General features: G+C 38.5%; 6 protein-coding genes across 7 annotated transcripts; 3 read left to right on the forward strand and 3 right to left on the reverse strand.

Moving 5' to 3' along the window:
- Positions 1 to 14,689: 14,689 nt before the first annotated feature.
- Positions 14,690 to 34,414, forward strand: csgalnact1a (chondroitin sulfate N-acetylgalactosaminyltransferase 1a). The gene is made up of 7 exons (XM_053340160.1): positions 14,690 to 15,505; positions 18,953 to 19,169; positions 21,164 to 21,265; positions 31,726 to 31,904; positions 31,999 to 32,093; positions 32,341 to 32,422; positions 34,016 to 34,414. Exons 1-7 carry the CDS (start codon positions 14,695 to 14,697, stop codon positions 34,306 to 34,308), a joined length of 1,779 nt encoding a protein of 592 aa, XP_053196135.1. The 5' UTR covers positions 14,690 to 14,694; the 3' UTR covers positions 34,309 to 34,414.
- A 5,831-nt stretch (positions 34,415 to 40,245) lies between these two features.
- On the forward strand, positions 40,246 to 54,817 carry plpp1a (phospholipid phosphatase 1a). 2 transcript variants are annotated; one of them, XM_053340165.1, is made up of 6 exons: positions 40,246 to 40,416; positions 44,856 to 45,010; positions 47,978 to 48,258; positions 50,928 to 50,985; positions 52,228 to 52,404; positions 53,516 to 54,817. In XM_053340165.1, exons 1-6 carry the CDS (start codon positions 40,359 to 40,361, stop codon positions 53,630 to 53,632), a joined length of 846 nt encoding a protein of 281 aa, XP_053196140.1. In that variant the 5' UTR covers positions 40,246 to 40,358; the 3' UTR covers positions 53,633 to 54,817. The 2 variants fall into 2 exon arrangements, with proteins under 2 accessions (XP_053196140.1, XP_053196142.1); XM_053340167.1 differs by lacking the exon at positions 44,856 to 45,010 and adding an exon at positions 47,188 to 47,339.
- A 132-nt stretch (positions 54,818 to 54,949) lies between these two features.
- mtrex (Mtr4 exosome RNA helicase) lies at positions 54,950 to 76,375 on the reverse strand. The gene is made up of 27 exons (XM_053340158.1): positions 76,265 to 76,375; positions 75,781 to 75,915; positions 74,134 to 74,200; positions 73,848 to 73,910; positions 73,599 to 73,711; positions 72,774 to 72,948; positions 72,562 to 72,652; positions 72,330 to 72,454; positions 72,016 to 72,114; positions 71,674 to 71,794; positions 71,455 to 71,586; positions 67,140 to 67,219; positions 66,512 to 66,622; positions 65,671 to 65,772; positions 63,997 to 64,122; positions 63,249 to 63,399; positions 62,880 to 63,052; positions 62,725 to 62,793; positions 62,521 to 62,646; positions 62,316 to 62,426; positions 62,000 to 62,188; positions 59,576 to 59,739; positions 59,342 to 59,447; positions 57,561 to 57,617; positions 57,313 to 57,475; positions 55,554 to 55,658; positions 54,950 to 55,339 (listed from the first exon to the last, which is right to left on the reverse strand). The coding sequence occupies exons 1-27, from the start codon at positions 76,363 to 76,365 to the stop codon at positions 55,287 to 55,289; spliced, it is 3,108 nt and encodes a 1,035-aa protein (XP_053196133.1). The 5' UTR covers positions 76,366 to 76,375; the 3' UTR covers positions 54,950 to 55,286.
- Positions 76,376 to 76,469: 94 nt separating this feature from the next.
- Positions 76,470 to 87,799, forward strand: dhx29 (DEAH (Asp-Glu-Ala-His) box polypeptide 29). The gene is made up of 28 exons (XM_053339631.1): positions 76,470 to 76,775; positions 77,489 to 77,562; positions 77,779 to 77,892; positions 77,989 to 78,118; positions 78,205 to 78,344; positions 78,433 to 78,576; positions 79,206 to 79,332; positions 79,431 to 79,589; positions 79,917 to 80,085; positions 81,336 to 81,456; positions 81,577 to 81,969; positions 82,061 to 82,327; positions 82,441 to 82,584; positions 82,684 to 82,860; positions 83,055 to 83,195; positions 83,616 to 83,760; positions 83,856 to 83,976; positions 84,102 to 84,186; positions 84,289 to 84,377; positions 84,652 to 84,780; positions 85,136 to 85,211; positions 85,336 to 85,560; positions 85,722 to 85,858; positions 86,056 to 86,146; positions 86,237 to 86,533; positions 86,617 to 86,748; positions 86,857 to 86,953; positions 87,350 to 87,799. Exons 1-28 carry the CDS (start codon positions 76,592 to 76,594, stop codon positions 87,403 to 87,405), a joined length of 4,164 nt encoding a protein of 1,387 aa, XP_053195606.1. The 5' UTR covers positions 76,470 to 76,591; the 3' UTR covers positions 87,406 to 87,799.
- A 717-nt stretch (positions 87,800 to 88,516) lies between these two features.
- On the reverse strand, positions 88,517 to 98,098 carry pstpip2 (proline-serine-threonine phosphatase interacting protein 2). Its single transcript, XM_053339984.1, has 14 exons — positions 98,015 to 98,098; positions 97,248 to 97,348; positions 94,643 to 94,717; positions 93,625 to 93,659; positions 93,410 to 93,516; positions 93,262 to 93,324; positions 92,475 to 92,567; positions 91,898 to 91,943; positions 91,063 to 91,142; positions 90,878 to 90,976; positions 90,621 to 90,717; positions 90,369 to 90,453; positions 90,258 to 90,295; positions 88,517 to 89,640 (listed from the first exon to the last, which is right to left on the reverse strand). Exons 1-14 carry the CDS (start codon positions 98,045 to 98,047, stop codon positions 89,585 to 89,587), a joined length of 1,008 nt encoding a protein of 335 aa, XP_053195959.1. The 5' UTR covers positions 98,048 to 98,098; the 3' UTR covers positions 88,517 to 89,584.
- Positions 98,099 to 104,390: 6,292 nt separating this feature from the next.
- Positions 104,391 to 110,883, reverse strand: LOC128380220 (Golgi phosphoprotein 3-like). Its single transcript, XM_053339949.1, has 5 exons — positions 110,473 to 110,883; positions 109,825 to 109,956; positions 108,623 to 108,737; positions 108,183 to 108,343; positions 104,391 to 107,065 (listed from the first exon to the last, which is right to left on the reverse strand). Exons 1-5 carry the CDS (start codon positions 110,680 to 110,682, stop codon positions 106,802 to 106,804), a joined length of 882 nt encoding a protein of 293 aa, XP_053195924.1. The 5' UTR covers positions 110,683 to 110,883; the 3' UTR covers positions 104,391 to 106,801.
- Between the last annotated feature and the right edge of the window lie 8,877 nt (positions 110,884 to 119,760).

Here is a 119,760-nt window from a genome sequence, read left to right on the forward strand (position 1 = left end):
TACAGTGGATTTTTATACTTAAACACAGTTGTGTTGACAGGAAGCACCTTTTATGCTGCAGTATAATACCAAATCCCAAATTAGTATAATTACATACTATAAATAACTATAAATAAATCAATTAAAAAAACACATACAACATAAAAAATGTACATATATATATTAAAGTTCAATTAAGTAAAATGATCAAATAATGCCAAAATATATATAGGCCAATATTCAGAAATAACATCGTCTGCCCTTTATATTGTCCAGCTCGACACAGTTTACACATGCATATTGTACATAACCACCTACTGTGCTGTTAGTGTGTATATAAAATAACTTGAATTCAATATTTAATTCAGCAGTCATTTGCACTACTTGTATCTGAACCTGTGTATATGTTCAGTATGCTGTTATCCATTTATTGTTCTATATGTATCTAATTATCCACACACTTGCTTGTTTACTTATCTTTGCATTTAAAACCACTTAAAACCTGAGTGTAATTCCTCATATGCATATTAAAGCTGATTCTGACTCAACGTATTGGTTATATTTTGAAGGCTGCAGTCGTCAGGTTCCGGTGTTTTACTGCCTCTACCAGGTTGGCTTGACTAACCACGGCGATACAAACACTCACAGCCGCTCCTGCACGCCTCAAGTGTCGGCTGTAGACCGACGGAGGGCTGCAGGACTGCACCGCTACACCGAGACCAAACAAAACCTCCAGTCAGGCTGAACCAACTGAAGACTGCGGGAATAAGAGGTAAATTGGCCGGGGTGAGAGAGGAAAATAACACCGTGGAAGTCTAGATGTAGCGCGAATATCCGTGTATATAGACTTATTACTATTATAAATTCTTTTGTTTTGTGAGTTTAAGTGATCTTTTCTCTCTTCATGTTTTAACTTTTTGCGTGGAAATATTCAAAAACAACTATAATTAAATCCAGTCATGTAGCCTATTGTTCCCTCAGCACTCTTTTATTTAGTCAAAATGTGTCTGCTTTTTACTGAGAGCTGTGCTGAGGAGGTTCACTTTCTTTTCTGACTTATTTAATATAAATAAAATAGTCTAATTAAGTAGCAAATATCATCAAAGACCTGCTAGCAGCTTTAATCTCTGTAAATTATGTTTTTTTGCCATTTGAAAGCAAATTGAAGAATTAAAAAAAACAAAAAAAAAAAACAAAACGCCCACAATAATTTGTGATGGGTAGAACCAGATAATAAAATTACATGCACTCAGCCAAAGTGCAGCAGGCTTGTTTTACACAGTGTTCCTCTGCATCACTCTCTTTCACACACTCACTCACACACACACACACACACACACACACACACACATACATACATCATACTGAGCGAGCTGGAGGTTTTATCAGCAAAATGCTTCTAATCCTGCTTAGTGCACTCACTAACAGGCACCTAGCACCCTGAAATATTTGGTGTGCATGCTGGCAGAGTTGTTTTTCCTAATATTGGAAGAATGAAACTGGAGATTATGTGGGATTTGAGGTTGTTTAGCAAGGTAGAGAAGCTGAGTTTGGAGTGAACAGTACTGTATATGCTCAGGGTATATTAATATACAGTACAGTATATGAGTGAATTACTGGAGAAAAAGAAATGATGTGATACATGATGACATATATGTGCTTCCTGTGCCTCGAAGATAAAATTTGCCCCAATTTAGATGCCCAGTACATCTGTGTGTCCTACATGTACATGTCTGTGATAGTGTGTGTGTGTGTGTGTGTGTGTGTGTGTGTGTGTGTGTGTGTGTGTGTGTGTGTGTGTGTGTCTCATGTTTCACAGATTAGATAACAGAATCCAGCCGGTGACATTTTAACGGCAATCATGTAACATCCCTGCAGCGTACTGACAAATTACCTCTCATGATATCGCAGTGGCCCTTCTCATTTAGTTGATGCAGGATTATAAAAGTCCATTATATTGAGAACTTCTGAATAGCGCTGAAGGGTATATTGTCTTAAGAGCTCCGCTGTCAGTTCCAGTTACAAATATCAACAGCAGGAAGTTGGAACCGGTTCTGTTACAGGTATTGCCAAACACAACACAAAGACCTTTTTTTAACTGCTAAAAGCTTTGTACCTTTGCATGCAAACAAGCTGCAGTTGAGAAATGCAACCACCGAATGTGGCCGCAATGTCTGTGTGGCAGTTTACTGTCCAAGGAGAAGAGGGAAGTAATGAGCTCTGGCCTTGATTGAACTGAACCTTGTTGAACATATTTCACAAGTCACTTGCTAAACATTTCCGCACCAGACTTCAATTACACAAGTGGCAAAAACTGGAAAGATATGTTTTAATGATGGTGAACATTGTGATGTGTGGATTCGTTAAACCACTGTCAACCTCAATGTGTTGGCTCTCTTGTCATTGCTCTATTATCATCTATTCCCAAGTTCCCATTTGTAAAATCACTGTAAACAACTGTGAAGCATGTGACAAGGGAGTGCCTTCCTGTACACACTGACAGTATTTATGATACTGCACCATAATTACGCAGAAATGAGCAGTACCCTATCAGAGCTGTATCGTGGTTTTCGTTGTTTACTATATAAATTGAACTGCATTCCCACTAATTTCCCTGCTCTGTACAGACATGCTGTGTATAGCACATTGTAGTATTGGGTGGTGGTTGTTATTGTATCACCGGTTTGCGGAAGAGATTAATCTTTTTATGTGTACCACTAATAGACTTCTACATATTTGTCTTTCCTCGCTGTTACCTTTGGATAGAAATCAAAGTAACTCGATTATGATGGGATGGTGACAGATGCCACTTCAGTTGTTAAGTGCTAAGTAAGCAAATCTCCACGTTTGATGTGAATTAAACAATATAAATCTGATAATGATTTATTGGCTGTTAAGCACATAAGTGTGTAGATAATGATCTTTTAAATTTGGATTTAAGGGATTTTAAGGCGCCAACCACAGTTCAAGTATAGCAGGTGACTACAGCTTGTTTTTCCCCCTTTCATTTCTTGTCATCCCTCTGCTGTCAGTTCACTAGTAAAGCTTACAATAAAGAACTGCAACCAAGATGAACAGGGCATGAACGTAACTGTCTGATAAACAAACTATGCAACTGCGTGGTTCCTAAATTACTTTTAAATTACTTCTGTAGTTGAGTTGTGAATATCTGTAGTACAATTTCTTGTTACTTATAGGCCGACATAAATTCAAATTAGTTAAAATATGATGTGTCAAATGTATACACCAATACTGGATACTGAATTTTTGATGCCAATACCAATATCTATTTTGATATTTGGGAGAACAGGTAAAAAAAATTTAAATATATATATATATATATATATTAATCTCTTAGCGGGGACATTTCATGCTTTGTGTGTTCTGTTATTTTAATGGTGTTATAATGGCAGATCTCTTTGGTTAAAATGGTCAAAGACCAAAACTTAATGAGACCGTAAGTAAAAATGCTCCCTGCAAGTCAAAAGCCAGGTCTTCAGCCAGCACTGAACACTTTGGTTGTGTTATCTCTACTTCCTGTGAGATAGATGGTGTAAGAATATTCTATATATGCCTGACAGTTGGTAACCTTAGTTGCCACCACATGTACTTTGAGTCGTCTGCTTCCCTATTTCAGATTGGATTCAGGCTTGAACTTGTATAAGAAGTCTCTATTTTGAATGAGTGAAGTCCTGCAACTACTGTTTATTTATTTAGCCTCCTGAGCTGGAAGTTGTATCTGTAGCTGACCAATCAGAACAGAATGAGTTCATCAGGAGTTGGGCTTTAAAGACACAGGAGCTACAACTGCCTGTTACAGACTGAACCGAGCTGAACTGAGCTGAACTGAGGGGCTCATGCAGAACCATTTCAGTAGAGCCCTAGAATATAAATATAGTTTGGGGCAGAACCCCAATCTGTAAACAGAGCATTGACATATTATTACTTTGTAGAGGCGACATAGGCTGAATATGTTGGCAAGCAGTTGCTTATTTACACAACCAGCAGGCATGAAAAATATTGATTAGTGCAGATTTAAAATCGACTGTATCAAATACTGTTGCAGCAGTCGGGCTCTACTCTTGACAAACTCTGTCTATAAACACGTACAGTGACACAGATCCATGAATCATGTATGAATTAAGATCTATCAATCTGTCTGTCTATCTACATTCACCATTGCTGCAATGACCCATTTTCCCCATGGGTACCATTAAAGTTTCATCTGATACAATCTAACCTAACTGTGAAGAAATGGAGCAATTTGAGGAAGAGGGACCAATGAGGAGAAAGGGAGAGAAAGGGAGAGGAGGAGAGGAGAGGAGAGGAGGGGTGTGGTGTGGTGTGGTGTGGTGTAGTGGATGTTAATGCGGGGCGCCTTTAGTGAAGTAAGGAGTGTAGTGTGCCTTTTTTTTTAAAGGGCCTTCCAGATGGCACATCGACAGGAAGGTTCCGGGGAAAACGGCCCCTAATGAATGGGAGGGAGAATCACCTGAGGGGACAAGAAACATCAAAGAAACCTTTCTTCGCTTCACGCTCGTTCTTTCCCTCCCTCATGCTCACTTTATACTCCGCTTTGCTCTTCATTTTCTCCTCATAACATCTATCTGATCTACCCACTTAATAGTTCCCTAAAGTAATATGTGGGCATAGTTGACACTCTCCCAGCCTCCTTTTTTTCGCACTCATTTTTAAAAAATTATCTTAATTAATCTCTCTTCTCCTCTCTTCCACTGACAGAGGACATTCCTCATTTTTACAGTGCAATAGCCAGAGGGCAGGTTCAGACAGAGCTGTCTGACAAGAAACCCTGACATTCATTGAGGCCAACACATTCACATACACATAAACAAATACACAGCCCAACCCGAGGCTGTAAAGAGAGAGTGTGTGAGAGAGAGAGAGAGAGAGAGAGAGATAGCGACAAAGTGTGCGATAAAGCTTAAACATGTATTGTTATGTGGGTTATCAGGTTATTTGTAATGATCACATAGGCCACTTACAGAGGAAAGGGTTGAGGGAGGAGGGGGAGCTCTCTAAAAGATTAATGCATCCGTGCACTCTCATATAAACATGTGTGCATGTGTGTATGTTGTAGACGAGCACTTTAAAAACTATGAGATTTGAGAGAAGGCAGAGTTGGTAGCAGTGGTTTTTGCATGTTTTTCTTTACTATCCATAAAGTGTGCGTAATATTACAGCTTATCATGTTTCTCCACTGATTCAGGCATCCATTAGTTTCGATGAATTTACATACAATATAAAAAATCCATGGGCAGACTCTGAAAACTCGCTTTAGTTCTGTCACGTAATGTTATTGTAATGAGGTGATGCTGTGCAGACTTTTTAATTCACTCTGCATTTAAAGGAGGATTTATTAAATTTCAAGATCAGTTTATACATCAACTTGCAAAAGACAGTTGTGTAATGTCTTCTGTGGCTCTGGAGGTGCTTTGACAAGTTAGAGAAAATAACCTCAATGATGTCATCAGTGCTTATCTTTGTTTGAGCTGAAAGACAACACATATATACCACACAGCTGTTTTACAAACTGGAGGCACAAAGTTTGAACATTCATCAGCAGCTGATGGCCTAACAAAGAGGGGTTTTTTTTAAAGCTGCTATAGGGACTAAAAATGAGAAATACCTATACATACCTATGGCCTAGGTTTTGATTTATGGCACCATCACAACTCTAGATGGATGTATTTGCTGTATTTACTTTAAGGTGCCCCTACACTCAGAAATGTGTTTCGCTTCTTGTTCCCTCAGTTGGATGTTTGAGCTTCACTGTGCAGAATGATGTATGTTCAGAGTTTGACACTGGAAAGCTGTTCTGCCTGAAAGAGGAAAGTTTCTCTGTGTTCAATAAGTTTAAGACCTATGATCATGATCGGAAGCATTTTTATATTCATTTATTCTGGATTTTATGATTAAGGATTTTAATGAGGTAATTAAGCTTTTTTAATGAAACGACCACACCAGATACTTTTGTTATTCCAAGCAAGCAATTGTTTATACTTTTACATGTCTGGAGGGGATCTTTAATTATATTTTCCTGAAGTGTTTACATTTTTTCTTTTTTCCTCTTTCTTTCTAATATGAGACTTTTCCATGCAGTCGCTATGTTTTTGTTTCATCCAGTATGATGTTGACCAATCATAGTACCATGTGGTCTCTCCATAGCTGCCATAGCCCTGACGTTGTGTTACATTTTCAAGGAGGTGCAAGTCAGCTATAAGGTGTAGCTTCACCTTAACCTCTTAACAAACAACTATTAATCCCCTCTTAAGCTTCGGCTACAAAGATTATATTTTAAATCCGTCACACACAAGTCCCCACCCTTCACGAACCATGAAATGATAATGTAACATTGGCAAAAATTAAACCACACTTGATGAAATTAATGGAAAATAACATCTCCAAGGAACAGAAACAAAATATTTTTAATCTAATCTGTCTAAATCTAAAACTTGTATGCACATGGAAATGTTGAGCAAAAATGAGCAGAGTACAGGCTTTCATGTTTAAGAGCAAAAATGTGCAAACACACTGATAAGTGTGGAAACGATTATTGGAAACGAGATATACATTATCTTTCCTGTGGTTTGTTTGGTTTTGCAGGCACAAGCGTCTTCGCAACCTCTAAATTAACATATCCGCTAAATGCGTCTGCCTTTGAAAATATCATATACTGTATGTTCTCAATGTTCCCACCATTATTAGAGCATGCTTTCGCTTCAATATAATAAATACCAGCAGAGAGCAAAGAGAATCTGTTCTTTAAATCAGACAGCGTGGATGTCTGAGATGCTGCATTTGTCATGATGAGAGGGTCACAAGGTTGCTTCTCAGATGTGTCAGACAGTTAAAGGTTGACCTGTGCACACTGTAGTACAGAGAGGGGCACAAACACATTCTGAACCTATCAGCTGTGTGCAATTTTTGCTGTACTAGTGTGACTGTCAACCATAAAAGGGGCAGAGGACAGAGAAGGATTTTATTCTCTCTGCTTTCCAATAGCAAACTCACTGCTCCTGTAGTTTCTATGTCTTGCTCAATTGCCTTTTTTCTTACTGGACTAATTTCCTATACAACTGTCTCTCTCTCTCACACACACACACACACACACACACACATGGATAAACACAGCACTTTTAACAGGTGTTAAGAGGGTAACATTAATATTTTCGCAGCAAATGGAATAGATACACACATACAGGAAGCGGGCAGGGGGGAGGGGAGGAAGTGTTTTCAGAGGCTGAACCAGATGCTGCCGATCTGTGCTTTGGAAACATCTCTGGCCACCAAATACTAAATCATTCTCTTTCTCCTTTCACTTTTTTTCCCATCCTTTATGACAGCCTGATCATTCATTTCATCTCTCAGTGTCTGACCCTCTCCAACTCTCGTCCCTGCATCTCTGTTTGTATTCTTAGCAGAAAGAATGAAAGATGTGATAAGGGGGAAGAAACACATATATCAGTTATGTCATCTCAGGAAGTGGAGAAAATGATTCCTATGCCCTGTTTCTTTGTTGATACACAAGTCAGACAACGTTCATCTTATATGTAGATTTATTAGTTTTGTTTCGCAGACAAGACTGTTGGTAAATAATGTTCCATGAGGTCTTACGGTTGGAGACAAACACCAGGAAACTGTAATGTTATGAAGGAAACATAATTGCTGCCAGGATTTTGTTTGGTGGGAACGTTTCTTCCAGGAAGTGTTATGCCTTGTATGGTGCTTGACTGTCGCTTACTTGACACGAAGACTGAAAACATCCTGATTCTGGCATCTGATTCAGAGAACAGAAGTACAGTGGTTAAGGTTAGGCTGCACCCTGCAGTGAGGGGATGTCATTTGAGGTGAAACAGACTTTCAACCAAAGATGGCAGTAAATTGGTGCTTCTCAGCCTGCTGTTAAGTCACTTTTATCAGATACCACAATCATTACCTTACCTTAACCAAGTGTGTTGAGTTGCCTAAATGTAACTTAAAGTATAATTATACTTAAGCAGCTAAGAGTCACCAACCCTATTTTTGATATGTTCAGTATTGACATTGCAACATCGTGCAGTTGCCATATTTTGTCAACATTGCAACTTGCCAGTCTCCTTAAGTAATGTTTCTTCATCATGTGGACAGAAAACGTCAAACTAAACTAATTTGTTGTTGCAAATTTGTAATGATATTCCTCGGAGGCATGTGTTGACATATACAGTAAAGTGGAGCATAAAATATAAAAATCAATGTACGTAATGTTGAATGAGGTCTTTTCAGGGTGTGCTAATGTGCCAAACACAAAGTCACACAATACTCATATGATGTAATGATCTCCTAATTTGGGTTTACTGGAAATCACAACATCTTTTAGTTCTTGGGTGTTTGAAGCTGAAGTCTCTAATCAACAGTTATCTGCAGCCAATAACATTCAGTGAACACACAGATAAATTGTAACTCAGGGGGGAAACTGTCTTGGGGAATGTGCTTAGTAGTGTTAACAAGGCTAAGAGTCCACAGACATGAGCCGTGAGGCTTTGTGAGGTTGTGCTCAGACACAGCATGAAAGCTTTGAACTAAATGCTGAAGTCTGCATGCTAACATGCTCACAGTGATAAAGCTAAGATGCTGATGTTCAGCAAGTTTAATGTTTATCATGTTCACCATATTAGTTCAGCTTGTTAATGTGCTAACATTTGCTGATTAGCATGGGATAGGAAGGTCATTATAGTTTTACAGGAATTTACTTACAAACCAAAGTACTGTTAAAAATTTGACCAAATGCCATGAAGATGCAAGATATACAGTATGTTTAATCTGGGGTTATACTGGTATATCTTTGTATTATTTACAGTAAAAAAAGAAAACATATTTATCTTATACTGGTGCATTATGCAGCCCCACAGTTTAGCCTCTGTCTGAAACTGGCCGTTTTAGCTCCTGTCTCTTTTCTGATTGGTTAGCTTCTGGAAGCAGCCCCATCTACTGACAGTAGTAGGAGAACTTCACCTCTTTTTCTTTACCCAAAATATTAACTTCTCAAATACATTCTATACATGTTTGATCCGAGATCCTAACTGACTGTGAACTATGGACATAAACAACGTTAACATTTATGGGCATGTTCGTTGACCATGTAGAAATAGAAATGGGTTGCAAATGCAGTTTTTAAAGTCGGTTGGGCCCTGGCTTTTGAATTTTTACTGTTGCAACTTACTGTAGCATTGATATCTGACACCATGACAGAGTATAAATACCAGAAAATACACAAAAAGTACAAAAAGCACCTTTGAGTTCATCCTCTGGGAGAGAATCTAAACTTAAGTTGATGATCCTCTGTAATAGTGGTCGAGACATTTCACATCAAACCACAAATGTGAACCTCATGGTGGTGACAGAAGAAAAGTCAGGCCAGTAAGTCATTAGGGTACATGGTCTGGGGAACATGAATGAAAACATTGTTCAAATCCAGCTAATAGTTGTTGAGATATTTCAGTCTGGGAAACAAGACATTATTGTAAACATTGAAGTTGAATGGAAATGCATAGTATTTTCTTTATGAATTTTTGGAATTATATTGTATATAATAATAATGGCTTTATTATGTTAAAGGAAATGAATATACAAATAAAACCCAATATTTTTCAGTAAAGGTAAACATCATATGAGCACAAATACAGTAACACAAAGCAGGAAATTACAGATGCCTGTTTTCCATCACCAATAAAATCAAACATGATGATTAAGCTTCAGTCTTCCTGTGTTGCAGCCATGCCTATCCCCGCAGGGAGTCAAATGACCGGGAGCTGAATCAACTCTTTCATTCCCACTGAGACTCAGCGGTTTGACTGTGACTCCCTGCTCATAAATTTCAGTCGCACGAGCCTCCTTTTCTAAAGATGAATCTCTCACTCATAACTTTACAGCGGGGATTGATTGGTTTGCCACAGAGAATCATTACTCTCATTGTGTTTGTGATACATTTGGCAGCTGTAAAAGCAGCATGTCACAGGGGAAGAAATACAGCCCTGTCCAATACAGATATGAATCATTATTGCTTTAGCATCATGTATGACATCAGTATACTATATTTTTTTGCACATTTGCTCAAATAATTAATCAGGTATAGCCATTTAAAAGAAAATCAATCAAACATTTTTTATTATGATTATTTAAGTCATTTATCAATCAAAAACCCTCCCAAAAGACAGGATTTGCTGCCTTTTTCTGATTTATATAATTGTGAATTTAATATCTACAGTATGGATTTTGGACTGTGGGTTGGAAAATAAAGACAGACATTTTTTATTGTATTCTCACATTCAATCAATAAGATAATAAGACAATATAACATATGAAACACAATGTAATACTGCAAAAATAAAGAGAAAATTCAGTGATTAATTCAAAATGAAGTGTATATTTACAGGAAGATGACTGTTAAATAACAAAAATGTGTTAAATTACTTCTTGTTGGAGAGTAGGCAGTAAAGCACATGATGCAGGTTTTTGTGGTTTCAAAGGATGGGTTTTCATTTACCCAAAAAAATCCAAAAAAAGAACAAAGCAGTTGTGACTAATAACTAAATTTGGCCTTAAAGGAGGTCAACAGAACTAAACTGAACTGAGCTGTTACATAACTCGACTGACCTCAACAGAGACAAAAACTGACCTAACTAATGATTCCTGAGGGGAATATATATATATATAGAGGCTAACCAAACCATTTTACAGACATGAGGGGTGGACAAACATAATACTGAGTTAGAAGCAAATGGTCTATGTAGTGTTTATTTGTAGTTGATTTAGTTTTTAACTAAGGAAAATATAACCACAATAACTCTAAATTAGACTTACAGAATTACCTTCAAAATACACAAACAGACTCTCTTCAAACCCTGCTTGCTGTTGCAGGAGGTTGGTATAGTCCAGGATCCAGGTGCAAGTATTTAACAGTCTTTAATAGACCAGCCACTCTTTTACATGATGGAGGTCAGGTGTCCCCTGGATCATCCACGGTAACTCAAATATAGAAAATTATTTTAGTACAACTTAACAGAACTTAAGCGTGGCCAATACAAATTTAAATTAATGTACACATTTTATCTAGAAACTATGCATGTCAAAAATACTATGAATAAATAAACTTGTGTTGGTTATTTAACTAATGTAAACCTAGATGAGAGAAAGCAGGATCAAAGTGAGGGTGAGTGGACATGACATCACCCACCATGTTCCAGCTGGTCCGGCCATCATACTTCTATTATTAGTTTTTAATGATTTTAAGTTGCTAAAAGAATTAAAGTAGAAGTGATTTCTGTCTTGTGACTCAAGATAAGCCCCTTCTGTAGCTGGAAACATCAGAGGCTTACAGTAGTTTAAAAAAAAATGCAAAGTAGTGATTTTTTTCCTCAATTAAAAAAAAAAAAAAAAAAGACAAATTGGCCTTCACAATGTCACAGCTAAGTGCATGCTTTCATTTGTGCGAATGGCTCGTGGTCACTTTCACTGGCATTAGTGCAAGTGTAGTTTGTTACAGGAAGCCAATAAAACCAGGAAAGTCAAAGTCATCTGGGAGAAGTGATGTAATTATTTAAAGGAGGTTCCCAGGCTGTGATCGCACACGGATATAAGGCTAATGAGGGTCACTTGCAAACCAACCAGAGAGCGTGCCATGACACCATCAGAACTAGATGTATCTTATTGATCCCCTTGGGGAAATTGATCCTTTGCATTTGAGCCATCTCACACACACATACACACACTAGGAGCACCGGGCAGCCTCAGTGGGAGGAAACAGGAGCACCAGGCGGAAATCCACACAAACGCAACATGCAAACTCTACACAGCAAGGACCTGGGACGCCAGGGTGTGAACCTTTTTGCTGTGAGGCAACAGTGTGGCACCATATTATACCATAGTGACTGCCCTAATTAATGTAACTGCATATTTTTCTGCAGATTTATGAACTCATGTAATGACATCATGTGGATTTTTCTGTAACTGAAAGGATGATACTCCATGAAAGCAGCCATATTTTGCTCTCCACCAGTCACTCACCCTCCTCCCCAACCTCGAGCACCCTCTCCTCAAACATTTTCGGCAGTGGAGGTCTTGCTGGAGCGACGCCCTGTCTCTCCTGATTCAGCCGTCAGTTAGAGCACAGTCCAGTATTCACTCCTGCCATATACTAATCCTTTCATTGGGCTCGGCTTCAGGCAGCCCTGTCAAAGAGCTGACTGTGTGGGGAGTCGAGAGAGACTGAGACTGATACACAGAGATACATTTACAGATATGTACAGTAATGCAAACACTCAAACACATTCCTGCAAAAAAAATTATATATATATATAGTTTTTTTTTTTCACTCAAGACTCACATTTACATATTGAAATGCACCTCTATGTCACTCACTTTTTCAATGCTGGTGTTGAGTAAAAGACAGAATCTACCTTATCTTATATTTACGACTATATTTGATCTATATTTATATCTATATTGTATAAATATATATCTATATTTTGATCACATTATGGTAAAAAAGAATATCCTGTATTTTGCAAGAATGAAGCAAATATTAGCAAAACTAATTCATTCTGTTTATTAACAGTATTTTAGTTACAGAGTTACTAGAGTTGGACACATCTTACCATTGAAAAACTTTGTCCAAAGATTGATACCACTACCAAAAAGTTTAGTAGACACGCATATCCAAAAAACTTCAAACAGGTGCTGGACCAGAGACACAATGTAAAAAAAGATGCAGTTTAATGAGACATAAACTCATCTCTCATTAAATTGTATTTAAGGGAGCTGCAGTGTGAGGACCTTCATATTTCTTTTTTAAGATTCGTGCCACTGTCATATTTTTCTGTCAATGTGAAGCTTGAAAAGTTAGCTTAGCATACTGTAAAAACTGAAAACGGGAAACCCTCGCTTTGTCAGAAGGTAAGAAAGCCTGTGTAGTAGCAGCTCTGCTCACAGATGAACATGTTATTTCTTCCATACCAAAAAAATGTACAATGAACTGTATAGGAAGTTAAAGTCATTTTTAAACTTTGGTTTTAGAGCAAAATAGCCATTTTAGTGGTTTCCCCCTTCTTCCAGTCTTTCAAGTACAAGAGTGGTATCATTCTTCTTATCTAACTCTCAGAAAAGACAGCAAATGAGTGTATTTCCCAAAGTGGCCTCAGACTTTTTCTTGGCACTGTTTGAGGAGTCTTGACCTCCAGAATGGCAGCCACTGATCTAGATGGATATTTTATAATCTCCCTAATAGTCTCTTCTGAATTAAGAATAAAATACATACATAAAATACTTAAAACTGTCCAACCATCCATTATCTAAATTCACCTGTCCCAGCTCAGGTACACCTGAACCATTAGCCAGTCTATGACAGTCCTAACACATACAGACAGACCACCATTCACTCTTAAAATGACATCTACGAGACCTGTCTGTTCTAGATTAAAACAAAGGATACTTCCTATCTGGTGACCATGCCGCCTCAGGTAATGCATTGTGGGCTTAAAAGAAAATATTTAAATGAGCTAAATTTTGAAACTCACACCAGTCATTCAAAAGCCACATGAAAAAAAAGCCACGTGAGGGTTGTAATGCTTTTAAATAGACAAAGATATCATTGCAGGTTTCGTAAAATAGATAACATATCTAAAGAGATGCAGTGGTTAAAAAAAAAAAAAAAAAAGTTAAATAAATAAATAAATAGAGAGAGGTCTGGCAGTGTTACCCAAACCTCATCCACTGTATAAATACTGGAGGTATAAATAGATAAATGTATGAATATGTCCCACTTCTCATTTTGCTCTCCACTGAAAACACACTCACAATAACACACATGCTTTATACACATTTAAGCACACACCCCTGCACACTGCCTCATATTCTGACACATCAGTGACAACATTGTTTGTCAGGAGCTATAGTCTCAGAGGAATGCTTAGTTTGGCGTGGGCGTTTCAACCCTTTGCCATCCTAAACTAACATGTCAGAGTAGCCTGGCGTGTTTCTGATATGTGACACTTTTAACTGTCATGCCGATGTGATATAGAAAAGAAAAACACAAAATGATGTGATAGAGCTGTTGCGGTTAAGAAAAGAATGACTGTCTCTCTAATGATATACTTCTCTTTTCTTTGCTCTCAGAGTCATCAAGAAAACAACATGAGGAAACCACCGTTGACCACCGACGATTCACTTTCTCATGGAACGTAGCATTCTTGCTCCATGCATCAGCCGGCTTTACGAGGGCTGATGTCGGCAAATATTCATTTATTCCAATACGTTTCCTGAGACACTTTCCTGTGTGCTTGATTACACAGACAGGCAGACAGGAAGAGGACGTTATGGACTGACTGAGAGAGTCAGAGTACATGCAACAAATGAGTCACATATGAGAGATTGATGATGTAACAGTGTCTGAGAGAATTCTAGCTAAAAATGGAGGTAATTAGACAGAGACAGTGGGAGAAAGTGTTTTTTAACAAGCTTTTGACCCTCGATGGGTGACTTTGCCAATGACAAAAACAGTTACGTTCTCAGGCAGTAGAGAAGCAATGACCTAATTCAGATTAAATGACCTCACACTGATAAGCAGCTGGGTGATGGAACATAATCACAAATGCACTCTTATCATTGGGGCTGGTGTGTGTGAGGTTACATGATTTTTCTCTGTGTGTGTGGTGAGTTTTGATGCTACTTGCAGCGATGTTGCGGCGTGGACTACTAGCCAAAGTCTCCCGTGTTGGAGGAGTGCTTGTGCTCCTCTGCTGCTCCTTGTCACTCATCTATGTGATGACCTGCAGTCCCCCACATTCAGATGACCTTCCATTGAGTCACGCTCTGCCCCGCGCCAGTCCCAACCACCCCAGCCTAGGGGGTATAGGGCAAGGGGTGGCAGCAGGAGTCGGCGGGACAGGAGGAGGAGGACCTGCTCAAAGCGGCGGACCTCCTGGTGTCCAATCTTACCAGGCACTCCTCCAAGAGCGTGAGGAACAACACCGCCTCCATATCTCCTCCTTGAAGAAGCAGATAGCTCAGCTGAAAGAAGCTCTGCAGGAGCGCAGCCAACAGCTGAAAGGAGTACAGGAGAGCCTGAAGAGAGCCGCAGGGGGCCCAGCAGAGGGACAGGAAGCTGGGGCTGTATCCCAAGGAGGGGGTCTTGGGGAGACTCAGGGAGCCAAGAGCCAGCAGGCAGACCTCCAGGAGTTCCTCAGGAGCCAGCTTTCGAAAGCAGAGGTGACTGCTGGGACCAGGTTGCCCAGTGAATATGCGGTGGTGCCCTTTGAGAGTTTCACATTGCAGAGGGTGTACCAGCTGGAGATGGGACTGACGCGTCACCCCGAGGAGAAGCCTGTGAGGAAAGACAAGAGAGAGGAGTTGGGGGAGGTGCTGGAGACGGCTCTGCACAGCCTTAACTCGCCCACATCCCAACAAGACAGCAGGGGTGCGGTGGAAAAGACTCAAAGTAGCAAAGTCTACACACCGTCTGACTTCATAGAAGGTGAGAACAGATCTGAAACACACTAGCTTTATGTTGCTGCAACAAACAATGGTTTTCATTCTTAATGAATTGATCATCCATAGAATGTCAAAAATATTTTCAAATGTCTCAAAGCTAAAAATAAATACTTAATTTAAAGTGATATAAAACAAAGAAAAGCTGAAATCCTAACATTTGAGGAGCTGGAACCAGCATTTTTTGAGGAATTTGGACATGAAAAATTACTGAAACTTGATTATTAAAATAGCTGCCAATTAATTAATCAACTAATTGCTGCTCTTATCTTAACAACACTATACTTGACCTTTGGGTTACTTTGATCCTTTTACATGAATTCCTGGAAGGTCAGAAATTTGTGAGTGGGTTTGTATACAAGTGCAGCCAGGATATCCTGTCCTGTTCAGCTCTGATCACAACTGCAGGAAATGAGCACAGCTGCTCCTCATTCACAGCGGAGCATCTCTTCAAACGTGGTATTTTAGTGTGTGTGTGCATTTGTGCGTGATCCACTATTTGAAGGTCACCATCTTCAGTGCGTGAGTGGATGGGGGTTTAAAAGTGAGTAATAGGGGCACCTTACTCAGAGGAAATGAGCCACAGGTCACCACGTATATTTAACCCTTTGACATGTGTGTGAGCTTGTGTGTGGTCTTGTGTGCTCAAAGTGTGTTTATATGAGAGGGATCTTAATAGATGTGCATATATTTGTGTGTATCTGTGTGTATTCAGCCTCTACAATTTGTCACCAAGACAGCAGGAGAGCGCAGCTCACTAAGAATAAAATAACGACTCCCTCCTGCTCATATTTTGCACTTAATGCTCTTTAATGGACTTCAACATTGATTTTAAGAAAAATCTTGAACAAGCAGCAATTTATCCAACCTGCCAGACAAGTGAAAGGCAATCTAGATCACCAGACTGACAAAAGCATCTTTTAGGGAGCTTTCAGGGCTGCATTAGCAAGCTGGTGAACTGAAACTGCACACAAACACTGGTGGTATGCTAAATGAACTTGCCAGTCTCTGAGCTTTGTGCTCGGGAAAGGACAGAGAAGTGCAGTTAGACAGAAAAACAGACACAGGAAGTGAAGGCATTTAGGCTAAATTGTTCAACATATTTACTAAATGAAAGCTTTTTGCATCCCTCTGGGAGATGGGGACTCCCATCACAGGAAGCCAGGCAATTTAACAGGAAGAACTCAATTCGAGCTGCTATCAGACTGTAAATCTTTCTCTTCTTCTTCTTTTTCACTGTGATTTTCATATTCACACTTCTCTTTTTCTTCTTTATTTCCCATCTTCTGTCTATCTGTCTGGTCTTTCATTCAAGCTCTCTTTAAAGACTTGTGTCTCTATCCAGTGATGTGTTTTCTTCCTCTTTCTACAGCTGTCTGTATTCTCTTGCATCTCACTTCTCACTTTCTATACCCCATTTCCCTTTTGCTTCTCTTTCCAACCAACCATAGTAGGTCAATTTCCAAGTAATAACCCTAGTAATAGCAGAGTAATTGAAAAACAACTTTACTCTGGAGGCTGACGTAAGGCCTGCAACAAGAAAATTGGTCTGGGTGACCAGAATAGCCTCTCTTTTTGTGTATGTGTGTGTTTGGGTTGTGTACACATAGATTTATATGTGTATGTACACTTATGGCTTTTTGCCCAGCAACAGTAGAGTGCATGGACAATATCTTGCGTGGCCTCATATGCCCTATTTCTCTTTTTTTTCTCCCCCTCCACATATCAGATCAGTCTTCCACAAACTGTTGACAGAAGCACAAAGAGATAATGATTAAACTGATGCTAAAAACGATATTCCCTCAGCTCAGATTCTTGAAAAATGTTTGTTCCCACCAATTTTCTAAATTAGATGTCAAAAACTAACAAGGATAAACATGGTCCTTGGCACAAAGAAACAAGGAAGTCCCAAAGGATTTACAGAAAGGCCTCACCCCAGAGAAAACAGGGAAAACAAAATCACTGCGTCAAAAAGAGACGCAGAGGCACAGAAACTAGAATGTGACATTATTACTCAATGTAGAACAAGGTTTCAGATCAGATATTTGGGACTGCGCATTACAATTAATTTCCATTTTGTCCTGCATTCATAGTCTTAGTTTAATCTGTAACATATTGTCAAAAAGTTACAAGAAGCTGAGTTTATAAGTAGCAGCTGATTTACAGCTTTAACACACAATTTTTCTGATGAGAGTCAGATGAGAAGCTCAATACCACTCTCATATGTGTCTTTTAACCTCCACATAGTGTTCATATTCTGACTCTTCACAGTATCCCCTCATAATCAGTCTCTATACAAAACATAAACCTTCATAATAAATGGGTGATTAATTCCCAGTTAGGCTTTCAGAGAGCAGAGAAAATGTATTCTTGGGGTTTTAGACTATTTTCAACATTCATAATCACACTATATTGTGGTGCCTAAATAAGAGACATAACGGCAGTAATGAATTTAATGAATGTTGCTGAATGTGAAGAATGCAACAAAGCTGACAAAGCTGTTTTTACTGCTCTCAGATGTAAATGTATGGCTCAAATTTGACCTGAAGAGAGTGTAAGGATTAAGTTACAGCCAAGAAATATGCACTGATTGTGAATGTGATGGAAAATCCTACTGTGTGGTGACCATATCTGGAGAAAAGGGCATTGCAGAGTCTTGAGTGTGAGCTAAGCCTGTGTCCGTTCTCAGATTAAGCTTTCTTGGTGTCCTGGCAGATCTGTATTAAATTCTGAACACTCAGTGGTTTCATATGGTGATATTTAAGATTTTGTATCACCTTGTAAACAGATGATATCTGACCTAATTGGCTCTAACAACTTTCAAACCAAGACCATTGCAACCAGTATAGCACATTCCGCCCCTTTAACAACTATACCAATTAAAAAATAATACAGATTATTATTTCACAGAGAGCCACACCTGTGTGAAATAATACATGTTTGCATCTATGAGCCAGGAGATAGTTATCTTAGCTTAGCATAAAACTGGAATTAGAGGAAAACAGCTGTACAAACACCAAAGTGTAAAAGTGACAGTGTCTCGTTGACACTGGTCCCGCCAAAAACACCAAACTTGTTGTTTTTAAACTTAGGTTTTTGGACAGATAAAACTAACCAGATATAATTTGGGAGTTTTAGCTAAGGTCAGCTGATTTTTTAAAAACTTTTGGACAGAGTCAGGATAGCTGTTTCCCTCTGTTTACAGTCTTTGTGCTAAGCTAAGCTAAGTTAAGCTAAACTTCTCCTGGCTTTAGCTTCATTACTATACAGACATGAGAGTGAATCTTCTTATCTAACTCTCAGACATCTGACATGTGCTTCTCTACTGTATATTACTGTTTTATATAAACCTCTGAAAAACATGCATGGTCTCCCTCACTTGTCTCTAAGTTTATGTGGTCATGAGCTCATATCTTTGTGTCCCACCCATCAGGTATCACTCGTACAGAGAAGGACAAAGGCACGCTGTATGAGCTGACGTTCAGAGGGGAGTCGAGTAATGAATTCAGACGCCTGCTACTCTTCCGTCCCTTCGGGCCACTGATGAAGGTGAAAAACGAGAGGATCGACACAGCCAGTGTCCCAATTAATATCATCGTCCCACTGTCCAGACGCACAGACAAGTTCAAACAGTTCATGCACAACTTCAGGTCAGATATAGTCATCAACTTCTCTCTAATTTCTTTATTTTACTCCCAGCTGTTAATTTTTAGGTAATGCAAACAGTGCAACTTGAACCAAAAAGATCCTTATTAAATAATTCAAGATATGTTCTTTGTATCACAAGTAGGGAATTCACACAGCGACTGCGGGGGAGATTAAAGAAAATTAACATCAGGGAGTCAATTTTCCCTCTTTTTTTTTAAATGAAGGAACATGTAATTAACATTTTGAACTTGCACATGTTGTGTTATCATTTAATTTATTTGGGTGCTGGTAGGCATAATCAGAACATAAACAAATCTGAGAGGGTTTTAAAGGTTTCTGACTACGAATAAAACAGCCTTACAGATCCCAGCTCAGCATTTACCAGTCGCCACATGACCACAGGTAGTGTTCGTACATCTAGGAGCACAAGATCTTGATTGCACACATATTTTTGATGTATCTCTAATATACCACAGTATATACATTTAATCACAAGTTGATCCAAGCCTGTATGTGTATAAGATAAAGCTTTGAATATCTGTTATTAAAGCCCTCAAGGCAAAAATGACAAGAGTAACTACTGTCATTTTTAAGAAATTTACATTCAGGTTGTGACTGGCAGTCAAAATTCATCAGCAAAACATGCTTGTTTCAGCTCTGCAGTCTGTCACCATCAGTTGAGGAAACAACCTCCTTAATGTCTGTGATTTATTGGTGTTACTGCTGCTGCTGCTGCCGGTGCTGCTGCTGCTGCTGCTGCTGCTGCTTATCACAGCTCTTTTTACATGGTAAATCCTGCTTAGTAGCAGTGTTGCAGGCCATTAAAATGCCCCCCTGGGCAGACCAGCAGTAGTTGATATACAGCATGGCAAGAACTATACTTGCTTGAAAGACTCGTCAAGTCGCTGAGCAAACACTTTAGGCTCATCCATATTAAAGGTATACTGAAAAAAACCATATGCGTGTGTATGTGTGTGAGTGTGTGTTTAAGGGGTGATAACGTAAAGTGACTGTGTTTATCATATGTTAGGCTGCAAAATAACTATGATATGTATCCCAAGTGCATAATAGAGATAAAATGTGAATCCACACGAACACAAACAGACTGCAAACATTTGCAGACAAGCACTCTGGAGTTTAAAAAGAAAATGCTGCTCTGACTACATGATGAAATAATTATAAAAGTCAATTTACTCTAATAAAGCGGGCATTTAGAGAGAGAGCCTTTTACACAATAGCATCTACAATGACTGTAAAAATGTTATTATTCATGACTTACTTAGTATCTTCTGCACGTATTTAGTCTCTTTAAAGCATTTTGTGTTTATCCAGTTTAGTTTTATTAGATTTTTTCTCCCCATGTGCTTCTGGGAAAATTCTGACATCTGCGCATATGTGTGTGTGTGTGTGTGTGTGTGTCTTGTGGGAGAGGAGGTGAATTATCTTCAGCATGTGTGTGATATATTTGACATGTCTCCATCAAAGTGCCTGCAGGCATCTCCCACCTGGTTTCTGCTGTACTCACATACAATACAATCCCTCCCTGTGCTTTAACATAATGCTGTGTCAGAATGAGGAGAGTCAGGATTAGACCTTAAACTAATGATTATTTTCATTATCAATGGAAATATCAATTATTTTGATTAATTGATGAGTCATGTATTCTATAAAATGTCAGTAATAGTGAAAAATACCCATTACAGTCTCCAAGACTCCATGATAATGGCAAAAAAAATAATTTACAAAGCTATACAGCAGCAAAGCAGCCACTTAAGAAGCTCAAACAAGCAAACATATTTTTGGTGAATGACTGAAATGATGAATCAACTGTCAGAATAGTGTTCAAGTTGCACTAAAAAGAATTAAGCCAGGACCTCTTTCTTTAAACCCCTCATTTTATGGCCGTTTTCCTTCCTACAAGCCTCACAGATGCTCAGTTCAAGATCCCTTTCATCTATAATGTCTTTTCCTCTGTGTGTTTTTTGTGTTCGTACAGGGAAGTCTGTGTGCGTCAGGACGGCCGGGTCCATCTGACAGTGGTGTATTTTGGGAAAGAGCAGATGAGCGAAGTCCGCAGCACACTGGAGAATACATCCAGGTGGGTTGGAACCACAGCCAAGATCAGGTCTTTGAATTGGAGGCCAAATGCAGAATATGGATTGCAATTTATATAATGAAACAAACAGAGCCGCGGTCACGCACTTGGAAGCTGTAAAAATATTTTCGCACATTTCTGCACATTCACAGGAAACCTTTTTAATTTGCATATTGTAATATGTCTCTCTCTGTCGCAACACACACACAACAACACACACCTCCTGGCTCGGCATCCTGCCATAGCCAGTCATCTGCCTGATGAATAATGGAGTAGTGTGCCACCCATGCTGAGGAGCCGAGAGCTCGGCCACCTTTACCAGCCAACACAGATAAATTACAACAGGCCTGTATTCGGCCCCTGACTCACGCTAGCTTCTCACGTGGACGTTGACACCCACACCTCTAGAGATGATCGCTGCAAGCTGATGAAGAGTCAGATCCACTGTGGTTTGAGCCACAAATTCCCTAAAGGGGTTGCTATGGTGATGTCTGTCGAATCCCATCCCCGAAGGTTTTTGTGTGGCCTTGAATCAGTCGGACTATCACCAGTATCACACAGCGACTCTTTGTTTCTACGTATTTCTGTCTGCTGCTGTCGCTGAGGGGAGATTTAAAGAAGGCAGCTTTGAATACTTGAAAAGGGTCACATGAAGCGTTAATGAAGGCAAAAATCTGAAAAATGTGGAAGGAAGAACACAGACCAGACAACAAACTTACAAAATCATTGATTTTAGTGTGGAAAAAACCTTGAAAGAGTTATTGAGAAGGTTTGTAAGAGACAGGAGTTGAATGGACAGTTAGCAGAAATAAGAGGGGGTACAGTCAGTGAAAGAAGGGTGTTGAATAAAGTACGATTGTGCTGTAATTTTTCTCCCCGAGCAACGGTTCTGCCTCGAACTCTTTCAGTCTTTTTGTATTCTTCTCGCAGTCTAACAATGCAGTCATCAGTTATGTAGCAGCTTATCTGAGTGTGAATCAGTTCCTGTAATCAAGTCTGTACGCCTCTTTTATTTTATCTGGCTTTCAGACTGCTGTTGAAATGAATAGAAATCATCTATGGAACATTACTACTCATGGTGCCATTATGTAGGACCCCAGCCTCACATACAAGAAACCACACATACACATACAGTATGTTAATCCATCTGATAGTTGTTGAGATATTTCAGTCTGTGTTGGACTGGCCAACCGGCTAGCAGACAGACTGACAGTTGCATCCCTAGATACATGTGTGGCTACAGCAAAAGCACAATCTAATCCTCACATTTGTAAAATTGTATTGAGACAATTTTGAGTACTTTAACTTAAACAATTGTTTTCATCATCTAACTGTGTTAAACAAATTGACTTAAAATAACCCAAATTACAACTTTAACTCTAAAAACCAAGTTCAAATCCTAAAAGAGGAGTCGATGATTGGACAGAATTACCTCAAAAAAACCAACCTCATCCAAACTTGAGGATGGTTCACACAAAGATACAGTACAAGTGCAACTACACACACACACACACACACACCTTCTCTCTCAAAAAGTCAATATCTGTTCCCAGCAGCGATGGTATCATTAGCTGCTGATCTGATTCCACACTGCCCTTCCCAGAAATTAAATTCACCTCTAGTTTGGTTTGTGTCTGGTCCCAAATAACCTCTAGCCATGTCTCTTTCTGTGTGAAATCACATGCAGTCACGCTCTGTAGTTTTTAGTAGCACTGTGTCCCAGTTCAAATTCTTCGGAAAAAAAGCATTTTCATGACTATCAACAGCCAATATAAACTACTTCCCATGAGTCCCACTCAGAGAAATGGTTGCAATGCCACAGCTGGTATAATCTAAGATCTAAATTGACTGGAGCCTTTTAATCTCTGTCACCCCTTTTTAGGGTTTAAATGAGAGTGAAAAGACTATTTACTGCAGGAGCTAATTATTTGAGTGTGTATATTTGCTTTGGTTGGTGATTTTCTATACTTTTCTTACTGTCAACAAATCTCATGTGCAGAGACAAATAAACAATGAATTGATCTACTTACAAGTATTGGGTTTGCATCCAAAGCCTGATATAACTTCTTTCTCAGCACTGTAGACCTCCATTCTTACCCAAAAACTATTAAAAAAACGCATTAATGAGCCACACAGTTGCACTGGGTGATGTTCCTTCACTTTGATTATGGTCATGGTAATTTCTCCAGAGAGTATTTCCTTGTAAGGAACACAGTTTTGTTTACAGAGCTTCGGTAATTTGCTACATTGCATATTACAACTTTCTGACTTTGTACTAAAGTTCTTTAACAATGTACAATCTGCAATGTAGTGCAAACACAAGGAACTACTCTTTAGGGACTGAAAATGACTGTTATTAGTCTTGGGAGCCGTTTCTGAATAAACTACTGTGACCATAATCTTGGTGAAGGAAGATGCCAATCAATGCAAGAGTGAGGCTCAATGACATGTTTTTAATAGTTTTTGGACAACAACAGAGTAGAGCTGCAAGGACAAGTTGATCAATCAATTAGTTGCTAAAATTGTTTGATTGTTTTGAGTCATTTTAAAGAAAACATTGTTCAAATTTCATCTTAAATGTGAATATTTTCTAATATCTTTAATCTACTCTGATAGTAAACTAAATGTCTTTGTGTTGTTGATTGGTGTGGACATAACATGACATTGGAAAATGTTGCCTTGGGCTTTGGGAAACCTCTGACATTTTATAAACCAAACAACAAATTAAGTAATCGAGAAAAAAATTCAACAGATAAACCAATAATAAAAAGGGTTAGGGTTCGGGTTAGTCATCGGGTCATTAGTTGCAGCCCTACAGCGGAGGTCTAAGCCACAGAGGAATAAGATATATCAGGCTTTGGATAAACACACAATACTTGTGAGTCACCAGCCATATCCTTTAAGGCAGAACAAGTTCTACTGTACCTACAGCAAAAACTGGTGGAATAAAAGAAGTGCTCCAGCAAATCAGGACCTCTGTCTCGAAGCATTCTACCAGACACCAGGGAAATCGTTTAAAATAGATAGGATCAGTTGCTGAACTTTCAAGTATATCGCTCACACATCCGTACTTTAAAGACTAGACTCAAACCATTGGGGGGCATGTACAACTCTGAGCCTTACATGCTCAAGAATAAAAATCCCAATGTGAGATAGTGAGGAAGAGCAGAAGGGACACTGTGTGTGAGAAGGGAAAGAGAAGAATGAGTGACCTGTTTAAAGTGATACCAGTCGATACATATGAATAATTACTGTGTTTCCGAAGCAGAGGAGAGAAGAGGTCTGGGGTGGAGAACAACGAGAAATGAAGTTAGAGGAGAAGTGTAAAGATAAGACGAGAGGGCATAGCTCAGCTGCAAAAAGAGACTCAAAGATCTCAAAGAAAAGGGGATGCAAAGATAAGGAAAAGAAAGGATGAGGGGTTTTGGACAGACAAAGAAACAAATTGCTCCTTCAGCTACAATCTCTCTCCCATATCAACTTGCAACATCCTCTCCAACAAGCCTTTCATGTTATTGTGGCATTCAGTTCACAGACAGGTCAACTACTCTCTGAAGAGTTTCTGACAGCGTTGATGAAGCGAGGGGATAATGTTGAGCTGAGGATGATCGGGAGAAGCTTTGAGTGGATGAAATGATAACCAAATCACAGTCAGAGTTTGAAAGCTGTCCAGTATATTTAGGAGAGCGTGTGTCTTTACAGTCTTTACTTGGTGTTAATAAATTGTTGTGCTAGCTGTCGTGCCCGAGGGTTGAGTGGCCTGAAAGTGATCAGAACAAGTCTGCATTTTTTATAGCGTGCACTTTGCTTCTCCATTACATGCACTGACTGCTGATTCCCCAGCTCACTGTAAAGCATAGTGTTTATTTTCTTCTTCGACACAATAGCCTGGGGAGGATACACCATCCCGCCTGCTCTGTAAACAGCAGACAGTTGACAGACAGAAACAGGAAATATGAATTGTTTGAAAATTCTTGCAGGCATAGAAAGTTCCCAGGTAGAAGATAAAAGCTTGACTGGCAATGCTGCATCACAAAACATACAGAGATGTTAAAGAAGTGAGAGCGGTTTAGCGTCTTCAGTTGAAATATATTTATGAGGCGAAAAGCAAGTGCGCTTTTCTGGCATCTCAGAAATGTGTCGAGACTGAAAAGAAGCCTGGATGCGGCCACATACAGAGGCTTACTGTCGAGACTCAGCAAGTAGTCTGAAGTCAGTCCTCTAGCTATAACCGCACACAAGCAAATACATGCAAATGGTTGCACACAAACACAGATTTACTGAGAAAGAAAAAAACAAACACGGAGAGAAAATCTGGTCTCTACCCTCCCCTGTCCTAAGCAGAACTAACAGGATCAGGCCTGCTGCTAAGACACAACATGACAGCTCTGTAAAGGCTTCTCACTCTGACACAATTTCTACAATTTAGCTACTAGGTATCCGCCATCACGCCTACAGTAAACAAACTGACTATTTTAGGCCTTAATGAGGGTGCTAATGCCTGAGGGGACGAGGGAAGAAAAAGAACAGGATATAAAAAGTAATTTAGAGAATGAGGATGTTGTAGGATTTAAATGGACTTTTCCACTTGACACACAATAGCCAGGCTGTGCTGGCATTTGCAGGCTCAGAAAATGGGATCACACATACATATGGAGATGTGAGAATTATTTACGCGGCTAACGTGCCGAGGACAACGCACAGTAACTTACACACACACATACACACACACACACACACACACACACACACACACTGCACTTACCAGGATGAATTATAGATCGACCTCGGCTCTCCTGGAAAAAGACAATTACATTTTTCCCTAAATAACATTGTTAATCAGTAAAATATCACCGCCCTTTATACTACTAATAAATCATTTATAATTGCGTGCTTCCTTGTTTATGAGGTACTGAATTTGTAAATGATTGCAGGAGATAGACAGAAGTGTCCAGATGTGCTATCTTAGCTGACCTTTGTTGTCAGTATTACTGAATTATGGATAACGCATGATTTCATGCTCAACGAAACAGTTAAACAATTGGGGTAATACACTCAGTTGCTTTCTTGCCAATAGTGGGATGAGGAAATCTTACCACTCTTTAAATTGAAGCTACAACCAGTAAAACCATTAGTTTAGCTTATTGTAGAAACTGGAAACCGTGGAAAGTGTTATTATGGATCCCACAGGATTTCTTGCCAGAATCTACTTTGCCTCTAATTGTAATAATACTTAGGTTGGTTAGGTTTAGACAAGAGGAGTCATATTGGTTAGGGTTAGGGTAAGAATACCAGGGTAAACCAATCAGAGTCTTGCCAAGAAAAGTTGTGGGATCCAAAATAACGGAAGGAAGCAGCTAGCATGGCTAATCTGTACAATAGTTATTTGTTGAGTAGAGTAAACATTACTGTTACCAGGGGAAATTTGTCTTGGGGAAACTGCTATAGCCTAGTGCTCTGTTACTTCACATAAAAAACATCACAAAATCATAAAAGCAACGTTTAACACTATGTTAGACATTTGCCTCACATAAAACATCTTAAAAACATAAAAGAGACATTTGACTACACATTTGACTTTGACAACATGACAGTTTAAAAAGAAACTATAAGAATGAAAGTGCAAAATGCCAAAGTGCTTGTGTATTTATTGCTCTATTGCACTAAGATTTAACTTTAGAGTTCAGCAGCTTGATGGAGGCTGGAACAAACAGCTTCAAGCAGTTTGATTTGCATTTTGGCACATAAAGTTTTCCTCCTGATGGCAGAGGTTTGTATTCAGAGAAGAGGGGATGTTGAGAATCCGCAATTATTTTTGTTGCTTGTTTCATGATTGCCTGCTCGTATAAGCTCTCTATGTGCTTATATTCTTTCTTGCCTATTATCTTCATAGCTGTTTTGTGCATGCTGCTACTGCTTTCCAGTTACACAGATGGGTTGGCAAACTGTGCTGTAATTCCATATCTAATGATGTTCTCTAGGATTGCCTGGTAGAACATCTGGCTGCTTACTCCACACAGCCTCAATTGCCTTAGAAAACAAAGTATCAGCTGCAGTCTATTGCACAGGTTATCAATGAGTGTTTACCAGCAAATAAGGTTGTCTATGTGGAAACCTGAGTATTTATTCAAGGACACCTGAATGATTGTCTGGCTTTTGATGACCACTGGCTTGTGGTCAATCTCTTGCCTTGGCTCAAAGACAATCCCCTGTGTCTTGATGACATTTAGAAGGAGGTGGTTGGTATCACACACTTGGTGAAGGAATCTAATTTTGATACAGGAGAAAGGTCTGTGTCCTTGTGGAGAAGGCTCAAAATCACAGTATCATCAACAAATTTTATGAGATAATCATTCGGGTGTCCCATGAGTTAAAAAAAAAAACAGGGTAATGTTAACACTCATCTCCTTCAGCTTAGGGTTTAGGGTTAAAAGCAGGTAGGGTTGCACAGGATAAAATGTTGAACTAAAATCAATTAATAATTAATTAATTAGAGTGTAGTGTCTCAAGGTGCTTGGAGATAAATTGTGAAATGCTAACGATGGCGTCTTCAGCACTGTGCTCATGCTTGGCCCTTGTCAAGACAGCATACATAGCGTGAGCAGCATGTCATCAGAAAAGCAGCATCAGCAGCAAGTGCTCCGTCTGTGTGCCTGCAGTGATGGAGCAATGAGGTGCAGAGTTGAGCGTAGGTCACTGGCGTGTTGGAGTCACTCAGAGCCTAATACACATGACTGTAATGACACGTATAAAATGGAGGAAAATAGACTTGAAGTGTAAATGAATGCTTCTGTTCACGGTTACACCTGTGTGACGTGGCTAAGACGTGAATCTGCACGGAGCTGGAGCAAGAGCAGACAGCTGTTCTGTTGTGTGTGACGTGACTTGCTGTCTAGACACAGGGTTACAGAAGGGTCCAAAAGTTTCACTTGCATGGGAAAGTGGTGTCAGACCAAACAATTTGCTTTTTCACTCATTGAATCGCTTCCCTGCCCCATTTAAGGACAGATTACATTTTTTTTAAATGTGTAAACAATCAAGTGCCCATATGAGCTTTGAAATTTCTCCTGTTCATACTGGCTATTAAAAGATCTCCTTCAAATGTTCTTTCAATCTAACTGGTGGTATTCCTGGTATATCCACACAGTCATTTTGTGCAAAAAGTCATTTGAAAGTATGTCTAAAGGTTGTATCTCTATCTTTTTAGACTGTCAATGTGACTGTGTTTTCCTCAGACAGTGTTTTCCTGTTGAACTGTGGTGAAAGTATAGTAATAAAAAGATGGACTAAAAAGACTGTAACAATGAAAGATATCTACTTGATTTGACTCATTTTCATGGCTGAAGCTTCATAATAGCTTCAGATAAACTTTTGAATACACTTTTGCACAGACAGATTTTGACCCACATAACTTACATTGTCAGTGCATTAAAAGTAATGTTCTAATGACCAGTATGAACAGGAGGAATGATAATGGCAAGAAAAATATATTGCAGTGTTCATTTGGGCATCTTACAGTTATTTTAAGATAGGCTTGAGAAATTGTGTACCCATCCTTAAAAGTTGAGACTGAATCAAAATGTGAATGCAGCTGGTGTTACATTGTTTGAGACAAACAGGGCCATTGTGCTCTGTGTCTTCCATCTGTAGACAGTTTACTGCCAGCAGGAGGGTCCATCTCTCCTGGGACTCTGTGTAGATTGGAACAGATTGACTCTGTTTGGATTCATAAGCTGTAGACAGACATAGAGGCTGGACTCTGTGCACTTACGTCTTGACTGACAGCGCAAAAACACACAGACAAGCACATAAGGACATAGAAGTCTTGTTGTAGTTCCTGATATTTTACTAATTTCTAAAACTTTCCCATAATTGTACGTCATTTTTTTTGGATGTGATGATATTGTTTATCTGGTCAAGCAGAGCTGTTATTCGGACAGACAAAATAAGACACTCTTAAGTACTAATTTGTTTATGTTTCTGTGGGATTTAGAGCAATTATGATCTGGATCAAAAGGTTTTCATTATGTCTTGTTTATGGTGGAGGCTGAATGAGAGGATTGGAGCAAGAGACAGGTTTTTAACACAGGCATAAACATGAATAAATATGCTGATACACAACAACTACACACACAGGAGTGAGACATGGAAATGTGGGGAGCATGATTCAAGCAGCCTCTGGCAAAAACAAACAGACCATATTTCCTCTGGTCATCCTGGTTTCCTGTAACAAAGCTGAGCATGTCTACCTTTTCTCCATCTACTTTTTCCCATGTGTTATGCCACCCAGCATCACATGAATGAAGCCAGAGGTTTGATCCTGTTTGTTCTGCCTTGGGCAGAGACATGTGAACCAGTTTTCCTCAGTATCCTCTATCTGAAGTTGATGTAAGTGTGTGTGTGTGTATGTGTGTGTGTGTGTGGGGGGGGTGTGTGTGTGTGTGTGTGCTTGTGTGTCAGTCAATGTGCATGCACAGTAAAGCATTAGTCACAAACAGTGTGAATTGTTACGGTTTAGGAAAAAGCCACAGCTGAGAACATCTGGATGCAGCTGTTTGTCTTCACTCTCACCACATTCTCAAAAAACTTGAGCAGTGATGGAATATGCTTTGTGTCTGATTAACTTTCAATTTCCATTTAAAGTTTGTTGTGCGTATCTCAGCCAGAATGAGAATGACACAAGCAGGATATAAAAACAAGGAGTGTTGTAGGAGGAATGAAATGCGGTTTAGTCAACAAAAGTTTGTGCTGATGTGGACTTTGGAAAAGAGATTGTAGAGGTCATGATGTGTTAATCTTTGGGTGGAAAATGCCAAAGATGTGAGACATAAAAGGCAACAAATTGAGGATTTCCTTCTGCTACAGCTAATGGAAATTGAGCTGTGGGCCCCAAAAGTGAGCCGAAGTCAAACTGGAACTTGAGGCTTCTGAACATGAAGAAGCAAAATCTCATCAAAAATCACATTGACATTTGTAACTATGCTTATAACTAAATATCCGGTCATGAAACAAAACCTTTCTCAACAGTATGTCATGTGGCTTGCTTCATATTTTACAAAAGTATTGGAGTTCACACCACACGATTTTAGCCGAGATTTTCCACTTGGCGACAGTTTTTGGAATCGCTGACAAAATCCCAGAGATTGGAAGCAAATCAGCGTTGGCTCAGCACCTCCAAATCTGTGCTTGATCGCTATGTTGGAACTGTTTAAGAACACTGTCCGAGAGCTTGCTGAGAGCTCGCCAATGGGTCACAGGCGCCGAAAAAAAATCAAGTCGGCTTAATATCTGGTGGTGTCTGGGAGCCATGCAACAAGCTACAGCCAATTAGAGTGCAAGATACGGCATGAGGCAGACTGTGGGTGATGACAGCAGAGCAAACTCCTCTGCTGTCATCTGCAGCAGCTCCCTGAACCCTGTTGTATCATGTGTCTGTTTGTTTTTGGGGAGAAGGCGCACAATGATACAGTTTCTGTCAGAATCAGCTACTTGTGTTTCCATTGCCTTTCGAAAAGGCCAGTAAAAAATGAGATATAACATTGAGTTACAGAAGCTAGATGAACAGAGACTAACCGGACATTACATCATGACTTAAGCTCTCTATGGGCCTTCTGAATCCCTCCACTCTCTAAATATTGCATTGTGTCGCCTTCAAGTACCCATCAGGCAGAGTCTACATAGCAGCTTAATTACATTTTTGCCCAGAGCTCAAGAAATCAACCAGCACTCCTCTTCTGAATTACCATCAATTCCCACATGTGCTGTGCTGGTTTGTAGTGATTTGATTAAGCACTAATTCATTTAGAAATAGGCATCATGGGAACAAATTATCAAGTGAAAAAATAAATGTATTAGAACTAGATTTCCACAAGACAGGGCCTTGAGATCAGGTAAAAATGCAACTTATTCTCAGTTTGTGTTTAACTGCTGAAACAAACAAAATGATGAATTAATCAAATTACCACAAACTAATTACTCCAGAGCGAATCTGGGGCTCTGGGCAGTTGCTTGCTTTGTAATCCAGCCTCCAGGCTTATGACTCAAAAATGATGTTTTGCTGCAGGGAGATGCACAATGGGTTTAGAGACTCCTGTCAACATCAAAAGTATCCTTATTGCAAGGGTATAGCAATATATAAAGTTATGTTTGACTATTTGAATTGCTTATATTAGCTGATTAATTAAGCTAATAAACATTTTCTGAAGCAACACACAATCCAAAAAGGTTTGAGAAAGTTTCTACAATTTAATTCAATGAAGATTTGATTAATTGTCTAATTGTTACAGCTCCACAATGAATATATTCAAATGTAGTCTTGCAAGGAGAGTTTCAATAAGTGCTTTTGGTTTGAATAAATTCAGGAAACTTGTTTAATTTTGGGCATTCTACAAGAAAATGTACTTCTGCTTTTATCTAATCTTCATTAACCATTGACTAACTTCACTTCCTCTCTGTGTCTGCAGGGAAGTTAATTTTAAGAACTACACTTTGCTGCAGCTGGACGAGGAGTTCTCTCGAGGACGGGGTCTAGACATCGGTGCTCGATCTTGGAAGGGAGGCAATGTGCTCCTTTTCTTCTGCGACGTGGACATCTACTTCACCGCTGACTTCCTCAACACCTGCCGTCTCAACACGCAGCCTGGTGAGACACACAGTGTGTCGCACACATGCACATATTCCCATTCCCATTAAATCACAGCCTAGTTGTGTGACACCACAGTTTTTCTCCCTCTCAGGTAAAAAGGTGTTTTACCCGGTGTTATTCAGCCAATACAATCCCACTCTGATCTATGGAAGTCCTGAGCACATCCCACCCGTGGAGCAACAGCTGGTAATGCATACCAATCAAATCTATATTCTCCCTTTCCTTTTTAAAACAACTCTGGAAGCCACTTGTGGAAGATATCATACTCAGTGCTGCACTCTATAGCCTAGAGGTTTTGAAATATTTCCCCTCTCCAGCTGCTAGATGTTCAAAGACACAGAAGCATGCTCCTGTTAGAAGTGCCTCCTGTGTGTGATGGGTTGACATATTTCTGTCTGTAGCTCTCTAAGACTTGCACTTCTTTTCTTCTCAGGTGATCAAGAAAGACACAGGGTTCTGGAGGGATTTTGGTTTCGGTATGACCTGCCAATACAGGTCCGACTTTATTAACATAGGTAATTATGACAGAACATCAACATCATAACATCACTACAGCAGATTAGTGATGTAGGAATGTCTAAATAGTGGCGCTTGGGGGTTGATTATCTGTGCAGAGGCGTTACATAACAGGATAAAATGGGCTTCCTGGATCGCTACAGCTATTTTAATGGTGCCACAGCTTAATGGATATGAAAAACATGACAGCGCAAATGGTTCAATTTTACATTAGTTTTCTAAACTATGGAGAGATTTTATTACATTATTCTGCATGGAACAGGTCTAAGTAGCAGCAGCAGCATATATTAGCATATCTCATAGCCCCGTGTCCTCTGTGTCTGTATATTAGGTGACGAATATTGGATCTCTAGACAGATTTACATCACTTATGTTTCTCTCCAATGTGAAATCCGTTAGAGGCAACAGTGACATTGAAAGTGTGTTATTGTTTAAGGCCCAAACAATTACACAAGTATGCAGATTAACTCACATAAAACAAGACTTGAGGAGGGCCAGAAGTCTGTTTTTAAAGAATAGTTTGACATTTTGGGAAATGCTGAGCTTAGCTTAGACTGAAAATAGGGGGATACAGTTAGCCAGCCTCTATCCAGAGGTGGCAAAATCCACAACTGTTATTTATATACTTCTTTTCCTAACAGTGAATATAATAGTGAACTTTAGAGGTGCCAGCTGTCAGCTGTAGCATATGAATAGATAAAATGATAAAATCTGTCTACCAGCAACTGCAATTATATCGCTAATTACTAATTAACACTTTATATCACATTTGTTTAATCCATACCAACTAAAATTAAGCATAAAAACAACGTTGGGGGATTGTGTAAGGTTTGGCCAGGAGAACTGACTCCCGCCAACTTGTATTTTATTCTTTTTTGTATAGATTAAACAAACTATAACTACAATATATAGTAAGATTTAAAGATACTGGTAGGCTGATTTTGTTACCTTTGGACAGAGCCAAGATACCACTCATAATTATGTATATGAGTGGTATCAATCTTCTCATCTAACTTTGAGCAAGAAAGAAAATGAAGTTATTTTACAAAATGTGGGACTATTACTTTAAAAGCCCTTCAAGTTGTGCAGTTTTATGTTCTTCGGAAACAATGAAATGTGTCATTTAGGCCATTAGTGCATAGGAACAAACAGGCATCTTCTGTGTTCAAATTCCTGTCTTATCTTTGTTTAGCCCTGGAGCATGAGTTTAAAAACAGGAGACAGAGACAGACAAAATAATAAAACATAAAACTGCAGGGAGACACAGAGCTAAAGCTGATATGAGTAGTTCTTAAGTCTGTTGGTTTAAATATGTCAGAACAAATAGTTTGCTATATACAGCATCTGTCCAAAATGTCCTCAACACCCACTTATGAAACAACAAGCCAGGCAGTGTGGAGGGAAAACTGATTATGATCACATGCTGTACACTCTAATCAGGAATCATAATCAGCATTCCTTTAAGAGGTAGTGAACACAGCTCTGAAAAGTGTTTGACTATAAAGAGATTTAAAACATCCCATAACAACACATCCTATAACAATAATATAATAGTTTTACATTACATTCCTGTTCTGCTTTCTTATCTCCAGGAGGTTTTGATATTGATATCAAAGGCTGGGGCGGTGAAGACGTCCACCTCTACAGAAAGTACCTCCACAGTAACCTCCTAGTGGTCCGAGCACCATCACGCGGCTTGTTCCACCTGTGGCATGAGAAGCAATGTGCTGATGAGCTCCCTCCAGACCAGTATCGCATGTGTATGCAGTCCAAGGCCATGAATGAGGCCTCGCATGGCCAGCTGGGGATGCTGTTCTTCCGGCATGAGATTGAGGCTCACCTCCGCAAGCAGAAACAGCAAAACTCAATCCCCAAGAAGACATAAAAGCTTGCAGCTGGCAGAGTTACATCAACATATTGACTGCAGTCAGATCAATGAACTGAACTACATCAGATTTTAGAGGAATGTCTCAAGATTTTTGTAAGTAAGCTTATCCGCATTACAATTTGATGTGAAGATCAATACCTCTTTAATATCTGTCTGTTAAATGTGAAGCTACAGCCAGGACACAGTTAGCATTTCTTGGCTATTTCTTGGCCGGATGTAGTGACTTCCACATCCAAAGAAAAGGAACAAATTGTAATTTTTACACTTTTTACACACATTTTTTGTACAGCTAAAAATAAACAAGATAAACATGTGAATCAATGAGCTCTAGAGGTGATGGTAGACAGATTTTGTTACCTTTAACAAAGCCAGGCTAACAGTTTCCCCCTGTTTCCAGTGTTTCTGCTAAGCTAAACTAACCTTCTCCTAGTTGAAGCTTCATATTTAACAAAAAAATATATGTGGTATCTGTGGACTGGTATCGATCTTCTCATCTAACTCTCTGCAAGAAAGCAAATAAGTGCGTTTTCTAAAATGCCGAACTATTCCTTAAATGAAAAAATGTGAAGACTTTTTACTTTTCAAGGACTTGGAGCACCTTGTTGTTCTGTTTCACTCTGACAAGAGCAACACAAAGTTCAAACATTCATCTACACAACAGGAGTGGACTTTAGTTTGGACAATAATCAACAAATCTCCTGTCTGATACATCCATCTGTAATTGAACATTTGTATATTCCTCTGTAACTTCAGGCAAGACCTCTCAGAAAGAAAACATAGAGCCTAAAGTTTGAGCTATAACATCTCTCTGAACCGTGTGCCTTGTGCGAGTAAAACCTTAATTATCACTGTCTCATCAGGATGATCAGTGGAACCTGAACCGTTCTTCAAGTTTTTATATGTAGGGAAACAGAGTCACCCAGTGGACTGAAAGTGAATGACATGCTGGTAAATAAATGAAGGACTTGTTTTAAAGCCTGGAATAGCCTTGTAAAACATACCTTTTTTATAAATTATTGATCCTTAGTTCCTTTATTTATGTTTGTCATTATTTTGTAAATGCCACCGTTTATAAGGGTTATAATTTCAGTTTTTAAAGGGGCAGTTGTTGCCTGGACAGTATTAAATGTGGGCCATTCGCCTTTACAATGAAGTGAGTAGGGTGTCGAGTCAAAGAAAAACCTGCCATAAATTATTTAATCTTTGCTGTTTGTCTGTAAAATGACAAAAGCTTGATGAGTATGAAACATGTATCTATGTCTCACAGTTTCATGAGATAAATTTATTTTTTAAATGTTTAATTTATAAGAAAATGTAGACTAATTAGTGTTTTTGTCATATACCTAATTTGTAAAGACATAGTGGATAGAAAAAAGGAAAAATTGGACTGGCAGTTTTACCATTTACTGTCCTGACTCTGACGACGACTTAACAAGTCAGAATGAGCCTGTTAATCTTGATATTTTTGTTTTTGTCAATCAGATGTGAGCATTGTGTACTTAGATATACACTCCCACACACAAATTGAAAAAGTTCAGAGTGCAATAAAGACAAGAAAATGTGACATTAAGTGTATTACTGAGCAGTGACAGTATCTAGAGATGCTGCAGGTTTAGAGACATAAAACCATCTTGATCAACTTCCTCGATGGTTATTTTATATTTGTTCTGTCCTTCAATTTTGCTCCAGCACTTAAGTCCGTTCAAGGCAATCAAAAAGAGCTGTATTTTTGGTGGATGACCAAAGACATGAAAAGAGGCACTTTCTGAATTATGAATTATTACCCTTTTTACATTGTTTGACATCAATTTATTTTCTTTAAGTTTTGAGTTTGTTTTTCACTTGATGTAAATGAGTTGAATAAAACATGTTTGTGCATTATGTGTATTTTATTATAATCTTTGTTTAAGTGATCTACTGTAATTTATCAAGTCTTATATTAATTGTCTTAACATTAAGGTGGAGCAAAAGACAGGGATACTATTATTATATATTAAAATGATTACTTTCTTATCCAGCCCATAATGATTTTAAAACACATACATATTTTATCTTTTTTTATGTACTTATATTTAGTTCTCATGTTGAGGAACTAAATATTCAACAGTAAAACATTGTAAATGTAATGTAATGTGAATAAATACAGACAAAAGTAACATTAACATAAAAGTATGAAATAAGCTTAAAACATTTTTAAACTCATCTCATTATCATGCAATATTACATTATCCTGCTTATTTTTGCAACATTTATAAGTTTATATATTTATATATATATATATATATATATATATATATATATATATATATATATTTATTTATTTATCTATTTACATACATAGTTGAGTTTTTACTTCAAAACAACAACACTGGAGTCATGGTAATGTGTTTAGCCTTATTGGTGATATTCGCACCTGTGTTTTCGAAGTGCAAATAAGTAAAATAACACCATCTTGAGGTATGACTTGAGGTATGGCTTCAATATATTTCTGTTCTTGTTGTCACTGACACTGAGCATAATTATGTGAAAGAGAAAACCACTACGGGGCAGTGTGGGGCAACAGGTGGGTGATAAAAGGGCTTAATATTCAGTCGTAGGTGAAGTACTAGTATATTCCTTAAAGACAAAACAATTCCACAATATAGAAATATTTCATTAGGTAGATGGATGGGTAAATAGATAAATGCCAAAAAACAACAACAATACAAACAAAACCCAACATATATAACTTAGTAGCAATAAATGGAAGTAATAAAGAAGACTACCTCTGCAGAGCTGGCAGGTGTGCTGTGTTTTTGTTTCATTACTGTAGCTTAACATCCAAAACACTAGATGGGGTCAGTGAGCTGATAATGAGGTCAGTTCAACCATGAAACATAATGAAATATATAGACATACCTAAAGGCTACATACTGAGCTGAACATATAACTGCAGACTTATCAGTACACAAATACAATGTAACAAATGGGATTAATACATGATTGTATCTCTTCTCAGTATACTAAGGTTCATCTGATCTCTTATTGGTTAAATGTCCTCTGTGGTGCCAGTGGATTTTTTTGTAACTCCCTGCCTGATAAATGTTCCCAGAGTTGATGAGATCATCTTCCTGGGCTAAAGATCCTCTCCAGATACATTTTAAGACATATGAAAGTACTCTATTGAATAGGTTGAATTAGTGTGATGTGATCTATTTTTCTGCCAAATGAAAGGGACAATGACAATGACAAAAACTCTTATTCACCCTATTTATTTATTATTATTATTATGTCTGATATGATTTTTCCATAAGAAAGTCAATTTCCTAGTTATATATTCTTATAATTATGATCTATAATTATGATTTATTCCTTCTCCATCTTTGAATAATGCTGGATCTATGAATAGGCAAACATGAATAATGGAACAGATGATATGCAGATATTAAATATAAATACTGCTTATTAAATCTGTGCTATCCATGCTCCACCTAGCCTACCTACTCCAGGTGTGTAGGTAGGCTATATAAAGCAGTTATCAAAGCCAGGTGTTGCCCCATCTGTGACCTGAGCAAAGTCACTGTGTGATTTACGGATGTTTCATAGTGTTCTCTAAACTAACCTTAGCAAGAACATCAAAACTACTTCTTTGAACTTATTCAGCTGCGTGTTATCCTTTTGATATATATTTTTGTCCCCACAGATGTCTACATTTTACTAGATAAACTATGGCAAGCTGGGGCAAAGAAGCCCGGATCTGTGGAAATGTTTGAATTAAGCGTTGGTTTCGACTTGGGCAAACATGTTATCATTCCAGACAGACCATAAACATCTGGGAGATCACAACAATACCCTTTTGGATACAATCAACTGCTGGATTTAAATGACAGGATAATAATTGTTTAAGTCTGTCTTAAAACAACAGTCAGATGCCCAAATGAACACTGGAGCAGGTTTTTCTTGCCATAATAATCCCTCCTGTTCATACTAGTAATTAAAAGATCCCTTCATAATGCAATTGCAATGATGGGGGCGTACATTCACAGTCCTCCTCCTGTGTAAAAATGTGTTTAAACATTTATCTGAAGCTGATATGAAGTTTCAGATGTCCAGGTCCAAGTCAAATGATGTCAATATATTTCAACATTACTTTTAACGCTGCCAAAGTCCCTCTTTTTATACTCCCACCACAGCTCAACAGGGAAACACCATATGAGGAGACACAAGAGGGAATTTGATGCTTAAAAGACGTGAATGTGACAGATATTCACTCAATAAACTTTTAAATACATTTTTATACAAAATGACTGTGTGGACACTGTGGATTTGGGCCCCCATCATTTACATCAACACCTTTTATACAGAAATCCCACAATATTGTTGTTAAGAAGACCCATCATTATGCTGGCTTTGCTTTTTTTACACGCCTACACCCCCATGTGTGATTTTAGATAGCATGCCGGCATTCAAAATCAGAGACGTGATGTATAACACAACTGCATTGGCATCTAGTAGCCTTGTCAGGCCATGCAGGCTGTCCTTTTTACAGATGACGATCTGGCAATGTGTGGCAATGACCTGAAAAATTGTGAACATATCCTTTAATACTGTGAGCCTGTACTGAGTGTTTAAGTACTGTTATAACTGTCTGTTGATATAACCAACGCTACTTATTGGTGGAGAATGCATTTACTCAAGTACTACATGAGTACTATTTTGGAGTACTTTTGGAGTATTTCCATGTTATGCTACTTCTACTTACTCCTTCTTTATATGGAAATACTGGACTTTTTATTTCTCTACACTTATTTGAGCTTTGATTACAAATTACTTACTATATTCAGATTTTACACACCAAATGTAATAAAATGTATTTAAAGTAGCTAGTAGTTCCACTTTAAGCCACTATAGTAAAATGCTGCTCACACAAGGGTGGATTTATATTCACAATCTAGTAAAGTCTCATATATGCTTCAGATAAACTTTTAAAAATTGTTTTTTTCTGTACTGAATGAAAATGTGGGCACACTGGGGATTTTAACCCCCACAATTCACATTGAAAGCACACTGAAATGATCTCTTAACAGCCAGTATGAACAGGAGGGATGATTACAGCAAGGAAACTCTTTGAGTGTTTACTTGAAAAATTGTGAACCTGTCCTTTTAAAGCAGTGGCTCTCAAAGTGGGGTATTGGGACCCCTAGGGGCTGTTTAAGGGGTTCCACGGGGGGCAAAAAGGAGAATGATTTTCACTGGAATTCCATCAATAAATAACACAATGGCAGACTGTATGACTACTTTGGTCATGGGTTTCACACACTTTAACATCTAAAAGTAAAAATATTATCACCCTTTTTAGCCTGGCCGAGACACAATCTTATCAGATGGTCTAATTTGTGTCAGTTTAGAGGGTCATTGACGCGAAAAAGAGCTGCTTCAAAAATATGTCAGCGAATCAACCACTGTGTAAGACACGCAGGTCAACAAATTAGTCAAATGTTCGTATTTCCGACGTTCCTCCTTTGCTCGTGAATGCGGCATCAGGCCTGCAGCTGGTCGCCTTCGGAGCGTCTCGTCGCCGTCAAACAGTTCCGTGTGTGTGCCACTGGTCTCTCTCTCACACACACATATACACACACCGGCTCTGGACAGGTGTTCATCCATATGCTCGGACCCCCCTGAGATTGAGAGCTAACCCCCCTCCCCACCCAAACTCCAAAGCAGCTTTTAAATCATCATGACAGACGAGCGGAGGAGCCGACTCAGCTGCAGCTCCACGCCACCCGAGGACAACAACACCGACATCGGCAGCAGCGAGACGGCTTTCTGCGCCTGATTATCGCCGGGTATGTTGTTATGCAGCCTCTGTGCGTATATGTGTGTCTTACTTAGGGCGTCGGCTTTTCATTGCGTTTTTGTAGCACTTGCTGTAGCGATTTTCTGACCTCACACAGTGAATCGGAAGCGGCTGCAGCGACGTCCCAAGGAGGAGCATCCCCCTGGTGTTTATTACAGCAGAGGACGCAGCAGCAGCCAGGGAGTCGAGGCTGAGACAGACGAGAGCCAACATGTTCGAGACAAGAGGAATCCCCTTTATTCTGCTCGATGTCGCCTGTTTGATTTTAGGTAGGTGTCTTTTAAAATATCTTTGTAACTATAGTGCACTGTTAGTTGCTGCTATTATTGATATTAAGCTGATTAGTGCCCTGATATAATCCTCCTGTTCGGATATTAAGTTGTTTGCCATCACGTGAAGAGGGAGTGGTGTGTGTTCAGCAGCACAAGAGTGGGATTTACTGAGACGTTTAATATGTTTAACAAATTCATTTTAACTTCTAATGTCGCCACTAATTGAACAGTATGTTTATGTCATTTGTGATGTATATGATACTGTTTTTTTCTTTCTTTCTTCAAGTAGGCGTGGTGAGGTGTTGCTGTAGCTTTTTAACCTCTCTCAATAGCCTACAATGAGGAATTTGATTCATTTACATTTTATGCAAATTTAATGAGTCATGCCAACGTCTTTTCAGTAGTTTCAGATGTTCATGGCACATAATGGTTAAAGATCCCTCGCAGACATGTTATAAGATGTATAATACTCTACTTTCAGTCATAATGTATGTCTAGCAAAGTTTCCCCACAAAAAAATAAACTTAAAATTGATATAAATATGCACATTTTCGATGTTCCGATACTTACCGATGAACTTACATATCAGCTGACACTAAGTACAAATCTGATAGTGTTAAAAAACAAAAGTTGTGTTCTATCAACACTGTATGGATGTGATATGACTGGTATTTTTCATGTAATGCACATCTTTTTTCCTAAGATTGCTGGTGTTGGAAGTAGCAGCAGTAGTGCACATTCTTTCTTTGGTTGGGTTTTTTAGTGTAAAATATTGACAAATTGCTAATATTAAACTATTTATCAATTATCAATTCTTCCTCACTGCTTTAAAACAATAGTTAGCCAGTGGCTGCACATAGCAGCTTGCCATGAAGGCTGCTGTTTTGGAGAATAAGAGATTTAATTTAATCCAGGTGTGAAAATACTTTAAAGTTTATTAATAAATGATTTGGTATTGGATGGATGCATAGACATGCCTACTTGCTGATCCATTATGTTATGCAGTATTGGAGGCATTTCCGATAACTATATATGTATCGGAACAACTCTAATGCTAATATATTAAATCTCAAAAGTTAAGTTGTTGGACACATTTTCTTCCCCTTTGTCTATTCCTGTATGTGCACAGGAGGCCTTAAGTTTCCACTTCACATTTGTGTTAATTTCATACTGGACCAGAATTGGCTTCCGAACTATTTGTAATGTGACAAATCACGATTGCAGGCCCACCGCTTCAAATTAGATTTTCACTGAGCACAGACAAACTTTCCACTTTCAGCAGATGAATGTGAAAACAGCCTTCTCGTGTCAGAGTCTTCACATACATCATTCTGCACAGTGAGGCTCAAACATGCAACTGTGGGATCAACAAACAAAACATGTTTTTAAGTGGAGTGTGACTTTAATGCATTAATCATGTGGCATTAATCATGTTAGCGGCTGCAAATAACAATTTTCATTGGAAATTAAGAGATTATTTCCTTGATTAATTGATTAGTCATTCGTGCTACAAAACACCAGAAGATGGTGAAAAATGTCGATCATATCAAGATGCAATGTACAGTGTCCTCTTTTTCCCTTTCATCATCATAGACGACTAAAGAAATCAGAGGATATCACATTAAGAAGCTGGAACCTGAAGAATCTGAGCATGAATCCATTATCAAAATAGTTGATTTTCAGTTTTTTGTTTGACAAACTGTTGCAGCTCTATAAAGAGATACAGTGTAACACTGTCATAGTCCCTAGTTATATTGAGGCACTTACCTTAGTAAATAATGAAACAACATTTAAAAGTTAAAAGTTTGTGGTTCACTCATAGACTTATATATAAACATGCATATTCCAACTTATTATAAACCAAACCATAGATTTAAACTTCTAAACTTCTAAATGAATCTTCTCACACTAAAGAGCATTGCGTAGAAACTATGCTATAAATGACTTTTCTTCCACATACCCACCCTGACACAGTTCACCAGGGTGTGTTTCCTGGTTCATGTGGCCATATGTTTCCCCTCAGAAGGGTAAGGTCATTGTATCACAGAAACTTGTTTTAATATCAGGCCTGAAACTATATCCACAATCAAATATCTGTGCTCTACTCTATATCAGTTATTTTACCAGTCATTTTTTGTGGCCTGTCTATATATTGAATACATTAATGACTATTAAGTGCTGTGTGGTTTCAGGTTTTCAGCACAGACGCACACGACTTTGTCTCTCAGACTTTAGTGCCTTTTATAACCAATCATGAATGATTGACGTACACCATGACTCAATGCTGTAGTTTTCAGTATTTCTGACAGTTACACATTTGTCCTTGAGAGAAATTTGATTTGAAGTATTGTTAAAACCCCACAGGCTACAAATGTTTCATATTGCATAATTTTGTAAGTGCCTTACTACAGAACATGTGTTCAGTCAGCGAGAAGCAGTATGCTGAGCTGTTTGGATGATTTTGTGCTTGCAAAGCAGCTGGATTTGCGAGATCACGACATCACTTGAGAATCTGTCTTGTCAGGCTTCAAGTTATGTGCTTGTGCCTCAAACCCCGCTATTTCTCTAAGACTGTAATAGACCGTGATAGATGGTTCATCCATTCACCTGCCAAATGTGTTTTGAAAGTGCCTGCCCTTCTCTCAGATGGTCCTGTGCAACAAACCATCTGGCATGTCAGGTTAGGGATGACGCATAAGCAAATATGATTATTCTGCTAAGCACACACATACACTATTAAATTATACCGAAGCATCTGATAGTCTGTCTCCAGACTGAGGCTGCTGGCCACAGTCATGCAGATTTGTGTGTTACCAAACATGCATACACATGTACTGAGTGTTATGTTTAAGCTTGTAGGAACCAGGTTAGGAGATAAAAGCATGCATAATGAGCAGGGATAGATTGTTTGCTCTGGTTGATTCTGTTGTTAATAAAAATATTGAGCAGGCGAGGTGAGAGATTTATTGGAAACATACTAATACGTTTTATGTTAAAATATCCACATTTCTTTCTTTCTGTCTGTATGTTTGTGTTGGTTAGTCCTTTAGTTGTACATTTATAGAGAGGGGATCAAGTTAAAGTGCAACACTGCTGCTTGGTGCGGTTAGAAAGTGATTTGAGGGGGAGGGATGCCATTTTGACTTTGTGGCATTTCCAGCTGTTGAAGCCAATCAAGTCAGGATGGCACAGCTGACACTGACAGCTGTAGAAACGGCAGACAGGACAGAATTAGACAGTTTTGGGATGAAGTCGTTTTGATTGTTTGATGTAATGTGTTTGTGTATATTCTGCCATTTGCGGCTTGTGAAAATGTGCATTACAGCTCTATAATTGACCCTAATTTTCAGCTTGAACGGACGAATGACTATCTTTTGCCCGCCTTACAGCAGCCTAAAGGGACCAACCAGCCAGAGAAATGAAAGCAGCATTACATCCAGACTTTGAACTGTCAAAACCTATTAGCATAATCTATTATCTTTATGTTATTATATCTATAGGGAGTGCTTAACTGTGTCCACAACACCTTTCACGCCAGTGTGATTCGGTGCTCTAGCTAGAAGCTTCTCAATCCTCCAGTCTGTGAACCTGCCCAGAGATAACGTCATGTTTGCATCTGTAATAAAGTCATTGTCTATTTTTTACAGTTTTACACATAATATTGAGTTTGTTACTGAGCTCAGTGTTAAAGGATATGGCTGGCTATAATTATATCTTTCCTGTCATCAACATTCAAAAATGATCATTAATATAAGACCAAAACCAACAATGAATTGGTCATTCAAACATGTCGGTTTTTAGCTTGTTCCTCTGTCATAGATCTACATTGTTGTTCAAAAATGATTAAAAAAACATCAAAGAGTCCCTCCATTGTACTATGTGATATGTTCCTTCATTATGATGAACATAGGTGCTGTAGTTTGTTTTGAATTGATCTCTTATACACTGTCCAAATGTGTGTTAATCCGCACGTGAAAATAGTCCCCATCAAATGCCCTGTTCAGTCCTGTTGGAGTAATGTTTCCTAAAAACTACAGTGCCCGGCTTCAGGAAACATATTTAGCCTTTTTAAAAGTTGAAGGTGTATATTCCTGATCAATTTTTAAAGATTTACAACTGGTAGGCGTAATTAAGTATATAAGTATTGAAGTATTGAGAGACAAAGCTATGAAATGTTGGTTTTTGTCTTTTCATAGGATTTGATGACAAAAGGAAAAATACTGCCAGCCTTATTCTTTAATTGAGGTTGGGGTTTTAATTGAGGTTGGGGTCTCTCACTTCTGTCACAAATTCAATTTGGCACACATTCGTTTCTTACAATGACTAAATTGAAAGATGACAGATTTGAAGAGCTCAACCTTTTTATTTTTTTTTTATTTTTTTTTTAACTTTTGACCTCTTCCAGTAGTAACTCCTCCTGATCTCTCCCTCCACAGGAGGTTTGCCTTTGGCAGCCTTTAACCTGGGTAAGATCCGCCCTTACCAGAGGGGCTTTTTCTGTAACGACGAGAGCATCAAGTACCCTTTCCACCACAGCACAATCACCTCCACAGTGCTCTACACTGTGGGCTTCACCCTGCCCATTAGCTGCGTAAGTAGGAGTTGGTCAAGGCGGGATCCATATAGACACATGACCTGTCTCGTGGAAAATATTTTGACTTGTCAATCAGAGTTATAACCGATAACTTCATCAAGGTGTGCCAGTACGTCAGCTGTGGTAATGTAATGTGCCTCTTTACTGGCACTCCTTCATGGAAAGAATCCATTATTATTCTTATCAGCTACACATGCTTTTCCTGCTATGGCAAGTCAAAATGTCAATATCCAATGTGAGGAGGGTCTGTTGGGACCAGGAAGTAGAACCAACAATTTCCTAGACTGTTATTTATATTCAGACCTCTAGTGGCCTGCATGATAACGGAGATAACTTCCTTTGTTCAGTAGTTGTTACAGTAGCACACCTACTCTATTCCACTATGTTTTGTTTAGCTATGCTACTGTTTCATGTAATGACATTTTTAGAGGTGTTCACCCACATCGGCTCTTGCAGATGTGTTTGTAAAGCTTCAGGTGAAGGAGGATGTCCACTTAAAAACAATCAATACTAAAGAGAAACAGGCTTTGAGTCCATTTTAAATCCTGTGTCAACCAACAAAACAACCATTCGGTCAACATCTAACCTGCTGCAAGAGGACTGATCAACATTTCTGCCAAAGATTTACTCCGGATTTCGTATTGTTCTTTGATCCACCAGGATTTTAGTTTTTCAGCAACTATATTTTCAATAAGAGCAGTCTGAATCATTTGAACCAACTAAACACACAAACTGAAATTCAGTTTCAAACCACAACTTAATCTAGTCATATCTATAGGGCTGCGGCTGTAGCTGCAGCTAACGATCATTTTTCACTATTGATTCATCTGATGATTAGTTTCTTGGTGAAAAATGTTGATTATCATTTCCTAAAGCCCAAGATGACTTCCTCAAATATCTTTTATCTCTACCAGCAAACCCAAAGATATTCAGTTTGCCTTCATGGAGGACTAAAGAAACCAGAAAATATTTACATTTGAGAAGCTGGAACCAGAGAATTTGGACATTAAAAAAACAACAAACCTCAAAACGATGAATTGAATATCAGAATAGCTGGCGACTAATCAACTAATCAATTAAATGACTAATTGTTGCAGGTAACATTAAGCACTTAACGATTTCTTCTTCTGCATTAACATTAAGGCCAAGCTTTTGTTGTCTTAATCTCCTGGGTGAAAGTTTCGGTCACTGTTGTTAATGAATGCAACAGACATGCAGGCTGCAGGCTGCGTGCTGCGTGCTGAGTCCCTCTGCTCCTTAAAATAGCTGGAATGCTCTTCTGGAATAGACCGATTGTTTTTGGAGAATGACAGAGGCGGAAAACGCTGCTGGAGTGTGTGCTTTGCTTGCGTGTGTGCTTCTTCTGTTACTGCTTTGTGGTATCAGTGATTTATCTCTTCCATCGCTGCCTGCAGGCTTTTATGTATCATGAGTAACCATAACCAATCTGTAACACTTCTTCTTGTCCTGTAAATATTACCGTAGCCTAATTTTTAAGGACTGACTTCATCGTTCACTGTCTGGCAAAGGAAGGTGTGTGAGAATATGTGGGAAGACAGAGCGGTCACAGTCGGTTTCAGGAAGAGGGAAAGTGTGTGGTTTTTGCCAAAAGAGAACAGAGATAAAGAGGAGACAGCAGTAGTCATTTCTGTATTGAGAGGAAGCAAAGACAAAGTGTGTAATGTGTGAATGTTTCGGTCACATGTGGGTAACTGTTTCTTCTCACATGCTGACAGCTGTGGCTCGCTGTGGGTCTGTCGGTGAGAATTGGACAGTAGCAACAGGAGCCAATCTAGTAACACAATCCCTGATAAAACACGACTGCAGCGATCCCAGCTTCAAACGGAGAGCAACAACAGCTCCAGTTGCACTCCAAACCTGCTTGAAAATGTCATTTTTATGCCCTTAAATTTGACTTTTTTTCTATTAACATCTTCTCTTTATCAGCTTTTAACACACAGTTGCCATGCCAACACTATAACCATTCGTATTTTCAGCCTGGTGTTCCTGAAAGTTTGGTGAGGAAGCCAATGCCTTCTGGGGATGCAAAGGATGCAACTTGGCTGCTGTCTTTTTCTTTGCATAGGCACACACTGTTGCATGATGGGTAAGGGCAAGGCCCAGTGACATGATCTTTTAACCTATATTTTTGTCTCTCATTGCTTCTCTGCTAGCTGGACTCCCATTTGCAATACTCAATTTGCAGCACAAACCTTTCCGCCGAGGCTTTTTCTGTAATGACGATTCAATCAAGTACCCCTATAAAGAAGACACCATTTCCTATCAGTTGTTAGGAGGTGTTATGATTCCCATCACAATACTCACTGTAAGTGCTTTTGTGTTATTCACTGCTAATGGTGTATTACTTATTGGTTTTTATATTTACTCCTCCTCTTCCTCACTTTTTCACCTTTTTACACTCTTTTTACTTCCTGTCCTTTCTCCTAATCCACGGTTGCTTCTAAATACATTATCCTGTAATAATGTATGTGTTTTTAATTGCATGCCATCACTACCATTAACTGTTGTGAGCTAATTTGCTAGCAACATGTTATGGACTTTCAAAACTCTAACATTTAAAAGTTTGAAGATGAAAGGTTACCAGCTCTCAATTAACCTACAGCTGCTGCAGCAGTTTACAACCTAAATGAGACAGATGTGAAACTCTTAACAATCAGTTGGACTCAATCACCTCCTCCTAAATGAAGTATTATATACATAGTGATTTTAAGTGGACATCATCCTCTGGCCTTTATCTTTTCTATATTATGTGCTATTTCACATAAGTGGACATTCCTCTATAATGTTATAGGTATGTAATAGACTGTACCTTTCTGACACATATCTCATTGTTGTAGATCCTATGTTGAATGTAAAATGATTATGGAATTTTGCAGACTCTGATGTTTCATGTTACATTTAAATATTGAACTTTTCTCTTTGCCCCCCTCCTCCCTCTTACAGATGATCTTTGGCGAGTGCCTTTCAGTTTATCTAAAGCGCCTCAAATCCAAGTCATCTTACGGCAGCTATGTTGCCTGTGTTTACAAAGCTGTCGGTACTTTCCTCTTCGGTGCTGCGATGAGCCAGTCTCTGACAGACATAGCCAAATACTCTATTGGCCGGTTCAGGCCGCACTTCCTGGATGTGTGCAAACCTGACTGGAAACTTATCAACTGTTCATCAGGGGGTTATATCGAGGAGTTCGTCTGCACTGGAGATTTGAGGATGTCCAATGAGGGCAGGTTGGTGTTACCATTATATTCACATCTTTCAGAAATGGCTGAATTAAATAGGTCATGTTGAAATCAGCTCCCCATTTAAACTCGCTGGACTCTTTACTCCTGTTTTGTTGCATAACAGATTAACAAAATCTCACAGAAAAAAAAAAGTTAAAATCTGTGCTCTCCATTGTTTTGTAATTCCTGGTACAGCCACAAAGTGCGAAGGTTAAATGCGTTAGTAGGCAACCTATGAATGATTATGCAATAAGAACGTCGATAACGGAATTATTACAATGTTCGCCTGTGAGGTTGGCCATTTCAACAGTTTCCAGTGAATATGTGCAAGATGCAGTAGAAGTTTGAAACCAGAGGTGGGATTGAGTAAGGTCACAGGAATGTAGGACATGTTTTGATTAGGTTCTCTATGCTTTATCAGCTCAGAACAGAAGGAAGTATAGAGGGTGGAGAGGATATCCACTTTTCGTTCTGTAAGCAAAACCTCCGACACCAGCAGTAATTATAGAAGCAGAGGCCGAAATAGTGACGATTGTATCAGTGTTAATAAGTGTTTATAGGTTTTATTCCGCTTTACTCAAAGGTTAGGTTGTTCTACTTAAAGGTCGGGGTGTATGTTGTTTTCTTCCTTCCCCGAGAGCTGAGAGAAAATGTGCCCACCCTCCCCACCCCCCACCTCTCTGTCTCCCTGTGGGTTATCTACTCAACATTTACAGGGTGTGGTGCAATATTGTTGATATTTCCTGGAACCCCCTAACCACACTGCAGTTAGTTTTTAATGTGTCATAATTAAATGAACATTTATCAGCAGACTTAAGAGAAAAGGATGAGGTGATTTAAGGCAAATATCCAAGGTTTTTAAGATTAATGTCCAGACACATAATATTTCCAGCTCCTCTCTCTGTGTGTGTGTGTTTGTGTGTGTGTGTGTCTGCTAGTCGCTAATCGTGAAAGTGCAGCAGGAGACGAGAGAGCAGGTCGGGATAGTCTGTTCTGGATCATCTTACTGTAATATGATTCCTCCTTAGCTTAATTTAAATTTCCCGGAGGAGGAGAGGCCTACTGTCGGAGCTATGTGTGTGTGTGTGTGTGTATTTGCATTTACAAGGCAAAGATGCACTAGGTAAAAAAAAAAGGGTTCTTTTATAAGGTATACATCTATAAGAAACACAGTCCTGCTCAGAATTGACAGCATTACTTAATAAACAATGAGTGTTGCTCACAGGGTCAGACCAACTTGCAGTTTTAATCTGTTGAGGATATGCAGAGGTCAGCATTATTATTGCATTGGAAAGTTGGGTTTTGTTACTAAGACCAGTTTGATTGGCCTGGGTTTTCCACTCACAAACACCTGATTAATTGATTACTTGACAGAAAATTAAAGGACAAAACAAGGACTTTGGATTGTGGCCCCCATCACTTAAGCACATTTGGAAGAGATGCTTTAATAGCCAGCATGAGGAGTGATTACTGCAAGAAAAACCTGTTTTGTTATTCATATGGGAACCTGACTGTTGTTTTAAGACACACTTTAAAAAATGTGAACCTATCCTTTAACAAACTACCACACTGAAAATGGATTGAGTCATTTAACAAGCACAAATGCCAACTCTGATTTCAGCCCCAGATTTGAGTCTCATATATTTAAATATTACTAATATTACTATACTTTGGGTATTTGGACTGTCTGGTTACATGAATCAAGGTATTGAACTAATCCAAATTTTGATCTGATGATGGCACTGGATGAAATATTAGAGGATCACCAGAGTTATTACAATTCATGCAAAAGAGGGCATGAATTCTTGAACCAAATGAAAAGCAATCCATTCAGTTCATGAGAAATTTCATTAAAAACAAAAAAATGTCAACCTCATGGTAGCATCAGAGGAAAAGTCAGGGGATTACCAAAGTCAGTGGGATTTCTTCTGTGGAAAACATTGATATCTGTTGAAAATCTTAAAGTAATCCATCCGATATTTGTTGACATATTTTCAAAATTCTTAAAGCCAATGATACAGATTTAATTCGTGGTGAGGCTACAGTGGAAAGAAGTTTGTTTTTCTTTCCATCATATTTGAGGTTTCTGGCCAGTCAATGACTTACCCATCAAATTTATCCAAACATATTGGTAAACCTGCTACTTTTAAATAAGCTGCAGGTTATTTGTCCACATTAGAGACCAACTCTAAAGTACATGTTTCATCTTGATTCTCCACCGTGAAGCCCAGAACTCTTCATCGACTGCCAGAGTGGAATGATACACTAATGAGCTGGTGTACGGTTATAGTATGGTATGTGTGTGTCTGTGTGTATTCAGACGTGGTCCAGACAACCATATGAAAAACATCGCAGTGCAGCACCGTTAATATAAACAGGAAGTAGCTAAGGCAGGGCTGGGGTAGATGACGGGAAGGTGAGTTCAGTTTAAACCCCCACTGTCCACATCCCCCTGCTGAGTCACTTCCCCAAAACGCTCACAGCAACCGACACACTTACCTGTCAGTCAGATTCTTAATATAGATGCAACAGGATGTGATGCTGTGGGCTTCTGTCTCTGTCTAACAGATGTGACTATGACCTATTACAACAAGATGTGCCTTTTTAATTTGCCCGTTAAATGAATGAAACACATAGCAAAGTGTTGAGCCATGCTTGTGTCTCTTCTGTTGCAGGTTATCTTTCTACTCTGGCCACTCCTCTTTTTCCATGTACTGCATGATGTTCCTGGCTGTGAGTATCAAACACTGTTGCATGTTAATCTGCAATTAAATTAGTGTTTATTGGAAGGTTGTGTTCAAAGGCACGTGGCAGAACAGGACATTCTGGTTTTTGAAAACACTTTTGATATTTTTATGTTCATGTTAATGCATATTAAGCTTCTGAGCAACAAGGGTAAAGGAATACATTTTGTGAGATATGCTTACATGAGAAAATCAATACCACCCTGATATCTGTGTGTTAATTATGAGGCTAGAGTCTCTAACTTCATATTTAACATGCAGACATAAATGTGGTCTCAATCTTCTTATCAAACTCCTAGCATATATCCCAAAATGTCAAATTACTGATTTAAACTGCAGTGCTTCAAGATGTCTTTACATTACTTTTTATATTTTATATATCAGTAGCACTGTCTTGGTCAGACTTACAGGATTTTTTTTTTGAGTGGCCTTCAGAGCTGCTTTTATTGCCCAGCCCTGATCATTTTATAGGCTGCTGATTCATCCAACATTAGGGATATAAATAGACATAGGGACAAAGTCCTGGCGCCAACACAAAGCTCTCCCCCTCTGCACGGACTGGAAGTTGAAGACACAGCAGTTGACATATGTTACCCATAGTACTTTACTTTTCTCTCACCACTCATTAACTGACACAGTGTACGTCAGAGGTGAAGTGCAACAGGAAGATGAAGCAGCTACACTTGTTTGTCCTTGAGTCAGACACACACACACAAAAAAAAGAACAGACACACCCTGTTTTTAATACAAACAAAATGAATGGTGTGGTTTACGTCACAAAGGAACTTGATGTTCAGCTGACCAAGCATTGGCATTTAAATATCAGATTGAATTATGGTTGTGATTATATAACAAGCAGATGATTCTTATCAGTAAGGAGAGAAATGTGTTGTCGTGACATGTGTGTGAAAACTGCTGCAGGAGCATTTCTCTCACTTCAGAAGTTTGTTTAATATAGGAACATTAGGAAACCACTTTCATGCGTGACAGACTTGTCTCTTGGGTGGAAATGTAAACACAGGGAGTAATCTGAACAAATCACAGCAGCTCAATTTTTTCCCCACCTCATTTGCCTGTCTCACAGGAATGCTGCCCACTACACCGATTATCCAGGAGACTGTCTAGCCTCGCACTCACTATTCTTGTCATTATCCCTGCCAGAGACACTTCTTTTTTTGGTTCTTATTGTGACTGCGGCGTGTTACAAACATATCTCTCGTGTCCTCCTCAGCTCTACCTGCAGGCCCGTCTCCAGGCTGAATGGGCGAGGCTGCTGAGACCCACAATCCAGTTCTTCCTGATTGCTGCCTCAGTGTACACAGGACTGTCGAGGGTGTCCGATTATAAACACCACTGGAGTGACGTGCTGACTGGACTCCTGCAGGGAGCCCTTATGGCTATCCTGGTGGTAAGTGCTGGGACCTAATCTTAAACTAAGCTGTTTGGTGACAAATTCATTGCCCTTGACTGGTGCTTTTTAAAGGAATAGTGCGACATTAATCACTTTGTAGCAACAGGTAAACGAGAAGATCGATAAATAAGTACTATTTTAAGTAAGAAGCTAGTTAGCATAAAGACTAAATGGGGAAACAGCTAGCCTGGTTCCATCCAAAGGTTAAAAAAAACAACCCAACCTACTTACCTGCACCGTTAATTAACATGTAACCAGTTTGTTTAATCTGTAAATACAGCAAATTGTGACATTATTCATGGGTCACATACTCAACTATTTCTTGGCCCCTGGATTCACCTTGAGGTTGCCAGGCAACCAGAGGAGACTCCAGGAAGTCGCTTCTTCTAGCCAAAAAATAGTTTGGCACATAACTTTCCCCATTAAACCGCCAACTGTCATTTGTATGAAGTAAACAAACAAGATATAACATATTTATATATGAGATTTAGAGTTTCTGGAAGGCAGAGTTTGCTACTTTTTTGTACGAGCAGGTGTTTCCAGTCTTCCCTTGAAACACCTATGCTAAGCCGAGCCAAACATCTGTAGCTTTTTAACTTTGATAACCCTCTCCATGTGCACTTGCTTATCTAATTGTCGGCAAATGGGCATATTTTCCCCAAATGACAGATGCAAATAATCAAAAATCCCCTCCAGCCATTTGAAGACTTGTAAAATGCGTCATTAGTATTTGTTTATGAAATCTACTCTTTAACTCGTTAGAAATCTAAAATTAAATTGTTTAAAAAAACACAAAGCTTCACTGAAAAGTTCTTATTTTTGCACTGTAGGTTTCAAGTTTCTACATCACATTTCTCTAAATTGAATACTGGTCCACGATTGGCTCCAAACTAGTTGTGATTTTACAAATTGTAGTGCTCATAGTTGCGCGTCTTAAACTCAGACTTTCAGTAAACACAGAGAAACTTTCCACTTCCAGCAGATGAATGTGAAAACTCAGCACATACATCATTCTGCACAGTGAAGTCTAAACATCTAACTGAAATAAAAATTAGCACATTATTGAGTAGACGGGGATCTTTAAAAATTCTCTTTCTGTATCTTGCAGGTCTTTTTTGTGTCTAACTTTTTCAAGCCATCCAAGGATCCCCATAAAGAAGAGGACATCCCCCACACAACCCTGCAGGAGACCCCTACGAATGGAAACTTTGAAAGTCCCAACTAAGCTAAGCGAGGATACCTCTGCTCTTGTCCAAACGCACACCCAGGATCCCAGCTCCCTAGCCTTTCATCTCACGCAGATTCTCATCAAATACCCTTGCATGGATTTTACTGCGTGGGTTTTTACTTCAATTAAGTTAGCGGATGATTGTGCATTCAAGACACTTTGGAAGCTACACCTCAGGCCTGTTTTAGATTTTAAAAGACTTTATCATTTTAGGCAGTTTGCTGTCTTGTCTGCCAACCCTACGTGTGGAAGGAAAGTGCAGAGACAACCTTGTATATATGCTTACAGTGAGATGTAAGTAAGGGGCTAGAGAGATTCTCTAAGGACGGGAACCATATAGCATGTATCTATCTACTGAGCCGGTGGGAAGACTTAACTGCATGCACCCACTAAAGGGTCTGACCACTGCTGGGAGAGAGAGAAAGAGAAGGGAGGGTTGGAAACCTGTGAATGTAACCCTGCTTTGTACTTTTCCTGCCCTGGAGTAAGTCTGCTCAAAGATCTGATTTAGGATCAGTTTTAAATTCACTCCAATACCCTGAGAGACAGCAGAGTCTTATATCGCTGCTGACGAGGTTAATTAAAGGGCTAATTATAAGAGGTATCAGAATGTATTGGGAGACTAAAGCTAATCCTAAACCAGAGGGGGCTAACACTGCTTCACATGTGGAGCTGCTGACTCCAGGCCACTGCCGTCTGATTCTCCAATCATCTAACTGAATATAGTCAAAGGAGAACGCCTGACTTTTGTCATATCTGGTTAGAAAGTTGAAGAGTAGGCCGTCAGTTTGATTCCCATGTTGCCTTTGCTGGACTGCTACTGCTGCTATCACAGCTCCCTGTGTATCTAAGAACTAATACCATCAAGTGAACAGACAACAATGTACCTTTTGTATCATCTGTATGCGTAATCTGTATGTAAAACATATCACATACAGATTTTTATTGAAAAAAGTTAAATATGTACAAATGTCTAAAATCAGAAAAAAAAGGAAAAATAAAGCCATTTTACTTATCAACATGAACACAAATGGACACAAATGGAAAAGAAGTGTCGGATGTATTATGTCATGAGCCGTCATGTAAAATTAAAGCTTGTGTTGTTTACCTTTTCTCATGATGCACCACTTTTGCTTTATGTGAGCAAAAAAAATAAAAAATAAAAAGCATGTATGTTCAATATATTCTGGCCACATAGATGCATTCACCTACACGCCCAAGAAAAAAACAAGTGTTCTTACGTAATCAAGACATTCAGGCTCATTCAGTTATAAAATTAAACTGGCTCTGACGTCAAACAGCATAAGGCGGGCAATCCAACCCTCGTGGCAGCAGTAAATCCAGGATCTCTCCATCAATAAAAGATCTCAACGTTAGAGTCCAGGTAAGGTGTGATAAAAAAAAAAACTGCTCAGAAAAATGATCTGAGGGATGAATAAATAATCTTTCCATTGAGAAAGTTTTAACCGACCTACAAAGACAAATAATTCTGCGAATTGGCAGCACACTATTTAACCAGTGTGACCAACGTGACTCAAACATATAGACCAGAGGGTTAGAGATCTGTAGCAGGTTAATCATAAACAAAAAGGTCAAACTAAATGAATCCTGCGGTAGCAACGGCCCACCATGTTGCACAGATGTATGATCATTATAGGTAGAGACTGGCAGCAAAGACGATGTCTCTCTTGATCTTCGTTATTCCTGCAGAGAGACAAATGAAACTGAATTAATTGAAGTTTACAGAGATGTAAACAGCTGTTTCATTAGTATGTCATCCAGTCAGTAAGGAAAAATGCACTTACAACCTTTGGGATGATGATTATGTTTAATAAGATGGGTGGATTGTGTCTTTAAAGTTGTGGAGCACAGATTTGTGTCAGAAGTGCATTTATAACAGCACTACAAGGTTTCCTACCTTCAGCAAACTTGTTCTCCAGTTCAGTATTGCCTATGGCCTTGGCTGCAGAGCACATTTGTCTCAGTACCTCCTCCAGACGGCGCATGCAGCGGATGATGCTCCCTGCGGAGACAAAGCCACACAGTGTTCAGTGTGTTTAACATTGAACAATAACAGCTGATTTTACCACCACAGTCTAAAATGAATTCATACATAGTTCAAAGTGCAATGGGAGGACACAGAGATCTTGGGGGATGTTTTAAGTTTGAAGCCTTGGATTGACGTCAGTATCATCAATAGTGTTGCTGCAGAATGTAACAGCTCATTTATTATTCTCTTCAATCATCTTTTAAAAAAAATAAAAATAAAAAAAACAACAACTTACTGGATCTGTTTAAACTCTATTTTATGGATCGGGAATTTTCACAATTTCTCAACAATTTCCAAAACGTTTCCAGGAAATGACTGTGTAGTTTGGAAGTAATTATAAGCAAAATAGAGACAGAGTTCAATTGATAAACTGCCAATTAATTGCTAAGGTAACAGAGTATTTTGGTCTGTGCACAGCAGGTCAGCTGAGGATGAAGAAATGGAAATTTGTCATCAAGGAAGCACATTTACTTTTTTTTCTTAATTAGTAAGAAATTATATTCTCTCTACAGGAAACTTTCTATTAAAATATGAACAAATTACAAATCTGTAAAATAAAGCATTTAATTCATAGCCAAGTATCCAATTGAATGGAAATACAAGAAAACATAAGATGTCAAAACACACACACAATTTCTTCAGAAATCTCTTAATTCTTTCCCGTTTTCCAACACACACAAAACCACATCTAATACTGCCTTGGTGTCTTAACTCTGCGTTACTTCCTTACTATGCTGACGTCCAACATTTCACAGCTGAGGTCGTCGTTGGCAGTCAGAGACAGAAAGTATGAGGGGAATGATAGAACTGGCTTCTAACAATAAATCAATCAGGCAGCCTCTCTCAGCCTCATAGTGGCAGCTGACCGTGTTTGATCCAAGAAATCAAAGGTGAAATGGATTTTTAACAGTAGGGGAAGTAAAGAGGTGAATTTTTGTTTAGGCTTGCCACACATTTTCAGCCAAGTCATGGACTTATTGTGAAAACCTAAATAGATGTAATGCCCAGTAATGCAGTTATGATGTAACAGAAGAAGGTAATGAGGAAGATGCAAAAGAAAAAACACTGGTTCAGTTTTATCATGCTTTTTTGTGATTTCATGTTACTTTTATACTGTTATGATGTTGGATGTCTTTGTTAAAGCATAACAAAACTTGAGGTGAGCGTTGGAAGAATGCCACCCCTACTTCTTCATTGTGATGGCATCAGTGTTTGTACATTAGAAACAGCCGTTCATTCTGCAACAAGATTGTTTCAAGAGTTGTTCACATTGTCCACTCTCGTATTTCGGATCAGATTTGGGCTTGATATTGTATGGCTGTATATGAAAAGTTTTGATTTCGAATAAAGAATGAGAAAAAAAAAAAGAAATGTGGCTCCTTCTGTTTGTTAATGTAGCCAGAGCTGCAGGAGGTCGGTTGAAGGGCAGCTTCCATAAGCTAACCAATCAGAACAGAGTGGGCTCATTAAAGGGGGTCTTCAAAGAGACTTTTAATGGCTGAACAGAGGGGCTGCATGAAGGGTCAGTATAACTAAAGTGTAAATCATGCAAAGATATCCAGACTATAAAAATAGACCTGGAAATGTGCATAATACGTCCCGTCCCGTATTCATGTCAGTGGCTCACCTTCAAAGACGTCAGTCATCTTGCAGATCTGAGCAAATGTGGCTCCATTAGCCCAGGCGTACACCACATCCATCAGGTGAGGCTTAAACTGGTTTAGATATGTCTCCTCGTCCACCTCCAGCTTGGCGTCTGCAGACACCTTCGCGATACGCTTGGCACACTCCTGAACACAAAAACAACCGTATTCATATTTCCACCAAATTCAAACAACTGCAGATACAAATTAGGATTGTTCCGTATTGTCTCACCTGCATTTGTCTCAAGGGTGCAGCGAGTTGTTCAGTCAGTTTTGGCATCTCACTGGCCTGGAAGGCAAAATGACAGCGTTAATCGTTGTCATAGCAAATTTCAAACATTTGTTCTGTAAATAATATTCCGAGCCCTGAAGGAAAATAGGTTGTAACTATAAGCTACGGGCACGTTTGTGAAGAAACGGATCAAATCTCCTCCCTAACATAACAGAATATATTTAATGCTATAACTCAGGAATGAGGCTACTGCTTTCTGACATTCAAACATTCCATCCTGCTCTTCTTTGGTAACTAAACAACTATTCATTTTATTACTTCAATATGATTTAACAACACCTGACTGCCTGTTACCTTTTGTTACAACTACTCTTAAAGGAATAGTTTCATCTTTTGGGAAATGTTTTAATTCTAATTAGTTATTTTAAATTGTCTAATTCTCTTTCAATACCAGTCTCATATTTACCTGTTAGATACACTTCAGCAGTATTTTTTTTTTTAAACGAGTCTACAGTTAACCATCGCATGGTAGTGACTACCTTGACATTACACATCTCTGGGTATTGTTTGAAATATTTGTGCTGGTACTTTGATGTTTCTACTTTTTCCATTTAACGAATATCACAATTGTAAACTATGAAATGCTGTATAATCACAAGCTTTTTTATTTATTTTTTTTATATTTTATTTCAACCATACTAATATTCTGATTAGGTATTTGGTGCTAACCTCAGTATTTGACAGGTTTTGAAAGCCAGAAACAAGAAATATCGCCTTGTGAGTCAAACTGCATTTTACGTCGGTGTCTGTCTAGTCATAATATTTGTGTGAAGACTTTGGAGGAATTTAATAAAGGGATTAAAATGGATCAAGTGTATTTTGTGGTGAAAAGGAAGTTATCACTATGTTGACATGTATGATTCCAGTGAATAATTCATTCCTGGCTCTTCACTCATCACAGGATCGTTTTCCCAGCTGCAGTGGTAAGCAGATCTCCTTAGTCAAGTGTATTTGGGAAACTATTCTTTTTGTTGTTGTCTAGCTTGTTATTTATTGTCTTTCGCCTATCTTCAACTTTTGTTTTCTTATTCCGCTGTGTCTATGAGTGTGTGAGTTTATTGAGAGAAACAAAAAACAAGAGTCAAGTTCCTTGTAAGTGTTCACATGCTTGGCCAGTAAAGCCCATTCTAATATAACTCAAAGCTGTGGCAGTAGAAAATGCTTAGGATATGGATGTTGCTGGAAAGAATCTACAAATTCTTTCTCATGTCAGAATGGGGGGTGGTTCAGAAACATACAGATTGAATGAGTGAGTTAGCAGCAGGTGCTCTTTAATGACAGGCAACAGCTGTGCACACACACGTAGGTCCTATATTGGTATGCGGACACGACAGCCACTTGTCATCATTCCCTCTCCGATTCCCTCTCATTTGAGTGAGACACAGAAGAGAGGAAGACGAATACAATGGCAGCCAAGTTTCAGTTTGGATACAAATGTGTTAAGTTCAGAGGATGAGCCGATGTGGAGCCAAAGAAAAGGTTTGTCGAACCATCTGACACTGGATTGCTTCATTAGGCAAAGACAAACACATGTCAGCCTCAGGTTTCTGTTTTGGTTGCAGCGCACGGGGGAGAGGCCAAGAATGCAATTAAAGCTCAGATGTGTGGGAATGAGAATCAACTGCTTATCTTAATGGGGAGGGAAAGACTTTATATTTGTTTACGCAGAGAATTAGAGGAATTATGTGCGTTTGTGTGCGCGAGCGTGAATTTATTCGTACGTTTTCCTGAAAGACGAAGCAGGACAGCAGGGCGGTGGCTTGTTCAACCGTCAGATCGTTGAAGAGGCCATTGAACACCATCTCGGTCAACAGGAGCTCATCGGCACTGGAAAGAAAGAATAGACATTTATTAAATAATCGTACGCAATTTGCTACATCAATACTTTCTCTTATAGCCTTAAACTAGTGTCAGTTGTCAGTAAGTTGCTGGGTGTGTGCTCCGACCCTCCCTACCTGCTGATTTCACAGGCGACCCTGCCTTTCATCTCGATGACGTCGGAGGGACTGGCGAAGCCGAGACGCCGCAGAACTCTTTTCCTGCACTTCAGCTTGTCCATCTGCAGGACGGTCCGAGCTTTCTTCAGCTCTCGCTTGGCTGTTCGAACATCTGCAGCAATCTAAAAGCACAAATATTATAATTTATTTCAATCCTGGGTGTCCTGGAGAGGCTCAAGAAGAAGAAAAGGCCTTTTTAACTACTAAATGCACTGTGAAAACAACCAGCTGTGTTACACTCACATGAGCTAGTCTCAAACACTGTCACAGTGATGAAGTAGAATATTTGTGGTTGACTGCCAACGGTTGTTAATCTGCCTGCTTATCTGTCCTTAACGAGGCCCGTTATTGACCTCAGCCTTTACCCCTGATCGTTACAACACACCTCAGAGCCACAGGCACAAAGAGAGATTGCAACAGCACCGTTTTTACTGAAGCAAAAAAAGAGCTGTGTATTTTTCCCCCCCAACAAGTGGCTGCATGAGAGATACTGAGAATCACTATCACAAAGTTTAGACTTGTATTCTAAGAAGTGAATGCTTAAAAAACATCCAATAGCACAGAAACCATAAAAAAAGTGTTCCAATTAATGCTGTTCGAACTTTAGTCTACATTGCATCACCATAGTGTAGACTTTAGCAGCCAATGGTGTGTTTTTGTGAGCTGTGACTTAATGTGCTACCTGCTTTGCTAAACAAATAAAGTACTTTGAGTATTATAAAAAGGAGAAGTGGAAGTCAGCTGTAGAAACAAGACAAGGATTAACTGAAGGATTGGAGAGATGTTAATAGAAGAGCAGGTTAATCTTAAAGCTCTTACTTTGCCAGTCAAACAGAAAGTAATCCAGTTTAGACTGTATGGTATACCCTATCATTTAAAACACACACACACACACACACGACCACAAACAGATGTAAATGTTTATCTAAATTGTCAAACATGATCTGGTTTGTGTTTCTTCCCCATCACAATGTAATTTTAACTGCACCAATAGTAGGTTATGTTTTACTGAACTTAACAGTCTGACAGAATTTTTCTGTATAACACATAGACGTTAGAGGTGTGTGTGTAATTTATTATATTTTATTATAAGTGAAGTTCATGACCGTGCCGTTTGATATTGATAAGAGGAGATAAGGTGTGAGAACTTGGTGTGATTCAGTGTGAGTGTGTGCCATTCAGTCAGTGGGGGAAGATTAATATTGTATCTTTAAAAAGGAAAAATGTGCTTCACAAAGCTAAACACAACTGGGCAAATTAGATCTGGGCTGAACCAAAGCTATGTACTTATTTTGAATTCAAATATGACTATTTGTGTGGGATTTGTGTGGGACTGTTCTGAGTTTTAACAGGAAATACACTTGACTGTTGGATGACTGTATTCAATTTATTTTCTTACTTTCTCCTTTTATTCTGTACTGCTCCCAGTTAAGCTGTGCATTTATTTCACCCTGTTTACTCTCTTTACTTTCAGTGCTTTTGCTAAATGTGATCTTGAGCCATTTTTATTGCTTAAAAAAAAAAAAAAGTACTGATATTTTTACGTTTTACTTCTTTTCATTCATGAATCTGCAAATCAGCAGATGCATTTTTCAGGACATATGTGTAGCAGGCCTGCTGAAAAAGGCTTGCTCCATTAAGAGTGTACTGATGAGACCATATTGGCCAGCGTGGAGCATTTAATGACTTTGCTTATGCAGTTACACAGGCACACAGAGCAAGACTGACACTGTGAATCCAGACAAGTGTTGAATCGAGGGTAACTGGACTTGGCTGAAGATACTTGAGGACATTTGGCCTCTCATCCAACGCTTAATCAGTTCTAACTGACTGGTGGTGAGTTCTAGGTATTTAAACCCTGTTGGGTCATTATTAAGGTCATTGATACCACTTGTTGAAAACAAGTGGGTTGTGTTAAATAAGGTCAAACTATGAAACCTTTGTTTCTCGGTAACTGCAGTGCAATTGTGCTGCTGCCTTGCAATAAAATGCCAAAAGATGATACAGATACCTGGTAAAGAAAATAAATAATCGTATAATGAGTCCTTATTCATGATTTTTTTCTGCCTGGCTCCGTGTGATCTGATCAAGAGGCTTTTGGTTATCTGACCTACAGTATAATAGAGCGTGAGGCCCTGTAGGAACAACATGACTGCTTTCTTCCTGTCTTTGTCTGTACGAGTATATTAAGCCACAGCCAATCAGGTAAAGACAATTGAAGGTCAGTGATTTGTAGCTTTCAAAAAGGGAACTGATGTATAGGAAAGATAAAAGCAGTTAATAGTAACAAAAGCATCTCTACTCTGTAGTTCCGTGGCTTGACATTTAGCAATGTTTCATATGGTCTGACACAACCTAAAATACAAATATGTGGTTTCTCACCAGAGCTTTCTTCTCACAGAGAGAATAGACCGATTCCAAATTGGGGTCACTATGCAGTGGATGGGAGTACATGCGGTGCTCAAAGGCCTCCACCTTCTGAATAACTTTCTTCAGTGCAGGGTCTTTGATGCCCATGTCATCTACAGGGTCGAGCAGTGGAACGCCATCTGGGAAACGCTTCTGCACCTCCTGAGGCATGACAAAACGGTTGGAGGGAAAGAAAAGAAATTAAAATGATATACAGGAGGTTTTGAATCTGATTGTTTATCTGCACTAGGTTCAACATTCCCCATTTCAAGATGGCTGAGTTTTGTACCTGTATAGACTTGAGCATGAGCTGTCTGTTGTCATAGGGCCTCAGGTCTTTGGGGATGTAAAGACGAACTGAGCTGATCGAAGTCAGGAGATGGAGCATCACTGGGACCACCTGGACAAAAAAATAAAATAAATAAATAAATCACTGTCCCCCTGACAACAGACACAAGGTCATATTTGTGTTTGTAATCTGCACTTTCACATACCTGCATCTCTCCAGTCTCTCCCGGAGCAGCGGGTTTAGCAGCCTCAGTCGCTGCATCTTTCACACTCTCTTTACTACAGTGGACCAAGACCTCCACCACGTACAGTGGCTCTAAATCTGTGCTGGTCTAAAAAAGGAAATGGATGTTGGTCACAGTCACATGAAAATGGCTTTACATACATGTGACAATGTGACTCCGACTTACCTTCACATTAGACTTCTTGCAAAAGTTTACAACAACTCCCCAGCCAAAGTCAGCATCTTCACTTTTTACCTGTGCAATAACAACAAAGAGACATGAAAAAATTGTAAAAATGTATAAATATTGTCCTTAGAGTATAACTGTGGGTGAAGCCCTACCTTGACAAGTCGCCCAGGCTGCAGGAAGGGCAAGCAGTATTTGGGTTTATGGACAAACTCTTGTATCTCTTTGCCCAGTTTGGCCAGCTGCTGTCTGATTTTAAAGTAAGTGACCACGCCTTCTTCATTAGGAATCTCAATGGTGTGGTACTGCTCCTCCAGCTTCTTAATTTCTGCACAGAAAATCAACAATATGATTAAAATGCAACCTAGAATTGGGCAACAAAATTGGCATTGGTTTTTCTGTTTAACATGATTTATCTTCAATAGCCTACAATGTACGCTAATCAAGTATGCATGTATGTGTATGTTATTATCTCATCCAGCACTGGAGTGTGAACTATTACATATGGGGAAAAACACACTTACTCTCTACGACACCAGGCAAAGCCCTGTAATGTTGGAACTGGTAGAAAGACTTTTCCAGCATGTACTCTGGGTTGATTTCCTCCACACGCAGCAGGTTGAGCACCATGTTGTAGGTCAGGTGGAAAGCACTGTTCAAAGGGTCTGCTGAGCCCTGCACAACAAAAAACAAACAACAACAAAACAAAGTCATTAAAAAGAAACATAATTGATGATTAATGTGTGTGTTTTTTAAAGCATTACTAATATTTTACAAGGATGCCAAAAAATAAATATATAATGAATTCAGTCTGAAGTCACTTCCAAGAAATAAAAGACTTAATGAGATTTTGTAATCACAACCTCTGAACCTCCAGAACCACAGATATGTGTTTGACATCTTTATCCAAGACGCTCTAGGAGTTAAGCGCCGCAACAGTGCCAACAAACAGTTTTACATTAACAAAACCTCCTTCAAAAGTTATGCAGCCACATATTTATAGCAGTTATAAATGTGTCAAATCAAAGACACAAGAGTCTCTGGCCACAATTTAACAACAAACAGGCTTTGATGGCCTGACGATCCATACAGAGAGCTACTTAGAAGTCACTTCTGACGATTTTTAGTCAATCGTTCAAAGAGATTCTCAGCAAGGCAGCAATGAAATATGTTTCATTGATAAGAACTGAAGAGGTCTGTATAGATGTGATGGAAGACTAGTAGCTGTATTTGGCAAAGTAAAAAGCTTCATAACTCCTGTATTCACGGTACCTTGAGTAGCTGTTTGCCCACAGCTGGACTCATCTTTTCGTCCACCATGAAGATAACGATTCCCCTATCGTCCATTCCTCTCCTCCCAGCACGCCCAGACATCTGGATGTACTCACCTGAAGTTATCTAGATCATGTCAAAACACACATCACATTAAGAACAAAGAAATGTGTTAGTGACTGCTTTATACAGCTGTAACATTTGGTTTACTTCTTGTTGTGACAAATACTGAAAAAGAAATGGCAAATTCTACTACTTAGAAAAGAAGGCAGGCAGAGTAGTCAGAATAAATGTTAGAGAACATATTTGAAGTATTTCTACAATCAGTGCTCAGCAAGTATTGAATTTGTAACAGAATTCTAGATGATGTAACCATCTCAAGAGGAAGAGACAACCAGCTTTTCACAAGTCTCTGAGGAATATTCTCTGTACTGCACATGTCTGTGATTAAGCTTGTTATCTACTGGTCTTTGAGTAATAAAAATGCAAAACGCAAAATTAAAAAAAAAAAAAAAAAAGCAGATAAGATTTGTGTGTCGAAATGATCTGATCTTCATTTCAGGCATGCCATGAGATCAGGACTTGATTTGAAACACAGTGTGTTTCAGGAATGAAAGTTGTGTGTATTTAAGTGTGTGAGTGCCTGCGTGGAGCTTTGGCACTATCAAAGGCACCAGATGTTCCTGATGAACCTCTTGGAGGGCAGTTTTCTTCCCTTTCGTATTCTCTTAAAGCCTTTGTGTGTGTGCGTGTGTGTGTGTGCGTGTGTGAGAGGGAGAGAGCAAGCGAGCTGAAAATCCATGTGTATGAAGTGAAGATGAAGGGAGCTTCTAAGTGAAGCAGCACCACGCACAGCCCCCAGCTCTTATAAACAATACGTGGCTGTTTATGTGGCGATGTGAGCTGCAGCACTTTAAGACCTTATAAAGGCCTCAGAGCAAAACACAGTGTGACAACCACAGTGCACACAGGGCAGCGTTGTTCTTTTAAAGAGATAGCACTGTTAATTAATTTAGTGAAGGTACAGTAACAGGATGATTAGCTTCATGTGGCTCTATTACTGGATGTTTATGGGCTTTGTAGCATTCCCTCATAGGGCAGGAAAATTTTCCAAAGGAATCTGCCTAGTTTACATAAACGACATGATTTTGGGTTCAGCTCCCTACTTAAGTGTGTCAACAGCCACCGCTGTCAGAATTGCAGTTCCAAAACATAACATTTGGATTTGCATGTAATGTAGGAGAAGGGAACCAATCCAGTGCTGCTACTGACAGAATTTCTCCTCTGCTGGATATTAAAGTTGCAATACACAACATTCAGCCACTAGATGTCGCACTATAGCACTAGCATCTCAGACCAAAAGAAATGTGCGTTTAGTTTACTCAAAGTTGGATGAAAAAAAGGCAACTCACGAAACTCAGATCAAACAATAGAATTAGGCCTATTTCTTGCCTCAAATGTATTCAGAAACATATTTAAGTGTACTGTTTAGCTGTAATTTGTCAAGGTTTCTGACGCAGCTACCATCTTGAAAACTGGCGCAGAGGACACGAACGGACCCACATGCTGTAAGATGGACCCATGGCCGGACTGGCAAACATGACAATGTTGTATGTGTGTGTATGTATGTGTGTGTGTGTGTGTGTGTGTGTGTGTGTGTGTGTGTGTTCTTACAAAGCGGTGATTCTTGCCATCAAACTTGCGGGCACTCGTGAAGAGCACAGTGCGAGCAGGCATGTTGATGCCCATGGCGAATGTCTCTGTGGCAAACAGAGCCTGGGATGAGAATAAAAAGGCAGGGTTAAGACAAATTCATTTCAACCTTATGACACTGTAACTGTTGGTCTAAACAAATGCCAAAATGCATTTTGTTTGTCTTGGAGTGCTAATAAATAAGTTTAATGTATTTTGTTCTTCATAAAACATCTGAGAAGGCAATGAAAAAAAAAAAAAGTATTTAGATACTGCATTGTTAAAAGGTGTTTGCTTGCTAGCAGTTTTCTTTCTTACTGACCTCAACTACTGATCAGTGGACTGGCCTGAAATTGGCACTGAAAAAGTACATTGAGTATCAGGGCACTTCCATGTGTGTGCAAGAGATATTAAAGTAATCAGGGACATGCTCATAAAAACTGCTCCATAGCGCAGAGAGTGATCAAAAACATTACAAGGTACCTCTGATTATTCTCGTGCATTTCAGCAGAAACTGCCTGGACAGAACCAATCAATTTTCAATGGTCCCTTTTATCTTTTGTTCTGTTAGATTTCATTGTTGTAAATGTATGTGTTTTTATGTAACTAAGCTATTATGCACTGCCATTTTGTCCAGGTCTCTCTTGTAAAATACATCATGTATTTACAGGAGATTTTCTGGTTTATTTATATTGTCACTATGTGACAACATTTCTTGAACATCATTTAAAAATTAAGCCATTGCAGTAACTCTGCAGAGTGGAATAAGTCAGATTAGATTTGGTGTGTTCTGATGAGCATCTCGATGCAAAGAGAGTCGCACCTTGAGCAAACCCTCAGAGAAAAGGATCTCTATAGTCTCTTTCAGGATGGGCAGTAGGCCTCCATGATGGATTCCTATCCCCCTCTTCAACAGCGGCAGCACATGCTCCACCTGAGGAATACAAAGAGTGTTGTTAACAGATTACTATTTGTAGTATTTGTTTACGAAGGTTTAGTGACAGTGTAAGCTCGCCAGTTTATAAATTCACAGCTGAAACACCACAGAGGCAGAAAATGGAAAAGTATCTGACCCTCATAGTGGAAAAGTGTGATCTATGGTTGGCTTTGCTGTTACTCGTGCTGTAGCGGTCTACCCACTAACTACTATTACCTCAACATGGCTGGTTTTCATAGTGTGACTCAACACAGCGGGGTAGAACAACAGGGGCTCAGTGTTTCAGGCCGTGTTGACATTATGTGTGTTGCTATTTACATCACAGCTGCTTAACTGTCTTCAGTTAATAGAAAGTGATTGTGAAGGATATAGTGAGGCTGTTTTTTTGTCCCCTCTCACTATTACAATTTGGCAGCCGTGGGTTCAAACACAGGAGTAAGAACATCTTGAATGGTTGTCAAAATATCACACCAGTTGTGAGGAAGCAAGAGTGTGAGAGTTCAGCTCTCCTCACCTGGGGAAGCTTCTTGTCTTCGTCGGACAGACAGTCCACAGCGTTGTTGAACACTTCCTCCACCAGGCGTTTCTCATCATCTGGAATAAACAAATCCGGTCATTCTTAACAACAACTTCTTATAGCTGTTTAGAAAGTGTTGTGAAAATCAGCACAAAGTCATTTCTCACATCTTGAACCTGCATGTCCTAACAACTCAACAATGTTTCAAATATAATAATGTTTCTCAGAATGTGTGGTTAATCCAGGACACCAGTAAGAGAGTTTTTTCTTTTTTAGGAAATGGCTTACAGGAAAACTTTTACCACCCAGGGACTGAACAAATGATGCTGCTTATTTGCTTCAAGTCTGTGCTAACGCTGTTGCAGATCTGATTGTGTTTCTTGTCAAAAATATTTACAAATATTCATATTGTTCAATTGACAGTTTTTGTTTTAATTCATAAATTTAAATCACTCTGACTGAAGTGAGATTTTATTGCCAAAACATTGTCTGGAAAATGTTTGTGAATTGAACTGTGCCATTGCCAACAACTATTGTCTTATTGTAGTAATTGAATTACATTGTTTTGTTGCCGGTTAACTATCTCTGTCCATCTCTGGCCGTGTGGAAACTTAGTCACAGGTCTGATTTTATTCATGAGACCATTCTCGGAAACTGTCCGGTCTCTTGTGCCCGGATTAGTCAGAGTCTTGGAGTTCCACAAAGTCTGAGGCCCAGCATGTATTCTTTAATAACAAATGACTTTAGCGTCAGTGGGACCTTGTATTATACTTTAATAACAAAGCATTACCACGGACAAACACGCATGCATTTTCAGGCCAATATAAAATACATCCCAAGTCCAAGCTAACTCCATGGCTCAAATCCATAACATCAATTTCATATCATGCATGCAAAAATTTACTCACACAGAACAGATTTTTAAGATTTCCAATAAATGTAATACTTAAGTTGTGGCAAATGTACTAATCAAGACTAAAGCTCCATTTGTGGCCCCTAGTGGCTGAAAAGGTCATTACATCCTGGACTATGAAAGCACACTAACATATATAGAGCTTTGCCAGTAATGGGTCAAAAATTCATAAGTTTGTCCAAAGAACGGAGCTCCAGAAATGACCCAAGAGAGTCTCTGAAATACAAACCATTCGCACTTAGGAGCAAGAATGTTCTCAGTAGCGCTGGGAAATATATTGATTTTATATCAATATCGTGATATGAGACTAGATATCGTCTTAGAATTTAATATCATGATACGGCAAAAATGTTTTTCCTGGTTTTAAAGGCTGCATTACAATAAAATGATGTAATTTTATGAACTTACCAGACTGTTTTAGCTGTTCTATTATTTGTCTTTGACCCACTTGGTCATTATATCCAAATTACTGATGATTATTTATCAAGAATCTCATTGTGTAATTATTTTGTGAAAGCACAAATAGTCATTCCTACAATATTGTTGTGATACCGATTTCAAGTATTTGGTCAAAAATATTGTGATATTTTATTTTATCTATATCGCACAGCCCTAGTTCTCAGTTAATTATATGACAACCTGCCCATTAGCTTTTCTTAAGTACAACTGGAGGATTTGTCCTGATAGTCGAGCTTTTTATTTTCTTTGTCTATTTCTATTTTTCTTTACTTTGTTTTACTTTCTTTTTTTTTTTAAATTGCATGTTTTAATGTTTCCAACTTTTATAATTTGGTTTTATTTATTTATCTTTATGCTTCCTATCGTTACTGTTAAATGTTTGTTTTTATGTAAAGCATATTGAGTTGCCCCTGGGTATGAATTGTGCTATATAAAGCTGCCTTGCCTGATGATGGCAGCAAGATCAGATGGTCGCCTAAGACATTACGATTCATCTTCAGAGGACCATGAATATCCACAGCAAACTTCATGGAAACTTGTTTAGTAATTTCTCAGATACTTTGTCAAAGACTTCAGTGTTGGTCATGTGGAAATTTTGACCTAATGGTGGACTTCTTAGGGGGAGGGTGGGGTCAAAAAATGTCATGTAAAAATCATCCCATGCTTGAGATCAGGAATATCCAGACTTGATCTACCTCTGCCATTAGTGGATAAAAAACATCTATAATGCAGCAGTATAACAACACAACACTGTCCACCTTTTAGTCTTTGCATGTACTAGTTTATACTTTTTAAAAATGTATCTTTTGGTCATTGCAGTTCTGAACTCGGTCAGTTGATTTGTGAGTCAGCACCAGCCGGTCCCCTGACTCCAACACAGCTCTGCCAGTCCACTAACACTGCCCAGAAATTGTGTGTCACAGCACAAAGCAGGGAGAGAAGGGAGGGGGGTGTGTGTGATTTCTTTAGTGAACCAAAAAATAAGAGAGACTGAGAAAAAGATAAGGATGGAAAGAAGGCACAAACTCAGGAAGGTAGAAGTGAGGGAATGGAGTAGTGGGAGAGATGGAGGGAGGGAGGGAGGGGGTGGACAGAGGCTGGTAAGAGAGAAACCAGAAGAGCCACGTTGCTCCCTCTCCTCATCATATCCCAACCCACACACACATACACACGCACGCACACACACACACGCACACACACGCACACACAAAAACAGAGGAACTCTGCACTACCGACAACCTGCCAAAAAACACAATCTGCCTTCAAGTGTTTACTAGAGAGAAAAGAGAGAATTGGACCCTGTGAGTTTGTTAATGACAGACATGTCTTGGTAGGTGAAGCGGAGTCAAAAAAGAGTGTTAAGCTTTTTATACAGTGCAAAGAGTAACAGAGAGGATTTCACAACTGAAGCTCGTGCTGCACTTTAGTGTTGAACCATGGCAGATTCAAATCAATTATCTCAGCTGTCATTTTAGTCATGAAAGCTTCAGATTTGTTTAAACTACTAATAAAAATGTCACTGGAATAATTTTTGTACAAATTTTCAATTAACTGAAAATGTCTTTAATCAAATGAAATGATTTGAATGTTGTGGATACCATCTGTCTCATGTTGATAGGAAAATCTAATTTGTTCCAGAAAATTCTCAAAACACATGAAACAGTGTTGGGAATGAGAGATTATCTTTGGCAGAATTGATCTTCCTGTTTTGGGTTTTTTTTTTGCAATATTGATGAAGAAATTGACAGTGTTGACAGACAAAAGGCTTCAGTGTTGGACGAGTTCAATATCAAAACAAACCTCTTTATGAGAGTGTCTGCAGGGTAAACAAACCGAGATCAGGGAGGAAAATGTTTCCCGAAGTAAGACTTCATGTTTTATTTCATTAAAAAAAAAAAGCCTGAAGTTGGTGGATGTGATCCAAACCCAATTTGCTGGATTATCTCCCATCATGCAGAGATTTGTCCTCATGAAGCAACTTCACTTATCCACTGGACCAAACAGCAGGACCAGCTGTGTACGCACGATAAGCCATATTCATGGTTTCACTCAGTCGGGAGGATTCATTCATCGTTGCTTGCCAACAGTTCAGCATTTTGGTGAGGAGTTTCGCTTGCCTAATTTCAACTCCCTCCCCAACTCTCTGCAATTTTTCACAGAAATGTGTTTATTTTGGAATTTCTGTAAGAATCTGCTCACCAATTCCAAGAATATCCTCACTTCTCAGTACGCTAATAGAGTGAACTTTAAACCTGATAGGCAACACATTCGGTGAAAATACAGCTAATAATTAAGTAGTTTACTTTTAGCTGATAAAACTTAGATTATGTGATTATGACATTTGATCACTGATAGCTGGCCTGAATAAGCAGGAAGGATTTTACACAGTTGGAATAACCATCTTTCCAGAATGGAAAATATCATGAGATTATGAAGCTCACAATAAGATGGCTATAAATCAAAGTTGCCAGCACAACTCTGGATTGTCACATCTGGAAAACATTTTAATCCTCATCATAGCCAAATAATCACCAGAATTTTACGCTTTGTAAACACAAAAATCAATGATCTATATATCATGTTGAATCTGTTTTACACACAATTTGACATGAAAGGGTTTTCACACCAAAAGGAAAATGGATTAGCAACCTCATGTCCAGAACACATCACCTGCCATCGATCTACTGTTTCAAGTGTCTGCAGTGATCCTTTCACTTTGCATGCATCTCACAAAGCCACCATTACTATTGTGTGTACCTGCTCAAGCTGAACAAGTGCTTGCAACAGTATTGTAAAGTGCACACAATGTCAGTCGTGCTTGACTGCTTTTAATTATTCTCTTTGCTGAATTGCCTCATGTTGCATAATTCTGTTGAGTGAAGTATGAAAAATAACTACATACAAATGTGATAAAACTACAGCTGCAAACATAGAACATACCCCCATTGAAGTCCAGTTTAGCCACCTGCAGAGCGTAGGCCTCGCACTCTTTCTTGCTGAAGCTGAAAATGATGACAGGCTGGAAGTTCCTCTCCATGATCATCTTCACTATCTTGAACACACTGGATGGACCTAAAGAGACCACCACATGTGCGTCTGAGTACACAAACACAAATCCTGATGTATATGAATGAATTTAAAACAAAGTGACACGCTCACCTCTAGTTCCTCCTTTTCGTCCTCTAGGGTCCCATTTGCCGCCTCCACTGCTGCTCCCAGAATCCCCGGCGTCTCGCAGCACCTGCATAGCTGTATTGAAATTGTCCTCTCTGAAGTCTCCCTGAAGAAATGCACAACACACATACACAGATGTTATGTATCATGTACTGTACATCACATTAAGACTGATAGCAATGGGTGTATCCAAAATAAGAAGACAGGGACTGTGTTATATTAAGTTGATATTCGACCACACATGTAATCAGTTTCTAATTTTTACTATCAAACTCTCTCCTATAACTCTGACAGACCCCTGCAAGTACAGTCTATTGGTGTCCTTACATTCTCATCAACCACCAGGTGGAGTCCATCGCCCCCTGCAGGGAAGATGTAGTGTTGCAGTGGAGTTGGACGGTAGTCTGTGTAGACTACATGGCATGGCTACAGGAGACATGAGACAGTAACATTTCATTAATCATGCAAAATAAAAAGGACAATAAAACACAACGACATGTTATCACAATCCCCTGATGTGACCAGACAGCCACAGACACAGACAGCCCTCTCACTTTACATACAAGAGCAGGGAGAAAGTTACTTAACTCTTACGATTATAATATAGATCAATAACACTCATACTACAAAAGAAGGCCCACCTGCTTGTGTAGGTGGCAAATCCACTCTGCAAATTGTCTGGCATTGGGGATGGTGGCCGACAGGAAGACGTAATGCACATTGTCAGGAAGAAGAATGATGGTCTCCTCCCAAACCACACCACGCTCTGAAATACACAGAAAATAAAAGGAGATGTCACTAACTATCCTACAAACAGCAGTTGGGCATGGGATGATCAATAGTGTGTTTGTGTTGTTTGCGTTCTTCACGCACCTGAATCTCTCATATAATGGATCTCATCAAAGACGACCCAAGCCACTTCCCTCATAATCTCAGAGCCTCGGTACAGCATGCTCCTCAGGATCTAGGAGGAGAGCAGTTCATCATGTCAGAACAACCCCTCAGCTCTGTCTCTACTCCCCAGCTGCATGGCAATCGATATATCTAATACGGTGTTCACTTTTTCAGAAACAACTGTGACTCACCTCTGTTGTCATGACGAGACAGGAGGCTGTGGGGTTGATGGTGACGTCTCCAGTCATCAGTCCCACATCCTGGAACTCTTCGTACATCTCTCTGTACTTCTGGTTGGAGAGGGCTTTGATGGGGCTGGTAAAGATCACTCTCTGCTTCTCTCTGAGGGCCAGAGCAATGGCATATCTACAAGGAAAGAGTAAACCCGATTAGATCACAAATCTGACATTACAACAGTTAATGAAATCAAACAAAGTAAGTCAGAAAAAGAATTAATCCAATGTTTCACCTTATAGATAATATGGATTGCATTTTTATTTAGCTTTAGATACCTCTAGTTGTCTGGGAGCACAGCTCTCCGAAATACATACATGGAACAAAACAATCACAAACTGTTGACCAAAACCATAACTATAATAAAGTCACAATAGTTTTATGCTTGCATGAGATAAACCAGTCAAGTACTTTGATCTTTCTAACAGTAATTACAAGCAGGATAGTGTCACTTATAAGTAAAACATTGGCAAAAAGTACAACTTCGCTGCAACCAAAACTCAATGCAAAACAATGCAGACACAACAGCAGCAGATCCACTAATGCAAATAGTCCAAGCTAGTAAATTTAGCAATTCATTAGTTATATTCACATAATAGAATATTTGCTGTAGACTGGATTTAACTGCTTTGGTCTCTCATGTGTACAAAACAAAAGTACTCTACACAAAATTCAAAAGTACAGTAAGCAATAACATTTTCACACACAGTTGTCACAAAAGAAAACCAAAGGGAAAAATAACACCAGAAATGTGTGATGCCATGCTTATTAATGATACTCACTCAGCACAGACAGTCTTGCCAGCAGATGTGTGTGCAGACACAAGCACGGACTGGTTGTTGTCAATACATAAGATGGCCTCGCGCTGGAAAGGGTCAAGAATAAAAGGATATTCCTGCAAGACAAACAACATTTATGAAAACAAAGGAAAATTCCTTCATGAATAATACTAGTTCTGCTATCTAACTATCAATACACAGTCTTAAAGGATTAATAACACACAAATACTGTTCTCTAAAGGCTCAGCATACCTTGGCTGCTTTTCCCACTCGTGCTTTCAGGGGTTTGTATTCATCACTAGAAGGCAGAGCAACCTGTTTAGGGAAGACCACATTTTGAAACATTAAAAGGTTGACATTCATAATCAGAGAAAATAGACACGTGACAAATTAAAGGAAACACTTGAATAAATTAGTGAAGAAACAGAGTAATGACACACAGGGCACAAGAGGTCACTTACTGGTTTGGTACACAAATTATGTGAATTGTGTGAATCTATGTGTCAATTTAGATGTTATGTCATATTTCTTTCTTTACCTCGTGGGAGCATCCTTCAACAGTCTCAACTTGTTCCACCTTCACTTGGGGCATAAATTCTGCAAGACTGGAACAGATCAAACACAGAAATTTCAAATATTTGGTATTTTCTACAGAATCTCAAGCCAATATTGCACCTGTGAGAGACAACACTCAATGTCATTGATTTGAATGACAGATGAATAAACAACTATTTGATACAGTTTCAACTAATACTGAATATTGTGTTTTGTAACATTTATGAAGATAGGATTTATATCAGGACTGTTGTATTAGACTGTATTTTTTCCAGTTGTGGAGGGAGTACTTGGATCCTTTACTTGATTATATGTAGCAATACGTAGCAATAGAAGTTTTGTATTAAAAATTTCACTTCAGAAAAAGTATTATCTGCAAATATGTACACTTATCAAAGTATTCAAAGTAATAGTACAGTAATTATAGTACAGTTTCAGTGAGTTATACTATTGGATTATAATTAGAAATCCATCCTTGTGTAAGCAGCATTCAAGTTGGACAATAAATTTAGCTACTTTACATACTGCTGGGCGTTTCATCTATAATAATATACCCCAACCGGTCGAGGCAGATGGCCGCCCACTTTGAGCCTGGTTCTGCCTGAGGTTTATTCCTGTTAAAAGGTTTTTCTTGCCACTGTCGCCAATTGCTTGCTAATGTGAGAATGTTGGGCCTCTTTACAATGAAAACCTGAAGAGTACGGTTTAGAACCTGCTCAATGTGTAAAGTGCCTTGAGATGACTTTGTTGTGATTTGGCGCTATACAAATAAAGATTGATAAGGTAACAACAATTATAGCAATATCATAAACAGAATAGAATATAATTTGTTAATAAGTCATTTTGCATGTAAAACCTGTAACTAGCAATCAAAGCACTAGTAATATTGTAAAACATACAATATTTCCCACTGAAATAGGGCACTTTAATCTGTGCAATAAGAATATAACCTCTGGTATATTACTACTCAATACTAATTTTACTCTTGTAATTAATGTCACAATTATCTTTATTACATATTTTTACTATTATTGTTCTTATTGTTTTTGTACTTATTATTTATTGATCTTTATTCTTTTCTTATTGCTGCTCTTATGTTCTATTTTGCTCCACTGCTGCTGTGACAATGCAAATTTCCCCATTGTGGGACTAATAAAGGAATATCTTATAAGTATAAAGTAGCATGAATTGAAATATTGAAGTAAAAGTAAGCCAAAATTGTACTTATGTACAGTACAATACTTAAGTAAATGCACTTATTTAGCTACTTTCCACTATGATTGAGTGTACTTGAACTGACAGTAGTTATGACAGCACCTAAACACTCTGCACAGACCTGCACAATATTACAAGACAGGTTCATCATTTTTCAAGTCTGTCTTAAAACAACAGACTACTGTTATTAAAACATCATATAAATGAAGGTGGATGGGACCATACAGTCATTTTGTCCAAAATAGCATTTAAAAGCTTCTCTGAAGCTTACATGAAGGTGCAAAAGTCTTATAAAACTCATAACAAGTGTATATCTGCACACATTTTTACAGTATTTTTAAGATTAAATTCCCTTGTTTTGGGTTTACCAGACAGTGTTTCAAGGTTCATTTGGAGAAGATGTGCTTCAACTTACTTGAGTTCATTAGCAGACACAGCTTCGTGTCGTGGTTTCTTGCTGAACACCACCTCTTCTCCACCGTCGCTATCTGCCTCCCTCTTGGCTTTTGGAGATGGACCAGCCTCGGTGCCATTTTTACCAATAGGTTTACTGGAAAAATTATTTAAAAACAAACAACACAAGCAGACACATGAGTTAGCTGCTGTTAGCCGGATGTATCTGAATGCACACAGTAGAGATTAGCTCAAATTTGACTTGTTTACTTTAAACTTTTTTCTATTTAATATATTACATAAAAACACATTGAAATTCATTTATCTGCACTTTTAGACATTTCAACTGACGTCTCCTAAACGAGTTAATGGTTACTTAATCTCGCTAACGTTAGTTGACGTTAACTGTCAGGCACGAGCACACACGTTATGCTACGTTCAGGTTCCCTCTTAAATTTCAAAACCCAAAAAAACGTTACTACACGAAAAAAACAACAATAATTTACCCAATTTCTGCAGTCAGTGAGGCAGGTATTTTTTTGCTTGTGGTACTTTGTTGTTCCTCGTCAAACACGCTGAACAAACCGTCTCCAAAGGCGTCCGCCATGATTGTTGGGGGCACACACTTCCCACAATACAACACGAGGTTTCTGCCCCGGTATTACTTCCTGTACGGCAGCCGTGTGGTCCAAAAAGTGTCCAGTCATGAAAACCAAGTGAAGCGACTCTCAAGTGTCTGTTTTGCTCTTTATTTATAACCACCACGTTTCAGGATTTCGCTGATGACCCGCCGTCATACAGTCGCATAAAGGAGGCCGTGTTTTAGTGTTTTAATGGGTGGTAAGAAGAAGAAAGCGGCGGCGGCGGCGGCGGCTGCTCCAGTGGCCCCGGCCGCAGCAGCAGCAGCAGCGGGCAGGGCTGGTGCTGCTGCACCGGGGAACAGCGTGGCAGGGGAGCCGAAGAAACAACCACACAGCAACAAGCCGGCTAAACCAGCCAAAGAGAACAAGTCAAAAGGTGGTATTAACTATCTGCCAGCACGAAAACCTTACAGCAGAATTTGTTTGGTTTCTGTCAGTGTCATTCCCAAAATTCAACCATTAGACACACATATAGTTCACATGGTCAATCAGGCAAACATTACTGTACAGTATGACTTCTATCTGTACATATTTGGACGTAATATAAACATTTATATACCACCAAGAGAGAGAACATTATCTTCATATATCTCTAAAAGTCCTTCAATTAGGTTCAGACTGTCAGAGAGGTGTTGACACATTTCCAAGATGTAGTGTGTGGTGGAATAGATTGCATTGTATTGTTTGTTTAGTCTTTTATGCAGTCACTAGTCTTTTAGTGTTTTTACTTCATAAACTGCTAGGTTGGAGAGTTGTGCAGAACTTTTACACATAGGGCTTCATATTTTCCTCATAGTGACTTTTTTTTAGTAATTTGTCAAACTAATACCTTCTCTGGTTACAAGTTCATTAATATCTCAAAAAAACCCTTTTTTGCTTCATGCCAGATGTGTAAACAATGTTTTGTTCAAGATTGGTAAACACATTTTGCCATCTGGTAACTTGTGGTTGATACTCACCTGTACATAAGATGCTAAACAGTCAATCGATTAATCAAAATGGAAACAGCTGATAGTTGTAGCTGAAGCTGTGTGTAACAGCAAATCTGATATCTGATCTCAAAGTAAAACCTTCTTTTCCTTCCTCCAGCTCCAAAGACCTACAGTCTTGCCAACACTGCACAGGTTGACACAGGTGGAGTCTCAGACAAATCGATCCTTAAAGTAAGCTGCTGGTTCAAAAACTAAACTGTAGGCTATATTCTATCTTTCCTGTACAGCTTGACAGGATATGTCTTTAATATCACACTTAAAGAGAAATCCTGTCACAAATGCTGAGTAAATGTTACATTTGTAACTTGTTGTTGATTACCTTGTCCCAGCAGGGTAATAATAATTTATTTAGCTGTGAGTCACATATTTTCTTCCCTCCTAACACAGGTTTCAATTCAAGCTGACCTGGAGAAGAAGATCATCAAGCTGATCAATGACTTCAGAGAGGAAAATTGTGACAAAGGGCCCGTATCAGGCAGACTCACAAACAAGAAATTACTGGTAAAGCCAAAAATTCTCTGACCCTTCACAGTTAATACATATATTGATGTGTTTCTGTGGGAGATTGTTGTATTCAGGTTTTGTTTGTCACTGCAGGATCTGTACACAGCTCTGCAGAAATTCAACTTTAAGAGAGAGCACATTGAGGAGGCGATGAAGAGTAGTGTGCTGTATGGAGGGGATCTCCACTCTGCTCTCGACTGGCTCTGCCTCAACCTTAAAGATGGTAAAGAGCATCAGCAGTTGTTTACGATGTCACCCTGAGGACACAAGACTGTCAACACAATAATTGTTAATATGTCTATTTACCAGAGGAGCTGCCAGAAGGGTTTACCCAGCAGATGCAGGAGGAGAGCCAGAGGAGCAGGCCCAAGTTCCAGCCTCCCGCCCAGCAGAAACCAGCAGCCCCAAGCCCCAAAGCACCCAGTAATCCCCGCAAAGAGACCACCAAGGTTTGTGTGTTTATTTACAAGTTTGTCTTGGGTAGATGGGTCTTGCCTACTGTGACACGTCAAACCTTATGAGTGTGGTGTTTGCCAGGCCACAGAGAAAGATGAAGCTGCAAGCATGAAGGATTGGATCTTAAGGTACGCAGAGCAGAGCAGTGATGAGGAGGAGGAGGAGGAGGAGGAAGGGGGGAAAAAGACTGCACGCAATCCTGAACTGGACGAAAAGTTTGATCCGGTAAGTACAATTTAAAAACACTTAAAGCTGAGATCTATTTTCTTAGTTAAAAGAATAGTTGAGCATTTTGGGAAACTTTTGCTTTTTGCTTTTTTAGCTAAATTGTTGTCTTTTGTACAGATGAAACATATGAGACATCACATGTTAAGTAGTGAGCTGTGCTGGTTGGCAGATTTTGTTACCTTGAGCAGAGCCAGGCTAGCCATTTCCCCTTATTTCCAGTCTTTATGCTAAGCTAAGCTATCTGGCTGCTGACTGTGGCTTGATGTTTACCAGACAAACATGAGTGTGGCCTTGATCTTCTTGCCTAACTCTTGCCAAGAAAGTCTATTTCCCAAAATGTGTTTTATATTTTTTAAATAGCCCATTTGTATGTTGACATTACACCACATTTTTATGGGTGGATGTTCTCTCTATACTTTTATTTTAAAAAGTTGGTCAGATTGGTTGATGACAGCCATCCTGGATGCTACCATCTTTTCTGTTGCTGGAGGTAGACGTGGAAAATGACCACACAATTCATCTTTTTTTTTAGCTTTTGTATGAAGTTATTCTAGTGCATTGAAAATTATTAAGTGTGTAGCTTGGTGCAGTTGCTGAATAACAGTGTGTTGTCTCTTGCTGTCTAGAATGATAGGTATTTAATCCTCACTGCTCAACTGTATGATGCTAAGGAAATGGCAATGGCTTCCAAGACAAAAGGAGACAAAGCAGGCCAAAGGATGGCACAGGACAGAATACGCATCATTCAGCAAGGTGTCTGTGTGCTTAAACACTTATATTCAAAGATCAAACTATTTTTTCTAACTTACGTTTGACTTTCATAGAAGAATAACGTTTTTTTCTGTTTCTAGAAATGAAGCAAATGGAGTCCCATCCAATGTTCAATCCAGCTATAAAAGTGGTGGATGTGCCTCAAAAGGAGAAAAAAGTAGTTCCTGTCACTGAGGACAAAGAAGATCTCAGCTTCAACTTATTTGAACAAGCTGAAAAGGAACCTCCTGCACAGAAAGGTACATCTCGCAAATTACAGTAACACCTTCTGAGCCAACATGAAAAAATATTTTAAAAAGTTTCAAGATGATTTATAAGTTATAATAATTTTAAAATATAACTAATAATGTAGCCTCACATTGTTACTGATATGGTTCAAGAATAATACACTGTAATAGATGCTGTACACTCATACATCACATCACTAACCACAAATAAAGAGTATTGGGTTGGTGTTCATTTATGTATGCGCTCATGATTTGTTTTCAATACAACAATTGATTATAAGTGACCTCTCTCTGATACACACTGTATTGCTGACCACATTGTTACATTTTCCTCTACAGTTGTGAAAAAGAACGAGCCAAAGGATATTCGCAATTTTGACTACACAGCTCGCAGCTGGACAGGGAAGTCTCCCAAACAGTTCCTCATAGACTGGGTCCGAAAGAACCTTCCAAAGAGCCCCCCACCATCATTTCACAAGGTTGCTGCCGGTAGATACTGGAGATCCAGGTAAGTGTGTATTTCTGTGTCTCTGCTCCCATATACAAATATTTTCACACACAATTATATACTGGGCCTGATTTACTAAAGGTTCACGTGTGTTAAAACGTGTGCAAACTTGACATCACCCGCAGAAAAATGTACGAGCTGATCTACTAATGGGGCGCACCGAGGCTTACGTCTGTGCAATATGGGGCGTTTTTACCCCAGTGTGCAAAATACAGGGAGGAGAAAATGCAAATATATTATTTAGCACACACTGTGATTTTCCTAAACTGGAGGTAATGTGGGTGACGCTAACTGCGTCTATAAATAATACCTTTGATGGACTGGTATTAACCGGCTGTGCACTGAGCACAGATTACTTCTGTTACTGACGAGAGGAGGAGACAGAGGCACAATGACAGAATATACAGAGAACGATTTTTTCCACCCGTGCTAATATTTTTGGAGTGGAATATTTTTGGTTTTACTAACAGCATCGACATTGTCACAAATACTCTACAATAGAGTGTTGTTGGGTTTTTTTTGGTTGACAGGTTGTTGCTGTAACTCAATATGTTTGTTTACTTCTTCCACTAGAACCTTTAATTCCATGGGATCAAATTCCATTTTGCGCTTGTGGGATTTCTGCTTGTCCAAACTCTCCATTAAAGATACAAAACCCTCATTTAAAACTGCTGTCTGCACCTGTTGGCATTTGCACAGTTATTCCTAGTAGATCACCGGCAAAACACACACTAACCAAACGTGCAATCTGTTGCACTGCACACACAATTTATTCCCCTTTATTTGGGATCTTAGTAAATCAGGCCCACTGTGTTTTGGGTGGAGCGCTGGAGAGATACACGTATATAGAGGGAAATCTTTAAGGCAGCTTCGATGTGCTGAAAAATGTAAAAAGATCAGATCTAAACAGATGAAAACCCTGATCTTCCCAGATCTGTTAAGAATATAAGGGAACATGACTGTAGTCCTGAATTTTCTTTCTCACCAGCTAGGCATTCATACAGTAATATATACTATAAATTTGATATTAATGCATATACTAGTTCAAGTACATTTGATAACATTTAATAATACAGCACATAACATTGAGTTAAATCATTTGTAACAGCTGTTTAGATAACTGTCGGTCCTGAGCATGTGTGCCACATGTGTGACAAAAATATCAGTCACATTCAGAAAGAAAGAAAAGAATGTGTAAAAATGTAACAAAGGTAAGGGTAGCTTTAATGTGATGTCTTTGCATCCATTAGGGTGCGTGTTCAGAGGATAGATGATGTTCTGGAAGTCTGTCCAACCATCCTGACTGAGGACAGCATGCAAGCTCAACATCTGGCAGCCACACAGGCACTGTACACCCTGGTTAAAGGACAGGTAATACATGTAACCTAGCAGAGGATAGCACTGTTTTCCTGTGCAGCTTGTCCTGATTTAGCCATATTATTCTGTTTCAAAATTTCTTCTAAAAAACTGATTCACCCCTTTCACTCTCAGTCGGTGCACACACTCCTCCCACCAACCTACAGAGATGTCTGGCTGGAGTGGAGGGACAACGAGCAGCAGCAACAGGAAGAGAGCCGCACTGCTGCCAACAAACCTCGAGACCAGTTCATCTCCCGCCTCCTAACCAAACTCAAACAGCAGCAGAACCTTAACCAGATGCAGGGTTCTGGATCCCAAGGCCAGCTGGGGCTTGGTGGGGATGGGGACGAAGAGCCTGAAGAGTCCTGGGAAAATCTGGCTTCTCTTGACATCGGGGATGGAGGAGAAGAACTGGAGGATAAGAGTGAGAAAACAGGAGGGAGGAGAGAAAGGGAAGGAGCACTCGAGGCATCTAGAGAGCTCTTAAAGAAGCTGAAAAAGTCACCACTGGCCCAAAAACTACAGGTAAACACACTAAAATATTGTATAATTTACCATCTTTAAGTCATTTTATGTAAAATAAACCCAAGTCATTCAACGAGTATCCTGCCTTCAGGCAGAGCGAGAGCAGCTTCCTGTCTTCCAACACCGGCATCATGTCCTGGAGGCTCTGCAGCGCCACCGTGTGGTCGTGGTGGCTGGAGAGACAGGCAGTGGAAAGAGTACTCAGATTCCTCAGTTTATCTTGGAGGAGCTGTTGACTGGGGGTAAAGAGGCGCAGCCCTGCAACATCGTGGTGACCCAGCCCCGCAGGATATCTGCCATGAGTCTGGCCTGCAGAGTCAGCCAGGAGCTTGGCTGTGAGGACGGGCCAGGATCGAAGGTAAATAAGGAAAATAAACTTTGTGTTAGTTCTCCTGCAAACAATAATGCAAGCTGATAGGATGCCCGTTTGCATGCTTTAACAATCTGTTTCATGTGGAAATCATGTTTCAGTCTTCGCCATGCGGATACCAGATCAGAATGGAGAATCAGTCCGGGGAGTGGACTCGCCTGCTGTACTGCACAACTGGAGTTCTGCTCAGGAAACTCCAGCATGACAGACACCTCAGCTCCCTGACGCACATCATTGTAGATGAGGTATAAACGTATTCTGTTGGATTAAAAACATCTTTTAATTACTTAATTTAGAGTGTCCTTCTGACCCTCAGGTTTTTATTCTCACCTGCATCTTCTCAGGTCCACGAGCGCAGTGTCCAGTCAGACTTCCTGCTCACCATCTTGAAAGATGTTGTCCTGAGGAGATCAGACCTGCAACTGATCCTAATGAGTGCCACAGTGGATTGTAACAAATTCTCTAACTACTTCAACCGCTGCCCAGTAATCAGCATCCCTGGCAGGACATTCCCAGTGGAGGTTAGACGCACTGTTGTCGTTTATGTGTAGTCATCTAATTTAACTGTCCCTTTATCTCTACTGGCATCTTTGGAGGTGGATATCAGGGATGAGCTGCATCTGTTTTTTCCATCTTCAGGTGCATTTTTGAATTTGAAACTTGAACTTATCCAACAAGACATCCTGTACTCTAACTCTCGTGGTTTTGTTTCCAGGTGTTCCATTTAGAAGACATTGTGGAGCAGACAGGCTACGTCCTGGAAAAGGACTCGGAGTACAGCCAGAAGATTCTTGAAGAAGAAGAGGAAGTTAGCATCTCTATCTCCCAAAAAGGTGGCAAAACATTACAGCACCAGGTAATGTTGGCTCTCTGTGGCAGTAATATCTCAGATACATCTCATACTTATTCATCTGTGTTCTAGTTTAATGTTATATTATCACTCCCGTGTGGCAGGCTCAGAGTAATGCAAGCCCATACAAACAGACTCAAACACAGCTTCTTCCCCATGGCAGTGAAAAGACTGCTGCAGGAACCATGAACATACTGCAATTTTACCTTTTAACTGCACACAACTTGTTCTTGTTCTTGTTGTTACCTGATTTTTGTACATATTTTTAGATACGTTGTTATTTACTTAATAGATATTTATTTATATTTATACTGATTGTAGCTGTTACAAGGATTGCTGCCAAACGAAATTTCGTTGTATCTTGTGTGCAATGACAATAAAGCTTCTGTTATTTTACCAAATACTCTAATGTCTGGGAACTTTCAGGAAGTTATAATAAGGGACTCGTCTTCAGGCTGGGACCTGGGTCCAGACCTCGACCACTTCAGCAGCAGGACTCGGCAGGTGCTGCAGTATATGAACCCCAATAAGATCAACATGGACTTGCTGATTGACCTTCTGGACTACCTAGGTGCAACACATTGTCCTGCTTGTTTCAGGCAGCATAAAGTACATGTGTAGACATACTTTTTTCAAATGTGTAAAAAATTTTTTGTGCTCTGCTAGACAAATCCCCACAGTTTGCAGAGTTGGATGGAGCCGTTCTCGTCTTCCTCCCAGGGCTGGCTCATATCCAGCAGATCCACGACCTGCTCTCCTCAGACAAGAGGTTCAAGGATAAAAGCAGGTGACATACACACATTAATGTAATGTAGTGTTATCCAATAAACACTCACCAGACTTTAAAAACAGAAGAAATGGTGAAACACAAACACTGTTTATTCAACTTTTAGTTTTGTCTGTCAATTTAAGGTACAGGATTGTTGCTCTGCACTCGACTCTCTCCTCAAAAGACCAGGCTGCAGCCTTCACAGTGCCCCCCAATGGAGTGAGGAAGGTACTACTCATAATGAAGCACTGTGAAACTGATGAAATACAATACATTCATAATAAGCTCTAAAAATCTGTAATGTTATACTCTGCTTTGTCTGTCTTTTAGATTGTGTTGTCAACCAACATTGCTGAGACAGGTGTGACTATTCCTGATGTCGTGTTTGTCATTGACACTGGAAAGACCAAAGAAAATAAGTAAGTGCTCATGAAAAATGTCAGAAAACTCTCTGACATTGTAGTGTGATTTCATTATCTCCTCCTGAAGTTAAAAGGGATTGCTGTCCTCAGGGTATGTAAGTCATTTTATCTGCTTAATGGCTCCTATGACAAGAGTTGTCAAAATATATTTTATATAAGTGTCAGTTTCTGTGTATGAATAGTAAGTAGAAAGAAAATAATGACAGTAATGGGTAAACATAAATGAATTTGGTTGCATAGAGACTTAACTCCAATGTATTGTGTTGTTTAGGTATCATGAGAGCAGCCAGATGAGTTCTCTGGTGGAAACCTTTGTGTCGAAAGCCAGCGCCCTCCAGAGGCAGGGGAGAGCAGGACGTGTCCGCAATGGTTTCTGCTTCAGACTCTACCCAAAATTCAGGTAAGGTAGGGTGGTAACTGAATCAAAACAGGGTATCTGCAGGTCTACAAAAGTCTTAAAACAGACCTTACTGATGTATGTCATTCTTTGATCATAATGATCATTAAACAGGTATTAAATTGTATTCTATGTGGTATTAAAAATGACTTGAAAAGTCTTAAATTTATTTTGGTGAACCTGCATAAACCCTGCAAGAACAGAAAGTAAAAATTATACTGATAATGATCATTTCCGTTCAGATAAATGGGATGTGGTCATCACATGAGACAAAAATAGAAACTATACATGTCAGAATTTCTGTGTCATGTCACACCCTTATCTGTTCCGCTCATGTTTAACAACTGTCTCACTGCAGGTTTGATGCTTTCATGGATTACTCCATTCCAGAGATACTACGGGTCCCCCTGGAGGAGCTCTGTCTTCATATTATGGTATGTAATGCTCCAGTCGCTCAAAAATGAAAATTCACATAAAGCCAATCACTTTAGCCTTCTACCACATGTGGAAACATCATTGAAGTTTCTGTTTTAAATGTTCTTCACTCCCCTCTGATAGAAATGTCAGTACGGCTCGCCGGAGGAGTTTTTGAGCAGGGCCTTGGATGCTCCTCAGTCTCAGTCAGTCAGTAATGCCGTTAACCTTCTGAGGAAGATCGGTGCTTGTCACCCCGACCATCATCTCCTCACCCCTCTGGGACACCACCTAGCAAGCTTGCCCGTCAATGTGAAGATTGGCAAGATGCTCATCTACGGAGCCATTCTCGGCTGCTTAGAGCCCATAGTACGTCCCACTATCTTCTTTTCAGAAAACTCTCTAACAGATATTTTACAACTGTGTGATGACCATATCTTGGTATATTATTATACAAATACTGTTAATAACTAATATTGTGTCATAATTATATATTTTTCAATCATTATTTATTTCATATTTTCTTTCAGGCAACCATCGCGGCTGCAATCACTGAAAAGTCTCCCTTCTCCACACCAATGAATAGAAAAGAGGAAGCCAACCTGGCCAAAGCTGCACTGGCATTGGCCAACTCTGATCACCTGACCATATACAATGCCTATCTGGGGTACAGACTTTTCTGAAGACTCTGAAAAGCTTGACTTAACAGAGTATTTTCCTAAAGTTGCATGTTTGGGGTTTTTTAGTAGTTGTGGAAGATGTTGTGTTTTCTATCAAATTCTAAATTTTTCAGTCCTTGAGTTACTGTGGATTTTGTTATTTTCTTATAGCCTATTTTTTTCTGTGAACCTGTCATATTGTCAGGTGGAAGAACTCACAGAATGAGGGGCAGAGAACGGAAATGGCCTTCTGCAGAAAACACTTCCTTAATCGAACGGCTCTCATCACAATAGAGGTAACACATACACACACATACTGTACATTTGCACACATATTATTTTCTTATCCACCTCCTGTCTAAACCACTTCTTTAACTCTTATTCAGGATGTGAAGCACGACCTGATGAGGATGATGGAACAGGCAGGTTTCTGGTCGTCTCGCTCCTCCTCTGACTCAAAGCAGCAGGCGCCCACACTGTCCAAGCCGTTGATCTCCGTCTTGAACGCAGTGCTGACAGCTGGGCTCTATGACAGCGTGGCCCGGGTCCTGTGCACCACCTCTGTGGATGTGCTCGAGCGGGTGGCCTGCACAGTGGAGACCCCGCAAGGCAAGGCTCAGGTCCATCCCTCGTCCGTTAACCGCAATCTGCAGACACACGGCTGGCTGCTGTACCAGGAGAAGGTATGGATGAAGAGTGTGCTTCTATGTGTGTAATATCTGTTTCTCAGTAATTCCCAGTTGTGCTAATAAAGATTTATCCACAGGTAAAATACACTAAGATCTACCTGCGAGACACATCTCTGATATCTCCGTTTCCCATGCTGCTGTTTGGAGGTGACATCGATATTCAGCACAGAGAACGGCTCATAACACTAGACGGATGGATGCATTTCCAGGTCAGAGGTCACAGGGGTTGCTCTGGGACTGCCACACTTGATTTTGTAGACTAATAAAACAAATCGTGTTCCTGGTTTATTGACTTTAATCCGTGTTCACTCTTAAAGGCTCCTGTTAGAATCGGTGTGATCTTCAAACACCTGAGGAAGCTGATGGACTCTTTACTTGAAAAGAAGATAGAGAACCCTCGGATGAGTCTAGAAGGTAAGCCCAAGTGAAACAACATGACAAATTACTTTTTTCATTATAATTATACTGCTCTACAACTCCATGGCTGTACTGCAAAACCTGAAAAATGCTGGAAAAATGTGTACAAATACTGGATGGCTTAAATGGGTTAACAGATGGAAGCATTTCAGTTCTTCTCTAAAGTTTATGAAGGCATGGCTGCACAGTTATTTTTGTTAAATAATGCATTAAATTTGAATTAGAATTGAACCGGCAGTTATTAAATCTTTAAATAAAAAAATAATAACCATAACAATATTAATATTATGGAGATATATATTTTTTATGCAGATTTGTCCACACATAAAAATTAAATATGATATTGTGTTTCTCCAGCATTAAATCTGCTCTGATCCTGTCTGTCTGCTGTAGGTGAGAAGGCCATCTATGTGATTCTGGATCTGATCAAATCAGAGCATGGTGCGTGATGTCGGACCAACAAAGGATCTTTTTGCCACTGAAGAACCTGCATACCCTTGTCTTAAACTATCGTCAGGCCTCTGCACATACTGTTAAGCCCCGTTGACAAATTGCTTCCTGTTTCGACTCCGGAAATCAGGATGACGCCAGCGGATAATCAGTGGGCATTACATGTGGAGCATCCTAAAGATGAATGATGGTTATCATGAGCTGTTACCCACATGAGGAAGACTGACTAATATGAAATGCAAAGAGACTGAAATTTGAGAGGAAAAAAAAAATTATTATGTTGCCAAATATGGTGGGAATAAAACTGTATTCATTTTTATTAGAGCCTTTTAATGTGTCATGCTTGATTGTTGAAATTAACTTAAGTATTATGTAAATGATGTGAAATATTTTATTTTATGTGTCCTTTTAACTATATACTAGTTTCCTGGAAATTTTCTGTGTAATTTGTAGGCATTTAAGACTTACTTTTAAAGACATTTTACAGCAAGGATGGTTCAGTCTGGTACAAATTGTAGGGGAAAAAAATTTGATAAGTGTTATTTACCCACTCGTAATGGGGTTCGTGTGTATGTAGTTGTTGGTAGGTTCTTATTATAATATATATAATTTAAATTTTTATAAATCTAATTTAAAATTGGATTTTTAATAGTTCTTTAACTGACAGGAAAAGGTTTTAGTATGTAGTTGTGTGTGTTCATTTTGAATTATTTCTTAAAAACTTTATAATGAGGGCATTTCCCATATAGTACCAAATTACATAAACCTTTCAAAGAAATTGCACAGCAGCTACTCTTATGAAATTATGGAAACTTGCAAACCTAATATGAAAGTATTTTATTTGACACACCAAACTACACAGAAAAGTATGTTTTTTTCTGTCTGTTAAAGAATTGTTAGAAATCTATATAAGAATTTTATGTATGAACCCAAAAATTAAGTGGATGCTTACCAACTAAACCAGCTTCGTTCATTTTTCCTACAATTTGTATCAAATTAAACCACCCGTTTTGCAAAACATGAAAAAACCAACTGTTGTAATTACACAGTCCACAGGAAGTTAACCAGGAAGAAGAGTGAGATTTCAACCAGCTTCTAAATCTAGGTGGGGCAGGTCACCACACCCAGGTCAGTGATGAAAACAATCTAATCTGTCACCTGCCACAAGCAATTATGGAAACAAGAAGACAAACAGAGTCAAGGAAACAGAAACGTTCAGACTTTAAGTGCTGTGAAGAACAATAACTTTATTGATATAAAACCAACACCAGGTTATTTGCACAGTGAAATGCCACATATGATCATCTCTCCTGCAGTTTCAGTAGCATTTTCCTTTCACAGATCATGTGCTCTTGACATAAATAAAGCAAAATAAATGTGCAAATGTTCCCACAATCATCCTCAGGTATGCAGAAAATATCAATATGTATTTAAATTATTGGTATGTCAATCTGGGGCATACTAGCTCTGTTACAATTAAAATGATCCTACTCAGCACATAAAGCCAACACAAAGACTGTCAACATGTAAGGATGCAGAGTGTGTAATCCATATACTGCACGCTGCAGATAAATAACAGTAAGTCTTTAGCTTTTAAGCACAAGATGACACAGTCAGCTGACCTGCTACTCTCACATTTAAGAGGAAATGAAAACAAGTAAATGGGTGACACTTTACCTTATTTTGTGAATCAAGTGCTGCAGACCCAAAAATAAATACAAAACTGAAGATAAATAGGATGCAATGATGCAGAGTATAGTGTTGCACATTAATGTGGGTAATAAACAGGCTTGATATCTGAACAGCAGACTTATTTTATTATAGTGATTTGCTGGTTTTATGTTTTTATTGTCTAATTAGCTTCTGTATTGTTGTACAGGATGTAATTCTGTATGTAGGGTACATATTTCTAAAAATACTGAGTGAAACTTCTAATTTTTAGCATGTTTTAACACAAGAATATAAAAATAAAAATAATTATGTTTTCTGAACTGTTTATAACACAGTGATATGTTCAAAATACTACAAACCTCACCGTCATATATGTATATGACACTAAATTTCTGGTAAAGCCTTATCTTTACAGGAAATCTTAAAGGAGGAAGTGATGAGGAGTATGTAGCCTTAACGTCCATTATGAAGTTCCAGCATTGCACAGGATCAACAATGACTCCTCTGTTAGTACTGGACAACACTGTACTCTGTGTCTTGCACGGTTGAGTAGATTATGTCTCCTGCAACCAAGCAAAGAATAGTAAAAATGATGTGATGATGAGTTCCTCTACTTAAAGTTTCACTGTGCAGAATGATGTTTGTGGAGAGTTTGAAACTAGAAGGCTATTTCCATATCCATCTTCTGAAAGTGGAAGGTTTCTTTGTGGCCATTCAAATTCTTATTTTAAAGGGTGGGCCTTCGAGCATTATTTGTGACATTACAACTGGTCTGGCACCAATCATGGTCAAATATTCAACTAAGACAAGTATGAGGTGGAAACTTCCAGCTACAGTAAACATAGACTGACAATTGACTTTACAGTGACATAGAAGACATGTTGTGTCCATCACAAAAACTTTTGAAATTAAATATATTTATAGATTCTGTAATTTTTAATGAGGGAGAAGGAAATTTTAACAAGATAATTTTACTATTTTTGGAAATACTATATCAGACATGGATTAAGTAGAGTACTTTACATACATTTTAAAACATGTCCATAGGGGATTTTTAAGTATTAAAAGCAGAAGGATGTAATTTATAATAAAGCTACAAGCTCCATTCCCACCACTAAAAATACCAGTTTAATACACAATGCCTGAATTGTAAATTAAAGAGAGTAAATACAAGACGTACCGGTGTTGTTTTGCGTCGGATCAGGTAATGGCCCTCTCCTGCAAATCCACAAAACAAAATAAACAATAATGAACAGTGCAAGTATAAATGAAGAAGTAGATGGATGTTTACCTGATGACTGGTGGAGGCTGTCGAGGGGGTGGAGCTCCAGCTTGAGGCTTCAGACCACTGTAGAAGTTCTCGTACATAACTGGGGCTGTTAGAGAGGAAGGTTGACACTGTTCACATACTGGCAACTTGTAAAAGGTTTTAGATTGAACTCTGCACCTCTTCTTTTTGTCTGATAATAAACTTCCTCCAGCTGTGTTTCTAGCACTCCTGCCCTGGTTTATTATTAATGGCATAGCATTCCTGCATTCATACCTGGTGGTTTGTCTCCGGTCCGTCTAAGGTTCACAAAGTGCTCAATATCTTCCTGAACATTGCACTGTTCCAGCGATTTCCTCACTTCCTCATACAACTATGCACACACACACACATACAGGGGAAAGTACAAGCAAGGTCAGGGTCCAATTATGTCTTGTTTTTATTAAACTTTACGATTTTCATTAATAATGGTAATAAAAGTACAATTCTTATAATAATCTTTTTTGTCTTTAAATATTGGAACCGGGCCTCACCTCATCGCTGGTCACACACTGCTGGGACATTTGGTTGAGGTGAGTCCAGACTGTGTTTCTCAGAAAGCTAATGCGCTCTGTGGCCTGTTTTTCAAACATCTGTGGAGGAAACATTTAGCTCATTTTAAAATGATGTGTGATGCTATATTCATATTTTATCAACCTTGAGTCTTTGAGAATCTTACATCGCAGGCCTTTATGTGCTCCTTCAGCCATTCATCTCTAACCTTTCCCAGTGAGGCCACGTTCTGGTGGTATATCTTGTCTGAAAATCAAACACATCAGTTAAAAAACAGTGTAAATGCAGTATTTAAACCTCAAATTATTGAACAATCTCTAAAATCAAGAGGGACATATGATTTATTTGTATAGGGGAACTTACAGCCTATAGCATGAACTAATAGCATACCACAGAAGTTGTAATATGGAAAACTTGTTACAGTATATGCATTTGCCTATCTATACATCAAGCCTATCTGTATTTCAGCTGATATAGAGGAACATTAGCTATTATTTAAAGTGTCTTTCCACCTGGCAAATGTACCTGTCCAATAGTCACTCTCCTTTTAGCTCTGTTTTGTTCTCCACCAGCTCCTGAATGAAACACCTACTAAATTCTCCATTGCACTAACTTTCTGCTGTGTGTTCTTTGGTGCAGGGCAGACACTTTTTTTCACTTTTTTTATCTGCCTGCTGCGTCAGGGAATTATGCTAAACCACACCAATGAAGATGCATGCTGTAAAACAAAGACAGAACTGAAAATACTCTGTAAAGCTGAGGGGGCCAGCAGAGTACTTTGATAGTTATCTGTGGTTTCATCTTTATGAGTCATTCCTTTTACATAGAAATAGTCATGCATTGTTAATTTAGAAATGTTGATTATAATGGCTTTGAATACACACCAGGTATACAGGTATAGTACCTAATCTAAAATAGTTTTACATACTAAAGTCATATTCAAATCAGCCTGGTTGTGTATGTGAGAATCTACAAGAGCTTCTAACACATTTTAGTTTTACCTGCTTCCTCTGCATTCTGCTTTGCTTGCTGTGCTTTTGAGGAGAGCTAGGTGAGAATGAAGAAAAACCACATGAAGTCATCAACAACAACTACAGCTACATGCAACAAATATAGACATGACTTCCTATAAGGAAATAATGCAGCGTTAACGTCAAGCTGATGTCTCTTGGAGATAAATAAGATACACGCACAGTAGATGGAGGAAATTTGAGGCAATGGTGCATTTATTATGCAAACACTAATGTTTTAACAGTGGCCATATCTGTAGCAAAGTCAAATAGTAATTAAGTTCATATTTTCTTCCACACTTGTTTCACAAGCGGTAACATTAGATGACACAACATATTTTCAGAGTCATGTTAACCCTATTCTACCCAATTTGAGGAGTCAAATTGTCCATTAGACTACAAAGCATGCCCTCCTTCCACTGAATTATGTAGTGCTTTCTGATGCTGTTATGTTCTCTGATTAGGGCTCATATTTGCTGATTGAAATGCTATTAGTACAATTTTAATACTTTGTGAATTCAGATCAAACCATGGGCAAGACCGAAGATAGAGGATAACATCACTGTACCTTCTCCAGGTTCTTGGTGTTATTGGTGTTTCGGTTCACGTTTTGATCTGCTTCTTCTTTATCTCGGCACTTCTGGTCATACGTCTTCTTTGACTGGGGACGGCACCAAAATTACCATCAGAGAATCTTTTTTTAATGCTGTTAAATTATGAACCAAAAGCAACGTCTATAAAAAGCACATTCAGCAGAATCTATTTCTGGACAGCCTGTATCCACTGACATGATTTCTGCTAGTGCTGCTGATTTATTTTTATTTTTATGTGCATGAGAAGCACTTCTTCTTTTGGCGATGCTTTTATGGTGTATGATGATGCCCTGTAGTTCACTTCCCAGACTGGTCTACAGAACTTCCTCCACCAAAGAGGAAGAACAGGGAAGGGATAAGAATGGCTTTTCTCACTGCTTTCACAACACACCTGAAACTTTTCTGGCATGAATCACAAAAAGGATTATCTGGTGGAGTCACTTTGTTTAAATACTTCTGGTTTTCATTTACCTTGGAGACTGTGTGGCACTAGTTATGAAAAGCCTAGTAATATCAGTTCTTGATATTTAAATGCAGATAACACACTGTGTCCTCAAATTTAGCAGGTAAGTCAACATGTATGAGGGATTTTGTACATGACTCAAGTCCACAAGCTAATCAGCTCAATACATTACAAGGAAATGAAACTGAGAAAATATATTCAGGGAGAGTCCAAACGTGTCCCTGAAGTAGATTATTTGACATTGAGCCTGTAATAATTTACTCTGGGTGACCTTTAAGCATGTTTATGATTTTACTTACATCCAATGTCTTCTTGTAATGTGAAGACTTTTGTTTGTGTAGAGCGTCCATATGTAGTTCTATCTGGAATTGCAACATCATATCTAGTCACCATGTGTAAACGTGTCAACTTGTTGCAATGACGCATCACAACAGTAAAACCACCGACCTTTTTCTTCACTTCTCTTTGTTTCTCTCTGAACTCCTCAAGCTTCTTGGCCTCGTCTCTCATGCTCTGTGCCAGTTGTAAGTGTGACAAACTCACGTGTTCGGTCTCTGCAGGGGTACAAAAACAAACATGGAACACAGAAAGCATGAAATGAGATATTCAAGTAAATAATGGCGTCTGAACTTTATAAAGACTCAAACATTTTAAGTGCTTACGTAATTTGAACACGTCCAGGGATCTTTTTAACGTGCTTAAAAAACAAAAGAAAAAGGAATTACAGAGGGATTTCACACATTACAAAATCAACATCAATAAGACTTTTTTATCATCTACCTCAGCACACACTGATTATATTAAAGATACCCTATGAATATTTTTGTAGACGCATTTTACAAGTAGGGTCCCTGTTTTCTTTCACGGGTGCGTGTCCAGCGCAAATTGAACAATTGGTAATTGATGGAGATAACAACAAGAAAACAGCAATGAAGCAAAACATAGATGCAGTCAATGTTTGATTTAAAATATTTTTAAAATCTGCTCTGCAAATGTATTATGAAGGAGGAAATGCACTCAACACATTAGTTACTGATTAACATGAGAAACACTGAATATAAATAATAACCCTTGTTTGCTTACTAGAAAAATCCACAGGGCACCATTAAAGGATTATTAATAATCAACTAAGTAAATAATATTCCCTGTCTCACCCTCCCTCACTGTTAATGTTCCTTCCTCATCCAAACCTTAACACCTCCAAACAGAAACAGCGGACACAAAGCCAAAGCCACACTCGCCATGTGATCGCGGACAGAATGGGAACTAGATTTGCTGATACAGAAACAACTATGTCAACACATTCACTTTGACCAACTGAAACTACGTTATTAAGACTGCAAAATAATGCATCCGCTGTTTGACTGACTTTATTTTCCATATTCGATCTCTCTAAAACAAACACCAAAACATTGCAAAATATACATATTATGAAAGTTAGTGTTTTAGTGAAGTGTTTCCACAGAATACTTGCTCATTTGCACTGTGAACTACAGAGTCACAACTATCCCACGCTTGACCTATCTCTCTCTCTCTCTCTCTCTCTCTCTGCATTGGCCTGTCAATCCAGATTAAGAAGTACTATGCCTGTTCTGCAGAGATAGACTCGTTCATTTCATCATCTGAGGCTCACTTTAAATAAATCTCAAATAACAGCATCTCAACGCTGAGTGTGCTTACTTCATCTCATTGTGTCCACACACCTTCTTGGACAAACTAAGGAGATCTTTGGCATACTTCTCTTCAATTGATGCCCTGAAAGAAAAACAAAAACAAAACAGAAGCATTAATATAAAGAATTAGAGCTGCTACAATTAGTCAAATATTATGTGAAATGTGAGTAAATGTGATTTTTTTTTTTTTAGCCCTCTTTGATAGTAAACCAAATATCTTATCTTAAACTGCTGATCAGGATAAAACATTTTAAGTTGCATATTAGCATTTTATATGCCAAATGCTAAATGCCTAATTGATCTATAAAATTAATCAATAAAGAAATAATTGTTAGCTGCAGCAATAGAAAGAATGACAGATGACATGACAATGGGGGAACCCTTTACGTGTTGAACTGAAAATGAGTTGTACAAGGAAATCAGCCTTTATACTTCCTTTAATAATTGCTAGATCACACGTGCTTAACTGGGAGCCTTTTCTGTGTGTCATCTTTGGACTGTGCAAAGGTTTTAGGCACTTTAGGTGTTTAGATTCTTATCCTTAATTTAGTACTACGAGGGACTAGTCTGAACCCCAAACATACAGCCAGAGTTGTAAAGAACATGAAGAGGCTGAGACATCGAAGTCCACACAAGAAGTGTGATAACTTCTCCAAGATGCATGAACGACCAACCTGCCAAATATCTTAAAACTGTATGCAAGTGTACTGAGGAGGACTGCTGCCGTTTTCATGGTATTATGTTTGAAAGCATTCTCACTTTACACCATTTTTTTGTCAGGCGTGCCTTTTTGCACAGTACTGAATACGGAAAAAGGAAGATAGTCAGAGCTGTCTACATAATGGGGAACTTTGACAAAGTGCAACCCACATAATACACACCTCTCTGTCCAGATGCATGTGCATAGTGCATACTATTTAGTTCATAAAACCACATGCACTTCAATTGGTGAGGATGTTATGTAATCAATAGATTTTTGAGGTATGCATACCAACACACATAATACAATGTACATATGTAAGTTTGTTGTGCTGATATTTTGCAAAACATTGTGGTTTATAAAAAAAAAGAAGCTTGTCTTTTTCACATAAGGGAACTTCCAGTTGAGATATTATTTCATTTCCGCCTTTGCTTCATTAATAGTTTTTTGTTTTATTAGACTGGCACAATGTCTATGTTTCTTTCCTGGCTCATTGGCTGTCAAACCTACAGTACATGGTTTGACAGAGAGAAAGAGAGGTCAGATTAATTATTAAATGAGGAAGGAGGAACTTCAAATGCCAAACTTCATAAATGTCATCATAAAATCTATGCTTATGATGCTTCACAATAAATGATGTGTTATAAGAGGTTAAGAGCTGCAGCACTGTGTGTTGTAGAAACTGTTTCCTGTTCCTGCTCCTGCAGAGTTAGGACAAATCATCCTGATCAGAATATTACAATTACCTTGATTAACTGTATATTCAAGTCCAGCTGTCCATTTCAAATGCAGATCATACTGGACAAACATCAATTCTTGTAAGTAATTACTATTTTCATTTATCAGAAAACATGTGGCTTTCTGGCATTTAATGTTATTACAGATGTTTTTTCTACCACAACATTCACAAATTAAAGATAAGTGAACAAGTGATACAAGACAGAACATAATACAATGAATGACATGACAGGAATCATGCAACAAGAGAAAACAAGAGATGTGGTTATTTATGCAAATAAATAAATAAGTAAATAAATCAAAAATTAGTACTAATGATGATACCATTATTAACAAAAAGTAAATAAATACATGAAAATAAATGAATAAGAAGAGGAATGGAAAGGGAAAAAAGGACAAATTAAAAGGACAATTACACTGAATTTTCTTAGCAGTGGTAGCTAGTAATGTCCAGATAAGATACATTTTTTACAAAATGTTCAAGCTTTGTATGCAATTATGTACTTCTCGTGTTGATCGTGCTCTCAGTTTTGACCTTATTGCACATAGTTCACCGTCATGAGCATCTGAGCTTTCATTCCTGAGTAACTTCAACCTTGGGGAGATGTTTAATCCTTCTATTTCATTGCTGTCTTTGATCTCCACCTGTCTACCTTCACAACTAATCTGTCATAAACTTCTCATTAATAAACCTGGTAACTCACAGAAAATGACTGCACAAAGTCTCGTCTCTTTTTTCACCTTTCACTTTCTCAACACTCTCTTCTTCTTTTTGTCTCTTTCTTACAAACACAGAAAAGCACTCTTCACGGATACAGTTAATTACAAAGCCAACATGAGACTGAACCAGCCCAAACTGTAGCCCAAACTTATATAAGCTAAACAGCTAATTCTCACAATGAAGAAGCTGGAACCAAACAATTTTGGCATATTTACTTGAAAAATGATTATCAAGATAGTTTATCGACTTGTCATTACAGCTCATACTGCATATCTGTCCTGTTTCCTATTAATTGCGTGATAACAATCAGTCTAGTGCTCTAAATGGCACAGCTGACCAGTATGTAGGATCTAGATTACAATCTTGATAAGCTAGAACACAACTTATATTGAGATATTTATGCATTATTACATATATAGATCATGATATCATGTATTTTAAGCATTTCATTACCTGGCTTTCATGAAGTCCTCCATCTCCTTGCATGTCCTCTTGCCATCATTGAGATACTGGATGATGGCATCGTAGCCTCCTGTGCAAGTCAGCTCAGAGTTCTGTCGATAAGATGGACAATATTTCATTCAATTGTCATCTTTGTTGAAGAAAGTGCACCACGGTTTTGTTATTTGTTTAAATTATATTGAATTACATTATGCAAATAGTATTGCTTCAAAACAGATGCTGTACCTGGACAGATCACAGAAAACACCCAATCCTTTACTGTACTACTGGCAGACTGTCTAAACTTATTTTACTCTAAATTCACATAATGAAGTTACCAAGACAACAATGAATACAGACATAAATAAACGGTATAACCTCAGCGTCTTTGACTGTGAGTGAAAATTGATGTTTTGAACTACACTTCTCCATAATTTAGGTAAGCTGAGGGTAACAGCCTATAATCACCCCAACCATGTGCATGTCAAAATCATGTGCCTGGTTATTGACTGTCTATCCATATAAAATACAAGAGGTGTGTTTATTCAGTTATAGTGGAATATGTAATACAAGTGCAGCTTATTTTATGAGGACCACAAATATTCAATTCTCCATTACAAAAAGAAACTTTTGTGAAACTCAGTGGGGTTACACTGCCAACAAGTCCTCTTTATGGCTGAGACTACTAACACACCTTCCTTTTTAAACCAAAGGTCTGTGTAATATATTATATATGTAATAGATATAACAAAACTCAAAACACATAAACAGAAACTCACCCAAAAGAAATCCTTGAAATGGAGATTTTTCATGGTTGTAAAATGCAACAGATGCAGCAGGAGAGTGAAGTTACAGCAGGTCTGTTGACTGACTGACAGTTAGTTGACTGTTTCACTTCTTAAAGCCACAGTGTGGGCTGGCCAAGCGCTCACACCGCACCCCTGACGTCACAGTTACCTGTCTATCTGATGTGCACCTTGTATTTCCCTATCTAGAAAATCAGGCATGGTCACGCTGTATGGTAGGGACATTTAAATGTATTTATTTAAATAATGGACAACAATGTTAGCTTTTATTTACACTACACTACACTATACTATACTGTAATTCTCTATTGAAGCTGCAAAATAAACAAGCAACAAAAAAGTTATTTTTATTGAGTGTAAAAAAAGGAAGACGTTTTTTTTAATGATATCTTGTTATGTCATATTTGAATTCCCTGACACTTTAGTTCCTCTTTTTGTTTTTCACACTTCTTTTGTTACAGTTCTTTGAATTTGATTGTTTTCCTAGAATTGGAAAGAACAAGCAAGCATACAGAACAACCCACCTTGTATTCCTTGTAACAGTAAAATGCTAAGATGTGATATTTTATTTATTAAAGACAATTTTATATGCATAAATTAGCTCCAAGTTTCTTCTCTGGTAAACAACAATTGTTTCTTTTTGACTAAATGCATATAACAAAAAAACAACAAAAAAACTTTATGAACCCTTCTTAAGTTCTTTGCATAATTTTATAGTATAGATATAGATAGTACATGGGGTAGATGGTGTTGACGTGTGTAAAGCTGTAATGTTGAATATGAGTGTGCTGCCATCTGGTGAATAATGAAGGTTTGTACAGGTCATCAGTCAGATATTACTGCAGTCATGCCACTTTCAAGTGGTGGAGGAACTGTTCACATCCTTTACTGAAGTAAAAGTAGCAATACACAAAAAAAACTTAAATTATTTACATAAAAGTACAGAGATATTAGCAAAAACTGTAAGTAATGTACTAAAAGTAAAAGTACTCATCATGCAGAATGGCCCCTATTAGCTATTATTATTGTTGTTGTTGTTGTTGTTATCACTAATGCACTGACCTAGTACCTCATTATTAAATGAATGTAGTGGAGTAAACAGTATATAAGTCAAATATAGAGTAGTTCTCTAGTCAAATGCAAGTGTCACAAAATTGTTCTTAAATATAGTACTGAGGTGAATGTACTTTTGTTCCACTTCTGAATAATAATATAATATAAATATGTTTACATTGGTTTATTGAATTCTATAAAATTCTACAATAAAACTAGCATAGTATAAATTATAAAACAATAAATGGTGACACTTCTAGTTTGACCTTTTCCTTTCACCTAAATGAAAATGTGAGTGTGATTTTATGCATTTATCTATTTTCATAGAATGAACCATTTCTGAGACACAGGCCCTATATATGTTCATTTTACTCAATGGATGTTAGAAACACTAGAATTTTAATTATAATATTAGAATAAACATTTTACTGAAAACACACTCAAATATATATTTTGTGACTTTATCAATGAAACCATTCTGTTAGGTGTGGAAAAGCTTAATTTTGGTGTTCAGTGTTAGAAATGTGACTCTTGCACTGTGTTACATCTCAAAAAAGACACCTATGTGGTACCCTTTATGGTCTTACCTTAGCATGATTCAATACAGACCACTTTCAATATGTTAAAACACTTTATATAACATATATTGTCAGCAGCAGCTCATTCATGACCTTTGATCTAGTAATCTAATTCTGCTACAACTTCACTGATTGCAATTCTGCAGTGGTGGAAGAAGTTGTCATAACATTTAATTTGATAAAGGTACCAATACAGCAATGTAAAAATACTTCATTACAAGTCCTGCAAGAAAACTTCTAAAGTAAAAGTCTACAAGTATTATAAGCTTGATCTAATTAAAGTATTACAGCAAAAGTAGCAGTTTGGTCCATCTGACTAGTATATTATTACATATTACGTCATTAGATTATTAATAGTGAAGCATCAGTGTAAGAGCAGCATGTTACTGTTGTAGCCGCTGGAGGTGGAGCTAGTTTACTCTACTTTATATACAGTTAGATAGTTTAGTCCAGTGGTTCCCAACCCAGAGGTTGGGCCCCTCACCAGATAAACCTGAGGGGTCATGAGCTGATTAATGGGGGAGGAAAGAAGAAAAAACAATGTTCTGATACACAAATCTGTTTTTGGATAAAAACGTTGGATCATTAGAACATTTATTGATATGAAACCATGTGAGAAGTTCAGAGGGAAAAATCACTATTTGTTGGAGCTGTTAACAACTCATATACGTCTGAAATGTGACCCTGCCCTGACTACACATTGCTTGTTGTAATATGTGAAAAGTCAAACCACTGGTTTAATCTTTAACAATATGTTGTGTATTGTGTGTGTATAACGCTTGTGATATTATCCACTGTGCCAAATCCTCGTGAAAAGTAACTAAGGTTGTAAAATAAATGTGGAGTACAAAGTGCAATGTTTTCATTTGGAGTGAAAGTATAAAGTAGCATAAAATGGAAATGCTCATTAAAGTAGGTGATAAATACCTCAAATTATAGTTCAGTACAGAACTTTACTAAGTTTAATTTTGCTATTTTCCACCAGTGCAATTCTGGACACACTCTTTGTTCATCCTGATCCATACAATATAACATTAAAGGATCCTTATAACCATTAAGATTGTATACAATATATCCACTCCCATCAGGAGTTTGAGAATAACAGTTAAAACTAGCCTGGTGTAACATTATTTATAGTTGATGTTAGATGTTTTGTTGCCTGTCGCACTTCCATGACACCCATTAGGAGATATTTTTGTGTCAAAGCCCATAACAAGCTGTTTGTTGACATACATAATATCACATGACGAAATATTTTGTCAGTACAGAAACACTGATAAGCATGTACATTGAAAACGCCCTCTCTAACTCTATCTCTTTCTCTTTCTTCATATTCCTCACTCAACATGTGGCAGTAAAAGAGATATCCTGGGAGGACAAAACATTTCCTAACACTGTTATCAGTAGTAGCGAGGTTCTGCAACCATGAGATCACTCTGCATGATTTGCTCAGCATTAAACCCTCTCTGTATTTCCTTTTAAGTTTTACTCATTTCTGTATCTTCTCATCTTATTCTTTAATTGAAAAAAAGCTACTGCTGTCTCTTTCTGGATTATTCTATCACACTTTACTGACCCACAATAAAACATGCATGTAGTCAGCTGGCAACACTCAGATCACCTGACGCAGGCTGCTGTAATTTCCATGGTACTTCCCCATATCTCATGAAAGCCACAGCAGCAGGGCAAGACTCAACTTGTCTATAATGTCATGTATGTAGCGTAAGCGTAAGGCTACATCTCGTGATAGCAGTCACGAGGGTGTGAACTGTGAAGGAAGTTGAATGCACATTTATCTGTACCTTTAAGTCCCTGCTGTATTTAGGTCACTATACCTGTGTGTGTGTGTGTGTGTGTGTGTGTGTGTGTGTGTGTGTGTCATACAATAAGGGGTGGTGTTGGTGTAATAAATGCTTCTTTGTTGTTAAATGCAGTCAAAGAAGGTGGTCTACTTTGGATGGTTTATCATGATGCTAATATATCATGTTTTGATGTGAAAGAGTCTAGTGAGAACAGGACATGATAGGTTTTTTTTAATTTCAGGTGTTTTTGTTTATATGATCCGTGTGTTTGTTCTGACCGTGATGTACATTCAGGACAAAAAAACAACCTGAGCGTCCAAATATCTTATCACCATCAGCCTCATTAGCACATAACAACAGCCACTGATGCTCCTGTTGTGCATTCAAACTTGACTCTTGAAAGACGCAATAAATCTTTATGGTGGGATGGGATTATATAAGTGTTCTCAAAAATTCAGCCTCTATCTATGGGACAGCGTGGTCTGTCATGATGAAACATTGCTCCATGAGACACTACAGCTGGATAAGATGTTGTTTTTACTCTGTGTACAAAGGGAAGTAAACCATCTGACATGTGACTTCTTTTAAAAACCAGTATGCCTCTAACATTATTACACCATAGGTGCATGACATATTGTAAAAGTTTCCCTTTGTCTGCCCATGAAATCGCATTCATGACGATTAAAAACTAAAAGTACAAAAACACCTCCTTGCACAAACAATACAGGTGTGTGTTGTCATCTACAACGTGTACAAATGGTGAACATTTTATATAATACAGCTGATTACAGGAGCCCACAACAATATTGTAAACAGAGACCTGTCCTAATGTGAGGGAGGTGCTTGGCTGAGACTAAAGGGGATTCCTCAGCTGTGACGTCATGACTGAAGCCCTATGTAAGCTGCAATGCTATCAATAGTGCAGACTAGTTCCTTCTTGTTAAACAATAACTACAGAGCTACATTATCTCCGAGGGAAAAGAAAACCTGTATCTATAAAGCCGTCTTCTCTTTCCCGGATAGGCAGAGACATTATTGCTCTATTAAAAATGGTTGACCAAGGTGAGTAATCTAAGTTTTATTGAATTTGGTTTGTTTCCAAATTACCTTTCTATGAGTCTATTATATTTTAATATGGATATTTAACCAATTCTTTTTTTTTTCCCTCAGATCTTCCTGCCACTGTTGATCTCTGCGCAGACGAGCTGCGTCAAGTTGGAGACAAGCTTTACTGGAGATACAAACTGCTGGAAATATTGATCAAGAACTACAAGAATGTTACTAAAATCAAGTGAGATCTGATGTTAAGGGACATCGTGAAAAATCAGATAGATCAAATTGGATGGCAGCCAAAGCCATAGCCAAAGCCAAAGCAGCAGAGTGTATGCTTTGCACTCGTCCTGGATGACAGTTTTTTGGCTCCCTGTATGCTGGTGGATGTACGGTACGCTGGTGGATGTACAGTACGCTGGTGGAAACACTTGGATGGAGTTGCTGAATGCGAACCGTCACCTGGACTGCTCTCATATACGAGACTGGAGCTCTGCAGGGAAATCTGGATTCTGTTGAACCATTGATTCAGAGCTGTGGGCGACTGAGGCAAAGAGGACCATCTGAAGGAGAGTTAACTGTTGGAAGATGCTAACTGTCACATGTAATCTGGACACATAATATACCGTACATGGGCATTAATGCATGAAAGACACTACTGTTTAAGTCTGTAACCTTTATGTTCATTGAAGACTTGGAATTATTGAGACTCTTTTTGAGATGCCAATAAAATATACATATTCATTTAATCTTGTATCTAGTCATGTGTACCATAATGGCAGTAAGAAAAAACAAATGCAACTAATAATGATTTTGTTTTTTTTTTAGTTATAATAATAATTATAATAATGATTCACTTGATAAAATGCAAGATAATAATAATAATAATAATAATTTTTCCAGTACTCAAGGTGAGGTCTTAAAATTGCATTTTTTTGTCTGAACAGTCCAAAATTCTAAAATCTTCAGCTTAGTATTAAAAGAAACAGAGAAAACCAGCAAATCTTCACATTTAAAAAGCACAAACAAGGAAATGTTTAAATGTTTTCTAATTTTTCCAAATCGTGTCATTTCATTTCAGCATTTTGAGCTGGATCTGAATCAGACTAAAAGGCACATGAAGATATTTGTATGATGCATTTAGGGGACAATTCAGCAAAGTTATATGAGAGCAAACTATTAATTTAGTTATTTTATTCCATTGTCAAAATATAGATATATCTATATATTTAAGTACATGTACAGACAGAGAACAGATTAAAAGAAAGAACCTGAATAAAAGAGTGAAGAAACATATCAAATGTGGATGCTTCTGTGTACCAGGAGTCACTGAATGGTTTGGTGAGTATGAAAATGATGTTAATAAAAATGCAAAGGCCTTTACAGTCACTAGATCTCAAATAAATTGAACACTTGTGGAAGATTTTGGACCAATGTCTACAACAACGCACTCCACCACCATCTCTATATATTATCTTCAAATCTATTTAATGTCTGTGATGGTTTCAATGAGATTGCATGATTAAATAGAGGCTGTATATATAAATGAGGGGAATATCTTGTCTAATAGAGATCCACAGACTTGTACTGAGGATGGAGGCTCATGGCAGCCTGACTCCACACAAGTCATTTCCTGTTGGGTTTTCTTTTACTATGTCACCCATCTGTATGCACACAAATATTTGGACTTTCCCATTCCAAACTTTTGGTTTATATGAAATTTGAGGGATTCCCCCCCCCCCCCCCCCCCCATGGACCCCAGGAAGAGTAGCTTCTGCATTAGTTAACAGCTAAAGATTTTAACTAGGAAGCAATAAGCTGATATACAGGCTGTACAATGCAAAATAAAAACCATCACAGCAAAAGTTCTAAATTCAGGCACTTAAAGGATCCTTACTTTATTTTGTGTGGTAATACAAAAGCATACAGAATTATAGAGGATAGGAGAGAAGATCCCTTTCATTGAATTCCATTAGATCGTACACATAAAATGACTAATAATTACATACAAGCCTTTTCTCTGCAGCTAAATCCACATGTATCCCAGCCCTCCACCAATAGCATGCATGGTCTCTTTGCTGTAAACAGATGTCAACATTTCTTCATACCTGTAGGGTTTTTTTTTATCCTCTTGTAGGTAGAAAAAAAAGGACATAACTTTTTAAGTATGCCATGAAACAATAGGTGATGTGACTTCATACGTAGATCAGACCAAAAATGATGCTCACAGACGTAATTTCACATTGAAACACAAGTTTTCTTACACCTGTGCTAAAAGCATGTTTGGAGATCCTTTTTTTGTTTTTTTTCCTTGTTTCAATGGATGTGCGTCGTTGTCGAACTGTTTCACTCTTTAACGAGGATTCACCTGGGGCCCAAGTATCCCTCCCATCATCTGCATGTATGATGAAACAGTACAACATAGAAATAACACTCGGTGATGATGACGTGACGTACAAAATGGAGAGAGATACATTATACTGCAAGAGGGAAACCTTAAAGGAATGGTTCACCCAAAGAAAATAAAAAATATATACATTTTCTCACTAACCTCTGTTTCTGTTTCTGGTCATATAAACCACACGTCATGATCAAGTTTGTATCATTTCTTTAGGCTGTTCAAAATGAAAAGCTGTTCGCACTGCGGTCTGCTTTTTATTCAGTAACTGGAAAACTGACTGGAAAGAAATGTTCCTTCTGAATGCTTTCCTACTGATGAGCATCTTTTAAAAAAGGAAATTCCTTTCACTCTCATTGTTTTAAAGATACAGGCAAATATCTCAAAACCTATGAATCAATGAATGAATATCATCAGGGCTGAGAAAATGTGTTTTTCTTTATATGATTTGGGTGAATCAACCCTGTAACATTTTCGGAAATGAAACCAGCCTATTTGCCTAACTTCACCTAATTTCCCAGCCTGCTTGTAAAGTCTAAGTGACCATTAACGATCATACTGTAAATCTTGTGCAGGCCTCTTTACACAGAGATTCGAATCGGAGGAGATTAGATCACTGTATTTTTTTTTTCTTTTTTTTAAAAACATCTCAGCTCTGCTTGGTAATTGTGAGATTTTTCTACATGTCCAGAGGAATGATTTTTAAGTACTCATCAAGATCAATAGCTGTAGACAAAGTGTGAGATATTTATACTGTAGTTGCTAAATCATTTTTCAACCTCATCTTCACAAACAACAAACAAAAAAAAATAAAAAAATCCCTATAAATATCATCCTACATACAGGGCTATTGACTGTGCAAAATAGTTGATAAATGGCAGGCTACTCCCAAGCATTGATTAGCAACATAAATACAAATGGAAGACTGGTCACACTCTGTATGCACAGGCTGGACCGTTGCAGAAAAAAAACAGGAAACTAATTAGAGTTTTGTTAGACTCAAGTTTTAAATTCTTCATTCGGGTTTCATAAAAAAGGGCCAAATTACCCCAGCTCACGCTCCGTGATGCAGCGACTGAACCCCTGTGTTGATTTGGGTCCTCTCTTTCCTCTTCAAAAATTGAAGTGAAGAAGAAAAAAAAGGGGAGGATTCAAAAGAGAAAGAGAGGAGAGATAAATGAATAATAAGACATTCGGACAGTCTATTCTAACTGTGAGCCTCGGCGTGTACTCCCAGATGCAAGTCGGGAAGGAACACGTGGAAGCGAGGGGACCATCAACCGTGTGATTTGCTATCCTTTATCCTTGCATATACTTGTGACAGAGAGACAGAGAGACAGAGAGAGAGAGAGAGAGTGTGTGTGGAGATTGGAGATGAGACCTGGGTTTTGATTCTGGCCCGATCTTGCAGTAACGGAGAGAGATGATGTTTCCTGTGTGTAGAAGGGAAAAACTTGGCCCCAGTCAAAATCTTCATATTCACCATGACTACTGCTGCCACCCTGCTTTGTTCTTTGATGTCATCTAACATAACAGAAGCCCGTCCTGTTTGTAGTGTTGATGTTTTTTTTATAAGTATATCCAGTCTCGCAGCGGTAGATAACTTACCTCCACCCTGTGTGAGAGCGGCCAGTCATTTTGTCATTTAGAGACCATTCCAACCAACCAAAAAGTTACTTGGTGAGGCCCACCACCAATCAGATTGCACTGGGTTAATATGGACTACCGCCAAAATGTCATCCAGATATAGATGTACAAAACAAGCTCCCCAACCAAAATAGATTGTCTCAATAGAGTGAAGTCCTTCAACCAATTAAATAACAGACCATAGCCAGATCTTCCAGTCCAACCGAATCAGGGTTTGTTTTTTTTGTTTTTTTCATTTAGTGAACGCGGCTACCACGGCCCACATTAGTTCATTGGCGTTGGGCTTTGCGCTCTCTTTCTCCGGCTCCAGCTCTAGCAGGGTGTGGACTCTCTTCATGCCCAGGTCGTACTGGTCGTCTTGGAGTGGGGCGAAGGCATTCTCGAGGACGTCGGATGAGTGGGCCAGGAGGATCAGGGCCAGGACCCGCTTGTCCATGCGGTTGGGATCGTTGACCCACTTCTCCAAAACGGAGTCCTGGACCTTCTTGACGAGGCGCTGCAGGCAAAAACATCGACCTTTGTGTTTTATGGCTGTTATATGCATCACACCTTTAAACATCACATACATTCAACCAGGTGCAGGAACTAGTTCAGAAACAAGAGGCGGCTATTCTGATCATTCATTTCAGTCATTTGGTTCAAGCTTCTTAAAAAGTGACAATTTACTGTTTTTCTTTGTCAAACATGACAGAAAACAGAATATCTGAAGTAGGGTTGAGCAATAAATCGATATTATATAGATATTGTGATATTTTATAGATATCGTCTTAGATTTTGAGTATTGTAATAACGCAATATGGAAAACTGTCTTTTCCTGACTTTTAAAGGCTGCATTACAGTAAAAATGTAATTTACTGAGATGAACAGACTGTTCTATTATCTGCCGTTATCCACTTCACTTATTATATCCACATTACTGATGATTATTTATCATTGTGTAAATATTTTCTGAAAGCAAAATATATCCCTACAATATTGTCACAATATCAATATCAAAGTCTTTGGTCAAAAATATTGTGATATTTGATTCGGCCCATATCGCCCAGCCCTAACTGGCTGTTGAAGGCATCACAATGGGCTCTGAGAATGTGTGACAATGTTTTCACCCTTTTAGCATTTTACGGACTAGGACACTAATCAAGAAATGAGAATAAGTGTTTGATGCTGCCCTAAAATTAACAAATAACTCATTAGCGAAACTGACATTTCATTGATATATTAATTTTGAATGCATTCAAATACATTTCTGTATAACGCAACCCAGCAAAACTGCAAGATCGTTTTTACTGTCTCTCGTCTAAATGCCTTTTTTTAGAGAAAGAGAACAGCTTTAATGTTCAGGAGTTTTTTAAAACCCTGCAGGATAGAAAGTGCATGGCTATATTTTGCATAGCAGGCAAGTAACATTATTCCAGTACAACAGATCTAGCTTATGAACGTATACTGTTGGAGGAAGTTTAGTAATTGCTAATTTGCAATATTACTATGCGTGTCATGATGCTAATCCAAAATGAGGAAAGGTTACATTTAAACTATGAGCCACGTGTAAGGAAAACTGTATTTGATCACCTTCATTACACGACAAAGAGTCACTGACCATCCCTGCACCTTACCTGTTTAATGTTACTGTTGGTGAGCGGATGTGTGGTCATGTCAAAGAGCAGGAAGTTCTGTTTCTCTGTGGTGAGAACGCCTTTCTCCACCAGGTTTTTGGCCAGACGTTCTCTGACATTCCTCAGCTGGTAGTGCAGCTTCAGGGGATTCCAGGTCTCCCCTAAAGAATAACAAGAAATCCAGTTTAAGACATTAAAGCCACACTCTGTATGTAAGTGTCATTTTAATCACTTTAAATGTCTGAATTTACTCATGATGTGTGTATAGCTTGTTCAAGATGGGTCATTTAAAAAAGATTATTACTAATTTGATTCAATATAAGTCTAAGAATTAATCAAAGGAAAAACAAAAAAAAAACTGTCATCCACATGGTCAACAGGTGGAATAATGAGAAGATTACAGCAGGCTTTGGTTAACAAACTCAGCAGGCTTATCTCACCACTCAGCAGCTCTATCCAGCTCTGAACTGTCTCTGGCGGCTGGGTTTCTTTAATGTGCTTCAAGGCCTCATCCAGTAATACATCTCCCGTCGGGGCATCTGACTTGCAGATCACCTTAGCAAACAAAAGAAGAACACATGTTTGAACTAGGATGACTGTTTCCGTCAGTCCCGCTAATATCTAAACTCACATCCTGGGTGAACAGGAATCACAATCTCAAATTGCCTGTGTGCTTTTCAGCCCACAATAAAACAAGTTTAATGAAAAGATTATGATCTTAGAGAGAATACTACAAATCACTAGTGTGTGTGTGTGTGTGTATGAATGTTGTATGGGTGGCTGAAAGGTTAAGTGGAGTATTTCATGTATAGGTTTTCTATCCTGTTTGTTTAATGGTTTACTGTAAAGCTGGGAAAACTGGGAGTGTTGGTAATGACAGTGGTGACACATGAGATGTCACTTTTATTTACTTAAGTAGAACTATTATACCACACTACAAAAGTCCTGCATTCAAATTTTTACTCAAAAGTTAAGAGTGACAGAGAGGGATGATCCGCAATATGTCTTTAAATTTACTGAACCTGTGTTCAAAGTAGAGCTTTTAAATCTAACAATTGTGTACAATGTTATATTGCTTCATGAATGATAATGCATCATATTTTATTTGCTATATTTTATGAGCAGAAACTGAATCTGCACCGTATCCGGTAACATTTATCTAACATGTAAATGTAGTAGTATGATGAGTGCCTCTGAAGCAGAAGTAGGCCGGTTTTTTTAAGTGTGTTGAATGAATTTGTAATGAATTAAAATAGTTACATAACTCAATATTTTGAAATTCATAGCTGTTGGCGCCAGGCAGATGCTTAACTTCCCTAACGGTAAAGTCTGCCCTTGTGTGTATGAAATGTGCTACAGACACCTACCCGACTTAAAGAAATGATTCACCTGTCTATGGCCATTCCTTGTGTATATTTCTCAACATTATAGTGTTATAGTGTATGTGCTGTACACCAGAGTCAAAGTCCCTTTTTATGTAAACACAACTGGCCACATAAAGATGACTCAGATTCTTCTTCTGATACAGAAATGCATGATTTTTGCTCACACAGGCGAACGTTTTGTCAGGGTACACTGAAACACAGGATCGTTTCATTTCCCTCCTCTGAACACCTGACCCACATCACCAGTAAGCTCTCACCTTCCTTGAGAGCAGGCTTTTCCTCCTCACACCGCAGGCCTCCAGCTGTAGCCTCCCTCTGAGGGCCAGCTCCACCAGCATACACCCACGAAGACCGGAGGAAATACAGTCGTTCCAGAAAGACGTGTAACCCTGTGAGGAGGAGGAGGAGGAGGAGGAGCAGGAGGAGGAAAAGAGGGAAAAAAACATGAGCTAAGGTGCAGCGCTTGTTAGCTCGCCACGCTGACGTGTTGATGGGTGGTAGGTAAACCTCTTCCAGGTTGAAAAAGGGGAGTCACGTCGTTGCTGGCAAGCTGTCAAGAAAACTGCTAGGGTAAGTTAACGCAAAGCTATGTGGCTAAGTCTGCACCATCTGCACAACTTAAAACACACTAAAAAATGTGCGTAATTATAGCATTACAGTAGCATTGCGAATATACAAGCTACTTGATATATATTTTTACAACACATCCTGGTTAGCATTCATGTTAAAGCTTATTGTGGCTGTGGGTTAAAGAAAAACCTGGGAAAACATTAACTAACTTTGTTGACGTTTGCAAACAAGATTTGGTGACGCAATATAAGTGTTAGCTGATGTTAGCGTGGAGTGAAGTTACCAGCAAAAAAAAAAAAAAAAGATTAAAACAACCCCAAAAGAACAGCCCACACCTCTCGATCCTTGAGGCCCAACAGCAACACTTCCTCCATCAATGTGAGTCTAGTTTCCTTCGAGTCCCCCTTTTCTTCTTCCTCCTCCTCCCCACGGCGCGCCTCGTCCTCCTCCCCGCCGGAGTCCCTCTCCTTGTCGGCGGCGGCGCTGCGGATAGCCTCGGTCCTCCGCTGGACGAGGCCCGAGGACCTCTGCGTGAGAGAAGTCATATCTGGCTACTGCTGCTGCAAAAAAAACACCCCCGACAACAATCAAATCCGGAGAAAAGCGCCTACTCGATCGGTCAGAAAGCCACACCAGTGTTTAACCTGAGTGTTAAATGTGAAAAACGGTCGACCGATCGAGTAAAGACGGTCGCTTAAAATGTTAAGCTCGGCTCGGCATTCCTGCTTCGACTCTGCCCACTTCCTGATCCAACATGGTGGCAGTGGCAGTGACGTAGGATGAGGTCTGAACTGACCGTAAACGCATCCCTCCTGTTGCCTTCACATGCGTTCAGAAAAAAATGTAAATTTGAGAGTTAAACACATCTCTTCAATAATAAACGGCACATGGAACAACAAACATAGTGAACACAATGAGAGAAAATATGGGGTGCCGATTGTAAAATTTTGGTTACAGTTTTAAAGGTGATATACTTACAACATTTAGGCCACTTTACTCACATTTAGCTCATTTGATTTAGATTTAATATTTAACACATACATTTAGGTTTAACATTCAGATTTAGACTTAATTAGATTTACATTTAACATTGAGATTTAATATTAATATTTAGACTTAATGTTTAGATTTGGAATTAACATTTATATTCATATGTACTTTTATATATAACATTAGGGGTGGGGGGATTGATGGTCCATGTGACAATATTGCATCAATACACAGATGCAAAGAATCAATATTTTATTATATAAATTGCAAATTAAAATGGGTGCAAAAACAGATGGCGCATCAGGATAGTTATCAAAATCAACCAAAGCAATATATATATATGGGAAAGTAATCAGATTCCAAGTAATCAGAATTTGGGATAGTAATCAAATTACATGTAATCAGATTACTTTCGAAATAGTTTGATTACTATACTATGTGATTATGTACTATTTGATTACTTTCCCGAAAGTAATCTAATTACATGTATGTATAAGTAATTAGATTACCTTTGGGATAGTAATCAGATTACAAGTAATCAGTCTACTTTTGTGGGAGTAATCAGATTACAAGTAATTAGATTACCTTTGGGATAGTAATCAGTTTACAAGTAATCAGATTGCTATTTTAATCTTATTTGTGTTTCCTTTCTTTCTAAAGAACAGATTACAAATATATACATTTTTTAAAACAAAAGTAGGTTCATTTCTATTTTTTCAGATTAGCTGAGTTTCTCCACAATCTTTCCATATACATAGGTTACTGGTAACTGCAGAGGTACCCACTGGTGTATGACCACTCCTGGTTGGAAATCACTGAGCTACATAGGCTAGCTGTTGAAAACATAATTTGCCATGGCTAAATAAATCGCATTAGGGTCCCTTTTAGCTAGACTGAAATGTTAAACCACTGTGGTTTAATTCATCCAATGAGATTATTTCTTATTGGCCAACTGTATATTCCTTGAACAAATCAGTGCTTTACTGTATGGGCCTATATACTGTATGGTTTATAATGGTTGATAATGAAATATTATTAATGACAATCATCATAATTTGATGTGGCAAATTGATACTAATTATGCTAACCACATCACTGCACCAAAACCTTCATTTAAAATCCATTAAATCCATTTAGTTATCTTTAAAGTTGATGTAAACATTAGTCCAAATATTTTTTAGTGTGATACATGTGTTTGTTTACCAAGAAGGTCACACTGCCACTGGCTGGATCAGGAAAACCAGTGGCCTCTCTAGCTGCTTGTGTGGTGTCGAGGTGTTAGACCATAAATATTATTGTCATTCTGACAGTCTCCCACAGTGCCATGGTGTGTAAAGTTAACAAGCAACATGATGGACCCTCTCCATCCCCAAGGTGAGAATTTGCAGTGTTTTTTATCAGCCATTATCCTGAAGATGCACCCAAAGTGTCCAGTGTCACATGATCTGTCTAGCAATCAGAAAGTGCGCGACAACCGTAAACGCATCCCTCCTGCTGCCTTCACATGCGTTCGGAAAAAATTGTACATTTGAGAGTTAAACACATCTCTTCAATAATAAACGGCACATGGAACAACAAACATAGTGAACACAATGAGAGAAAATATGGGGTGCCGATTGTAAAAAATTTGGTTACAGTTTTAAAGGTGATATACTTAGAACATTTAGGCCACTTTACTCACATTTAGCTCATTTAGATTTAACATTTAGATTTAATATTTAGATTAAACATTTAACACTTAAATGTATGTTTAACATTTAGATTTAGACTTAATGTTTAGATTTAACATTTAGAATTTAGATTTAACATTTAGTCAATGTTTTAAATTTAATAATTTTAACTATTATATATAACATTAGGGGTGGGGGGGATTGATGGTCCATGGTATCGTAATATTTTTGTGTGGCAATATTGCATCAATACACAGATGCAAAGAATCGATCTTTTATTATATAAATTGCAAATTAAAATGTAAGTTTTTGGTATTAGAATAATAAAATCAATTGCTTTTTCAGTCCACTAGAAGGTTTTAGTTTGTTTTCTGGGGAGGTCAGCAGAAGTGACAGTGTGCAGAAGGAAGGTTTTATTTGGAGATATAATTTGCAGTTGAAAAAAATTGAATGAATTGCAATATGTCGCAGCATATCACAATATATTTAAAATCACATTAATATTGTATCATGAAACAAGTATTGTGATGATATCGTAATATCGTAATTTACATGTCATGACACAAAGCCTTTGCTAAGAAATAGTTGAAAACATTTGACCCTTCTGAAAGCTTATTATAAAGTGTTATATATTGGATTACTTATATAGATGTATATTTATGTGAAAGTTGCAAAAAGAAGCAAGAATACAAAAAAAGAAGAGTTAAAATTTGATACTTAAAGAATGTTTTAGACAGAATAGCACCGGCCAAATCCCTCACATTCCTCCCAGTTCACAGTTTGTTTCTTAACTCAGCACAGTCCACAGTAAGTTAGTGCCAAGTTCAGAACATAAAAATGTGAACTGATCTTTACATAAATACAATTTGGTAACCTAAAGGTTTGCATGTAGGACTTTTCTGTAAATGTACAGTGTTACTAATAAGCTACACTACAACAGGTGGCAAAAACCTGTTAATTGACCTTGTTTTACAAAAGTGCATTACTCCCTCCCTCGCTTACTACATATGTTGAGGTGCCCGTAAGCAGGACCACTGGTCTAAAGATCACAGTGGTATACTATACTATCTTCTAAGTGTATTTGTGGAACTGTGTGCAAGTTTGGAATAGGGTATCTCTCAGTAGTATACTCCAGTTAGTTAGGACACTCCATGATCTCCATTTTAGGTGTTTGATATAAGACAAGACATTTATACAATATCCTTTACAATCAGAAACATGTACATTTTATTGAGACAAAAAGCCATCAAACACAGTGTAATACACAATGTAAGCACAAGGGGGCAGCATGCGTATAGGACATATATGTCAGTCTCTGTCCCCTCCTTGAAAGTTTTGCTACTGAATGCTCCTTTAACATCCTCTTCGGGTAATCTCATGGGTTTTTCTTTTTAATGTTTGTTTTGGAGGTGGTGGGATTAAGGAAGGCTCATTGTAACCACTGACAAAAAAAAATCTAGATTATATTCTCTCAGGACACATTTAAATAACATCAATAAAGACAAACACAAGCCAATTTATATTCATATAGCACTTAACATCACATCAGTGTTATTTTCTATTGTATTCTATTTCTGTTCTATGATTTATTCTTCTTCCTGTAAGGCTGCATACTGTTGGCTTGAGCAGCATGTTATTACAGAACCACTTGATTATTGGCACTGGTCCACTATTGATGATGACGTTAGCAAATAAACTGTCCTCCACTTCACCTTACTCACCCACCCATATCCTCCACTCAGTCCGCTCCTCATCTTGTTACTTGTGTGAAAGGACAGGGCAGGACTGGACTCGTCATGAAGGAAGGGGTGAAAGAAGTAGTGGAAAGTTCTGGGCAAAACTCACAGACACAGGCTGGATTGCCAATGGGTTTAATAGAGCTTTCTCATAGCTAATATTTTGCTGTATAGTAGGAAAAGCAGAGGTGTAATCTATAATATCAATGATCCAGCATTTGCAGCACCTGGGCCTTGGGACTGTAATTGAGTGCAGCCATAATTAGGGTTATTAGTTACACCTGTGCTTTCCTTGCTATGATGTCTAAATGTCTTCCATTGAACAAAAGATTGTTTTTACACATCACATGAGTTTTAATAGAAATACATATAACAGTTCATGTAAGTCTCAGATATGCTGTTTTGTTTTGTGTTTGACCTCCAGAACTAGAACATGATCATTGGTAATTTAATGCAAAGGGGCATAAAATACAATACCAGTCAAATTTGGACACGCCTATACTCATTCTACATTGTACAACAATACTGAAAACATCAGAGCTATGACAAAACAGGGAGAGCAACGATAACAGATGTGAAAGGAAGTCCAATGAGCAGTAGTGGCAGGTCAGTGAAAGGCCCTGTCGAACTGTTTGTGAAAATGGGGATAATAATACCAGTGATTGATGCAGTATTGTTTTGCATGGCTGTAAAAATACTGCAGGAGCCATTATACTGCAGGTGTTTCTTTTCTGCAGAAACCCTATAATCCTATCCCGATACATAAGAAGTAACATACCTCATATTGCATGGTCCCTAATTCCCAGAGTAACACATGTTTAACATTAATTCATGAGATGAATGTCCTTTACTTGCATCTTAAGAGCAATTCTGCTCCACAACTTCCATATTAGTATGGGACAGATGCTGACGTACTTCTTTCTATATACACAAATGTATGCATATAATAAAAAATGCAATATGACACTGCAAAACTGTCCAAAATGTAAAAAAAATCTTCTATGTAACAAAGGTCATTTATTCAGTGGTATTTGTGTATATCAATATGTCTCAGTGTTAAAAAAATACAAATTTGTGGCTGTTGCAGCTGCGAGCAGTGAGCCTGCTTTCAATCTGTCAGTGAGGAGAGGTCCCACACTTGCTGTGGGAGACGTAGCTGTCCTTGTATGGTCAGTTGTGTCAGGTATCAGAAGCTCAATCTGCACCAGCTGTGATAAATTTACAGACAGAAAGACAGAAACGTGCTCTGGGAACACATGGCTACTCCGTTTATTGCTTTGATTTTTCTTTCTATCCTCAAATATCAGGTTTTCAGGTCTGTACAAAATAAAAAAATCAACACATGGGAAAGTTCCTGAATGATTTTTTTACAACATTGAAAGAATTAATTGTGTCATTTTTGTGTCATTTTAGTCTCTGAAAGCAAGGATAACGAGGTACTTTAAACCTTTCATCAAGACTCATTATTAGGTTGTGAGACTTTGAATTAGATGAATATTGTTCAGTCTGAATGCATATAATTTATGACATCCACCTGCTCTTGGGTATGTGTGTGTCAAGCAGTAAGCCAAGACGTGAGGTCAATTATTCAGATGAACCTCTGGATAACCTTTCTCGCAAAGCTGGTTTTCAACTGTGAAAGTTTGTCAATCCAGATCTTTAGTGCATTCACTTAATGAAAGTTAAAACAAACACCTGATTACATTCAGCAACGACAACAGATCATAAACAATACGATTTAATCTGAGATCAAATTAAACCGTTGGTCCCTGTGTGGAAATGGGTTGGGCAATGAGGTAATGGGCGAACAAAAGAATCAAATTAATGACATCACTGTCGACTCTGAAAAATTCATAAATTCATTGAGAAAATAATCAGCAGATGAATTAACAATGACAATAATCATTAGTTACAGCCCTACTGAAAATTATAAAGTTGAGGAAATTTAATGTAAAACACTGGACTAAATTGTATTCATCATTACTAAGCTACATTTCTAGAAACTATCATGCTATTTTTGGAGAGAGCAATACTATGACAATAGTGCTCTCTAACACTTAAAATGTTTTACCTATATGGGCAGAAATGGTGACTCCATTTTAACAGCTGGATTGTGAAGGAGGTCGTTTTCTGTTTGAACTTGAGCCGTTTCGTGACACCTGAAAGCTTCGGCAAAGAAAGGTAGTTAACCTACTAATCCTGCTGTGTGAGGCCCTGGGAGATTTCTGCTCAAAGTAAGCCCAAGCTTTATGTTTGTTGTTGTGGTATAAATGTGAAATACCTGTACATAAGCTACAATTCACATAAACGCCTGTTCTACCTTATTCAGCTACTTTGTTAGGAGCTAGCACCACCTGGATATTTAGGTTAACCTCATACACTATAAATATTTCTTACACATGTTTCCTATTCATTATTTTATTGTTCACTATATTAACATTCGTTATAGTTCAGTGCAGTTTAATAGACATAGACTTCTTAATATCTACTTTTAAGAGACATTTGATTAAACACGTGTGCACAGTAGCTACCTACCAAACAGCTCATAAACACTCAGCTGGCTAATCTCCTGGCTTTACAGTGACTATGATGTCAAATAAATGGTAGTAATACATTTAAGAGTACTTAATTACCTAATGAACTCTAGTATTCTAGTAATTAGTGCAAATAAATGTTGGCCTAGTAGAGTAAAAAGTAGTAGTAGTAGTATTTCCCATGACTTTGTAGTGCATTGGAAGTATAAAGTTGCATAAAATGGAAATACTCTCGTAAAGTACCTCAAATTTTTACCTGGGTACAGTACTGTAATAGAAGTACTTTGTTATATTCCATCATTGTTCATTACACATTAATCTCCCTGAATGTTGTGTATTGTGAATATATGAACAGTTTGAATCACACAGACTGGTTATATATTCTCATTTTAGTCACCTTAGATTAACTCTGCCAAGAAAGTATTAACACATCACAAACAGGCTAACAAACATTCTCTTCCTTTCTGACGTTAAGGAGCCCTTAAGTGTGGTCCTAAAAATTCCTTGGAGGGATGATTCCCCAGACGGATGGAAATATGCTCTGTGTAAACAACCATCTCCTACGACCATCACAGCCAGGCAGTCGACCGACACTCTGACCATTTAGGTAGCATATTTGCACACAGTCCAAGATGACAAGATGCACACGCATTAGGACTGGAAAAAGTCTCATGGCAAATCACTTCATGCTAAATTCTGTGTGTACAGATGTAAACAGAACTGAAGACTGTATTTCAAAGTTTATTGTAATAATGATACCACTTTTTTTCAAGCACAATTTATATTTGCTTTCTTAGTGTCTGTTAACGCATCTACTTCCAGTTAAATTTATTACATTAGGGTTAATATGTGATTTTGCTTCACTCAAAGCTTTTAAAAAATGTAATCAAAACTCATTAAAAATCATATAACTTATATATATATATATATATAAGAGATACATATAGGATACAATTAAGATATATATATAAATTGCAACAAAACAAAATAAACAACACAAGAAACAAGAAAGCAAAAAGAATAATAATAATATGAGAAGGCAAATGAATAAATAAAAAATTTTGTTTTTTGCCTAAACACACAAACATACTAAATACATGTTACTATTCCAATAAATAGGCTTGAAAGCATGGAAATAAGCACAAGTTAGAGCTCCATCCACTGAAATATCACCATCATTTAAAAATGTAAATATTGTATTGGACATAAATCTTTCCTGACATATCAGCTCATCATCTGCTACCCCCCTGACACGATTAATAAACCTCTGGACCCCAGTGAAGCCTACCAGAGATCTATGGTTTCAAATGGCCCGAACAAAACATCTGTATTTTTCACTTTGTACATTTTTGCTCACTGATCCTAAAGTTCTGGTCTTGACAAGAAGCTTAAATCACTCCCCAGAGTTTTAAAGGAGGCCACTCTCAGACCCATATTGGAGCCATTTCCTGTCTCTGGAGTGGGCAAAGGGCTGACCCTTAGTGCCCCTCCCCAATATAAATGCACAAAAACGCACTCACCCACACACACACACACACACACACACACATGCACACACTCTTTTAAGACAACACCCCCACAGAGGGAACTAGGGGAGTCACTTACCATTGCTCTCCAGTAAATGAATTACACAACCTCTCAATAGCCTACTACACTTCATCTCACTGGAGAATAATGGCTGAGAAAATATAATTATGTTTAATAGCTTGTGATATTCAAAAAGCCCAAGTGAATAGTAGAGGGCTGAGAAAAAGCAGAATCATTATTTTAGGATTGTATATAAAGGGATCCAAAATGAAGATCTTTCCAATTTTCTCACAGCTTGTTGCAATAATAAGAAACAAGATAGGAGAGGAGGCCTAAATAATTGCAGAATAAAAGGTTACATCTGCAAATTTCCCTGCGCCTGATATTGTTGTAAACTTGAAGGTGAAACAGAAGCTCGGTGCAATTCAGCGTTTCAATAATAGCAGCACATCCAAGGACGTGAGCACACTTGGTCCAGGGCCAGGTGGGCTAAATAAGGCTGCATGCCATTGACATTGCCAATAAAAAAAGAGAGAAGAAGAAGAAGAATGAAGTTGAAGAAAGAAGGCAGCAAAATAATGTCCACTGCAACATCTGCTCCATTTCTGTACAATTACGGGAAGTGCTTCACGTTCGCCGCACTCTCAGTGGCACGAATAATAAACATAACAATGAGGCAATACATCTACAGCGTATAATTCGATTGACCAATGAGTAATTTTACTACACAGCGGAGGCCTGAATACATGTATTGAAAGCGTCATATCTGGGAAACAGATCAGTCAACGGACTAAGGAAGTGTATTATCACGTGCACACGGGCTGAATGAGGTCGTTGTCTAGGGAACAGCCACATACTGAATATTTTCTTACAGCAATTAACGATAATCTAAATCAGTATTAGCGTGCTTACAGCTGCAGGGTTACTGGTTACACTTAGTTTTAGTTTCGTTGTTACACTTAAAAACTCGTGTTTGTTTGTGTGGGATGATGCGTAGGATCACGTATTGCATATTTCACAAACTAACAGTCATTATTCATTTTGAGCCAAAAATGAAAATGTTTTTTTTTAATTTAGCCTTCATTTGTGTGATCCTCCCTTTCCTCTGTTCTCCCTGGTAGATTTCTACAGGAAGTCTTTAACAATGGGACCCCTCCAGAGGTTCT

The sequence above is a fragment of the Scomber japonicus genome, chromosome 19 (genome assembly GCF_027409825.1).
Source record: "Scomber japonicus isolate fScoJap1 chromosome 19, fScoJap1.pri, whole genome shotgun sequence".
NCBI classification, from domain to species: Eukaryota; Metazoa; Chordata; class Actinopteri; order Scombriformes; family Scombridae; genus Scomber; species Scomber japonicus.

What these genes read in the sequence shown, in the direction of transcription:
- dhx29 (XM_053339631.1), top strand. Translation starts at nt 76,592, where the DNA reads ATGGGTGGTAAGAAGAAGAAAGCGGCGGCGGCGGCGGCGGCTGCTCCA. An exon ending in ACACCCTGGTTAAAGGACAG is followed by an intron (nt 81,457 to 81,576) that starts GTAATACATGTA and finishes TTTCACTCTCAG; the next exon opens with TCGGTGCACACACTCCTCCC. An exon ending in GGCTGCTGTACCAGGAGAAG is followed by an intron (nt 86,534 to 86,616) that starts GTATGGATGAAG and finishes ATTTATCCACAG; the next exon opens with GTAAAATACACTAAGATCTA.
- plpp1a (XM_053340165.1), top strand. Translation starts at nt 40,359, where the DNA reads ATGTTCGAGACAAGAGGAATCCCCTTTATTCTGCTCGATGTCGCCTGT. An exon ending in TCACCCTGCCCATTAGCTGC is followed by an intron (nt 45,011 to 47,977) that starts GTAAGTAGGAGT and finishes TCCCTCTTACAG; the next exon opens with ATGATCTTTGGCGAGTGCCT. An exon ending in CCCTTATGGCTATCCTGGTG is followed by an intron (nt 52,405 to 53,515) that starts GTAAGTGCTGGG and finishes TGTATCTTGCAG; the next exon opens with GTCTTTTTTGTGTCTAACTT.
- LOC128380220 (XM_053339949.1), bottom strand. Translation starts at nt 110,682, where the DNA reads ATGACTTCTCTCACGCAGAGGTCCTCGGGCCTCGTCCAGCGGAGGACC. An exon ending in TGGGCCTCAAGGATCGAGAG is followed by an intron (nt 109,957 to 110,472) that starts GTGTGGGCTGTT and finishes TCCTCCTCACAG; the next exon opens with GGTTACACGTCTTTCTGGAA. An exon ending in CTGGATAGAGCTGCTGAGTG is followed by an intron (nt 108,344 to 108,622) that starts GTGAGATAAGCC and finishes GTTATTCTTTAG; the next exon opens with GGGAGACCTGGAATCCCCTG.
- pstpip2 (XM_053339984.1), bottom strand. Translation starts at nt 98,047, where the DNA reads ATGAAAAATCTCCATTTCAAGGATTTCTTTTGG. An exon ending in ATTTCAAGGATTTCTTTTGG is followed by an intron (nt 97,349 to 98,014) that starts GTGAGTTTCTGT and finishes TCTTATCGACAG; the next exon opens with AACTCTGAGCTGACTTGCAC. An exon ending in CAGCCTCCACCAGTCATCAG is followed by an intron (nt 90,296 to 90,368) that starts GTAAACATCCAT and finishes GTGGATTTGCAG; the next exon opens with GAGAGGGCCATTACCTGATC.
- csgalnact1a (XM_053340160.1), top strand. Translation starts at nt 14,695, where the DNA reads ATGCTACTTGCAGCGATGTTGCGGCGTGGACTACTAGCCAAAGTCTCC. An exon ending in ACCGTCTGACTTCATAGAAG is followed by an intron (nt 15,506 to 18,952) that starts GTGAGAACAGAT and finishes CCCACCCATCAG; the next exon opens with GTATCACTCGTACAGAGAAG. An exon ending in CCGTCTCAACACGCAGCCTG is followed by an intron (nt 31,905 to 31,998) that starts GTGAGACACACA and finishes TCTCCCTCTCAG; the next exon opens with GTAAAAAGGTGTTTTACCCG.
- mtrex (XM_053340158.1), bottom strand. Translation starts at nt 76,365, where the DNA reads ATGGCGGACGCCTTTGGAGACGGTTTGTTCAGCGTGTTTGACGAGGAA. An exon ending in GTCTCGTCATGACAACAGAG is followed by an intron (nt 72,653 to 72,773) that starts GTGAGTCACAGT and finishes CTCTCCTCCTAG; the next exon opens with ATCCTGAGGAGCATGCTGTA. An exon ending in TAAACTGGACTTCAATGGGG is followed by an intron (nt 67,220 to 71,454) that starts GTATGTTCTATG and finishes TGTTTATTCCAG; the next exon opens with ATGATGAGAAACGCCTGGTG.